Source organism: Hippopotamus amphibius, chromosome 3, assembly GCF_030028045.1.
Source record: "Hippopotamus amphibius kiboko isolate mHipAmp2 chromosome 3, mHipAmp2.hap2, whole genome shotgun sequence".
NCBI classification, from domain to species: Eukaryota; Metazoa; Chordata; class Mammalia; order Artiodactyla; family Hippopotamidae; genus Hippopotamus; species Hippopotamus amphibius.
In genome coordinates, this window is record NC_080188.1 from 198,288,387 (window position 1) to 198,406,725 (window position 118,339).

At 64.6% G+C, this 118,339-nt stretch overlaps 8 protein-coding genes and 2 long non-coding RNA genes across 15 annotated transcripts; 2 read left to right on the forward strand and 8 right to left on the reverse strand.

Moving 5' to 3' along the window:
* The first annotated feature begins 1,440 nt into the window (after positions 1-1,440).
* LOC130849071 (uncharacterized) lies at positions 1,441-4,729 on the forward strand. Its single transcript, XM_057727654.1, has 2 exons — positions 1,441-1,961; positions 3,533-4,729. Exons 1-2 carry the CDS (start codon positions 1,818-1,820, stop codon positions 4,160-4,162), a joined length of 774 nt encoding a protein of 257 aa, XP_057583637.1. The 5' UTR covers positions 1,441-1,817; the 3' UTR covers positions 4,163-4,729.
* Positions 4,730-9,923: 5,194 nt separating this feature from the next.
* TNNT2 (troponin T2, cardiac type) lies at positions 9,924-23,658 on the reverse strand. Its single transcript, XM_057729025.1, has 16 exons — positions 23,610-23,658; positions 19,774-19,826; positions 19,328-19,338; positions 19,215-19,232; positions 15,854-15,919; positions 15,496-15,531; positions 14,697-14,730; positions 13,573-13,633; positions 13,264-13,380; positions 12,849-12,926; positions 12,384-12,494; positions 11,605-11,610; positions 11,220-11,329; positions 10,800-10,890; positions 10,308-10,348; positions 9,924-10,170 (listed from the first exon to the last, which is right to left on the reverse strand). The coding sequence occupies exons 2-16, from the start codon at positions 19,809-19,811 to the stop codon at positions 10,125-10,127; spliced, it is 864 nt and encodes a 287-aa protein (XP_057585008.1). The 5' UTR covers positions 19,812-19,826; positions 23,610-23,658; the 3' UTR covers positions 9,924-10,124.
* Positions 23,659-26,738: 3,080 nt separating this feature from the next.
* On the reverse strand, positions 26,739-39,795 carry LAD1 (ladinin 1). Of its 3 annotated transcripts, none has more exons than XM_057727368.1 (10): positions 39,681-39,795; positions 32,719-32,856; positions 30,829-31,624; positions 30,287-30,391; positions 29,463-29,506; positions 28,346-28,418; positions 28,132-28,260; positions 27,796-27,882; positions 27,477-27,551; positions 26,739-27,216 (listed from the first exon to the last, which is right to left on the reverse strand). In XM_057727368.1, the coding sequence occupies exons 3-10, from the start codon at positions 31,534-31,536 to the stop codon at positions 27,211-27,213; spliced, it is 1,227 nt and encodes a 408-aa protein (XP_057583351.1). In that variant the 5' UTR covers positions 31,537-31,624; positions 32,719-32,856; positions 39,681-39,795; the 3' UTR covers positions 26,739-27,210. The 3 variants fall into 3 exon arrangements, with proteins under 3 accessions (XP_057583351.1, XP_057583349.1, XP_057583350.1); XM_057727366.1 differs by having other exon boundaries at positions 39,596-39,751; XM_057727367.1 differs by lacking the exon at positions 39,681-39,795 and adding an exon at positions 37,075-37,235.
* Positions 39,796-39,886: 91 nt separating this feature from the next.
* Positions 39,887-43,148, forward strand: LOC130848932 (uncharacterized). Of its 2 annotated transcripts, XR_009052632.1 has the most exons (4): positions 39,887-40,310; positions 40,437-40,742; positions 42,078-42,505; positions 42,691-43,148. It is a non-coding gene; the product is annotated as an uncharacterized LOC130848932 (long non-coding RNA). The 2 variants fall into 2 exon arrangements; XR_009052631.1 differs by having other exon boundaries at positions 39,895-40,310; positions 42,078-43,148.
* A 3,357-nt stretch (positions 43,149-46,505) lies between these two features.
* On the reverse strand, positions 46,506-51,282 carry TNNI1 (troponin I1, slow skeletal type). Its single transcript, XM_057729386.1, has 6 exons — positions 51,235-51,282; positions 50,525-50,656; positions 49,184-49,273; positions 47,945-48,121; positions 47,595-47,705; positions 46,506-46,748 (listed from the first exon to the last, which is right to left on the reverse strand). Exons 2-5 carry the CDS (start codon positions 50,648-50,650, stop codon positions 47,598-47,600), a joined length of 501 nt encoding a protein of 166 aa, XP_057585369.1. The 5' UTR covers positions 50,651-50,656; positions 51,235-51,282; the 3' UTR covers positions 46,506-46,748; positions 47,595-47,597.
* A 5,317-nt stretch (positions 51,283-56,599) lies between these two features.
* On the reverse strand, positions 56,600-58,129 carry LOC130850057 (uncharacterized). The gene is made up of 3 exons (XR_009052833.1): positions 58,090-58,129; positions 57,402-57,476; positions 56,600-56,643 (listed from the first exon to the last, which is right to left on the reverse strand). It is a non-coding gene; the product is annotated as an uncharacterized LOC130850057 (long non-coding RNA).
* A 9,418-nt stretch (positions 58,130-67,547) lies between these two features.
* Positions 67,548-71,852, reverse strand: LOC130848877 (collagen alpha-1(III) chain-like). The gene is made up of 3 exons (XM_057727252.1): positions 71,814-71,852; positions 70,665-71,782; positions 67,548-68,303 (listed from the first exon to the last, which is right to left on the reverse strand). Exons 1-3 carry the CDS (start codon positions 71,850-71,852, stop codon positions 68,288-68,290), a joined length of 1,173 nt encoding a protein of 390 aa, XP_057583235.1. The 3' UTR covers positions 67,548-68,287.
* On the reverse strand, positions 71,780-74,667 carry LOC130848878 (uncharacterized). The gene is made up of 3 exons (XM_057727253.1): positions 74,628-74,667; positions 73,035-73,434; positions 71,780-72,348 (listed from the first exon to the last, which is right to left on the reverse strand). The coding sequence occupies exons 1-3, from the start codon at positions 74,665-74,667 to the stop codon at positions 71,913-71,915; spliced, it is 876 nt and encodes a 291-aa protein (XP_057583236.1). The 3' UTR covers positions 71,780-71,912.
* Positions 74,668-75,054: 387 nt separating this feature from the next.
* PHLDA3 (pleckstrin homology like domain family A member 3) lies at positions 75,055-82,972 on the reverse strand. 3 transcript variants are annotated; one of them, XR_009052633.1, is made up of 3 exons: positions 81,820-82,329; positions 81,437-81,567; positions 75,055-81,139 (listed from the first exon to the last, which is right to left on the reverse strand). XR_009052633.1 is itself a non-coding variant. In XM_057727373.1 (3 exons), the coding sequence occupies exon 1, from the start codon at positions 82,874-82,876 to the stop codon at positions 82,505-82,507; it is 372 nt and encodes a 123-aa protein (XP_057583356.1). In that variant the 5' UTR covers positions 82,877-82,972; the 3' UTR covers positions 75,055-81,139; positions 81,437-81,567; positions 82,438-82,504. The 3 variants fall into 3 exon arrangements, 2 of the variants coding, with proteins under 2 accessions (XP_057583356.1, XP_057583355.1); XM_057727373.1 differs by lacking the exon at positions 81,820-82,329 and adding an exon at positions 82,438-82,972; XM_057727372.1 differs by lacking the exons at positions 81,437-81,567; positions 81,820-82,329 and adding an exon at positions 82,438-82,971.
* Positions 82,973-95,296: 12,324 nt separating this feature from the next.
* On the reverse strand, positions 95,297-116,200 carry CSRP1 (cysteine and glycine rich protein 1). Its single transcript, XM_057726684.1, has 6 exons — positions 115,981-116,200; positions 105,890-106,002; positions 100,624-100,792; positions 99,773-99,902; positions 96,839-96,932; positions 95,297-96,403 (listed from the first exon to the last, which is right to left on the reverse strand). Exons 2-6 carry the CDS (start codon positions 105,999-106,001, stop codon positions 96,327-96,329), a joined length of 582 nt encoding a protein of 193 aa, XP_057582667.1. The 5' UTR covers position 106,002; positions 115,981-116,200; the 3' UTR covers positions 95,297-96,326.
* Between the last annotated feature and the right edge of the window lie 2,139 nt (positions 116,201-118,339).

Below are 118,339 nucleotides of genomic sequence, written 5' to 3' on the forward strand. Positions count from 1 at the left end.
GAGACTCAGCCCTGGCCGGGACAACCTGCCCACAGCCCCTGGGCCAGGTGTCGCCGGCCCACCCCGCGGCCTCTGTCCAGTGAAGCTCCCCAGACTCCGCCTCCCACCTCCCAAGAGGGGTGCAAGGGCCCCCCCACATCCGAGAGCCTCACACGAAGGCCTCTGTAATTGGTGTGTGTGCAGCACGTGTGTGCACATGTGTAGAAAGGCATCAGGTTCGCGTTCCCCAAAGTTATTCCCACAGGAGGTTCTCAGGTGCTAAGTGACAAGGGAGGTCTGAGTTTGGGAAACTCTGGGCTAAATGAGGCTGAACAGTTAGCGCTCTTCACTCAGGAGCCGCAGGCGCTTTAAGTGCGAAGTCGTGTGGGAGCAGAGCGCACGCGAGAGGGTGGGGGACGTGAGCCCCCACCTGGTCTGCCTGCAGGCAGCCAGTCTCAGCCACACTGAGTTCGCCTGAGCCCAGGTGAAGGGAGATGCTGGCATCCCAGGCAGAGGCCCCTGGAGCGCGTCAGCGTCAGACCAGCCGGCCATGGCCTGGGGAGGCCTCTGCCTCCGCTGACCGCGTCCGACGGGGCGGCCTCCCAGGGGAGTTGGTGTGTCCAGCCTTCAGCCAACAGGAGAGGCTGGCGGGCAGGCTGCTGTCAGAAGAGAATTCAGGATGGGGCCCGAGCGGGCCCACGTCATTACTCACAGAATCTGAGAGGCGACACCCACCGCACCCCGCACCGCATCCCCGTCCGCAGGCAGCCTGACCAGCTGACCCGGATTCCCAGCATCTCCATCTTGTCGGGGTTGGAACAGCAAGAGTGACCTCGCTCACTAATTCTCAAGCTGTAACGTGTGTGCGTGTGGCCCTCTGGGATCTGGTTAAAATGCAGACTCTGAGCTTCTGCATTTCCGTCGGCCCCCGGGGTGGTGTTCCTGCCCCCAGGTGGTGCTCCCACTCCCCCCCGTGGTGCTCCTGCCACACTGAGCAGCGAGGTCCTAGCCAGCCCAGGAAGGCTTCCTGGAAGAGGAGACCTATGGGAGAGGGGTGACTGGAAGGAAGACACCAGGAAGCAGAGCTGGGGCCCCAGAATAATAGGAAAGTGGGGAGAGCCTGACAGTGAGGCCATTTGGGGGCCGGAGTTAGAGCGGGCACGGGGTGGGAGGCACAGGGGAGACCCGGAGGCGGACACCAAGACTGAGCAGCCGGCTAAGGCTCCCCCGGCCCGCAGGGAGGGGGACAGCCATTCAGGCGCAAGGCCCGGGGGCCCCACCCAGGTGAGCCCTGATACCCCCACCCCCGCACCCCGCTCCTCCACGGCTGGGGGCTGCAGGGCAGGGCGGGGCGGGCTGACGCACACCAGGCCCATCTTCCCATGACCAGAGGTCCCAGGCTTGGCTTGGGAAGGAGAGGGCAGGAAGGAGGGACGGCCAAGGCCCGCCCTGTGTCCTAAGCTGGGGGGATCTGAGGGAAGGCAGGGAGGGGGTGGGCACCCCGGGAAGGAGAAGGACAGGGAGCACACACAGCACAGTATCCGGGGTGCCGGCGAACGCTCCAGGCCTGCCGCTGCGCCGGGCGCTGCTCCGAGCCCTCCGATCTGATAAGCTCGTTTCCCCCTCGCAACAGCCCCACGGGGTGCCCGCTGACGTCGCCCTGTCTCACAGACGAAGAAAGGGAGGCACGGGACGGTCACGGAGCGGGTCCGTGATCGCACTGGCACGCCTGCGGGGCCGCTGGCTTCAGAGGCCATGCCCTTAGCAACGGGCTCGGGGCACGGGCGGGCTCCCCCCTCCCCGCCTCCCCCACCAGCCCCCGGCCCAGCAGGTGCAGGATGGGGTCTGAGGCCGGGAGGACCACCAGCCGGCAAGGCCGCCCAGTCCCCTTCCGGGGGAAACGCCTTCCCGACGGGTGCCTCCAACCACCCACTCAGGGGCCTGCAGCCCTGGACTCTCCAACGCCACCCGCTGAAAACACGGTGAGTTTCCAGTGACAAATTCTTCAGAGAGTCACATACCAGCCACCCCTACCCCGGGGCGCCGAAGCTCTCCGTCACTCTCCCAGCAGCACGCCTCTCTCTGGCCTTCTGAGAGCACGGGGATGGGTGGCCCGTCCGGTGCCGCGCCTCGACTCCCTGGGGGTAAACGGTCACTCATCCCACGAACAGTTACCGCACCCCGCGTGCAGCCCCGCGCGCGGCTGGGGATTCGGATGGGAATTTGGCAAAAAAGGCAAATCCCCAGTCTCTCAGAGCTTACGGTGAACGGGGACGAGAAACGAGAAACGCGGTGAATGGAGAAAACACACCGTACGCAGAGGGCAGTGAACGGTAGGGCGGGGCAGGGGCCGGGCCGCCCGGAGGGGAGGGCTCAGCAGGTTAGCTTCCGTGCCAGGGATGCCCCCTCCCCAGGAGGTGAGGTTTCCTCACCGAGGTCTCGTTTTTATCTCAAAAAATGGCAAAACTGTGTCCCGGGGAAGCCCCTTCCCTGCAGGACCGTGGCTTCTGATCAAGGCCACAAACGTGGCCATTTTGCTTCTTTCAACAGTCACCTCTTAGTTATGAAGATTCCATCCTAAATCCACCTCAAACCCCGGCTTCACATTCAAATCACAGTCTCCCCCCCCCCCCCGCCCCGCCTCCTGCCACAGGGACAGACTTGGGGGGAGGGGGCCTGGGCTCGGCTGTCCCCCAGGCCCCTGCCCCGCTCCACGCAGACCCCGCTCTTGGGGGTGGAGCTGGGGAAGGGAGGCCGTGGCTCTTCCCTGGTCCCATGGGGGTCAGGCCGTCCCCCCCCCCCCCCCCGGAGCGGCTCCATCAGGGTCTGCGTCATTGTCCGCAGGCTCAGAGGGGCCGGAGGGGACCCGAGAGTCCAGGCGGGCGGGGGGCGGCCCAGACAGCAGACTCGCCAGACTGCAGCTCTGGGCCATGCTGTGCTGTGACCACTTCACTTCAGGGACCCTAAACCGCCCCCAGGCCCCCCCCACTCCCAGCCCCCCCAGCTCTCCACAGTCAAGCCTCCCAAACTGCCCTCTCTTGCCCTGGGGGAGGGGTAGCTACTTGGAGCCTGTCTAGAGCTACAGTGACCCCTCCCCATCCTGCCCCTGCAGCTGGTCCCGCCTTGGCCTCCTTGGATGGGAGACGCCCTGGAAAGGCCAGGCCTCCCCAGCCATGGCGGCTGAGGCCCTGGCCAGAGACACATTCTGTTCCTCCCACCCCATCTGCTCTGGCCCTGGGAGAACCTTGGTCCCCATCCCAGCCCCCCATCCAAGCTCCCCCCACCCCAGCACCCGCACACAGCCCCCTGGGCCCCTTCCTGGGTCTGGGGGTGTCGGGGCGCACACAGGCCGTGTGGCCTGCCCTGCGGAGGACGCCCCGGCGTGTGGCAGAAGCCAGGGCCCCAGGTCCCCCGACCGTGGCTAGAGCAGCTGTGGTGGGAGGGCGGGCACCGCTTCCCGTCCTGGGCCACGGGAGGTCCGGGTGGCGGACTGCGGGCGGCCGCCCCCCGAAGCCCACAGCCGAGCCCAGCCAGGTGTGTGTGTCTCCTGCAGCGAGACGGTCCTGATGAGGGGAGCAGCGCACAGCCCCACCCGCTGCCCCGCCTTTGCCACGACGACAGCCTGCTCTCCCCCGGTGGCCCTGGCAGCTTCACAGCCAACGTGATCTTTTTGAAACGGAAACCAAAGTGTGCCCTCCTGCTGAGAACCCTCCCTGGCTTCCCATCGCGCTCAGAGGCACATCCCCCCCTACCCCGGCCCGGGCCCTGCCCGCCTCCCCGAGTCCCCTCCCCTCCCCTTGCCTGGCCTGGCAGCCCCCCGGGGTCACACCAAGCTCCCTGCCCTGCAAGCCGCCTGCGCCCAACAGCTCCGCCCTCCTCCTCCGGGGACCCACGCTGGCGCCAGCCCAGCCATGGCTCCCACATCCACGCGCATGTGCCTGTGGGCGTGTACCTGCGTGTGTGTGCGCCTCTCTCTGTGTGTCTGTCTCTGTCTACTCGTTGGTTCCACGTCCGTCCGCTCCCGTCTCCCTGGCCTGTGAAGACCTGGAGCAGCCGCCTGCGGCCAGCGAGGACCCTGACGCCCGGGTGCCTGCCGCCGGCGCTGTGCTCGCTGCGTGCGTGTTGGTCTCATGAGAGGATGGATTCGGTGACTGAAGGAGCCTCACGGGAGAGACGCTGGTGACCCAGCAGACGCAGGGCTCACTCTGCTATCGCGTGTGCGGGGCACACATCTCGAGCTTTCGAGACCAAAGCTGTTCTTTTCCTAGTTTCCGTTGCTTGGGGTGGATTCAGTGCTTTGACAACTATACGAGGTAGCGCAGCTACAATGGGACGGTTTCTCCGTATTTTCCCTTCCCGTTAGTATTTGATGCTCAGACGATCAAGTCCTGTACCAGACCCGCTGGACGAGAAGGATGTCCTCCTCCATCCATTCGCCGTGTGTGGATGGACACTGGGGCCCACAGACAAGCAAGCCAGGGCCCCAGGAAGCAGCCAGTGTAGACGGAGAGAGACGAGGAAACCCACGCCCACAGCCGAGAGGGGTGAGGCCAGCGTCCCTCTGAGCAAGGACAGCAGCAAAGCCTCACACGCGCCAGCCAGACCGCCCAGCCGGGTGCCCGCCAGCCGTCCAAGCTTGCAGCAGACAGATGTGAGCGTTACTTCACACACGTTTTCCCAGCGTCAGGACCGCTGCATGTGGACTTTGCACCACCTAATCAGGAATTATTCACATATTTGTTGCCTAAAAATACGGAAGCTATTTCTTTAAAACATGCTTTTCTTGCGTTCTATCAGATACCCAATTTGGTACAAAGCCTGCCATGCAGATAATCTAAAAATCATAGTCAAAACGAGGCCACGCCCTGCACGGCCTTGGACGAGCCGCCCGACGTCTCTGAGCCTCCGCTCCTCCCGTAAAGGGAGTTACTCATGCAGGCCCTGGCGCGGTGCGGGGCTGTGACCGTGCACGGGACCTGCACACGGCGCCCGCCAGGGGCTGACGCGGCTCTGACGTCCCTTGTCGGTGCCACTGCGGCGTGTAAGTCACACCCACGGCTCACCACCTCCCCGGGCCGCAGGAGGTAGGAGACGTGGGCCCGGAGGGGTGGCCACGTCAAGTGCAGAGGGAAAAACCGCTTGTCTGTGACCTCCGTGACCGCCAGGCAGAAATGAAGGGAGCCCTCCCTTCACTCAGCACCCCGCACCATCTCCCAGGCCCGCCCTCGGTGAGCCCAGCACACCTGGCCCTGTCTCAGCACGTCCCAGCCCCAGCCTCCCTCCCCTCCGCCCCGCCCTCCGGTTTCCTGACGCGCAGCCCGCTGCCTCCCGCAGGCGGGCAGCGCCCAGGCCCCGCTTTACGCTTTACTTCACGGGGAAACGGCTTCGGGATTGGGCTCCCTGAAGGTGTGGCTGCGTGGCAGGCCTGTGGGCGTGCCGGCCGGGGGTGGCGCTGCCCCCTGGGCCTGGGCCTGGGCGCGTCACAGGACACGGAAACAACTTTTCCCCGAGTCTTCAAATGAGAGCAGTTTAATTCCTGTAGCTGTGGGGGGGATGGGGGCGGGGAGAGATGCAGGGACGCGCAGGTGGGTGGGCCGAGGCTCCGGGGAGGGGGCCGGGGAGGGGCCGGGGGCGCCCGGGCCCGGTCTGCGGAGCACAAGCCCCGAGCCGAGGGCCTCCCGCCTGGGGCCCTCGGGGGGCGTGGCCACGGAGGCCACAGGGGCTCAGCCTCCCCCCAGGGCTGCTGGGGAAACGGCGACTGGAGCGACGGGCGGGGGAGCGGAGCGCCGGCCAGGGTCAGGGAGGAGGTGGCGGAGGCGGAAGGGCTCGGGACGTCCGGGGGGACCGCGGAGCTCGCTGCATCCTGCTGGACGGCAGCGGCTGTAAACGGTCCCTGGGCGTGCCCGCCACCCCAGCAACGGAGGGCAGCTGGGCCCAGCCCCGCCCGCCCCGGGGCCCGTCTCTCTGCAGTCAGGCTGACCCAGCGGCACAGCGGGGACGGGGCTGCCCCGTCCCCCCCAGCACCGCAGTCGTGAGCACGGGCGGTCCTGGCCGAGCCCGGGGAGGTGACAGGCTGCGCCTCCAACGCCCCGTGGGCTGCTCCTTCCAGGGTCACCTCCAGGCCAGCCTCCCGGTCCCGGACACAGCACCTCCCCGTCTGGTCCCCCGGCTCCCGCGGGGGCGGGGGGCCCAGCCTTACAGGCTGACAGGCAAGCAGAGGGGCTGCTGTTTCGGGGGCAGGGCGGGGGTGGGGGGAGGCGCAGAGCCCGGCCCTGCCCTCCTGCCCCGCGTCATCCCCGGGCCGCCCCAGCCGGCTCCCGGGGCCCTGGGGGCCCTGCAGTTGGGGAGCTTCGGGGTTTTCCCAGCAACAAGGCCCAGGAGCTGGGCAGTGCTGGCTCCGAAGCCGCAGACCCGGTTCAAGCCCTCGGACGTGGCCTGGACCTCTGAACCGGTTTCCCCATCAACAGGGGACGTGGCGTGGGGACCGCGGGCGGTTGGCCGGAGAGGACACACGTAAAGTGGGCAGCACAGGCCTGCAAGGGGGACACGCGAGGGCGTGTTGTGGGGGGAGGGGGGAGCCTGGCCCCCCCCCACCGGCCGAGCATTTCCCAGTTCAGACTGTCTTCCATTGGTCAGGCTGGCCGGAAGGCTGGACTTCAGGGGTAAGCGAGCCCAGAGAGGCCAGTGCCCCTGGCCACGCCGCAGGACACAGACTCCAGCCTGGGCCACCCACCACGTCCGGCCAGCCCCACCCCCACTGGGGCCAGTGGGAGAGCCCGGCCAGGAGGAGGCCAGCAGCCGCCCAGCCCCGGGGCGGGTCCTGCCCTACCCTTTGCGGAAGCCAGGCTGCAGTGTCAGGGCTGGAGCCCCACCTGGCAGCCGGTCCTGCCGCCTCCATCCCGTGGTGGCTCAGCCCCGGGCCTCTGCCGGGGGGCCGGTCAGCAGCGGCAGGTTTGCCTGCCCCCAGCCCCCGGGGTCTCTCAGGGAGAAGGCCTGAGCCGGCCCCAGAGAGGAGAGAGGCTTCTAGGGGCTCCACAGGGCCCGCCCGCACCTGGCCACTGACCCAGCTTCCCCAGACCTCGAGCCCTGGAGGGGGCTGGTGACAGGTCACAGCCAAAGCAGCAGAGACAGCGGCCAACGTCCATCACACACTCGATGGGCAGGGAGCTCTGCACTGGTTAGCACACACGCTCTGCTCCGTTCTTCAGGTAAGGGAACTCAGGCACAGAGAAGGCAAGGAACTTGCCCAGCACTGCGGAGCTGGGACCGGCAGGGCTGGACCCTGACGGGCTCTCCAGCTGGAAGCTCTGGGTTTCAGGGCAAGCAGGCCCCTGGAGAAGCTGTTGTTCTCTTAGCTTTTCCACCTCGGAAGTGGGCATGATAGGAACCAGCTCTGCCCGGGACACACACTGGTGTGGAGAGAGACTCCGGGCAGGACAGGGCAGGGTCTGTGTCTCTGACCCGGAGCCGTAGAGCCTGGAGTTCATTTTGCCTGAGCACGTGGGCGCACAGGGGCCTACAGACCCCCGAGGCGAAGGGTGAGCCCAAAGCAGGGAGAGTGGGGCCAGGAGGCGGGGCGGGCCCGGGGGTGCAGGGGACGCCGGGGGCGGCCGGGGGGCAGGGTGTCGCGGGCAATGGGTCGGGCGCCCCGGGCCAGCTCCTGGCCATCCCCGGCCTGCAGAGTCTGGTTCGGCCCCGCTGCGTGGACGCACAGGGTGACGGCACGAAGCACGAGCTGGGGGGCAGGTGGGCGTGCCCCCGGCACCCCCACACCCCGCGTCCACCGCAGGGTTTCAGGGCGCATGTCGTGGGCCCCCGCTCCTCAGGAGGGACTGGGGGCGCTCACGCCCTGGCCTTGGACTTGGAGGGCCTGCACTCGCTCACTCGCTCCCTGGCGAGCCCGCCTGCCCAGACCCTTGGCTTATGGGCGTTGCTCCGGGCTCTGGGCACACAGGCACCTGCCGGCCCCCGGCCAGAGGCGGCACTTGGGTCAAGGGCAGCGCGCGTCTCACGACGTCGGGGTGGGGACTGGACCCCCTGCCGCAGTCAGAGCACGGCCGGCGCTGCGTGGGGACGGTGCCTGGGGCAGCTGAGGACACCTGGACACCGCGGGACCTCAGGAGAAGGGAGAAGCGGGACCTGGCCTCAGGGAGGCTCAGAGTAAGACAGCCAGGCTGCCCTTGCGTCCACCTTTGGGTGGGGTTTCTGGAGGTGAGACCGCGTCCACTGGAGCAGGGGGCGGTCTCAAGGACACTGTCGGGAGAGACGCTGGGCTCGGGACCGAGACCTCACCATTATTCCGTCCTGCTGCTCTGGGGAGATGCTGGCACACAGGAGGCAGAGCCCTGTGGGGACTTCGTGGTGCCTGGAAACGTGGTGTCCACTTCTGGGCTCAATGCCCCTCTCTCTGGTGTCCGGGGGTGGCAGGACTGAGGGGCCCCATGACGGGGGAGGGGCTGGGACACTGACTCAGCTGTCCACTGGGGATCGTGGCGGGGGGGCGGCCCAGGAGCGCCGGTGGGTCTCCCGGGGAAGTGGTGAGAGCCCCCCATAGGCCCAAGGTCCTGCCACCGGCCTCCCTGCACTTCTGGGCTGGTGCAGGGGGTCCTCCTGTCTCCCACCACAAGTCCCTGGGCTCTGTGAACACGCCAGGCTGGCCCTCGCTGCCTTGTCTGTGCGACCCCTTCCCTCCCTCCCTGCCCGCACCCCCCGACTTTCTCCCCCTCACCCTCTGGGGCCTGATGAGGACACCCTTTCTTCCAGAAAGCCCTCCTGCCTGCCAGGGCCAGGCCAGGTGCCCCTGGTCTGTGCTGCCCCGGCCCCCGTGCACCCCTGCTCTCACGCAGAGCTGGAACTTTCTGTTGCCATGTCTCTCCCACACCAGGCTGTGAGCTCCAGAGGGCAGCAGTGGGCCTGTCTAATAACAGCACCCCTGCCCGGCACGGCGCCCAGCACATAATCAGCGCCCAGGAGATATTTACTGAACGAATGAGTGAATGAATAAGAAATGAGGCCAAGACCCCAGGCTCCGCCCCTCCCAGGTGCCCGGGGCCGTGGCCTCTTCGTCTCGGCGTCTCCTGCATCTACCACAGGTGCTCAGGAGTGGAGGGGCGATGCCCCAGGGACAGGACGTTCGCCCGCCGTGCCCAGGAGGCGGTGTGACTGTGACCGTTACGGGGTCCAGGGGTGCAGAGCAGGGAGAAGCGCACTTGCTCTGCCTGGAAAAGGGTGGAGCCCCTTCCGGGGGGAGGAGTGAGAACTGAGTGGAGGACCCCCGGGCGGAGGGACAGCCTGGGTGGGCGTGAGCTGCATTCGGGGGACCCCAGAGAGCAGGCAGCCCCCGTCCCACACGGCTTCCACGTCCTCTGCCGACGGGACCAGGGCCCTGCCCCCTTCAGCTCAGGCGCCCCGTGGCCCCAGCTCGCGGTTCAAGCCCAAGAGGACACCCAGATGGTGGGGGGGGGGTAGCCAGGGCATCCAGACGGGCCCAGGCCTCTGAGGCCCGAGTCGCCGCCCCCTGAAACCAGCCTCCTTCCCCCTCAAGGGCGCCCTGCCCTCCCGGGAAGAAAGCGCCGGCACAGAGCTATCCCTGGGTGGTCTCTCCCCAGCGCTCGCCTGGGGGCGACAGGTGCCACGAGGGCCTCCCATCACAGCCTCTCTGCTCTGCAGCCCCGGCTGGGGAAACCACAGGCATCCCAGACCGGGCCCTGCGCCGGGAGCAGGCAAAAGGGCCTGTGTCCCTAGGGGTCTGTGTCCCTAAGGACCTGTGTCCCTAGGGGCCTGTGTCCCTTGGGGCCTGTGTCCCTAAGGGCCTGTGTCCCTAGGGGCCTGTGTCCCTTGGGGCCTGTGTCCCTAAGGGCTGCTGTCTGCCCCGCGTCCATGGGAGGGCAGTGTGCCTCAGTTTCTCTCCCTCTGAAGAGACGTGACAGGAGTGCCGTGTGTGCGTGTGGCCTTTATTACTGGCTGGGATGGGCGTGGCGTGGGGGGTCGGGCAGGAGTGCGGCTTCCAGCGGGGCCGGCTCCTGGCCTGTGGGGATGTCAGCCTCTGGTCCCACAGGACCCCAGGAGTCGGGGTGGGCAGGGCAGGGACACGCTGAGAAGCAGGTCCTGGGAGAAGGAGGCTCGGCCTCTGAGGAGGCTGCCCTCTACTTCCAGCGCCCGGTGACCTTGGCCTTCCCTCGGGTCTTGGAGCTGCAGGAGAAGCAGGGCCCCGTCAGACGGGACGCAGGGCAGCCCTGCATGGCGGTGATGGTGGGGGAGCTTTCTGACCCTCCAGGAGAGGAGGAAGGGGGGGGAGGGGCGGGGGAGGGACGGAGCTCGGCGCTCACACTTTCTGGTTGTCATTGATCCTGTTCCGGAGGACGTTGATCTGTAAGAAGAGGAGGAAAGAGACAGTGACGTTGGCACCCTCGGCTCAGGGCCCGGGGGCCGGTGTCTCAGGGTGGGCAGGAGCCGCGGGCTCAGCCGGGCCCTCGCCTGGTATCTGTGCTGCTGGGAGCCCGCCACCTCTCCCTGGACCCCACGCCCGGCCCCGGGAAAGCGCGGAGGAGGGAAGCGGCGGCGTCTCTGGAGGGCACCCCCGCCCCGGAGGCTTGGCCTGCGCGTCCCGGCCCCGCGCGTGCTCCGTGCGCGGGGCCGCTGCCTCACGGACGTGGGAGACCCCGGGGCTGGCACCCCGGGAGGCGTCTGCGCAGCCCCGGAGACCCCTCAGCCCCCAGAAGCACCAGCGCAGCCCGGCGGTGGGCGCCGAGCCCGGCAGGCGGGGCAGGTGAGCGGGACGACGGGGTGGGCGGCAGAGCAGGGGGCGGCGGCCTGGTCACCTCATATTTTTGCTGCTTGAACGTCTCCTGCAGGTCGAACTTCTCGGCCTCCAGGTCGTAGACGTTCTGCCACAGCTCCTTGGCCTTCTCCCTGCGCAGGCCGGGGCGGCGGGGGGCGGGGCGGTAAAGAAGGGCCCCGCCCACCCCCATCCCCGCCCCGCCCCGCCCCAGCCCAGGGCCCGGCCCTCCTCCCCCCAGGCCTGCCGGGGCCCCCGCACCCTCAGGACGGGCCGCCAGGGCCGCCAGGACAAAGCCCCGCCGCGTGGGGAGGGGACACGCCGCCTCCGGGCGCGTGGGGAGGGCAGCCGGGTCGGGCCTCCCCGTCCCGTCGGGGCCGCCGCGGGCACGCGTGGGGCAGCGGCGCCCCCTGGCGGCACACGCGAGCCCCGCCCCTGCCCTCCTCGCCAGGCGCGGCCCCACCTCAGCTGCTCTTCATTCAGGTGCTCGATGGCCAGCACCTTCCTCCTCTCGGCCAGGATCTTCTTCTTCTTCTCCCGCTCCGTCTGCCTCTTCCCACTCTTACGCTCCGTCTGCAGGGGGTGAGGAGCCGGGGAGTGGGCTAGAGAACACCCCTCCTGTCCCCGCACCCCCAGACCCAGCGGGAGAGAGGCTCGGCCCGCGGGGGGCCCGTGCTCACCCGCCTCCTCCTGCGACACCCAGGCCATCGGCCACCTGGGCTCCCGAGGCACGGCCGGGGCTCCCTGGGCCCTGCCTCCCCACGCCTCCCTCCAGCCCGGCGCCTTCCCTCCCGGGGCTCCCAAACGAGGAGGAGGAGGAGGAGGAGGGCCTGAGGACTGGTACCCACCTGCGCCTGCAGAGCCAGCACGGCGAGAGGAAAACCCAGAGAGAAAGGTGCAAACAGCAACAGAGACGGGGAGCGGGGGCACGGGGAGGAGAGGCTTCAGCTGCCCGCTCCCCGGGCGACCTCGGTCCCTGCACATGCGTCCGGGTTGGGGCAGGGGCGGTTTGACCGCAGGACCCTGCTCTAGGGTCACCGTGGCGGGCAGAGGCTGGGGGGCTGGCCCAGTTCTGAGCTGGGGACGTGGAGATCTAAGAATATGTTCTGATGTGTCCGCTGCACGGAGAAAATCAACTTCCCATTTCCCCTCCCCTGGGAGTGGAGTACCTGGTGGAGGTGGACACCAGCACGAGGACGCGGGGCGGGCAGCTCCCGGGAGGAAGCCAGCCGCGTCTAGGCAGCACTTAGCTGCTTCCTAGGGCAGCGCCTCTGGGCCTCCCAGAGCAGGCGGGCAAACAGCCTTAACCCCGTTTTACAGATGAGCAGACTGAGGCTTAGGGTTCACGAGGCCCCACACACGGCGGATGTGCGACGGGCACAGGGCCTGCCGGCTCCACCAGCGCCCAGCGGGCCAGGGCTGGGAGGAGCAGTGGCGCTCTGGGCTCCGCCCGCAGACCCCACCCCAGCCGCCCCTCCCAGGGAAAGCCAGCTGGGCGCGAGCCAGCTCCGGTCTGGGCGCGAGGACTCTGTCTCCCAGCAGCGGCTGGGCACATGTTCCGGGACCCCGCGCACACTCTGTGCGCTGCAGGGGCTCCTCGCGACACAGGGCGCCCCAGGCTCCCCACCTTCTGGATGTAGCCTCCGAAATGCATCATGTTGGACAGAGCCTTCTTCTTCCGGGCCTCGTCCTCAGCCTTCCTCCGGTTCTCCTCCTCCTCTCGCCGGGCCCTCTCCTCCTGGTTTCCGGCAGGGAGAGAGGGGATTAGGGGCGGGGCTGGACGCCCGATTCTGGGCTGGCGCTGGTGCTCTTCCTGGCCCAGCAGAGCGTCCTGAGAGTGGAGGGCACCCCCGGCTCGGGGCTGGTGCTGGAGTTAATCGGCCAGCGAAGAGGGACTGGATGAATGGCGTTGTGACGAGGCCCCGCCAGCCGCAGGCCAGGGGCTCTGGCGACGGGGGGCACTGCTGCGGAAGGGCCCCGCCGGGGGCGCGCTGGGGTGGGGGTCTTTAAACACCAGGCGCTCCTCTGTCTAGCGCGCCGCCCCGCCCCCGACTGAGCCCCGAGGGAGCAGGGGCCGGGCGGGCGCACTCACGGCCAGGCGGGCCTGCCGCTCCTTCTCCCGCTCCGTCCGGATGCGCTGCTGCTCCGCGCGCTCTGCCCGCCGCTTCTCCTGCGGGGTGGGGCGCGGGGGGCAGAGCAGGCTGGCTGTGGGCCCGACCCTCCGCCCGCCTGGCCGCGGCCCGGCGCCGGCCCAGAGAGGTCAAGCCCCGCTGCCGGCCACGCGGCACAGGGCGGGGTGGAGAGGAAACAGGAATCCCAACAGCCCGTGTCCCCGGGGGAACGGGATGGAGGTCACCCCCTCATCCCTCCAGTGATGGGGGTGTGCCCCACGGGCAGGGGGTGATGCAGCTCGGCCCTGCGGGGGGTGCGGGGGGGAGAGACCACCGTGCGGCCTCGGGGGCTCTGGACCCGCTCCCGGCCACCCAGGGTGGGGGCCCGACACCCACGATCCTGTCTTTGAGGGAGACCAGCTCCTCCTCCTCCTTCTTGCGGTTCTCGAAATGCGCTTCGATCAGCGTCTGCAGCTCGTTCAGGTCCTTCTCCATGCGCTTCCGGTGGATGTCCTGGTGGGGGCAGGGCTCAGAGGCTGACCACCCCCCACGCAAGGGGGGGGTCCTGGCCACAGCGCGGGGGGGGCACCGGGGGCCAAGCCCAGGCTGCTGGCCGGTGCTGTGCGCCCTCCGCCCGGGACCCCCCCGCCAGGCGGGCCTGAGGTCTCCCCCGGGGGCCCTGCCCTTCCCGAAGCCCCTACTCACGTCGAAGTCCACTCTCTCCCCATCGGGGATCTTGGGTGGCACCAGGTTGGGCATGAACAGCCTGGTGGGCAGAAGGAGGCGTGAGCGCCGAGCCCTCCCGGGGCCGAGGCGCTGCGGTGCCTGGGTGGGCCGCGTCCTCTCCGCCCTGCAGAAACGACCACGCCCCAGCCACCAGCACGGTGGCACGGGCACGGCGTCCACACGGGAGTCCCCACGCCCACTCGGCACCGGGGCCCTGCAGCGTCCACACGTGCCCTCACATTTACCCACAGAGTAGGAACCACTCACCTTGTTCAAGAAAACCCAAGCTCAGAGATGTAGCGCTTTGCTCAAAACCACACAGCCAGGAAGTAGAGAGGCTGCGACAGGTGACAGCTAGGCTGCCCTCCGGTCGTGGGACCTCCCCAGGAGCCCAGGAGGCCACAGCTGGTCCCCCCAACCCCTCGCGGAGCGCCTCCGGGTCCGGGCGCCGGGCCTCGGTCTCGTCCACCCCCCGCCGTGTGGGGCTGGGCTGAGACTCTGCGGTGTCCGCACCGGCAGGGTCAGGGAGGGGCTGGCGCCGGCTGGGCTCGTTCCAGACCATCCCCTCCGGCAGGAGGGCTGCTGCGTGTGCTGGCATGGGTGGCATTCCCGAAACCCCCACCCCACCCAGCACCCAGAGCCCCCAGGCGGTGTCACAGGTGTGGCCCTGTGTGACTGAAGCCGCACGCCGAGGCTGACACGCGTTCACTGCTTGCCTCCCTGAATTGTCTTCCCTCTTTCCCCAGGGCCCACCTCAGCCACCAAGGACAGTGTCCTAGCTCTCCTGTGGGGTCGGAGAGGGTGTCTGCCCAGGGCGACCGCTAGTCCAGCCCTTTCCTCCAGATGGATGTAGTGCTGACCAGGGCGGGGCACGGAGTTGGGGACGCAGTGAGGGTGGACTTCAGCCCCCAAGGCCCCCACACACCCGCACACCCCAGCAGCAGACGACAGAGACTCTTGTGCAGTACACAACCTGTACAACCGTGCATGGTGGTCTGCGCCTGCCGCACCCCCAGCCCGTGCCAACGGTGCCACCGTGCACTTCGGTCCTGCCCCGGCCATCCAACCTCACGGGCCCTCTGCTCCCAGGGCTTCGCACTCACCTGGGCTTGGGCTTGGACTCCTCCGTCGGGCCATCTGAGGAGGAGAGCACAGGACCACGGGTCAGGAGGCCTGTATCTGGTCCCACCCTGCCTCGATGAGCCAGGCACCTGTGGGCCTCCGTCTCCCCATCCACCTGTGGGTCTCTCCCGGCCCTGGGTTGCAGGAGCCCCCAAAGGACTAATCTGCAGGGCCGCAAACCCCGAGCTCCCTCTCGGAGCCACTCCCCGGGATGGCTTGGGGATACACGCACAGCCCTCTCAGCGCTGGCCTCAGTGAGCAGGGCTCCGGGGCACGGTCCCTGGGGTTCCTGGCCCCAGAGTCCCCTCCTGAGTCTCTGATGTCCCCAGACCCCCTGGCAGCCCAGGACCGGGTAGCTGGTGATCCCAAGTCCCACTGGCTGCACCCCTGCAGAGGCGTGACCGGGGCCACATGGGCCCCTGGCGAAGGCCGCAGGCCAACAGTGACCACAGCAGTGACCCACCCCACGGGCCACCCAGGCCTGGGATCTCATCCCCCAGACGCCACAGCCTTGAGTGGCTCACCCAGGAGCCTCGTGTGCAGAAGTGGCTGTGGCCACGGCCCTGCCCAGGCTGGGCCCTGGACATCGGCCCCTCTCCCCCTGGGCACCACCGAGGCAATTCCTCTGGAAGGAGGAGCCCAACCTCCAAACACACATGGTCGCCGAGTTCTGTCCTCCTCCACCCCCGCCTCTCCCCTGCCTCCCCCGAGTCTCCCCAACAATGGCTAGAGGGGCTCCCGGTCCCCCAGCACCTCGTCCCAGTGCCCAGCAGGCCTCACCTTCAGCCTCCTTCCCTTCCTCTTCTTCTCCATCTTCTAAACAAAGTGTGAGAAGTCAGTAAAGGTCCTGGTTCCAAGATCGAGCCCCCTGCCAAGAGCCTCCCCCAACCAGGTCCTCAGCCAAGTGTGCCCTGCGGGAGTCTGGGGTCCAGGAGCTGTCTGTCTGCACCCGCCCGGGTCCAAGACTGCCTGGCACGAGAGGAGCACGTGGCCAGTGTTTACTGACGGGCCGGCCGAGGGCTGAGGCCCGACAGGACGCACAGCCGCCCAGGCCGCAGCGCTCCGTCCAGGCGGATTTCTTGCTGCCGAAGGAGTGAATCTGGGGCTCTGGCCACCCTCACCCCGGGCGGAGCCTCACCTTCGGCGTTGGCCTCCTCAGCCTCAGCCTCGCCTCCAGCCTCTTCTTCCACTGCCTCCTCCTGCTCTGGAGAAGCAAAGCAGACACAGTGAGCACGCTCATGCCAGCAGGTGCGGGGGGGGGCCAGGGACATCCAGGTGCCCGATGAACGTGGGGGTGACACGTGACAGACAGAGGCTGCTCTGCTCTTGGTTTAAACCAGAATCGGCAAACTATGGCCCGGCTGGCGCCCAGACTGTTTCTAAATAAAGTTTTATTGGAGCACAGCCGCAAGCCTCGTTCCACGCGGCCCAGGCTGTGCTCACGCTGCCGCAGAGCTGAGTGGCTTCCACGGGGACCAGGAGGCCACAACGCCTAAAACACGTCCTACCTGCTCCTTCACAGAGAACGTCTGCCCAGAGTCCTGTTTGCAACTTGCCTCTGGGGCCTGGAGGCCCGCCCTGTAGCTGGAGGCCCTGGGGGGGCCAGGCGGGTGCCAGGCGGCACCAGGGAAGGCGTGGGGGCTGTCTGCAGGTGCCTTCTGTCCGACTCAGCCCCCCTCCCCACCCCGTTCCCCGACGCGGCACCGCAGGGCTCGGGGGAGCGCCCGGCCCGTCCAGGACGCGGGCCCTGGAGCGCCTTCGTCTGTATCTGAAAGGCACCGAAGCAGGACTGCGTGCGGTGGAGGAGCGGCCCGCACCCGGACGCGGGCACCGTCCAGAGAGTCGGGGCGGGGGGTCTGTTTCACCCACTTGCTTGGCAGGGCGTGGACCCTCCCTGCGAGGCACTGGCGTGGATGGACAGAGGTTAGACGGCGCGGCGCCAGCACGGGGCCCTGCCTGCAGCAGGCGCTGCTGATGTCCTTGCGGGAGGGCGGACACGTGGCAGCCGCCGGCGGGTGGGCGGGGGGAGCCTGGGGGTGGGGGAGGCCAGCACGGAACCCTCGGCCGCCACCCTCGGCTTCCGCGCCCCCTGCCTCCGCGCGTGTCCTCGGTCTGAGTCCTCCCTGAGGCCCGGAGAGGCCTCTTCCCTGATCCCTGCAGGACCCTCACCTCAAAGACGACCCTTCCAGAAGGGGTGGGGGGGGGGCTGGCCAGCAAGGACCTGGCCAGGCGTGGGGCCCACCTTCCGGCCATCTTGTTAACACCTCTCCCACCCCGCGTGAGGCTTCAGGTCCCACCTGGCCCAGGGGGCCCCCGGCACCCCCTGGAGGGCCCCCCGGCCGCCTCCGCACCCTCAGATGTCACGTTGAGAAAGTTCCTCCTAACATTCGGGCTGAGTCTCCCCTGCCCTGCTCCGCCCCGGCCGCGAGGAGCACATTTTCAGGCTGACATCACGTCCTCTCTGCCCGGGCTACTTCCAGCCCCCCGCCCCCTGCCCCGCCCCTCTCCCGATACCTTGGTCCCCAGGCCCCTCCCACCCCAGCCACCCTTCCTGGGGGCCCGTCCACTCAGACGGAGGGGCCAGCACAGGACACTGTGTGCAGCAGGGATGGACATCCGTCCCCTCTGGAGCCTGGACTTGGAGCGGGATGAGGGACTGACCAGACTGGACCAGCCCCCACCCCAGCGCGGGGAGGGTGCAGCGCGGGACGACAGGCAAAGCCGCACTACTGTCCCGTCCTCTCTCCAGGCCTCCTCTTCTGAGGTCCGCGAGGGGAGAAGCAGGACAGGTTAGCCTGGGAGCCGGAGGACGGGGCAGGAGAGGAGGGCGCGGTGGTGTAGGCGCAGGTGTGGGCGGTGGAGCCCCAGGCCCTGACCCACCACTTCCTAGCGACTTGGGAGGCCCGCTCTGGCGGCTTCCCTGAGCCTCAGGGTCAACAGAATGGACATAACTGTACTCCCTTCTCAGTGACGCTAGGCTGTGCCCGGCCATGGGGGCACCCAGGGTAACAGGCCAGTTCCTGCCTCCAGACCGCAGGGCCTCCATCTCCTCTCGAGGGGACAGAGGCCCCAGAGTGGGAACAACGCACTCCCGCCAGACGCCTCCACGTCCCTACCCCGAAGGAGCCTCTCGGGGACCCACGAGACACCTCCAGCAGGGCGGATGCTACAGGGACTCAGCCCACCACAGCCCAGAATTGTGGTTAATTCACAGCCGAATCCTACTGTGTGTAGCAGGCAGATTGGTGCCGCGTCCAGAGTCTGTGGCTCAAACCTCACCCCCCAAAGCCCATTGTCAGGAGCTGGTAAATCCTCCAAAGCAAAGGAAAACCCACCGTATGGAGAGTCTGTGCGGGAAACACAGGAGAAGGCGGAGCTCGAGTTTCGATTCAAAAAAGATTCAAATAGCCTCTGACCTGGGCGACGCTCCTTGAGAGCGGACCCCGAGCTCCCCCACCCGCGCCTCTCTTGTGAGTGTCTCTGTCTCCCCTCTGACAGGCACCCCTGGAACAGCCTCAAGTGTGCAAGGGACCCCCACCTTCCCCAGAAGAGCCGGGAACAAGGGGCAGCTCCCGAGCCCCCCGGCTCTCCCCGGGACCTCCCAGAGACCCTCCTGCCGACGGCCACGCGCCGCGCGCCGACACGATGCTTCTGAGGACCTGCTGAGCCTCTGAGGAACGGGCTCCGTCCTGTCTGGGGTGCAGAAGCCTAAGGGCCCCAGGGCCACGCTGGGCCGTCTGGGGGCGCGGTGGGGACGGAGGGAGGCCTCTTGACCCCTTGCACGTGTCAAGCACTCAGGAGGAAGGGAAGGTTAGGTGCTCCCAGGGAGAAGGGCACCACGCTGCGGAGGGGATCGTGACGGCCAACAAAGGGCAGGAAGGGAGACGCTCCCAGGGTCAGAGTGGCCCTTCGCCAGGTCGCCCTCTTCACGTCTATACGACGGGTCTCAGATACCTGAACACCTTCGCAGTCTCATTTGGAAAAGTATTAAATGGAACGTTTTGAGGTGTGATCATGGCACCGTGGTTGTGTTCTGTACAGAGTGCTTCTCTTTCAGAGGTTCATGCCGAACCGCGGAAGCGTGCGGTGCGGGGAGGTCTGGGGCCGTGTGCTCTACAGTGCCGACCGGAGGCGGAGCAGGCGAGACAAGGAAGGCCCTGGGCTGATGGTTGATGCGTTGCGTGACGGGTGCAGGAGGGGGTGCACTGTTCTACCTGTGCTACTTTTATGTGCATTTAAAACTTCACGTGGTAAAAAGAAATTAGAGGAAAAAAGCAACAATAATTAATTGGGAAAAAGCAGTGATTCTGTGTGAACAAGCTGGCGGGCGGCAGAGCCAGGTTTCAGGCTTTTGCCCTGAGCCCGGAGCGCCAGGGTGAGGGCGGACCCCGCTTAGGAGCCGGGGCTGGTGGAGGGTCTTTGCTCAGCGGAGAGCGAGGGGCGGGGACCACGTGCTCCCCCCACTCCCGCCCCTCCTGCCGCCGCCCCGCCCCGCGTACCTTCCACAGCTCCTTCCGCTCAGGGGAGGAGGCGCGAGCACAGAGAGGAGAGGAGAGCCGGCCGTTTCTAACCAGGCTGTCCTTCTGCCCAGCGAGCCAAGGCGTGTGCTTACCTTCCTGCTCCCTGCGGCGCCAGGGGAGAAGCTGTCAGGAGCACGGCACGCCCCGCACGTGCACCCCGCACCCGCACCCCGCACCCTGGCCTTTTCCCGACGCGGACCCCAGTTTCTACCCTCACTGGGTCCTAGAGCCGGCCCGCCCTGCCCACCCACACAGCCTGGCCCGGCCCAGCCTCTAGTCCAGCCGCCTCCCATCCTCCCCAGGAAACCGGCTCAGAGGCTGGTCCCTGTGCTCGGCCCACCCCCTCCACCCGGGTCCGAGTCCGCACAGGCGGGCACAGCCCCTCCACCCTCCATGCCCAGGAGGGAGGTCCCCGGGGTCCACGCCGGGCCTGCATCCGTGTGCTCCCTGGGCACCCCCTCGCTGCCAGGAGACGACTGTTTGGCCAGGTGCACGAGGGGACGGAGGGGACGGCACCGCGACAGGACCCCGTACTCACTCCTCGTACTCGTCCACCGCCTCCTCCAGGTCCGACATGGTCTCCACTTCCCTCTGGAGAGAGAAAGAGTCAGGGCGCGTGGACGGCCGGGCCCGCCGTCCGCCCGAGACTCCGCCCTCCCGCCCCTTACCCGCCCGGGACCGCAGCAGAGCCCGCGCCCTCCTCTGTCGGGGGCACGGCGACACCTGCTTCACGTCGCGGGTCCCTGAGCAGGGCTCTAAGCCTCCCCAGGGACCAGGGGGGCAGCACCCCCTCCCCCGTCCACGCGGTCTCCCCCGGGAGCGGCCCAGGACGCGGGGACGACGACTCGGCCCCAAGGGGAACAAACGGGGTGCAGCCGACACCCCAGACGACTCTCCGGGGAATTACTGGGGGAGGAAAAGCCACGGCACGTGGTTCCATGGACGTAACGTTCCTGACATGGCGAAGTCATAGGAATGCACAGGTGGTGCTTCCCGGTCATGGGAGGCTGGGGCCGGTGGCGTGGCAGGAACGGCGCATGAAGCACACCCGCTGCGCAGCCCGAGCGCGGCGGTGGGTCCTCGGGCTGACACAGGCTAACACGGGAGGCAATTTCACACGCGCACACACTCACACACTCTCGCACACTCACACTCACTCTCGCACACACACCACACACTCGCACACACCTCACCCGCACTCTCGCACACACTCACACTCACTCTCGCACACTCACTCATACACTCACACTCATGCTCTCAGTCACACACACGCTCACACTCTTGCACACTAACACTCACTCTCACACACACACACGCTCACACTCACACTCTCGCACAACACACACACACTCTCACAGTCTTGCGCACACACTCACACACTCCCTCACACTCACACACACTCTCGCACACTCACACTCACACACGCTCACACTCACACTCTCACAATCTCGCACACACCTCACACACGCTCACACTCACACACTCGCACACTCACACACATTCTCGCACACCCTTGCACTCTCACACGCACACACGCACTCTCGCACACTCATACACTCACACTCTCATGCTCTCAGTCACTCACACACACTCTTGCACACTCACACACACACACACACAGAGTCAAGCAGAGCAGGGAATCCAAGTAGATCATGGATGGAGCTTCCGTGTCCCGGCTGTGATTTGCACCTGATCGTGCAAGTGTTCCCCCCGGGGGACACTGGGCGGTGTGCTGGGGCCTGTGTCATTTCTCACAACGGCGTGTTAATCAACCACTGTCTCGATAGAGAGTCTGACTCAGTGGAGGTTCTCCGGGGAATTGTTCATTTTGAGATTCTCCCCCCACTGCACTAGGAACAGAAAATCAGGACTTGAACCCTTTTCCATCAGCTGAGTGTTGGGGAAGTCTTCCCAAAGCGGAGACAGAGCGCCCGCGTCCTGGCTGCCCTGCCCAGGGGTCTGTGAGGACCAGGCTGACACTTCCCTGCGATGACGGGGAGAAGCCAAGGGAGGGGTGGAGACTGACCGTGAGACTGATCTGGCTTTGAACGCTGGCTCCATCTTGCATTTGCCTGTGACCTTGGAGAGGTCATTGACCTCCCTATGCCTCAGTACCCTCTCCTCTGAGGGGGAGAAGGGCGGGGTGATGCGAGGCCTCACCTGCACCCAGCACTGCAGCCACCACCTCCTGACTCAGCCTGCGGGTGACGGGGGCACGGAGAGCAGGGCCCACGCCCCAGCCGCCTGTCTCTGCACAGTCCGCTGTCGTGGCCAAGACCCACCCCAGGCACCCATCTGTGGACGTGAGGCGAGCCACAGCTCCAGGGCATGGCGTGATGTCCTCCACAGAGCAGCCCCTTTGAGGCTGAGGGGTTCTGAATGAAGTTCTGCCCTGCGGCCCCTCTGCGAGGAGACCCCCTCAGACCCAGCGCCGCCGCAGCCTCGGGCTGGCTGCTCTTCGGAACCTGCCCCAGCGGCCCAGTCCCGCCGGGTCAGGGCGAGGTCTGCAGCGAGCCAGGCCCTTCCGCAGCCCCCTCGCTGGGGTCTGGAGTCAGTGGGGCAGAGAGGGCGGCACTGGCCTCAGGGAGCTTTGGACAGAAGCTGGCTCCCCGGTGTGAGGGGGCGTGGAGGTGAGAAGGAAAGTCAGATGTGTAGGGTGTCCTGCGGAGACGCACCCCGGAGGGTCTCCAAACGCAGCCTCATGGGGAGAGTGGGGGGGGGGCAGCCCCAGCCCGGGGTGGGTGGGGTCTGCCAGATAAGCACTGCCTGCAGCCCCGGGGGAGTAGCCAGAACCCACGGCCTGAGAACCGGGGAGCCCCTCCCTGAGCCCCCCAGGGTGGGAGGAGGGTTCCCAGGGATGGTGCCTGGGGCTCAGGGTCTCTCTCCTCTCCTGCCCGCCTTCCCACCGGCTGAGAGCCACCAGGCGCCGCCGGAGACCTCCCCCTGCCCCTGCGGCACCAACCAGCTCCTAAAAATAGCCTGCCCGCCAAGGCCGGGGCGGGGGGGCACTTTTAGCAGGGAGGACGCAGCCCAGACCACCGTCCAGGGGACTGGTGACCGGAAGGCAACGGGCCAGGGCAGGGCTCCAGCAGGGAGGCAGTCCAGAGCCCGGCAGGCGAGGCACCAGAGCCCACACCTGAGCGCTCACCTGCCCCCAGAGGCTGATTTCTAGCCAGCCTCCCTCACAACCAAGAGATCACCTCTCTTGGGAAGTAAAGCAAAAACAATAGAAGGCAAAAAGAACGCTGGCCACGTGGTCCAAAGAGCTGGGTTTATAACCCCACGTTTGCGGTGTGGCCTTCGTTGAGCCGTTTAACCTCTCTGGGCCTCCGTTAACCTATCTATAAAAGAGAGGCATGCGGGCCCCATCCCTCAGCCCTTGTCCCCTGCATTCAGCTGGCATCTTCCTGAGCCTGCAGCTGTTAGCCCACCCGCAGAGCCGGGCCGGGGGCAGGGAGTGGGGGGGGGGGCAGGGGGCAGCTTAATCCTTCCCGAGAGACGGAGGCCTCGTCCTGTAAGACCCGGGTCGGAGGAGGAGCTCGGGGGGTCAGGTGCTTCCCAGCTGCGCCAGCACAGGGATCCAGGTAGCCCTGGCCCCAGTGTATCTTCAGCGTGCCCAGGAGAAGAGGAAACGGTTCTCCCCCCAGAGCTCAGAGCAAGGGCTCTCCCTGGGGGCCCCGGGGGTGGGGAGCCGCGGCCCTCAGGGTGAACCCTCTAACCCCGTGAGCTGCGTTCACCCCCGTGAAAGGGTCTCCCCACGGGGGGTCTCTCCCCGTTGCTCAGCCCGTGCCCTGTCCGGGCCGGGGTGCCGCACGGGGTCTGGGAGGTCAGATGAACTCCGCGTCTGCCTGGAGGGGCCTCCAGGGGTCCCCGGTCCCTGCTGCCTCAGGACAGTTTCTGAATTCTGGGGGAAGAGAATTGGGTCACGAGGACCGTGCTGACCAACGTGGGTGACCACGGCCTCACTCCGCTCTCTGGGAGTGGAGAAGGCCCTGCCCGGGAAGGCTCAGGGGCCCTCTGCCTCAAGGGGTTCCCCGTGGGTTGGAGCATCATGTATTTAGGGGCCCGGAAGTTATCTATCCCTCCCACCAATGAGGCACCCGAGGCCCAGGGAGGGAGAGCCACTCGCGAAGACTTTCCGGCCACACGACCCTCGGGGGCAGGTCTAGGACGCACACCCGAGTCTCCACCTCTCACGGCGGGCCGGTAAACCTGTCTCAGGGTCCCGTCCCTGCAACACCAGCTTGGAAGCTCCCGAGGGAACGGGGGCCCCTCCCAGCTCCGACACCCACTCAGAGCGGACACGGGGACTCGGGACAGAGGAGCCAGGCCACAGGACACCCCTTCGCTCTCTAGAGTCTGCCCGCGTCTTACCCAGAGCGGGAGCTGCCGACGGACGACGGGTCCTGCGGTGTCCACGCCGCCGCGCTCGCGGGGTCTGGGTGAGGGCGGGGCGGGGAGAGGGCTTTAAGCAGGCGCGGGCGGCCCAGGAGCCAAGCCCTGCGGTGGAGGAATGTGTAGCCGGAGACAGCCTGGGGGGCAGGGGGAGGGGGAGTGGGGGTGTTGGCTGCTATTTTGGAGGTGCCGGGACAGGGCTCAGGGAACACGCACCCCAGGCCATATAAGCCCATGTGGTCGTCCAGCTGCTCAGATAAGCTATTTAAAACCAGGACAGATAGGCAGGGGGCAGGAGGGAGCCGGCGTGTAACACAAACCAGCTGTCCCTCCGGAGAGTCCCGATAACGCGGATGCCAGAGCCCGGGAAGGCAGGCTGGGGGGCGGAGGGCACGAGACACTTCACCCCGCTCCGGGCGCAGAGGCAGGGCTTATCTGAACGTGGCCGAAGGGATGCTGAGGTGAGGACGGCTCCCAGGCCAGGGGCCGCTTCTAGCAGGACGGGCGGCCTCGGCGGGACACAGGCTCCGCGGGCATCGGTGAGGCGTCTGCACAGTGGGTCTTCTCCTTGCCCCCCAAACCACGTGCAGGCCCTCCCCCTAAGCCTGCTACAGGGGGCAGACTCAAGGTCGAACTTGCAGCCAAGGAGGAGGGTTCTCCTCAAAGAGGCAGCTGGTAGAGTGAAGGGGCAGAAAGGACAGTTGATGTTCACCCCACGATGGCTTTAAAATTAAGCAACGCGGGACCGTGAGCTGCTAAAGCCGCTAGATTACGAGGCCCAGGGGGCCAGCGCCGGGGCTTCGGTGGCTGCCGGCGTGTATGTGGCTGCCTCGGGAACCACATGCCGCGTCCCCGCCAACGGCCTTGCGAGGGACCCCTACGTGCGCCTCCCCCCACCCCGCTGCCAGACTTGCCCCGTCACTCAGCTGCACCTGTGCTTCCGTGGTCCCCGGTGGCCTCAGAGCCCAGCGACCTGATTCCCCACCTCCAGGCTCAGTCCCTTCACACGGCCAGCAGATCCGGGGCGGGGCAGGCTAAAGCCACACGCCTGCGGCCAGCAACCCAGGGACAGTGAGCGGCCAGGCTGTGGTGGGCAAGGCGGGGGACGGCCACCACCTGCTCTCCCGGGCTCGCCTGCCAGGGCCCAGCCTTGCTTTGTGTCCTGGCCTGGAATCTCCTGGAATTTAGGAATTGCTTTTCCTAAACCCTCCCTTAACTTGAGCGACTTCAGTGGGTTCCTAGTAAGCTCAGCAACCCTTCAAACGGGACATAATTTCCTTGCCCGGATGCCTGGGAGAGGGATCTGACTCCCTACGGGGAAAACCTAGTAGGTTGTTGGCATCCATGGACGGACTGTGTGAGGCTTTCGGTAAGTGTCCTAAGGTGGGGATCCGACGCGGACCGCGTAGGGCAGGCACTCAGCTGGCGCGTCTAGCCACCCCCCAGCAGCCACAGCTGACCGGCCGAGGACGCTCCGTCCTTGCAAACAGAGGTAAAGTCACCTCCGCCTGCGAATGGCAGGGAGGAGGGAAGAGAAAACATGGTGCTCGGCCAAAGTGTTACCAAACGAGCAGATACTGGGACGGTGCTTGCAGATCTGAGGACCCGCAGGAGGCGAGGCTGCCTGTGAGGTCCTGGGCCTCCAGGCAGGAGAGCAGGCAGGCAGAGCCACGAGTGGGGGGTGGGTGGGGGGACCTGTTCCGTCCCTGGAGGGAGCGGCCTCACCTCGAGGGACCCCCCCCAGCTCGTCACCCAGTCGCCCCCAGGCTGCAGGCTCTGGCCCTCATGCGGTCACCTGCTGAAGTTGCCCTGGGCGTGTGTCCATCTCCTGGTTTACAAGCTGCTCCCCGCCCCCCCACTGGGGTGTGTGCAGGGCCCTCGTGTGTGGGACGCATGAGTGCAAGGGGCTGGGAGCCACGGGGAGCTGTCCCCCGCGCCCTGCCCGGCAGTCAGCCCGCGACGGGCGCCCCAGCGCGGGGTGAAGGCACCAAGAGCACACCGCCCACGCCGTGGCCGGACCCCCAGACCCCCAGGACCAAGGGGCCCCCTCGGCCCCCTCGTCCCCCTCCCGGGCCTCCACGCTGGAGGGAGGGTCCCGGAGGACAGTCGTGCTGCATGAACGCACCCTCCGGGACTTCGCCCAGTTTAGAACGTGCACGCTCAAACAACGGCAGGTCGCTTGTTTGAACCCCGAGTTCCCAGCAGGGCCGGGGCCGTGCGGGGCCCACGTCTTTGGGTGGTTCCCCCCCGCCCCCCAGCCTCGTCCTGGAACTCTGGAGTTAGACACTGCAAAAGCTCTAGCCCTGGGAGTGGGTAGGGGTGCCCCGGGCAGGGCCTTCACTCCTGCTGCTCCCGGCTCTGGGCAGGCACCGGGCCCGCCACAGGAGACCCACCGGCTGGAGACGGGCCAGCCTGGGGTCACTGATGGGGCCCTGAGGGCCTTCTGTCCCTTGGACCCAAGGATGCAAGACAGCAGCCTCCCTCAGCGTCACAGAGGCTGGACGAGGCTGGCTGCATCTGCCCCGCGGGCCGGGGGCCTGGGGACCCTCCCAGCTGTGCGCGGAGCAGCCCTGGCTTTTCCCAGGCGGGCTGGCTGGGGACAAAGGGGACGCGATCTCTGCACCCGCGGTCCTGCAGCTGACTCCAGGGCACTTGGGAACCGAGCTCTAATTCAGTTCTGACAATTAAAAGAAAATATACTTGCGTGTATATGTACCTACACACACACACACATACACTTGTGCACACACGTTCCCACACACACGTACACAAACCCTCCCCCCCACACACCCCCCTCTATCACTGCGGCACGGAGGGCCCCGACAAGCACCGGACTTCCTGAGTTTGCTTTGTGCTAGATGCTCAGCCGGCCCAGCATCCCCCGAGCTCACAGGGGCCACGAGGTCGGGCGAATGGAGGACCAGGTACGGGCAGCGTGTGTGTTGGGGGTGTGACGGTTCTGCCCCCACCCCCACGTCGCCATGCTAGACAGCTGGGTAGCAACACCCTCAAATGCGGGAGAAGTGAGGACTGCCTCCCCCGCAGCCAGAACAGCCCTCCCCACACACTGTAGATGGTCCCATTAACAAGCACAGCCTCCAGGAAGGAACCATTTTTAAGGTATTATTAGTCACTGACACCTGAGAGGGAATGAGTTCAGCAGCTCTTTCCTGAGCACGGGGGAGAGGAGCACAGGACAGCTCAGCCAGAGCAGCAGGTGGGGGGCGTGAGGGGGACAAAGCAGGGGCCGGGCCGGGCAAGGCAGCGTGGCGCCCCAGCGTCGCAGAGGCACAGAGACGTCTGCGGGCGCCGACCCGGCAGGCGACCCTGGGCTCCTTGCCCGACGGCGCCCTGACCCCGGAAGGCAGCAAGGAGGAGGCGCCATCTCCAGATAGGACGCCGAGGCCCGAGGTGCGGACGAGAGCCCTGCTGTGCCCAGGACCCGCTGTGCCCACAGCAGGACAAGGTCCCGCGCACACCTGCCCCGGAGGCTGGGCGCGGAAGGAGCTGGCCGTGTCTCCCCAGCGCCCCTGGTCCCAGGTCCAAGGCAGAGAGGCAGCAGGGCTGTGAGATGAGCTCCTCAAACCTGCAGGGCAAATGGCTATTAGAACAAGAGGGGCTCCTAGGACTGGACAGGAAGGCACCCCTTTCCCCAGGCCCCACGCCCACACTGGGGGGCTTGCACAGCTGCAGGGAAGTAAAGCCAGCAGAGGGTGCAGCCAGCGTTCTCCAGGTGGGTCAACACCAGCCTGAGAAAAGGGCCGTGCAAACGCAGGCCAGGGGTGGCGTGACAGTGAGGTGGGCGTGTGGCGTCCCCCCGGGGCCCAGCCCCCTCGTTCCCCTCACCTGTGCATCCAGGGGGGAGTCTGCTTTCTTCCTCCACTGGGCCCTCCTGCCGGCCGCCGACTCTCTTTGCATCTCCTGGTTGCGGGCATCGGGGTGGAGACCAGGGGCTCAGGCTTGCGGCAGAGGGGTCCCCAGGCCCCTCCCCTCCTGCGGAAGGACTCCAGACCCTCCTCCTCTCTGCCTTCCAGCCTGCAGGCTTGTCCACGGCCGCCCCCACGCCCAGATTACGTCCATGACTCTCGGGGATGCCCCCCCTCTGACGGGTCATCCTGCCACGTGGGGCCCCAGGGAGCCCTCAGGAGGCCGGCCGGCTGGGCACCTGGGGGTCCTGATCTCCTGCCTCCTGGGTCCGGCTGATCCACAGGTTGAGCCTCGACGTCACAACCCCCGAGAGCCGCAGGTCCTCCTGCAACGAGAGGCTCCCGTCGGGTCGGCAGGCATCCCCAGGGGCCCCCGCCTCGCCCACAGCCCTCCAGCCCAGCCGCGGACCCTCCCCGGAGCTGTGCCACAGCAAGCGGCACGGGGCTTGGGGACGGGAACGGCAGGGAACTCCGGTCCGCGGCAGGTTCTGCCACGCTGACGCGCGAAGACGTGGAGCTGTCCACCACGGCCAGGGCTGCGCGGACCCGTGGGCTCCTCAGCCTGCGCCGCGCACCTTCCGGCTGGAGGCCGGTCCTCCCCGGCCCTGGCTCGCCAGCTCCTTCTCAAAGAGGTGGCGCTTGCTGGCGACGTCCACCAAGAACTCGGTGCGGGAAGAGCCTGCAGACTTGACGGACTCCGATCTCTGGGAGCAGAGAGCACAGGCGCTGACCCTCTCGGCGGGGGCACAGGCCACGCCCACTGCCCGGCAGGTACCCGGCCCCGCTCACCTGTATGGCTGTGTGGTATCTCTCCAGCTTCTGGCCCAACGTGAACGAGCTGGCCGGGAGCCTCATGCTGGCACTGCAGGATGGGAAGACAGGGCAAGACAGGCCAGGTGAGACCCCCCCCCGCCACCCGCCAAGGGAGACCAGGCCGGTCCCCGCACCCCCACCCCCCGGCATTCTGGCAAAGAGAATGTGGCTTCAGTCACCGAGTGAGACTGCAATGACTTGGTGAAGGCGACGATCTACAGGCTCCGGGGACCTCCTGTCCCCCCTAGACACAGCCCGTTCAGCAGGACACCAGCCACCGCCCCCCCACCAGCCCAGCCCAGCCGCACTCACGGCCTGGCCCCGCCTGCCCCCCCGACACCAGCGTCCCCACCTTTGCTCCCCGCACCGACAAGTCAGCCCACCAGACACGGTGCGTGTCACACTCCGTGCCCGTCCTCACACTGTCCCCTTGATCCAAAGCATCCTTCCGCCTGGAAATCTCCCTCTAGTTCAAGTCCTTTCGGATGCCAACCGCTCTGTGACGGAGCCCCGGCTCTCGCGGGCTGAGCTCCCGCGGCCACGGGGGGCTCCAGCCCTGGGTTCCCGTTCCCATGCGGGCACCTCTGTGCTGCGGGGCTCTTCCGTGTTTCGTGTCTGATGGGGGCTGCCTGCCTGATGGCGGTATCTCCTCCACCTCGTACCCCCGCGCCCACCCCACTCCCACCCAGGACAGCTGCCCTAGAGAGAGTCTGGGGGCAGACGGATGCAATGCACGTGCTCAAGATTCCCAGTGCACAAGCACAGCTGCTCCTCACACCCCACGTGAGTTTTTAAAAACACAGAGTCCTCCAACTGCTTGCACGGACACGGAGTGTGGCAGGTGCTCATCCAACACGCAGAGCCCCGGGCGCCCACACCAGCCTGACGGCCACAGCAGCCGCATCCCCTTCCCACACGGGCCAGTCTCCCCCACACCCCTGCGGCTCGGGACAGCCCCACCCAAGCCCCGCCCACTCCAGGCAGCTCCGAGACCCCTCTCCTTGCTCCACATCTGGGGCTCAGCCCCCCCTGCTAACCCTGCAGCACAAGCTGACGAGCAGGTGGGAGAGGACAGAGCCTCCAGGCCCCTGACCTGCGGGTTAAGGCTGCCTCCGAGCGGTCTCTCTGGGGGCTCATCTGAAAGAGAAGGAAGGTGCCCGTGAGTGGGGACCCCAGGAGGCCGTGGCCCCCTCAAGGGAGGGCTCAGCTGTCCGAACACATCCCCCTCCTGGGGCCTCCCACCCACCTCTGCTCAATCCCCAACCAAACCCCCATTAAAGGGTCGGGACACGGCCCCACCCACCAGGCGGGGTCAGCACCCCCACCCCGTGAGGCCCCGCCCACCCCGTGAGGCCCCCAGGTCTTCTCGCGGCGCCTGCAACCCCCTGCTTCCTGCCTGTCTCTCCACCGCCCCGAGCCCCGCAGGGCAGGGACGGCCACCGGCCCGCAGCAGGCCTCCTCCCCGGGCCTGGGACACGCACGGCCAGGCAAAGAGCGACTGAGTGACGGGTGAACAGGGCGACCGGGAGTAAACTCCAGAACAGAGGGAAAGGGCCAGCCCCGGTCCACGCAACTGTGCGCCTGGGCGAGGCAGAGGGGCGGGCACCGTGACGGCCCGTCACTCCGGCCCGCCCACCTCCCCTCTGGAACAAGGGGCTCACTGCAGTCCGCCTGCACCGCCCTGCTGCAGGCGGGCCGTGCCCACCACGTGGGGCTGCGTGGTCCCGTCCACACCTGTCTCTCGCCCTGCCTCACTTGATCCAGCCGCATCTGCTTTCGGCCACCCTCGGGCATCCAAAGGCCCTGTCTCTGGGGGCAACCGCCCTGGTGTCTAACCCAGGGCCCTGGGCTGTTCTCGGGGCTGCGTTCCTCCGCCTGCCCTCCAGCAGGCGGGAGACAAAGGTACACGGGCCTTACCCGAAAGGAGATGGTCCTGGGGCTGGAGCGCTTCAGGGAGCTGCTGTAGGTGGCCTGGGTGGGCGAGGGTGTGTCCGCCTCGTCCTCCTTGCTGGGGATTCTCACCTGGGAGGAGTGGGGGGAGCGTCACCCAGATGGCCGGTAGCGCCGAGCCCAAGCTGCCACGGGGGCCCCACCGGCCTGGCTCACCCCAGGAGGAAGGGGAGCAAGACGGTCCTGTGCCTCCTGCCCCTCTGCCCCTGCCGTGGGGATGCTGGACATAGTCCCAGGGCCAGGCCACCAGGCAGGGCTTTCAGGGGGACTTCTAGAGGGATCTGAGGCTTCCCAAGGGTCTGTGAGGGCCGCGTCTGGGCCCTGGATGAGGATGTGGTACAGGGTACCAGGTGCTCCCCGCCACACAGCTGATGCCCTCCCCGCCTCGGCTCCACGATCCTGACAGTGGTGGAGCAGGTAGGGAGAGCAGAAACGGCCAAGACTGGCCTAGAGGCAGGAGGACAGGCCTGGGGGGAGGGGGGAGGGGGGAGGGCAGGGCCGCCGCCAACCTGCAGAGTGATGGGCGGGAGGCGGCAGGACACCGCCGGAGTCCCCGGCCTCTGCTCCCGCAGCCCCTCCGAGGACGAGGACGGGGGCTTCTTCTCGGGGCCGGCCCCCGTCTGCCCCTTGGGGGTGGACAGGCTCTCTGCAGAGGCCGGCTGCTCCTGGGCCTGGGGCTGCCCGGGGGCCGCCGCCCTCGCCGGGGCCGGCTTCATCTCGGGGGCCGCGGTCTTCTCAAAGACGGCTGCTCTCTCAGACACCTGTCTCTTCTCCGAGCCCGACGTCTTCCCTGGGGCCGACAGCTTCTCTGAGACACGCGTCTTTTCTGGAACCGATCTCTTTTCGAAGACGGTTCTTTTCTCCAACACCGCGATCTTCTCGGACACAGACACTTTCTCAGGGCTGGGGGTCTTCTCGGGGGCAGAGATCTCCCTGGCGTCTGGGCTCTTTTCAGGCGCTAGTGTCTTCTCCAGGGCAGAGGGCTTCTCCGAGCCCGCCTTCCTGCTGCCTCCCGGCTCCCTGCCCGCCAAGCTCTCCTCCTCCCGGGCCCAAGAGCCCCGCTGCTCCCGGCTCAGTCTCCGGCGGGGCGGCAGCTCCAGCTCCTTCTCAGCCCGCCCGGCGCCCGCGCCGCCCTCCTCCCCTGCCTCCAGCCGCTCCCGGACAGGCGCCTGTGCGGCCTCCACCTCCCGCCGCCTCTGCCTCCGCTCCTGCCGCATCCGGAGGGTGGCCCGCACGTCCTCCTCCTCATCTTTGGCGTCTGGGGGTGGTGGTGGGGGCACCTCCGCCTCCTCCACGCTCGGCAGCCTGAGTCAGGAGATGGGAGTCGGGGCGGGAGACAGAGTCAGAGGCTGGCAGAGGTGGGAGAGACCCGGGGTGCAGCTGACCCAGTGACGATGCCCCAGGGGCCGCCCGAGAGGAGTGAGGTAAGAAGGCCGCGGCCCCTCTGGAACCGCCATCACGTAAATCGGGATCCCTTTTACCTGCTCTACACATCGGGCTCTACGGTATCAAAGGAACAAAGCACGTGATGCTTTTTTTTTTTAATTTATAAACCCCTGTGAGCTGCAACCATCCCACATTCAGCCCAAATCAACAAACACCTTATCTGTGCCAGGCCCCACCCCTTACGGCTTAGATCAGGACCAGAGAGGGTCAGGGACCCGGCCCAGGTCACACAGCTAATGGGCGGTGGGGCTGGGAGCAGAGCCCAGGCCTCGGACGCACCTCCCGCCCCTCGTCAGCCACGTGGGCACAGCCCAGGATGCTCGCCCCAGGCCCCTTCTCTAGAGCAACACAGGAGGCCGTCCCAGACCCACGGCACGCGGCCTCCAGCAAAGGAGACTCTTCCTTCCCCACCCCTGCTCGCCGTGTGACTCGGGGCAGGTTAATTCCCTGTCTGAGCCCATTTCCACGTCTGCAAACTGGGCTCGTGCGGAGGCGAGAGGGGACTCATCCCAGGAGCGGGCACCGTCCTGACAGACGGGCGCCTCCGGGGAACCCGGCCCTCCTCTGCCTTCCCCTCACGACCCTCCGATCTGGTACCAGACCGGCCCCCACGTTCCTCCCACCAGAGGCAGACCACGGAGGGCCCGGGTCGGAGGAGGCTGGCCACGGGGCCTCACGGACGTGGCCGACACCCGTGGCCCCTGCTCTCCAGGGGGCGACCCGCGTGCTCTGACCAGTGTCTGCATCACTTAAAGCTGTGAGATGGTCTAGACTCCCGTCTCTCGGGAGCCGGGAAGGGCTGAGTTACGCTCATAACACGTCCAGCAAACGCTGCACGTCTCGCGGATACCGGCCGTAACTGCTGTCCCGACCCGGGTGGGACCTCAGAAGGTCAGCCTGGCCCCCGGGCGGGGCGGCTGGCACTGGGGCACCACCTCCCCGCGCACACACACCTCTCCGGAGCCGGCGGGGCTCCGTCCCGGGCCGGCTGGGCCTCCTCGCCGTCCGCGGTGGAGCTCAGGTTCCGGTGCCGCCGCCGCCACTGGCGCTCCTGCTCCTCCTCGTCCTCCAGGGTCCTCTGCCTGGCCAGGCTGGGGGGCGTGGGGGTCAGCGCGGCCCGGCCGAGCCCCTGCACCCCGCCCCCCCCCAGCCTGCACGGCTGACGCCCCTGGGGGGACACTGGGCCGGACCTCTTCACCCTGGACCCCCGGGTGGAACAGGGACCAACCCTCTGGGGTGCCCGGGTGGGGGCGGGGGCGCTGCTCTGCCAGAAGGAGGAGGATGAACCTGACGAGCCCATGCCCTGCTTTGGTCCAGGGGCTCTTAGAGAAAATGCCTCAGTGCACAATCACAGAGACGGCCGCAGCTACTCAGCTCCCCAGGGAACGTCCCAGCTCTCCGGCGGGGACACCCCAGGGAGACCAGTCACACCCAGAGGAGGTCCTCGTCACCTCCCCTCACCTCCCCGGAGCTCCGTCAGCCTCTTTTGCCTTCGAGAGCCCGCGCTCGTGTGTCCAGGAGCAAAGGGCACACCCTGCCGTTGGTTCCTGCCCCCCCATCACAGGGCCACCTGGGCACTCTCACAGCCCCTCACCCCCACCTCCAACCGTTCACCCACCCAGCCTCCTGTCCCTGCAAACACCCCTCCCTCCCTGCCCCGCCCACCCACCCATCATCCTTATCCACCTGCAGTCCCACCCGCCCACCCCCCTCCAAGCCAACCAAAGAGCAAATACCCCTGAGGAGCTGCACCGGGCCAGCCCCTCGTCGGGAACGGCAGGTTCACAGACCAGGTCACGGCCCCCGCCCCGAGATACCCGCCAAATAGCGAGAAAGACCCGCGTGTCCCCCACAACCCCCCTGCTCTGTACAGGGAGGGAAAGGTTCGGTGACCACAGCCACCAGGAGACGCCCCGGAACAGCCTGAGCGCGGGCGGGATCTCAGGAAGGCAGACGGGGCGGGCCCGGGAGAAACCCTAGGTCCAGGCAGAGGGGAGACGGCAAGGCTGGAGGCCAGAGTGGGGGCTTGGGGGGGGGGGGCGTGCTTCACCCAGAGCCGCAGGAGAGGCTTCGGGCCGCGAGGGGCAGGGTGACCCCGCAGGGCCGTCCGGGGCCCAGATCAGAAGGGTCCTCCCTCCAGCCGCTCCCCTGCCCAGCCCTGCTCCTGCCTGGCCTCTCGCCTGCCTAGGGGACGCGCACGCAACCAAGCCTCCTTCAGTCAGGAGCCTCGACGGGAGGAGCAGACGCCTTTCCGGGAAAAAACCAAGACTTGCATACCCTGAATTACTTACACACCCATCGAAGGAGCCTCCTGAAGCAAAGAGCCCCCACGCCCTGGGGAGACTTGTGCAGGGCAGGGGCCACAGGGCAGGACCACACAATCTGCTGGGTCCTCCTGCCCGTGGGCAGGTCCCTTCCTCGCCTCCTCCTCCGTGTCCCTCCTGAAAGGGGGAGAAGGGGCCACACAATGGCCCTGGCCTTTTTTCTAGGTCTGGCATCACGTCTGTGGACCCCACAGTCACGGAACGCACATGTCTTGAGCACGACGGCACGCGGGCAGGTTCCGGGGCCTGGGGAGGAGCCCATCAGGGTTCCTCCCCTCATGGGCACATGTGCGGTGCGGGAGTCAGTGAGCAAGGAGCCTGGGGTGAACAGAAGGGCAGGAGGCACCTGGAGGGAGGGGCCCTGAGGGCCAGAGCAGCGGGTGTGGGGGCTGCGTCCCGGGAGGAGGGGGCAGCACAGCACAGCCCCGGGTGGGCCGGCTGCGCCCAGGGGAGGGGCGCCAGGGCAGAGGGGAGACACGGGGTGGCTGTCACAGCAGGCGGCGGGGCGTGGTCAGACGCCCTATTGTTGCTATTTCGAATCTCTCCCACGAGAGGGGACTCAGGTGGGGCAGTGGCCTGGGCGAGAGCGATGGTGGCATGAGCTGGGTGACGGGGACAGGAAACGTGATGGATTCAGGACACGTTTCGAAGGCAGCGCCAACAGGGTTGCTGATGGACGAATGGGGATGAGGCGCGAGGAAACGAGAGAACTCAAGGAAAACTAGGTTTTCCCACCTCAGCAGTTCCTGGAGCTGCTCTTAGAAGGACGGGGACCACCAGGGAGGAAGGGGTTTGCTGAGGCGTCCGCGGCAGTGGCGGGGGGAGGGAGCAAAAAAGACACCAGGACACAAGGCCGGGGAGGCTGGAGGAGAAGGAGGAAACCCGGGAGGACTTGACCTGGAGGAGCCCGTCCCATCCACACGGCTGGACGGCACGACCACCAGGAGGCAGCGTTGAGCAGAGGCTCCCGGACCCTTAGAAAGAGCCCAACCGGACACGCCAGGGGAGAGGGGACCGGAGAGGAGCTGGTGACGCCCGGCAACCTTCCAGGGAGGTTACGGAGAAGAAAAGCCACGAAGATGAGCCAGCACCGGCAGGAGGACAGGGATGCAAAGCGTGCTCTCTTAACTGAGGTGTAACTTGCATACAATAAACACAGATCTTAGGTCATGTTTTCTTTTTAAAGATGGGCAAATGCGGCAGAGCAGAGAGGGTATGAGAGGTCTGAAAAGAAAGTGTGAAGAAGGTGCCCTGCAGAGAGAGGGAAGACCACAGGACAGGGAGCAACTCCCACGGCACCCGGAACACACGCGCGCCCCCAAATGTGGGAACCAAGCGCAAGTGTCAACTTCAGAGGGCAGAGTGACTCATAAGAAAAAAGATCAAATTGTACCCTTTATATATATGCAGTTTACTGTATGTCAATTACATCTCAATAAAATTCTTTTTAAAAGGAAAAAAAAATGTCAGAGGGCAGAGCCCTCCTCCTCCCTGCGTGGTGGGCGGGGGGCGGGCACCAGATCTCTGCTTCATCAGCGAGAGCACGACGGGAGCAAACCCTGGACCCCCGCCCAACACAACCGCCCAGCAAGCTTCCGGAACCTCCCGAGCCTGATGTCAGGGTAGCTCCTGGAGAAAACCCCAGCTCCTCCTGTTTGTGAAGTCTGTACTCCACCTGTGTGGGAATGGGGACAGACTCCAACCCAGCCCCATGGCCGTGACCATGGGATTTAACCCAGACTCCCCGGAACCCCTGTGGTCACGCGCTCACTCACTCCACGGGAGCCCACGCTGCCCTCGGCCACGTGAGAAAGGCCCACGTCGGCCCCCGTTCCTCTGGACCCACCCTCTCGAGTCCACAGTGTGGGGTCAGCCGTACCCCCCCAACGCGGAGGGACCCCCCCCACAGGAAGACCGGCCCGCAGAACGGGGGGCTCCTCCCCCCACACCCACGGCCAAGCTGGGCCGGAGCCTCCAGGATTCCTTGGGCCTGAGCAAGCCCGTTCCCACGCAGGCCGCTCAGCCCGCAGGGACCTGGGACCAGACGGTGTGCGGTCTGTCAGAGCCTGGTCCCAGGAAGTGACTCACCCCAGCCGGGCCCTCGCCCGAGGGTCTCGGCCGAGTACGGGGCCCAGGCGTCCTCGAGCAACCCCCTGCTTTGCACCAAGACCCTGCCGCTCACCCAGGTGACATGGTCACCCCCACCCCCACCGCAGGAGAAACGTTATTTCTACCAAGCAAAGAGCTACTCCTCGAAACAGGAGGAAGTGGGGAGAAGAGGGCAGGAGGGGTGAAGGTCAGGCTCCCGCGGGCTCCGCAGGGGCGGCGGGGCAAGCCCTGGAATAGAGGAACGGAAACTAAGGGCCCACACTCAGGAGCACACGGTGACGAGTGCATCAGGAAATGAAGGAAGAAAGGCAGAGGCGAGGCGCTGACACGCGCTCAGACAACAGCGGGTGCGCGTCCCAGCGGCTCACAGATACCGCTGACAGGGGGCCCCCGACAACCCTGAGGGCGGGTGGGGTCACCCCCATTCTGCAGGTGAGGACTTTGAGGCTCGCAGGGGTCAGTGAGGTTCCCAAGACAGGACAGCTAATAAAAGAAGGAACCAAGATTCCAACGTAGGTCAAGGCCAAAGGCCAGGGAGGATGGCCTGGGAGGCCCTGCCTTCTCGGGAGCCCAACAGCCGAACCGTCAGAGGGAAGAAGCGGGGTCTGGGAGGGCCTCCCCAGCACAGGCCTGAGCTCACGGCGCAGCCTGGGGAAGCAGGTTTGGGGAAATCCAGCAGGTTTCTGGGAAACCCTGCGGCCAAAACACAGCCCCCTGGAGCCCCAGCCACTGTCACCGGCCGATGCCGCAGCCCTGGGAGGCCAGCCCGCCACCCCCTCCTCCTGGCAACCCTTCCCTCCGCCCCTGGCCCTCCTCTGCCGACACACATCCCTCTCTGAGCCTGCAGGTAGGGCTGCTCGCCTCCCTGCTCCTGACCTCTCCAGCTCCATCCTTAGGGGGGAAGGGACCCCTCTTCCCTTCAGCAGGTCTGGAAACCTCCTGCCCTGCTGCTCAGGGGAGAGCCGGCTCTGCTCTGTCCCACGGGCTGTTCTTCCTGAGGTCTAGCCTCCCACGCGTAGCAGCTGAGGGCAGAGGTGTACGTGCAGGCGGCTTTACCAGGAGAGCCTTTCTTCCCCGACTGAGTGGCACACAGGAGCCTGTTACAGGACAGGTGGAGGCTCAGCTGCCGGGGATGAAGCGGGAAGGGCGTGAAGGCTGCCCCGGAGCACCCTGCGGAAGCCTGGGGCTCAGAGGGCAGGATCTGCAGACCTTGGAAGGAGAAGAGGGAGCTCAGGCCTGGCCACGGGCTGTGAGATGAAGCTCTGATTGGCCACGTGACCTTGGGCCAGTCTGCAGCCCCCGAGGGGGACAGGCCTTCCACACAACGGAGGGCCTGGGTGGTCGTGAGGTCCCTCCTAGCCCAGCCCTGCTGGTCCCGGGAGAGGCGTCAGGGAGAACCGCGCCGCTCCGGAGGTGGCGGGCTGCTCAAGGCCCGGGCAGGGAAATGATTAACCCGGCCGCTCCAGACCCACCCTCACCCCCCGTGGACCGGCCGCCCAGCCTCACCCATCAGCAGGCCCGCCCAGGGAGGAGAGGGCAAGGCCGCCGACCAGGGCGCCCGGGCGGCCAGCTCACCACCGCCCCGTCCCAGGGCTGCAGCGTCTGAGTTTCTAGCTGGTGCCGAGGGCGGGCGGCAGGCTGGCCCTGAGCGGCCCACCTGGGCCCTGTGCGGGGGACGCTCCTCGCGCTCTCCTCCGCCCCCTCCCCCGACCCGGAGGGCCCGGGAGGCTGGTTGACAGTGACTCACAGCCCTTCCCTCCTGCCAGCCCAGGCTTGTTCGCCAGGGGCGGGGCGGGAGGGTCCCCGCCGCAGCTGCCTCATGGGGTGAGTGCTGGCAACGCCCGCATCTGCACACAGGGCTGGGGAGGGCCGGGGGGTTCCCCGTGGCTCCCCGCGGCCTGGCCGGCCCCAGGCCCCACCGCTGCAGCCACAGGCGCCCGGGCCGTCTGAGCAGAGCACCAGCGGAGACCAGACCCTGCCCCTACTTTGAAAGGGGCAGCACCCCACTGCTACCCGCGCACGCCCCGACCCACACCCAGGCACGTCCCAGACGCGGTCGCACACAGCCCAGCAGCCCGGGGCTCCTGACTCAGGCGTGTCTGGTTTGTGTTTTAACCCAACACCCCGCACGGCGGTCCGCACGGACTTGGCCTCCCAAGGCCCAAACTCAGCAGCGTCAGAACCTACCACCCACCCACCCAGACAGACGTGTCCGCGCTACACAGGGCCCACACACGCGTGTGCACACACACCCCAACACACACAGGCCCCACCTGGAAGCACAGACACTCCCACGTCAAAACCCCAGCGCCGTGCCCCACACGCAGCGTCCAAGACCTTGACCCGCGGCCGCACCCTCAGCGCAGACCCTCCCTGGGCGTGTCTGGCCTCTGAGGCGGAGGCCCCTGTCCCGGGCCCCGAGCGATGGCTTGCTTGGGGCGTATCCTCCCCCCTCTCTAGACCCACGGGCCCCTCTGCAGCGGGGACGACCAGGCAACTGCGCTTCAGAGCAGTGAGGTCCGCGGGTCCGGGAGGCCCCCTGGGAGCCAGCCCCAGCCCCAGAACGTGCTGCCGTGCGGAGGCCCTGGAGAAGCTCTGGAGCCCTCGGGAAGGGGTGGGGAGGGCTAGAGGCCTTGCCGGGGAAGGCCGGGGAGGAGCCGCTCCACACCTGCAGAGACAGCCCAGGCCTCAACCCAAAGGCCCACCGCGGAGGGGCCGACTTCTACCCGCTAGAGCCTCCGGGGTCAAAGGAGGAGGGCCTCAGCTCCGATCCACCTGCTGTGTGGGCCTCCGTCTCAGGACGGGAGTGGGGGGTCAGAGGTGAAGATGCTCGCGGCAGCACCTCGGAGGGGAGGTACAGGGTGGCCCCAGCCGCATGAGGGGTGCTGCCTCCTGGCTCCCCCGGCCCCCCCCCCCCCAGGCTTCTGTGACCCTGTCAGGACGTCCAGCAGGCAGGGGAAAGACACGTGGCCCAGCCCTTGGAAGGACCAGCTCACACATGAAGGCTGAAGCACAGACGAGGGCAGAAACCACGGTGAGGTCACCCGGCCCGGCGCCCGCCCCCAAATGCCCTACTCAGAACCTGAGCCTCCTCCCCGGGAGGGGATCTGCTCCGCTCCGGTCCTGTTCACCGGCCCTCCGAGCTGGTGCTGGCGTCTCCTGGCGCTGCGCCCCCTCCTCCCCGGGAGGGCCCCTCAAGCTCTCTAGAGAAACGCGGGCCGTCGGGGGGCTCCCCGGCCGACGAGGCTGGGCCGCGGCTCCCGCCGGCCTCTCCGGGCGGACAGCCCCCGCCAGGCACCCGGCCGGCGCCTCGGCCGCGCAGGGCAGGGAGGAAGCGGCGGGGGAGCCGGGCCACCCCCGCGGGCGGCCCCAGGAGCGGCCGGGCGCCCGGGCTCACCTGGACAGCGCCGCCCAGTCCTTCCTGCTCGCGGACATGCCGCCCGAGCCCGCGCGCCGCGCCCGCCGCGCGCAGGTGGGCTCACCTGGCCTCTTATCCCGCCGGCCCGCGCCCCGCGCAGCCGCGCGCCGCCCGCCGCCCTGGATTGGCCCGCGGGCGGGCGCGTCGCCGCCGGAGCCGCCCCGTCCCCGCCCCGGCCGCCGGGGGACGCACGGGGCGACTGGGGGGGGGACGGCCGGCCGGACGCCGGGGCCGCGCGGGGCGGGGCGGGGCGGGGCGGGGCGGGGGCGGCGCCTTCCTGCCCGGGCCCAGGCCGCCCCTTCCACAGGTGCCGCGGCCCGCGCCCGGGACCCGGCGTCGGGCCCCGAGAAGCCCCGACGGGAAGCGGGCGGGCAGGTGGGGGCGGCGCGCGGCCGGGCTCGGGGGCGCCCTCCCGGCCCCGGCCCCCGGCCCCCGGCCCCCGGCCCCGAGCCCCGGCCCCGCGCGCAAAGCTGCAGGCGCGCCGGGTGCAGAGCCCGCCCCTGCCGAAAGGAGCGCCTGGGCTCCGCTCTGCACACGCGAGCGCCGCAGGCACCCTGGGGTGCCCGCTCGTCTGGACGTTGGGCTGGGGCGCCGGGCGCGCAACCAGGCGGAGGCCGCCCGGCTCTCCCCGGAAGGCAGCGGCGAACAGGGAACGGGCGCTGGAGCGAGGGGGGCGTCGCCTGGCTCCCTTCAGGTGCGCATCCGGGTGCCGCCCGCCGCCCGCCCAGGAGCCCTCCTCCCGGGGTGTGTGGGGCGGCGACCAGGGAGGGCCAGTCGCGGAGCCGGAGAATCTTATCTTCCCCGCCTATCGGAACTGCAGGGTCAGCGGCGGTGGTTCCCGCTCAGAGAGGAATGAGGTGCAGCCGCAGGCACCAGACGGAGAAGATGGGGGCGGGGAGCCGGCACTGACAGCGTGGATCCTGCTGGGTCTCGCGGCCAGCCTGGCCTCCCTGCGGCACTGATCCAGGGCTGGTGGTCTCCACGGTGCCCTCCGGCTCTGAGAGCGGCCTGTGAAGGGCAAGCCAGCTGCTCAGCAGGAGGCGGCACACACACAGCTAGCCGGCTAAGGCATCTCCCTCCCCAAACGCCCCCTCCTCCAGGGAGCCTTCCTTCTTGGCCGGAGAAGGTGAGGATCGAGGCTGGAGGAATGCTGGCTGGGCTGGGAGCCTGGAGTGGGGCTTTGGGCTCTGGCGCGTATGAGGCATGTGACTTGGGGCACATCTCCCGTCTCCCCGACTGTGTAGCGGAAAGATTGGCACTTTGCCCAGCTTCCTTCCGGGTTGTGGGGATCAAATGAGCTGTGGGGGAGCGTTGGTGGCCCTGGGGTGAGCAGTGCAAGAGCTGGCCAGGGCCCTGCAGAGGCCAAGGTGGCCCTGGGCCACTGGCTCTTCCGGGGAAAGAGAACAAGGAAGCGGCGGTAACCCAGGCCCCTGGATGCCGGGATTTGGGCCTGAGAGTTCTTGGCGGGGCTGTCTGCACCGTGGGAGGCGTCCGCAACATCCCTGGCCTCCACCATTGGGTGGTGCAGCCAGGGAGCTGTCCAGTGGGTGGCCGGACGTTGGGGCCGGAGCTCGGGACACAGCCTGGCCTGCATTTTCAGTGGCACCCGAGGGTGAGCAGGCAGGCTGGAGAAGGGGACTCAGGAGCGCACGGGTGGTGTGAGGGGTGGTGTGTTCCAACACCCCGAGTGTCTTGGGGAGAGCAGGAGTGTCTCAGTCACCCCGGTGTTCACAGAAGCACTTAGTGTCGTAGGTTTGGAGATTTGCACTAAGTTTCTCTGGGACGGAGAACAGGAAACCCCAGACAGCCCGAGATCCCCTCCGTGCCACCCAGGAGACTGGGTCGGGGGCTCTCGGCATGCGGGACCCTTCTTCCTCAGGACCTGGTCACCCTGATGGTCCGTTGCTGTGGAAGCGTACGTGCAACCCAGCGAGTGCCTGTGGCCCGGCACCTTGACCGTGAGCGGCAGCAGGCGCTCAGGACCCTCAGAGCCGCACTGGTGATAGTAGGGAAACTCCAGAAATCACCCAGAGGTCTAGTCACAGGAAAATGGGCGAGTACATGGTGGTATTTCATCATCTCATTCTTTCCCAGGAGTGAGTTTTACAATCTTCACCTCTAATGAACTTCAAAGCAAGTAAGGGTGCATTTATGTCAGGTTAACAAAAACATGCAGTACATTGTTTCAGGAGCCAGAAGCACGTAGTAACATAGCAACGTTATACAAAGAACCAAGGAAATAAAACAGGCAAAACTGAGGATCAGGTTTACCTTTGTGGGGAGGAAGGGTTAAGGTTGGAGAGGGGCGCACATGGGCGTCAAAAGCGTTTGCAGCAGCCTACTTCTTTTTTTAAATTGCAGTATATAGTTGACTTACAATATCGTGTTAGTTTCAGGTGTGCAGCAAAGTGATTCAGTGATACATATGTACTTAAATAATTATTTATTTACTTACTTTCAGATTATTTTCTGCTATCGGTTACTGCAAGGTGGTGAATTTCAGTTCCCTAGTGCTTAACCTGAGTGGTTGGTGCAGGGGTGGTCCCCGTGTCAGTCCGTACGCGGTGCCTAGGTGAACAGCTGTGCGTGCTGACCACTTCCCCTGGGGAGAGTCCAGGGAAACAGGGCTTGCCACCCCGGGAATCCCCTGGTCCAGGACAGGAGTTTTCAAGACTCCCCAGCCGGTGGGAGGACGGAGCCCCCCTCTCTTCCCCGCGCAAGGAAGACGTCAGGCTCTGGAATCTCCGGCCCCCAGCCGCTGTCTACACACCACGTAAGGCAGGTTCTTTTTCCCCAGAGAGGCCGGAGTGGTGACCGGGGCATCCCCGGCCCCAGGCCGGCGGGGTGGAAAGCCACAGCCTGACGTGTCAGTCCCACTCCCGCTGGGAGGTAAGACCCACACCCTAAAGCCTCCAGGGCGGTGGTCTCCTGGCTCTGGGTTTTCACAAATTAATAACACTTTTTGAAATATGAAAACTCAAATGCTGTGGCCACCATTTTGGTTTTGGTTTTGTGGTTTTCGTGGGGTTCTTAACCATTTATTTATTTTTTTAATTTCTTGGCCATGCCCCAAGGCACGCGGCATCTTGGTTCCCGGACCAGGGACGGAACTCGCTCCCACTGCGGCGGAAGCCAGGATCTTAACCGCTAACGGTGGGGGCGTCCACCATTTTGTTTTTTGAAGTAAGAACATTAAAAGACAACACTCACCACCTCCTGTGCTCCCACCCCATAAGTGAACGGTATTTTGGCACTAAAATAATAAAATTAAGGCATGCATACTTGAACAAAGGAGAGCCCTTTTCACCAAATATGTGTAGTTTTATGGAAACTTCACTGCAGTGGCCCGGCTTCCTCAGCGGGCAGTGGAGCAGTGGAGCAGTGGAAGGTCGGGTCACAGAGACCCAAGCAGGAGAAGTGCATCTGGAAAGTTCTAACGTGAGGGCCACGTGGGCGTCCATCACCCTCAAGAGCAGGCAAGCTACCGCCCTCACGGGCACACGCACGCGGGCACACGCACACGGGCACACGCACGCAGGCACACGCACCAGGCTCAGCCCTTCCAGTGGACGGCAACGAGCTCACGCACGCACGCGCGCGCGCGCACACACACACACACACACACACACACACACTCCTCCCGGGGCTCCTGGGTTGGAACACCTGCGCTGGCACCCGGCCGAGGCTGTACTTCTCTCCTGAGCCCAGAGCCGAGGGCAGGGCTCTCCCAGCCTGTGCCAGCCAGGCAGCCAGGCAGTGCTGGGCCACCCGCTCAGGCCCCCGGGCCTCTGCCTCCGGCCGGGAGCCCAGAGCTCTGCCCGCCTCTGGGGAGGCCAGGGCCCCGCTCTGTCCCCCTGGTTAGACCTGTGACCTTGATCAAGTCCCTGTCCCTCTCTGGGCCTCCAGACGCCAGCTGCAGCCCCGTGTGTCGGAGCCGTGGGCAGGCGTGGGCCTGCGCTGCTCCGCCGCGGCCTCGGGGACCCTCTGGGGGTGTGTCCCGCGAGTAGAGGGCCCGCCCCGTCCGTCCAGCGGAGGCCCGCGGCCTGCTCTGCCGAGCGTTGAGGAGGCGGCCCCGCTGGGGTCAGCAGAGGTCCCAGCGGCCTGTCCCAGGCTTTGGCGGCGTGGTCACCCATCTGGGACGAAGCTGGCCAGCCCGCAGCCCTGCGGGGAGCCTGACTCACTTCGTGGGGGGCCACTGGGGCTAATGTTTAACGGGCTCCCTCCTGGGCGGGACATTTTGGTCCCTGCGACCCTGAGCCCGGGCCTGCCCTGACCATCCTGCTGCGAGCCAGGCCCCAGACAGACGGCGGGCTCGGCCTCCTGCCCCGTGGAGATGGAGGTCTGGGGGCGGCGGGCCTCCTGAGGCTCTGGGGCAGGCAGGGACGCAGCAGGGGGCGTTCTGCCCTGCTTGTTCCTTCCAGGGAGGCAGGAGCACCAGGCCCCCTCCAGCTGCTGTGTCCCTGCTGTTGGAGGACGTGTCCCCTTTGCCCGTCTGGGTGCATTTGCATCTCATTTGAGTGTTTCCCCCTCTGTGGGGCCAGGCGAACCCAAGGTGCGTGTGCACTGCCCTTGGTCTCGGCCACGTCCCTTCCGGAAAGTTACAGCTCGGGCTCTGTTGAGGCAAGTCTGATCCCAGGAAAGGGGGACCGCTCCCCAAGGCAGGCTGCCCCAGGTCCCAGGTCCCAGCCCGCAGCTGTCACACCCTGTGACTTGTGGTGAATGACTTCAGTTCTCTACATCGCCATCTCATACGTGAATGAATCTGAAATAACAGTATCTAGTTCTGAGGTTTCTGTGAGAATGTGATGCTGCAGTTCTGATAAGGCGTGTTATTAAGTCATAACTAAGAGTCTGGGCTCTAACAGACCCGCTGAGTTCAATCCTGGCCACTCATTCACTAGCTGCGAGACCAGGGGAAGGTGTTAACCTCTCTGTGCCTCACTGCTCCCATCTATAAGATGGGAGTGGTGGCGGTCCCTTTCTCACGGGGTGTCGTGAAGGTTTGATGAGTTAATTAAGGTGCAGAGAGCAGTGCCTGGCGTGGGAGTAAGTGCTGTGGCCGCTGGTCTTCCGTGGGAGGCCCAGCTCCAGGCTCTGCTCTGCTCATGTCCGGGCCGGATCCCTCCATGGTCAGTAGGGACCGGGTGGAATTGTGGCTCTTTCTCTCCAGAGACCATGCCTCCCACCCAGGCCCTGCTGTGGTCACAGCCAGGCCAGCCCTTCCCCCTGCCTCCCTGAAGAGCCCTAGGACAGAGCCTCCGGCCGTAACCACTCAGGGCACCAGCACATGGCAGGGGGTGCCTGTGTCTGGCCTGCTAGGAGGCAGTAGGGACCAGACGTCCTCCCGGAGACCTTTGAGTGGGCCTGGCGTCCCTCCCCGAGGGCCCTCCTGCCACAGGCTCTCTGCACCAAGCGTTTGCTCTGAGTCAGGCCCGAATGTGCAGGGCGGGGTGGGGGCCCCAGGGTGCCTGGTCCAGGTGGGCAGCCGGCCGGCGGAGCCGCACGCCACCTTTGCAGCTCAGGCCTGGCTCTCCCAGGGCTGAGAGGAGGCAGAGCGTGGAGACCACACGCCGGACGCAGACCGGCTGAAGGGGCCTGTGGGGTGGAGAAGGGGTGTGTGGCTGCCTGAGTGCCAAGCCCAACCCGTGCTCTGTGGCCTGGGCCAGCCCCGCTGGGCTCTCAAGCTGTGTGTGTGTGTGTGTGTGTGTGTGTGTGTGTGTGTGTCTGGGTGTGTCTGTGCCTAAGAGTTTCCGTGTATGGTAGGCGCTGTTTTCTTCGAGCATGTCTGCTTTCTGCCCACTGAGCTGTATGCAGCAAGGACCCCGGGCAGAGTGCTCTTCCCCCAACACATCCCGGGGTGCTGGTCCCTCAGGGGCTGGCGGGCTGTGCGGCCGGGAGCCAGACCCTGCCCCGGGGGCCCCTGGTCCTGCACTTTGCTCCCAGCTTCTGGCATTCGTGGCAGATAACACACTGGGAGCAGAGGGCAGAACAGGGACTCACAGGCAGGTGGAGGGCTCGTCACACAGCCCAGCCTCTCCTGGGACCAGTGCTGGGAGGCCAGAAAGCCAAAGGCCAGGCCGGGGACCAGCCACTTCCTCGTGGGCATATCTCGGCAGTCATGTGACACTGACTGGAAAAGCCAGGCCCGCCCTGGCCCAGATGTTGGCCTCTGCTTCACAGGAGCCACTGTCCTCCGTGTGCGGGGTGCCCCCAGACCCCCCCTTCCACCCCCAGCCTTGCACCCCTCACCAGGCTGACATCACCCAGATGTGAGTGGGATGGAGAAAGGACCTGACCTACAGGACAGACCACCGACTGGACCACCTTGGGGCAGAATCAGACGGGGGACATGGCCCGTCAGGAGTGTGAAGGCAAGACAGTTGAGAGAGCGGATGCAGGTGGACAGGGCCGGCGCAGGACCGGACGGCGGAGCCCAGGGCAGGCGTGCGCAAGGAGCCTCCTGGTGGCCAGGCGTGGAACTGCAGGGCGTCCCCCTGGCTGGGCCAGGTGCCGGGCAGGACCCTGACCTGACCGCTCAGCCCCGACAGCCAGGAACACCAGGACACCGGGGGGAGGGGAGCCGGGAGAACGGCCCTGTGAGAGCAGCAGGACCAAGGGCTGGGAATGGAGGGACGTCTTGACAGCTGGAGGTCAGGCTGCGCTGAGCTGAGCACCCTGGCGTGAGGATGTGCTGTGTGGTGTCACCGGACCGGGCAGAAGGGGGACCGGGGGACCTCGGCAGGGGCCCCTCCACGCTGACCCGAGCTCCTGCCTGCAGCCCAGCATAGCCTCCCTCACAGGCTCCCTGCCTCCCCCTCTCCCGGGTGCTCACAGGCAGAGCTGCAAAAAGGACCAGGACACTGGTTTTAATAGAGAGGCTGTGACGCCCGCGGGCGCTCGACATGCAGAGTGGCTGCGCCACGCGGCCGGGAGCCCCAGGGAGCCCACCCACCAGCCAGGCGAGGTCTTCAGACGCTGCCATTCCTCCTCTGGCATCTGGAGTCCCAGTCCTGGAGGGCGCTCAGGCTGGGGGGAGACGTGGAAGCAGGGTGAGGTGCTCTGCGGTGCAGGGCGATGCTGAGAGCTGGGCGGGCGGGTGGGGAGGAGGGAGAGGGCAGGGTGCCCGGAGCACCTGTGGACAGAGAGGCAGCAGCCCTCAGTTGCCAGCCTTCTCACCCCGGCACCCAGGCTGGACGGCTGTCCACGGGGGCTCCTACGAGCCGCAGCTCTCAGCCTGGGGCCCCAGCATCCCCTCCCACGGGGCTCCTCGCCCTGGCTGGCCTGCGCATCCTCCCACGTCTGGCTAATCCCCCCCTCTGAGCGCTGCTGCACCATCCGCCCTGACACGCTCCCCTGCGTCCGCAGCCCCACGGCATCCTTGGAGAGCGCGCCCCCCAGGAGGCCTCTCAGGCTGACTGGGCTCTCGGACCAAGCCTGCCCTGCTGCACGTGCCCTCAGCACGTCCCGGGGGGCTTCACGTGGCCTCACTTTGCTGCTCTCTTCAGCAGCTTCCTCGGAGAGTGGGTGGCCTTGTCTCCTCTGAATGGAAGCCCCCAGACCAGTGCTGGGCACTTTACAGGCTCCCCCAGGAGGCAGTTAAAAGTGCTTTAGACTTTCGGAAAGTCACAGCTGGAAGGCCCTGGGGGTCATGGAGTCCAGGGGTTCAAGCTCTCACATCAGAGCCACCCAGGGGCTGGTCCCACCCCAGAGTCTGGGACCCAGCAGGCCTGGGAGGGGCCAGATCATCTGTACCCCAGGTGGTGCCGGGCCCACGCCTGGAGGCCCACACAGCTGACGCAGCCCCCACGCTGCAGGTGAGGGAGCAAAGGGCCCCGAGGACGGCGCGATGTGCCCACAGCCTCCGGGGACCGGGACCGAGCCCGTCCCAGGGCTCCTCTTCCCAGACCCCTGGCCCAGCCCGCCAGCCACCTGCCCTCTGGACGGCTGGGTCTGGGAGCAGGGAGCTGGCTCTGGGTACCTTCTACTGGGTGGTTGGGGACTTGGCGGCGTCGAACATCTTCTTGCGGCCCTCCATCCCAGACATGGCCTCCACGTTCTTCCTCCAGTCGCCCACCTCCACGGGCCGCTCCTGCGGGCGGCCACACGCAGGACGCTTAGCGCCGGGCCCTTCCCATGCGGGAGAAGCTGGGTGATGGGACATCAGCCTCCCCTGAAAGGCGGAACATCCCCAGCCCTCCTTCCCCCAGGACAGGGTGGTGAGGCCTCCCCTGGCCTCCCAGGGGTTCTGGAACATTCCGCCGGCTGGCAGGGCTCCCACGGGGGCTGCAGGGCCGGCCAGGGCTGCGTGGGGTGAGGTCGGGGGCCCACCTTCTCTGTGTCCTCCTTCTTCACAGACTTGAGGTTGGCACGCAGGTCCATGGACACCTTGTGCTTGGAGCCCAGCAGGGCACGCAGCATGGCGTCGGCCGAGACGCGGACTCGCCGCAGAGGGGGGCGCTTGAACTTCCCACGAAGGTCCATCACCTTGAGCTTCAGGTCCTTGATCTGCGGGGATGGGACATTTCAGGGCTCCCGGCTCCAGGCCAGGCCCTCGGGAACACCCAGACCCACCATCACCTTGCAAACAGACACCTCTGTGCTATGCCAGTCTGTGGGACAGGGGTGAGTAGGACTCGGACAGGGAAGGCCTTTAGCCATGGCAGCTGCGGCGGCCGTGGAGGGAAGGGGCAGCAGTGTGGTTCGGAAGCCCTGTTTGGAGTGGGGGGGCCACTTCCTCTCATTCCCGCTTCTAACCAGCCCCCTCCCAGTGAGTCTTCAGAGCAGCTCACTGAAGACACAGCCCTGGTCCGGCAAGTCCGAGGCCCCTGGGAGGTTTCCAGGTTGCAACCTCAGGAGGGAATTCAGGGGAGATCCGTGACCCCACAGACCATCATTCCTGCTGGGGAGACGTGGGAAGGAGGGAAGAAGCTCCGGGCCCTCCTCACCCTCCTCCACTTGAGCAGGTGCCGGACGCTGCCACTGCAGAGCCCTGTCCCTCCGCATCCCACCCACCCCCTTAGAGCCGGGTCTGGGGGGAACGGATGCCCCGCGCCCCATGCCGGGGGAGCCCTGAGCCCTGGAGTCGAGGTCAGAGACAGGCCGATCCCAGGACCACCGCTGTGTGACCTGGGCCAAGTTTCTCAGCTTCTCTGAACCTCAGTGTCCTCATCTGTCACGTGCAGATAAAAGCACCCGCTTCGTCCACAAGCGAGCAGGGAGGATCAAAGGTACAACGCAGGTGAGAGCCGTTCGCGAGGCAAGGTGTTATTAACAAGCTACGATGATGTGCAGGGGTGCATAAACGGGCGGCTTCTCTTTCCCCGAAGGGCCCTCCTGACAGGTTGGAGGAAGTCTGTGCGTTTCATCTGTGTGAAAAGCATCATCCTCTCTCTGCCCATCTGCAGCCCTGGCAGTGGAGTGCAGGGACGAGAGCTCCCCAAGTGCCCCTCCCCAGGCCCTGCCGTGGTCCACAGCTGCCTCGTCAGTGCCCACCCCACCTGCCCAGACACCGCCCCCTCCCACCCACCCGGCCGGCTCCAGCTGTGCATCCTCCCCGCCCCGTCTCACCTCCCTGGTGTTGTGCAGGCATTTGGCCTCAATGTCGTATCTCTCCTCATCCACCACCTCCACCTTGGCGTGCAGGTCCCGGCACAGGTCCTGGGGAAGCAGGGGAGTCAGGAAGGGAGACCAGGGGGCCGCTCCGCCCCCGCCTCCCCCTTCTCCCTCCCGGCCCGGTGCCGGGCCTCTCCCCGCCTTGGCGAGGCCGGGGTTCTGGAAGGGGCTGGTGGACCCCTTTGCTCTGAGTGGAAGCCCTTTGTTTTCCTTTCGGAACATACTTGTTATTGCTAAAACCTTTTCTTATGATATAAAGAATATAAGGTGCTTGTAGAAATTTTGAAAATTATGTCTCAAGCAAAAATAATAACATAAGGGACTTCCTAGGTGGCGCAGTGGTAAAGAATCCGCCTGCCAATGCAGGGGACACGGGTTCGAGCCCTGCCCTGGGAAGATTCCACATGCCATGGAGCAACTAAGCCCGTGTGCCACAACTATAAAAAAAATTAAAAAAAAATTTAAGAAAAAGTAAAAAAACAAAATAATAATAATAACATAAGCATGATTAGTGATGCTGCCACCTGGAGGAACCTTGGTGACGTCTTGGTTCACAGATGGGCCCTGACAAATGACGGTGACGCACGTTCAGTGGAAACCCTGCCCGGAGTTTGGGATTCTGGTCCTTCCCAGGCTGGTGACGGGTGGTGCTGGGCCGTGCGCCCCAGCTCCCGGGCGGCCCCGCGACCGCGCGGGCGACCCTCCGACACGCTGAGAACCGCGCTCTTCTTCACTGCCAGCAGGTCACACGAGATGCTCGGTCTTTACTACAGAACAGGCTTTGTGCCCCCTGATTTCGCCCAGCTGCCGGCTCCCGCGAGTGCCCTGCACGCGGCGAGGCTGAGCCGGCTGCGCGGTGACGCGCTGTGATGCGCGGTGGGTGAGGTGTAGACCATGCGCTTCCAAACTCTAATTTCCCCTGACGGTGGGTTTGTCAGGACATAACCCCTGAGTCAGAGCAGACCTCTCTCTCCTTCCGTTCCCTTTACTCTGCAGTCACTGGCGATTAAACTCTCATCCGTGTCATAGAAACACGAAAGGCCTCTCTGCAGGGGGAGCCCGGGCCAGTCTGGAGAAAGGGGGCCTCCCAAGCGCCGCCCACCGCCGCGCTGGCCGGGCACACGCCCCCGTCCCCTGCGCGGCCCCGCCCCAGGCCAGCCCCTCCCCCTCCTGAGGCTCCCCTCCCGCCTGTAACGGGGGACCCGGGCGGTGCAGGTTAGTGAGACCAGGCAAGGGGGGAGCCGCCTGGGCAGGGCAGCGCTTCGAGCCGGGTCCTGGGGGCCCGCCCCCGCTCACCTGCAGGGCGCTGAGCGACAGGCCCCGGGTCTGCAGCGCGGGGATGCGCTCGGCCAGGTAGCGCGTCTTCTCGGCCTCGCGCGCCTGGTGCTCCTGCTCCCAGCACTCCTTGGCCTTGGCCAGCATCAGGCTCTGCGCGGCGCAGAGCCGGGTGAGCAGGGCCCGCGCCCCCGCCCGGCATCGCGGCCGAGGGCACGGCGGCTCCGGCTCCGCGCGCGGGAGGCCCAGGCCAGGCCGCCCCGGCGCCCGCGGACGGGCCAGCCGCCAAGGGCGCAAGTGCGCGAGTGCGCGCGGCCACGGGAGACCACACCCTGGGTGGCCACACGCGACCACACGCGCTTTCGGCCCCTGGACCTTACTGTCCTTCAGTCTTCCTCTCACCATTTCTCATCTTTTTGGGCCCCAGAGCTCCTAAGAGAGAAACTCTTACCAAAGTAAAGCAAGCCGTCTGCCCCCACCAGGGGGTCCCACCCTGAAGCTGGTCCCGCCTGCTGCCAGGCCCCCACCAGGTGCCAGGCCCCCGCCAGGTGCCAGGACCAGAGTTCCAGGTTCCCACCTCTGACCACGGGCAGCCCAGCTGCCTCTGCCTCCTCCTCCTGAATCTCCTCTCCCTCCCCCCCCCTTTGACCTCCCACGACCCTACCCCACCAGAGGTGCACTGCACCCTTCTGCCTCCCCGCACATCCCTCCAGAGCCAGGACTCCGCTCACCTTCAGCAGGAGTTTGCGGGAGGCAGTGATCTTGGGTTTTCTCTGAGGAGAAGGAGGAGGAGAGAGGGGTGAAGTGGAGGCTACGGAACCGGAAGTCTGGACCAGGCCAGGGGGAGTGCCGGCTGGTCACCATCCTTACCCAGAATCCTCACCTCAGGGTCCCTTAAAAGCTCATATTGTGATTTCAGGCCTCAGATTCAGAGACTCAGCTCCCCGCCCGGGGGACTGAATTCTGCAAGACCCTGTGTGGGTCACGGGCTGTGTCCTCAGCACCCTTCCCTCATCTGTGAATCAGGATGCCGAGCCCCACGTGACCCGTGCACAGAATGAGGTCGTGGGTGGGCACCGGGCTTGAGCAGCGTGGTTGAGGCGCGGGGCTTGGCCCCCCCCGGGTGGCCGTGTTGCATCACATCAGAGAAACAAGGCGTGCGTTCCCTCAACGAGGAAGCTTCTGTCTTTAGACGTCAACACCTTCCTAGATGTCAGCCCCATCCGTACAGCTTGTGCTCAGATGTGACAGCAGGATTTTCTTTTCTGATTAAAAATCCTCGACAGCTCTTGCTGACTGATCATGTGCTCTTTGGTCTCGGCCGCGCGGCAGCGTCCGCCGGGGAGGGGGCTGCTCCGTCTCCTCCTGGAGGCCCCCCCGCAGGGCTGTGCGGAGGCCCCTGCAGGTCCGGCCTGTGGCTCTCGCGCGTGACGTAGAAGCGCCCGGCTTTGAGCAGTCCCGGGGGGAGGAAGCCAACGGGCGTTAGTGCCTGGAATGTGCTCCTAATCCAGCCGTTTGGGATGGTCTGTCTCTTCTCCGAAAGCCTAGGGTCCTGCTGCCTGTCCGGTCAGCGTCGTTGCGAGGGGATGGCCTGTTGCTACGGTCGCCTCCAGCCGCGGCTCACACTGCCGTGCGCCCGCGAAAATGTGTCCTTGCCGCACCGTCTCCCCACCACGGGGAGCTTTGGGGCCGCCTCGGTGACCGCCACTCACCCGGGACTCGCTTTCACGTGCGCCTCAGTGGAACTTGGCGATTCACGCGACGGTTGACAACCAGCCTATCTGATTCTGGCTGAGACGCGCCGCCCAGCGTCCCCGCCCTCCGTGCCCGCCGGGTCCACAGCTCCCCCGCTGCGGTCCCCACCCCAGGCGGGACACAGGCGGTGTCCTCAGCAGCCTGAAGAGACCCAGGCTGCATCGAGGACGGGGCTGTCTAAGACCTGAGGGGGTCAAGGACCCTCTTGCTTCTCCCTCAATGTCTGGTTATGGGGCAGGGGTGGAATAACCCAAGGTCGAGCCCCTCCCACCCTTCAGCGCGGCTCTGAAAGGGCAGCACGGCCCCCAGGGCTGGAGGCGCTCCCAGAGCCGGTGAGAGGACTGCTTGGCGGCCAGCAGGGGGGCAGTCGCACTGCCTCTGCCTGCTCCCAGCCCCAGGACCACCTTCCAGGGACGTCGGCACTAGGGCTCCCCTCCCTGGACCTGAGGAGCCCCGTGTCCAGAATCGTCCCCCAAGGTTTCTCTTCTCCTGGGAGTTTGCTCAGCCACTGGCACCCCTCCCCCGGCCTTGACCCAAGCTCTCTCTCCTCAGGTGCTCCACCCCGCCGTCACCTTTCTGAAGACTTAACTGGGACAGAGATCCCCGAAGCCTCACTCACCTCGCTGCAGGCACCCATCACAGGAGGGCGGGGGTGGGGCCGAGGAGGGGAGAGCAGAAGACAGAGTGCGCGTGGACAGTGCACGGCATCCGGGCCACAGCAGACCGTGCAGACGGGCGGGGCGGGGCCGCGGTGACAGCGCACCAGAAGGAAAGCAGGCATCACGCAGGGGGTCAGTTCGAGGCCCAGCAGAATAGGACAGAAACCCTCAGGCCCTGTGGGCTACACCAGCCACCGTACGCCGGGGAGCATCAGGCCTCAAGTGGGGTCCGGGGCTGTGAAAGCTTCCCTCCCTGGTGCACAGGGACCTCCCCAAGCTCCGCTCGTCTACGGGGTACTGTCACATCGTGGCCTGGGCTTGTGGTCTGCCGACTGGATCAGTGCAGACAAGCCCTGAGACGTAGGCCTAGAGGGTCTTCCCGCGACAAGCTGCGAGCCGGTTCTGCTCAAAGCCTGGGAGGACGTGTGGCCCCAGGGACCCCTGCACTCGGGACTGTCCCTGCTTGAGCATCTGGTCTCCCCCCGGGGAACTGCTTCAGGGACATCTGCAGCCGTGCCCTCCCAGACCCCGGTGGTGGGGGGGGGGTGCTGGGGGAGGGGGAGTACTTACACTTCCGGCATGGCTGCGGTGGTGTGGCACCTGGGGGCAGAAGGCACCACTGAGGAGGGAGAGCTCCGATTCCTGCCCCCCACCCCCAGCTGGGCCTGGGCCGTGTCAGCCGCCCAGCCTGGGAGAGAAGGTCCCACAGAAGAAAGGAGGAATCGGACACACTGCCCGCCAGCGGGTCAGGTGGGGCTGAATACTTGTCCAGTTACTTTTTTCTTTCCATTCATTGGCTCATTCACTCACAAGGGAGAGAATTCTTAGAAAGGCAAAGAAGCTGTGTAAGAAACAAAGAGCGGCTCTGCCAGGCAGGTGTGTGGGGCCGGGACCTGCCAGCTACAGCCCACAGGCGGGGACCGGCCCGCTCGTGCTTAAAAGATTGCAAAACAAAGAAGAATACGCAGCAGGACCTTCTGCCACCTACAAAGCCCAACCTACTTCCTATCTGCCCCTTTCCAGAAACAGTCAGCGACGCCTGTGGGGACAGCGTGGAACCCACAGAAGATGTGTTTGGCGTTGGGGGCGGCTCACCCACGGGCCCTCAAGTGCCAGGGTAAGACGGACTGTCCTGCGGGCAGGGGGCAGTCATGGCAGGTCTCAAAGAGGACAGGCTCTGGGCGCGTGACCACGGGACACAGGAAGCTGCCCCACGGCGCGCCGCCGGGGGCACCATTCAGGTGGCCCGCGGTGAGCCTGGGGCAGGGCCGGGGGGGGGGGGCCCGCAGGGAGGAGTCAGGCCAGGAGGCAGGGCCAAGCCTGGGTCCCACTCCGGTCTCCCCCCGGGACCCTCTGCACACCCCGGGTTCGAGAACTTGTTTCCCACTTCACATGTAGCTCTACTGACCCCTTCGTTCAAAGCAAGACCAATCAATAGAGCCGTCGGCCCTGGTGACGGGGTTAGCCAAGGACCCCCTGCTCCCCGCGGGGCCCTCTGCCCGTGGCGCACAGCTTGAAGCCCCCAGACCTGTGATCCTGGGACCATTTTTAGCCCAACGGTCTGGGGCCCAGACCGTAGAGGGGGTGTGCTCCACGGCCCGGCCTGACCACCCTCTGGCCTGGGTTGGACAGAGAGCATTCCAGGGAGGGCGTGGCCATTGTGCAAAAGGCACGGGGAGGGAGGGTGGGAGCAGGTGTGCAGGGCAGGCCGGGAGCCCAGAGTTGGGCTGTGAAGTGGAGGATGGGGGAGGGGGAGGGCAGACTCTGAAGGACACGTGCAAAGGGGCCACCATCCCCTCCCTCCAGAGCTGCCTCTGCCCCGCCCCCGCCCTGCCCCCCCCGCCCCCCCCCCCCCCCCCCCCCCGCGCCCAGGAAGCCCAGGTGGGGCTTGGCCAGCCCTCCTGACTCTCCCATCAGAATGCCTCTGGGGGCGGGGCTCTGCTGCTGCCACGGGGGTGGGGGCGTGACCCAGGGCCTCAGCTGTCCCCCTGGGGCACAGAGGGGCGTGGAAGCGGTCCACACATTCCCGAGATGCTTGGCTGAAATTAGATTTTATCGCCAGCTATTTATTCTAGGGCTGCTCCTCTGAAGACACCGAGGGGGTCCAGAGAGCAGGGAAGCTGAAGGAGAGCCCCCCACCCTCCCGGGCCCGACTTCCATCACCAGCCCCAAGCGTCGTGGTCCCCGGGGCACAGATCTCACCCAGGAGGGACACGCTGGTCCCCAGGGAGTGGTGTCCGGCTGTGTCCATGCCCCCCAGACAGCCCACCGCCCGTCCAGCCGGGCCGGGCCCCCAGCCGCCCGCTGACGAACACCAGGCCAAGGGGTCCCAGCCCTGCTCTGACACCCGCCACAGGACCCCTCGGCAGGTCCCCCGGAAGACAGGCGGGGACGAGATAAGCGCTCTGGAGGAGCTGGCGGCTCCGCGGCTGGGAGAGGCGCGCGCCCTGCCCCCACAGCAAGAGGCGGATAAGGGAGCCACGGTGGGGGGGGGGGTCCTGCGCTGCCTCCCCCGGGCCCCGCGGGTGGAACAGCAGGCCGGCCAGGCTGTGAGACGGAGGCTGAGGCTGTGTGTGTGTGCGTGTCTGTGTGTGTGTGTGCGCGACTGTGTGTGAGCAGGGAAAGGACTGCAAGTTTCTACGCAGGCTTGTGTTCCTCCCCCTGCTCCCCCACCCCGTGACCTTGGACCCCAGTTCAAGGGCATCGCAGTCCTCCCTGAGTAACTACTAACAAGGCTTGGGCTCCCAGGGCCGTGGCGGTGGGCCCCCTGCCCCCTCCCCGCGCTCTGAACAGGAAAGCCCACCCCGGAGCCCTGAGGACAGTCTCCCCGCCCCCGCCCCCAGGGAGAGGGCCCACCCCAGCCCACCGACCGCCACCTCCGATCCTCACTGATGTGCTCACAGGCTCTCCAACCCCGGGGCTGCCCCCCTGCCTCCCCCAGGAGCCCCCCACCAGCGGCCTCTGCTCCAGCGCCACACGGCTCTGTCCACCGTGCAGACAGCAAAGGGCGCCAGGCGAGTCGAGTCGTCCAAGACAAAGAACAAAGAGGCGGGACGGCGTCCTTGGTCGGGGGGGGAGGGGTAGGTCCAGTCCTGCCCCCCTCCTCCTTCTCCTCCACCCCTTGCACCACTCACCAGGCTCCCCCTCAACTTCCAAACGCAGCCCCTCGGTCCCCTCTGCCCCACTGGTCCCCAATCCGCCCCTCTCCCTCCTGGGACCGCCGGGCAGCCTGGAAACTCCTGCTCGCGGCTCCAGACGGGCAGGGGGTTCACCTCCAGCCACATCTTGCAGGGCAGATGCCACCTACGGGGCTACGTGCTGCGGGACTGTCTCAACACCGTCCACCAACAAGCCCAGCTGCACACACGAGAAACATCTCTTCCACGTCCGAGCCCTCGCTTCCTCCTGAGACCGGAGCCCCAGCTCCGAGCCCGGGCGGCGGACACTCACCTTCCTGCGTCTCCGTGGGTGAGGTGGCCTCGTCTCGCGCTTGACTGCAGACTGTGGGAGCCAGAGTGGAGGGGAAGCTATGAAAACTACGGCCCACAGCAACTGGCCGGTAAAAATAGAACAGACCCGCCGCCCCTCCCGCCGCCCCGCTTCCCCCCTGCCCACCACACACACCTCACGGAGGGAACGCCGCAGCACACACAGCAGCCAGCAGGCTCGAAGACACGTGTACCAGGCTCAGGGGGACACGGAGCCTGTGCGCACAGCAGCCACCACCTAGGAGGCGGGAGCCCCAGAAAGGCGGGAGGGTGGACAGCAGACCAGATGGAGCTCCAAGCAGGGATGGGGCTGGGGCACCAGGAGGCCTGGGGGCAGCCGGGCTGGGGCAAGGGCAGCCTCTCGCTGACCCCACATCTCTCGCAAGGAAATGTGCAACCCAGGCCCCCTCGCCCGCGCGCCAGGAGAGCAGAAGGCTTGACATCTGGGCATCTTCTGAGGCTCTGGTGCACGTGCGCCAGGAGGATGCCCGGACCTGGGGGTGATGCAGCAGTGCTGCGGGGGTCCTGGCGCTGAGCCGACCTTCCAGCTCGTGGAGTCCGAGGGTCTGCAGACGCTCTGCACCCTCTCCTGGCGGGTTTCCCGTGTTCCAGACGGCACCCCACGCCCGTGCCTGGAATTTGGTGACACCAACTCCCCCCTCCCCGGCCCACCCTCGGTCTCCAGCCAGATGCCAACAGCGTCCAGGGGGCCGGTGCGCAGGGGCTGCACCTGTTTCCTGGCTATTTTTAGGATGATGGATGGACACCTAACACCCACCCTATGGTCAGAGGAAGACAATGCCCGCTATGTTAATCCGTGGCTATTGTTGGTCCGCTCATGGGCCGGGAGCCCAGGCCGGGGCAGGACAAGCAAGACGCTGACCCCCTCGGAGGCCAGGAGCGCCCTCACCAGCAGCAGGAGGCCAGGGAGCTCTAGCTGAGCTCCCGGCATGTGGGAACAGAGCTGGTGGACGGGGGCATCCTCAGGGGACGTACCCAAGTGCCGCGGAGGGGAAAAGGCTCCAGCGTGGATCCGCTCCTGTCCCCTGTGGGAAGCCTCTGTTCAGGTGGCTGCCGGGCAGAGAGAACGGGGTCTGGGCAGTTACGGGGGGCGGGGGAGATACAGGATTCCAGGTGGAAGGGCTGGGATGAAAAACAAAGGCAGGCCCCTGCCAAGGAGCAGCTGGAGACCAGAGAGGGAATCATGGGGCTGCGGGTGAGTCCGCGGGAGTCTGTGCCGTTGGTGTCTTATGTTTGTAACCTATGCGATAATCTTCACACAAAACCTTAATATGAGCACACGGAAAATGAATTGTCTACACGGATTGTCCCGCGTTTTGAAAAGGAAAAACAAGAAAACAGATTGACAAATGGAAAAGCGAAAGAAGGTCAAAACAACCTGAAAAGTAGGTGACCAGATGGTCTCAGAAAAACGTGGTGACGGTGAGGCGCCCGGCAGACCCCCCCCCCCCGCAGGAACCACGAGGGACCACAGTCTCGGGGGCGGATTCATCCTCAGGCTTCCTGGGGACCCCTGCCCCAGGCCCCAGCGTCCCGACTCCACCCACACCATCTCTCACCCCACCTGCGTCCAGTGTCCAGCTCTCCACCCTCAGACCCACCCCAGCCCACAGCCCTGCTCAGCCCTGGAAAGAGGGGCGCCCCTGCCCTCATGCCCACCCACCTTTTACGGGCCTCGCCCGCTCTCTGCCAAGAGATGGCCTTCAAAAAAGGGGCCGTTAGGCCCTGGCATCCACCCACACCCAGCTGAGGGGGATGTCACAGCCCCGAGACCTCTGCAGCCTGTCCCCTGCTCTTGCTTAAAACTGTCCTGAAAAGGTGCCCCCTTCTCAGAGCTCCTCTGCCCAGGGGCCAGGTCACCGCCCTCCCATCGGCCTGCGTACAGGACAGCTGTCCCGGGGCTAAGAGGCCACGCCTGGCGCAGATGCCGCCTGGCCAAGGAGGACCTTTCCCGGACACAGGGTGAGAATCAGAGCCTGTGGCCTGCAGAGGTGCAGCAGAATGAATTCCCTGTGGTCCGCTGACCAATGCACTTCCCAACAACATCACGTCCGAACGAAAATGGGAAGATGTCACCTTCTAGGCGAAAGGGATTTTGCAAATCTGATTAATGAAGGAGCTTGAGTCGGGGAGGCTCTCCTGGATCACCCACGGGGGCCCACCTCCCCCACAGGTCCTTAGGAGACAGAAGCATGTGCATCGGGGGGTGACAAAGGGGGCAGGGGCCGGAGGAGGGAAGATGCTGGCTTTGAGGACGGAGGACGGGGCCACGAGCCCAGGCGGGCGGGCGCCTTCAGAAGCTGGAAAGCCAGAAGCAGAGCCTCGCTCAGAGCCTGCAGAGGGAGCAGCCCGGCCACGCCTTGTCTTTCAGCCCACTGAGACTGCCCTTGGGCTGTTGACCTCCAGCCACGTAAGATGCCACATTTGTGTAGCTTTGGAAATAGGAAGTGAATACACTCTGGGATGCCAGGCTGGGCCCGTGGCCGTGGTTCAGGCTGGGCTCGGGGCAGCCAGGAACACAGGGGCCTCAGGGCTCGAGAGCAGAGCCGGCCCAGGCCCAGTGCCCCCAGGGCTCAGCAGCCCCCGTGTCTCTGGCCAGAATCCAGCCCCCGCAGGGCCTGGCCTCCCCCCGGCCAGCTCTGGTCCCACCGGGAGGATGGCAGGATGGAAGATCCAGCCCGGTCACTGTGCCCAAGGGAGACCGCAGCCCAGAGAGCAGAGGCCGTGGGGTGCGGCCAGGCTTCGCAAGCCCAGCCCCGGGCTCCCGTCTCGCTGCCCCAGAGCAGGTCGCCTCTAACCTGCGCGTTAGCCCCCGGCACCCCCCCGGCCCACAGGCCCCTCCCCGTGGGTTCAGCCCCTCCCCGTCCAGCGTCTGGACCCCCTCGGGCCTGTCCGGCTGCTCTACGAGGTGAGTAATGACCGCGGCCGCACCGCGGCCCCAGCCGGACCCCCGGAACCTCATCCCGCTTTGGTTTCCTGAGGCGGCCCCTTGCCCGGTTCAAATCCGTTTTGTGCCGTTTTGTGTGAAAAGCTGAAACGGGGCTTGTCCTGTGCCTGTTCCAGCCTCATCGGCACCCCCTGCTCCGGTCGGGGGTGGTGCTGGCCCCAGCTCCCCGCCAGCCCTTGCCGCAACCTCACAGCGGCAGGCAGCCCACACCCCACCCTGAAACCCCGCTGCACGGGATCCCCCGGACCCGGGCTTCCTCCTCCAGAAACCGGGGCGACGATGCCAGTGCCCGGGGCCAGGCCTGGCATCCTCGGGGCGAGGCTGGTGGCCTCCCCAGGGCCTCTTTTTGAAGCCCAGGGAGAGTCCGCAGCAGCCGCGACAAGAAAGCCGGGCCCTTGTGGCCGGCGTCCGCCGAGATCTGAGACTTCCCAGCTCAAATGTCAGCAGAAAAGGGTTGAGAACCAGGAGAAGGGGCCCCTCAGGAGGGAGGAGACCAGCAGGGGGTCCAGCCTCAGTCCCTGGGCTGCAAGGCGAAGGACCCCAGATTGGCAGGGGCCGAGGCCCAGCCCGCCTGCCTTCCCGCCGTCGGGGGGCTCCTCAGTGACCCCCGCAAGCCCCTCCCAGCTCCTCCCCCTATGCCATGAGGATGTGGTCCCTTCCTTGTTTCTCCCAGCCGCGACCTTGGGATGAAATGCCAACCCCGCAGTGGGCTCACCCACCCTTTGCGACCCCTCTCAGCCTCCCTGCCTTCACACGCCCTCAGCCCTGGCCACACACCTGCCAGAAGCTCCTGCAGCCACAGAGGCTTCTCAGAAGGTCCTTCTCTCACCCCACCCGCCTGCATGTATGAGTGGGGCATTGCCTCCTCCAGGAAGCCTGCCCTGACCACCCTGACTGCACCAGGACGCCCCCTTGGGGCTCCGCAGCCCTGGGGCGTCCCTCTTTCCCTGCAGCCACCCCACATCCTTGATGTCATCTATTTACTCATTGGGAGAAACCTGAGCGCTGCCCCATGTCGTTCTCCTGTTTGTATGTTCAGCACCTGGCACAGTGCCTGACACACAGTAGGTGCTTAATCAATGCTCATGGAGTACATGAATGGACAGATGGAACCCCAGAGAGGCGCCTTCTGACCAAAGACAGTGCAGGAAGTCGCCTCTCCGGGCTCAGGAGGGGTCCTGCTTGTTCCTGGGGTCCTGGAATGTGGTCGGGGTGCCCATGGCCAGGGCCCCGGGGGACAGGCCAGTGGGAAGCTTCTTGTTCAAGCTCTTGGCACCTGGAGTGTCCAGGCCCCAGCTGCTCCCTCCCCCAGGGAGGTGCAGCCACAGCCTCTCGCTGACCTTGACACAGGGGGTGAACCACTCTCCCCTCCAACAATGAGCTCAGACAGACAGAGACGGCAGCTGGGCAGCTGGGCCTTTGTTGACGTGAAACTGAGCCCTCGGAGGTCACTGCGGACTGCACCCGCCCCCCGCCACCCCGTGTCCAGGCTGGGGCCGGGAGTGCCGGGGGACGTGGGTGCCAGCCAGACAGAGGGCCCTGCCTTGTGTCCAGTGAGCACAGAGCCTCCCTGCCCGCTTCCCCTCCTCTCCTTCCTCCCCAGGCCCCACACCTCTGCACCCTCTCTGCCTACCTCTCTCACCCAGGACAGTTTTGCAGGTGGAACTGGCCAGAAAGGGGCTTCTCAAGATCAGAGGTTCTAAGGAAGTTCCCTCAAGACCCAGCCAGGGTGAGATGACCTCTCCAAAGCCCCGCACTTCCTTCTGGGGCCGGCTTCCGTGGGTCCCGCACTCTCCACGCTGGGGCGGAGGGGTGGGAGAGGCCGTGGGGAAGCAGAGGCCCCTTCTCTGTGTCCCGCCCACCCGTGTCTTCTCTCCTTGTCAGCAGGGTCGCCTGTAGGAGGGCCCACAGCCCAGAGTCCTGCCCGTGCCTGCTCCCGGCCGGTCCAGCAGGGGACACGCTGCTTCAGGCAGGGAGCCGCACCCCATGGAGGCCGCAGGAAACCGGGGGGGGGGGGGGGGGGGGGGGGGCTGACCCTCGAGCAGACTCCGCCCCTCCCCATCGCGGGCTGGTCTATGACAAGGCTTCTCAGAGAGGGGTCCACCCCTCCTGGGGACCGCTTTGCCTGGCATTTGCATGGGTGAGCCAGGGAAGGTGCAGGTAAAGCCACAGATGCTGCTGCAGGAACGGAGGCCGCGGGCGCAGACTGTCCTCCCGCTGTGTGCTTGCCGGGGAAAAGCCAGCTTTACCTGAGAGCATCCTCGATGAGGCAGGAGAGAGGGCAGAGTGTCCTCTGCTGAGGACGGTTGGTACACAGTGAGCTCGTCCGCTGCCCGCGTGTGGGCGTGTGGACGTGGAGCCCGGCACCCCCAGCTGCCGCGCACCGTGTGTCATTTTCACTTGATTCAACAGCTGTAGTTAGTGAGACTTCAATGTTGGAAGGACGGTCTCAAAAATGAATAAAGTGGGCCTGTCACCTCAAGGGAAACAGCTGAGCTTATGTGCTGCCAATAATTACAAAATTCAAGCTTTCAAGAGAAAATTCAAATCTCAGAACAGTTGTATCTGCCATTGTGAGCTTGACAGCTTCCCAAATACGTAGACTTTGCTGATAAGGTCGGCGGTGATATTAAAGAATATGAATTTTTAAAAATCATTGTATGTTGTATGAAACACGTTAACATTGGGAAGATCCAAATATTTCCCAAATGACCAATGCGTAGTTACAGAGTCAGTTACAGAGTCACACTGGTAAGAGGCCCATTCGAAGTGCAGGATAAATGTGGGCTTTAATACAATGTTACTGAAGCATGAACACTTCATTGATACGTTTCAGACTCCACCGGTTGAGTTTTGATACAATAACCCTAGAAGAGTATTCACATTTCTCTGAAAAGACAATTAAAATACCTCTCTCTTTGCCAAGTACATATCTGTGGAAGGCTGGATATTTTTTTTATAAACTTCGAACAAAGCGTATTACAACAGATTGGCTGCAGGAGCAGATATGAGAACCTAGATGTCTTCTACTGAGCCAGACATTGAAGGGATTTGTCAACATGTAAAACAGGGCCACGCTCCCTATTAGATATTTTTGTAATTTTATTATTAAAATTTTGTTTATAATACATATTATTTTTATTTGTATTTATATGTCTGTTATTTGTAAAATTATATTTATAAAAAATTTTATGGCTGTTATGTCGGCTTATGTAAACCTATCTGAGCTTACACAAAAAGATGTAGGATGGGCTTATTATTATAATTGGTAAACAAATTAATCAATATTACTTTTTTTCCCATTTCCATTTCTAATATGGTCAGTATTGGTAATCATGACCTACACACAACCGGTTTTTAGGGTTCTCAGTAAAACACGTACAGGGGTCTTGAGCCCCAAAAGTGTGACAACCACTATTTTTTTTAATTTTTGTTGAAATATGGCTGATTTATAATGTTGTGTTAGTTCCAAGTGTACAGCGAAGTGATTCAGATTTGTAGACGTAGATATAGACATAGACATAGTTATAGATACGGATGCGGATGTAGATACAGATAGGTAGATGTAGAGACGCTCTTTTCCACATTGCAGGCTATCACAGGACGCTGAGTGGAGCCCCCTGCGCTGCAGAGCCGGCCCTCGTTGTCTGGTTTCTATGTCGTATAGGTTACTCCCGAAGTCCTGATCTGTCTCTCTCCCCCCAGAACCACTATTCTGTTTTCCGTAGATTATTAATGTTATTATTCTGATTCATTTACTTATCTGTAAAATAAAGTTTAAATAAAACAAAAGTGGTCAATAAAAAGTGAAGTGTGATTTCTAATCCTAAATAGCAGCTAGAAACAGGAATAATCAGGAAATTCTTATTCCCGAGGTTACTGAGTGCGGATGGGCCGCTGCTAACCTGGGGATTTTGTGGTTTGTGATTTCACAAAGTGTCCCTGAAATGACAGGTTAGGGAAACTTTGAGAAGGAACCGCATGAAACTGGGGTTTCCACTTCAGTCCTCCTGGGTGAGAAGGGGGCCCAGGTTGCAGGTCTCGGAGCGGGAGGCGAAGTTCTCATCATCGCCGCCAGAGGGCGCGCCAGGGCTCGCGAGTGGGGGGGCGGGGCGGGGCGGGGGTGGGGGCGGGGCGGGGGTGGGGGGGCGGGGCGGGGTGGGGGTGAGACTTATTCGTGACCCCCCCCACCGACCACGTATACTCGGTCGCTTGTGTCCCTTCTCTGCACTTCATCCCCTGCCACCAACCCCACTGATGCACCGTCAGGCGTCCGCAGTGGGTCCGAATCCATCACCCGCGCCTCCTCACCTGCGCAGGTGTCTGGACCTGCAGGCGAGGTGGGCCCCGCCCAGCGCTAGACCCGAGCACCAAGCGCCGCTATGCGCTGCGCGCGTGTGCCGTGCAGGGGCCGCGACACCCACGTAGCTGCTGGGGGTGAACAGGGGTTCATCTTCCTTAAAGGGAGGGCCCCTGTGTCTGGAAGTTCCCTGAGGATCTAAGTGGTTAAGGGTCCTTCACTGTGGGGTGTGGGGGGCTCAGAACTTGCTTTAGAGAGTTTTGAAATTGGTGACATTCACACACACATCATTTGGAAGTCATCCACTTTCACATGCACACCAAGGCCGGGGGCTCCGAGAGTCCCGAAACCCACTCAAGGACACACGGGGGAGGGGGGGCTCTGAACCAGGCACGTGTGCACAGCTGTCCCCAAGGACTCACAGTCATTCGGAGCGTGGGCCCCTGCCCCCCATTCCCCTCTCCGGTGACCTGGTGATGCTGAGAAAGGGCTGCAGGGAAAGTGTCCAGCTGCAGGGCGCTGCTGAGCGGGGAGGGTGGCTTCCTGATGCCTAAGAGGCAAAGGATGAAGAAAATTCCTGCTGCTTTTACATTAAGGATGTTGAGGTTCCTGGTGCCTCAGGGAGGCCGGGGAACCACAGTATTTCAGAGCCTGGGACAAAACAATATTCACTCTTACCAAACCTTCCTCACAATAATTCAGGGGGTCCCAGCCTGGGTGAGACGCACACGTGCTGCACCTCACCTGTCGTCCTCTCCCCGACCTCGATAAATGTGAATTCTTCATGATTCAGACTGAAATCTAGACAGACAGGAAGCCTTCACTTCCTGCTTTTTTTGTCCACATAAAAATATAAAAAATCCCCCAATTGTAATAACATGCAGTAACATGTGTGTTTTATTGTGGTACTGACAAGGTGTGATGAGTTCTCTGACAGGAGACTAGGTTTTTTTAGGAAATACAGGAGTTTATTGGGCAACCAAGGAGAAAGGGCATTACAGACCCAGGGTGGTCTGAGCAGACACAGTGGCAGGAAAATGCATTGGAGGGGGTGGGAGAAGAATAGGCAGTTTGCTCTCGCTAGAGTGTGAAGGACTAGGCTCGGGACAAGCAGGAGGTGAGTGGCTGTAGGGTGATGCCAAGTCGCAGAACCTGGTCTGCACCCCAGGTGCCAAGGACCCTGGACTCCGTGCGTTTACTAGAATGTGTTAACGGGCTGGACACCAGGTACCACAAGAAGGTGGGAATCTTAGAAAGTTCATGCAGAGTGAAAGCTGGATCCAAGGGTGGAAGAACTGGAGACCAAGGGACCAGTTCAGAGGCAATTACAATAATGAAAATAAACAAATATAGAAAAGGTAAATATAATATACATCATAAAATACAACAGTACAACAATAAGAATAAGAATAAGAGAGGCTGCTGCGGAGACCTGAGTTAGGGCGGCGGCAGCGCCGTGGTACAGAGGAGACTTCGGCCGAAGACAAACCCACGCCCTGGATGCCGTGAGTTATGCTCTATTCTGGGACCTTACTGAGGACCACGGCCTGGGACACAGCCGCTCAGCGAGCTCCCAGGAGCTGCTCCAAAGAAGTAGGGGAGGAGCCAGAAGACAGAGGAATTTCCGTGAAAATAATCATAATAATAAAAAAAACCTTGTAGTTGAACATGAAAAGGTTCCCGCTGCTCACAGAAACCAGACATCGCAAGCTGACGCTCTTTCCGCGGGTGGGAAGATGCTGGAGTCTGGGCTCACTGAAGCTGTTCCTCAGACACGCATCTCAGCTGTCTAGGGCCAGTATCCTGCTTTTCTCCGCCCTGAACCCCCTCAGAGTGCACCATGGGGGTGGCCACAGTGGCTGACGGCCTGACGTTTGCTGCTACCGGAATAGCAGGCAGCATGTTTTTATGAGCAAGACCCATCCAAGAGGCCATCAGGGGGACGATCTTCAGCTCTAGCTGGTGACCGGTGTGTGTCGGGGGGTGAGGGGCAGAGGCAGTGAGGGGTGAAGGAAAGAATCCAGAGCAGTTTTCTGGCTCAATCAGCAGCGTGGCTGTGGCGCCTTAAGCTGGAAGCAGAGACACGTCCCAGAGGAAGAGCTGGTTTGGGAGGAAGCTGACGGGGTCCACACTGGACAGACAGCACCCGGGGTGCTCGGGGGATGGACTAGCGGCCCGTCCAGGAGCTGGGGCGGGGGTGGCTATCCCGGTGCAGAGTTCGAGGGGGACATGGTGCCTGGACAGGCAGACTGGGAATCACAGCGCACCCATCACAGGCCTGGAGACGCCGGGCAGGGTGTGGGGACAGGAGACGGCGCGGGGAGAGGGTGAAGATGACACGTAGAGGGGACGGACGTGCAGAGGGAGGCAGGGGAAGGAATTCAGAGGAGGAGAGAGAAAGAGCTGCGGGTAGAACGAGGCCAGCAGGGTGTCCCAGGGAAGACAGAGGGTATCAGCACAGCTGAGGACGCGGCACCACACTGAACGCAGCAGGATGGAGCCAAGTTCACGGGCGAGGGTGACACGTACCCACCCCCCACTTCTGCTCTGGAAACACTGGCAGCCAGCCTCAGACGCCCTGGCAGGAGTTTGGAGATTTGATCCAGGAAAACCCGTGGACGCGAGGACGTCCTGACACCTGAGAGGCCCGCAGAGAGCCCACGGGACCCCCGCCCCACCCACACACAGAGCTCCCAGCGGCCTTTGAGCGCCTCCAAGTTCTGTATACACGTGGACACTGAGGCACCGCCAGATATTTGAGGAAAACGTCTAACTTGAAAGAGAACTAACACATTCGTACGTCACCTGGGGAAAACACAACATGCAAGGAACAAACAACCTCAGAAACGGATTGAAAGAGAGGAGATACCGTGTCCGTGAAATGGGAGCGAATGCTGTAGAAAGAAAAGGAACATTCGGAACATAAAGAGAACTCTCGGAAGTCAGAAATACGAAAGCAACAATAAAACAGTCAATAGACGGGCTGGGTGGAAACGAAGAAATCTTCCAGAAAGTGCAAAGAGAAACTGATCAGGAAGGATAAGAAAAATAAAGGCCCATCCAGGAAGCCCAGTATTTTACACCTGGAGCTCTGGGGGCGGGATGTGCTGAGCCCGCACCTCCCAGAACTGAGGCCACAGGCTCCCCAAGCACCCAGCTCCACGCGGCCCCAACGCCCAGGACCAGCAGAGCAGCCTCCAGAGAGAAAAGCGGTCACACACGAAAGCCTGAAAACTTGAATAGCTACAGGCCTCTCAATAGCAATATCAGAGGCCAGAGTACAGAAAACAAGGCCCCGCACATTCTTGAGACAGTGATTTCCAACCAGAATGCCGCCGCCGGCCCAGCCAAACCACCAGCTGACCCTGAGGGTGGAGGAAAGATGTTTTTAAATGTGAAAAGCTTCAGCGTGCTCCAGCCTCTTTTCCCAAGAAGCTGCTGGAGCCTGGGTTTCATCAAAATGAAGGAGCCAGCCTCGGAAGAGGAGGACTCCGTGCCGGGAACGGACTCGCTAGGGCAGAGGCGAAGGGAGTTCCCAGGTGGGTGGGGAGGAACGTACCCGGCGAGCAGCACAGGTTAAAGCGGGGGCAGGGGGCAGGGGGTGGGGGGTGTGTCAGGGAAGAAGAGAGAAAGAAAGCAGGGGGAGGGGAGGAAGGGACTGTCCCAGGTCCCCCGTGGGCTCCTCCAATGAACTGAGCTCTCTCTGCCACCCGAGAGATGGTGGACACACAGACAAGCACATAAACGCAAACAAGGCAAAGCTCCGTTTCGGAGGAACTCAGAGTGGTAGAAAAAGGGGATGTCAGTCATCATATACTCTCCTGGCGCAGCTGTGGAAAGTATTTACAGAGTCAAATTATGTAAAGACTTTTAATTTCACCAGACACAAACTAAACTCGCTGAGAGGGTGTGGGAGGGATGGATGGGGCGGGGGCGGGGTTACACGTCACGTGTAGGAAGGTAACTGTGGTGACGGTGGGGCTGGTCACTCAGCCCACTAGGGCTGCGGGCAAAGGGGAGGCAGAGGGGTGGGGTGACCTGGGTGAGCCGTGAGCCCCCCGCCCCCCCAGGGAAGAGGCAGAGGCACGGGGAGAGGCGCTCAGACGTTCATCTCCCTGCTCTCGGCCAGTTTCCTGGGGATCTCAGTGCCCTCGTTGTCACGAAAGCATCTGTGAGCAGGCGTGGCCCTGAGAGTCTCAACAGGGGAGCCGGGGTGAGGGAACTTCCAGACTCTGCTGAACTGACCAACCGATTAGGTGATCCTGGACGGGCCACTTAGTTTCCCTGAACTTCAGGCTCGTCTGTAAACTGGGACCATGGAGCTGCCGTCACAGGTTGTCGAGAGAATCCTATCGAGAGAGTCAAATGAGACAAGGTCTGTGGAGCTCCTCTGTGGGCATCAAGAGCTCTGAGGCCTCGTCCTGAAAGCAGACGGAGTGAGCGTTGCCTGGAAGCTCCGGGCCTGAGCGAAGCCGGCTGTGGCGTCCCATGTGGGGTCCCCTCCTCCAGGCAGCCGGCCCCACGGGAGGCTCAGGGCTCAGCAGACGGACCTGAGGACTCAGGTGTCGTGGACCAGTAACAACCGCCAGTCACCGGCCGGCTGGACACAGCGCCTCAGCGCCTCAGGTACCTGTGTGACAAGCCGTGTCATTTGAGGTTCTGTTCCACTGTCACCAAACTGTGACCTGGCAAACCCTGTGCTACGGGGCCCAGGACACTGGGCTCGGTTCCTGGGGGCCTCTAGTCAGTGTTTTCACCAAGCTGTCAATACACGACCTTGCTTTAGGCATATTTTTGTTTAAGGACACCTTACCTAATATGTACCATAGACACTGAACTTGCGGCCAGCAGCCCTAGAACTCACACCTGAACGGAGCTCATCTAACACGTGTTTTCTCCATAAATCACGTCCCAGCTCCGCTGAGCTCAGGACACCACACGGCCCTGCAGTACCAGCTTCGGGGCCATTTTAAACATTGAAATCACCAACGAAAGCAAAAATATGCAAGAAAGGGGAGCTAAATACTTTACATTATGAGACAGAAACCAGCAGGCAGATGTCGCCTTGCTTGACCTCAGCAAGGAGGCGTGTGCTGCAGGTGACAAATTTTCACCCCCTGCACATGAGTGACCACCAAGGCCCCCCAAGTACTACATGGGGTTACAAATAAATTCTAGCAAGTGGGCTGACTTGCATATATGGATTCCACAAATAATGAGCAGTGACTGTTACGAAGCTCATTTTACAGAGCAAGAAACGGAGGCTCAACAGAGCAAACAGCTGGCACCCAACCAGCAAGTGTGCACGAGCCCCAGCCCCGCCCACCACTGCAGCGCCCTGTGCACCAGCCCCAGCCCCGCCCACCACTGCAGGGCTGTGTGCACAGCCCCAGGCCCCGCCCACCACTGCAGCGCCCTGTGCACCAGCCCCAGCCCCGCCCACCACTGCAGGGCTGTGTGCACAGCCCCAGGCCCTGCGCACCACTGCAGCGCCCTGTGCACCAGCTCCAGGCCAGCCTCTCATTTACAGCTAAGGCCCCGAGGCCCGGAGAGGATGCTGCTTCACCTAAGGCCACACAGATGTTGGGGGCAGTGCAGGCTGACCCGTGGCCCTGGACCCGGGACTGTCCTTTCTCACAGCCACACCCTTCTTCAGGAGACGCCTGACCGCCTGCCTGGTGGGTTTTCCCCTTCCAGACGTGGGAAGGTACCCTCAGGCCGCTGTCAGCAGCTCAGCGCGGGCACCGCCATGGGCGCCTGCCGATGGGGAGACCAGGGGGCGCCCCCCTCCCCCAACGCTGGGCGCCCCGCCAGCCTGAGCGGCCCAGGAAAAGGAGGAACAATGGGGTGACTGATGCAGGCGCCCTGAAAGACAGACTGTTCCGATGAAGCGCATTCCAGGCTCCCGGCTGACGCCCAGAGCGTGTGGAATTTCAAGGAAAAGCTGAGTAAATGAGGACTGTCTGGCTGGGCCCCTGCCCCCACCCCGGGGCGCTGCAGGCTCAGCCTGGGCCCCCGAGGCCGCCCCTGGTGGGGTGAGGGCAGCGGGGGAAGCAGAGGGAAGGTGGGGCCGTGGACGGGAGGGGCCCTACCAGGGACCCCGCCCCACCCTTCAGACGGCCTCCGCTCCCAGGGACGCTCGGACGCACACCCGGGTCCTGTCCCCAGGCCAGCGCTGGCGTGAGGCCCAGGGTGGCCTTGGGTCGAGCCTGCCACTCTCTGAACTCAGTTTTCTCATCTGTAGAGTGGGACGAACCGTCCCTCCCCTTGGTGCCCAAGGCCATGGCGAGGCTCAAGGAGGAAGGTCTGGACAGTTCAGTATCCCCCTCCCTTCCGGTCAAGGGAGGCCCCCTTGAGCTCCATCAGCAGCCAGCCCTCCCCCTCTGGCCCCACCCTGCTCCCCAGACCTCCAGGCGACCCCGCCCAGCACTGGCCCTCCAGCCTCCGCCACCCCAGGATCTGAACTTCCGAGCACCCCCCAAGGCCAGGGAGGGGGAGCAGGGTCTGAGCCGAGGGCTCACAAGGGCTCCTTGTCCCGCTGGGCAGCCTGGCAGCGCCTGTCCTGTCCCAGGAGGAGCCTCTCTGGGACTACTGTCTTTCTGTCGTGACTCGGGAAGGGCAGATCGGGGCCACGGGGCCAGGCGGGGTGGCCACGGCCGGCTCACACCCCAGACCACCTCCTGGGGTGCTGGGACCAGGTTTCATCCCGCCCGCCCGCCCCACGAGGGCCCAGACAGCCTTTGGGGCAGCGAGCACGGCTGTTCTTTGTGGTGGCTCTGCCCCCCGCCCCTTCCCTTCCGAAAACCTCAGCCCCCACCGCCTGTTCACAGCCTCCGCTACCCCCGTGTTCCTTTGCCGCGTTATTCGTTGAGAGCTTTACCGTCCTTACAGGGCACCCAGCAGAGTCCCGCCCTCATTAGCCTTCAATAAAATGTAATGACAGCCCAGCCGCCACCCCAAGTCCTCCAGGCCGGGACATAAACTCCCAAACCTGTCCTCTGGCCCAGCTTTCAGTGTGTGTGACCATCTGTCCTGCCAGCCAGCACCTCCTTGCTGCTCCGCCCCTGCCTGTTCTCGGCCCACAGGCCCAGGTTCCGACCCCACATCAGGCAAGTGCTGTGTGAGTTTGAGCAAATGACCCAAAGTCTCTGGAGTCTCGGTTTCTTTACCTGCAGAGTGAGAAGGGCTCATCCCTGCTCCAGGCCGGGGGCAGGGGGAGATCAGACAAGCTGGCAGTCGTGACAGCCCCGGGGCGCCTTCACACCAGCCGCACAGCGGGCAAAGCCCCCCACGGGCCCCCCACCCGGAGGTGAGGGTGTCCGGGTCCGGCTCCTGGCAGACGAGTGACAGAGGGCCCGAGGCCGCTAACGTCCTAACTTCCGGAAGCCCTCGCACACCCTCCGGACCGGGATGACCTCCCCAGCGGACGCAGGGTCGGGCGAGGTGAGGCCGGGGACGGCTGGCAGCCTTCGGCACCGCCCGCGGCATCTGGACAGGACCCACTCTGCCGAAGACACACAGGCCCTTCTCCCCGCGCCCCCCCGCCTGGCGACGGGGAGCTGCGTGAGCAGACCTCGGCAGCCCCGCCCTGGGCCGGGAGGGTACCTCCAGCCGGGCCCCAGCTCCTCCCGGGCCCCGCCGAGCTCCGCGCTGAACAAAGGCCCTTTGGGTGCTGGCGGTGACGGCAGAGGAGGCGCGCGCGCGCCCGGCACCCCCTTCCTGCCGGTGCTCGCCGGCCACACCCGGCCCCTTCCCGGCTTCGGGCGGCACCTGCAGGTGGACGTCCCTCAGGGAACCGTGCTGGGGCCGGGCGCCAGCCTCGCACACGTGAGCGGAGCCCCGGGAGCCGCCCGCGGGCCTGCGGAGGGTTCCGCGGCCAGAGGCCCCGCCCCGCCGCCCGGGCCGCCCACGCCGGTGGCCAGCGGGGAGATGCCAGGCTGGGCAAGGGCGGCGCTGGCCCTGTCTGCCGCGACCTCCCCTCGGGTGGGGACGGCCGGGAGCAGCGGGGAGGTCGGTCTGGGGGTCCCGAGCCCGGGCCTCACTTGCTGGGTGAGAATGTGAGACGATGCTCTGTGCCTCAGCTTCTCCCCTTCCGGGCGCACCCGCAATCTAGGCCGAATGATAGCCCCCCAGCGTGTGCACCTTCTAACCCCTGGGACCTGGGACGCTCACCCCACATGGCAAAGCCTTTGCAAACGCGACCCCTTTAGGGATCTCGAGAAGCGGCGATGACCCTGGATTACCTGGGCGGGCCGTAAATGTCACGCGTCTGTAAGAAGCGGTAAGTGGAGGGTGATGTCACCACAGCAGCAGAGGCTATACTGATGGGACCACAAGCCAAGGGACCCCCGGAGGCCCGGCAGCCAGAAGAGGCGGGGACTGATGGTGGCCCAGAGGCTGGGAGGGAGCACGGCCCTGCCCACACCCTGGCCCCAGCCCGGCACCAGACCACGCTGACTTTGGGCGTCTGGCCTCCAGAGCTGAGAAAGAAGGACTTCTGTTGTTTTAAGCCACCACGTGTGCGGTCACTTGTCACAGCAGCCACAGGAGGCCGTGGACCGCATCCTCCTCGCCTGGCGGCACAAGGAGGCCTGTGCCTGGTCGGGCTCCCGCAAAGTAGCTCATCGTCTCTGCTGAGCTGGAGAACGTCTTTTTCAAGGAGTTCATCTTCCTCACTGTGGGGATAACACTTTTAATGGCCAAGGACATCGTTCCAGCCTGGAAGCATTCCAGGGTGTCCTGGGCTGCGCAGGCCGGCGTGAGAAGGTGCATCGCCCACGCGGGAGACAGCAGACCCGCCCTTCCTCACCCCTAGCCCTCGCCGCCTCACGTGGCCCCCACGGCCACTGGACCGAGGCCTGCACATCTGCTCGGGCCCCTCCCTCAGCCCAGGGCACGCGGATGTCGTCTGCTACTGGCCCACTTTCTGAAAAGGCTGACGGTTTTGTCAGATCTGGGGAGCCACGGGGAGGAGAGGGCGGAGGGAGACTCCAGAATCTCGGGCACTCAGCTCTCCCTGTGCGCCAGGCGCAGGCCAGCGCCAGAGACGGAAAGCGTGGAGAACGTGGTCCCTTCCCCGGGGGCAGGGACTGGGGCAGGGCAGACAAGGGGACCACGCTGCCGCAGGGAGAGTGTGAAGAGCCGGGGGGGGGGGGGGCGAGCAGCCGTTGCCAGTGACACGTGGGCACAAACCCGGGGTGTAGCCATCACCTCACAGCCTCTAAGGGCCAGGGATCCGGGCGTGCCCCCCCCGCCAGGCCGTCTGCTCCAGGGTCTCACAGGCAACCATCAAGTTGTCAGCCAGGAGGGTGGGGGTCTCGTCTCAAGGTCTGACCCAGGAGGGACCTGCTTCCAAACTCACGCGGTTGTCAGCGGGACCCAGGTCCCTGTGGGCCGTTGGCCAGAGGCCACTCTCAGTCTTGCCACGTGGGCCCGTCCAACACGGCTGTTGCCTTGGTCACAAGGAGGCCGGGAAAGCGCCAGGATGGGAGAGATGGTGCCGGATCTGCCGTAGCCCTGACCGCAGACAGGACATCCCGTCCAGTCAGCAGGCCTGTCGCTCTCGAGGGGTGGGGTCCACGCAAGTCCCACAGGGGGCGGGGGCCACTGGGGGCTGCCGAGGGTCTGCCTGCAGCCGGGACTCCCAAAGCAGGTCTCCGAGGAACAGGGCCCAGTGAGGTCAGGCAGGGGCAGGGGCTCAGGAGGAGTGTGGGGGTCGACCGGGAAAGCAGAGCCGGGGGGCCGCCCGGCGGAGAGCCGCCCTCAGGGAACCACGCCCGGCCCAGGTGCGGCCCCGGCGTTTACTACGTGCCCACCCGCGTGTCCTTCTGACCTTATTTGTTTGCAGTCTTCCTGAAGGAAAGAAGATTACTGCTCTCTGTCCCCATTTGTGAAAACCGAGGCCAGACAGTAAGAGTGTGGCCAAGGCCACCTGCCCATGTGGGCCCCCTTCTGCAGGGAATATTTGAGAAGCGTGGAATTTGGCAAAGAAAAGCACAAGAGAAGCTCCAGTCTGAGGAAGACACGGGAAATGGCCAGGACCCCGGCCTCAGAGGCTAGGTGAACGCACAGGAGCTTGTTGTGTGTGAGAGAGAGAGAGAGAGAGAGAGAGATTGCACTCACTAAACCTCCACCAGCGCTGGGCCCCAAGCCCCAGGGCCAGCGCAGCAGCCCTGCCACTCCTGCACCCCGAGCACTTACCCCCCCAGCCTGCGATGTACCACCCGATGGATCAGCAAAGAGTCCACCATTGCAGGCTGTGGTGATGAGACAGCAAGATCCCCTCTGAAGGGTCTGGGGAGTCGGAGGCCTGGACAGAAACACGCGGTGAGGACAAAGATAGCAGGATGGGGGAGGGGGCCGTCGTGGCTGGACCCATGGCGGGGGGGGGGAGGGGTGCGTGTTGTTGCTCGAGGTTTGGAAGTGGGGTGAGCACCGGCTCTGACGTCTCCCTTTGCATAAGTGGCTGAAGGCGCCGCATGGCTGCCCCGACCACCCCCGTCAAGGGTGACTCACCGCTGCTGTCGGAGCCGCCTTCTGAGCTCCGTCTGTCCGTCTGTCCATCTTGATTACCATGGAGGCCCCCCTCCCTCGCACCAGGGGCTCAGCCACGGCCCCCAAGGCTGGCCTGGGCCCCGCTGCGGCCTCCTCCTCCAGGCCGGCTGGGCGACAGGCTCCGGGACCTCGGGCGCGGGCAGGGGGACGGGCACGTGCGTGCGTGTGTGCGCGTGTACATGCGTGTGTGCGCGTGTGCACGCTCACACGGGTGTGCGCGCGGGCTGGGCTCTGGGCCACTGGAGCAGAGCCAGGTCCGCGGTGCCAGTGGAGATCGTGGCGGTGCAGCCCAGTCCGAAGACGAGGACTCTGACGGAGCCTGCCCTGCCGTCTCCAGCCTCGCTTCCAACCAAGGGGCCTGGGGCGGGGGAGGCGGCGGGAAGAGCCTGGGTCCCCCCACCCGGGGCCCCTGCCTCCACGCCTCCCGGCGGCCCTTCCATCGTCTGGAAGGGAGGTAGGTCTCGCACAGAGGCACCCCGCGGGCTCGAGGGTGGTCCTGGGTGCGGTAAGCACACGCGCTTCCCGGGGCGGGCAGGCGGGCGAGGGTGCGGGGAGGATCCCACGGGCAGGTCTGTGTGCTCCCCTCCTGTCCAGGCGCCCTCTCCACCACGCCTCACAGCGACCCAGGAAGCAGCCCATCACCGTCTCCGTTTTAACGGGAGCCAAGTAACATGACCAAAAGGACACGGCCAGGATTCGAACTTGGCCGCGATTAGAGCTTTGGTGGTCAACTGCCGCCTGCGGCCCTGCCCGCACGGGTGTTTCCTAACCAGCCGCCTCCCCCCAGCCTCCCCATGGCTCCCCCCACCCACCTCCCTACCCTCAGGTCTCCCTCCTCTGCGACCACCAGCCCTCCTGAGGCGGCACACCCACACCTCCCGGCCCTCCAGCAGGCCCAGCCGTGCCGCTCTAAGAATTCTCCTAAAACTACTGCATAATACCACTTATATGCAGAATCTGAAAAAATACAACAAACTAGCGACTATAACAAAAAAGAGGTGGACTCACAGATACAGAGGACAAACGAGTGGTTATCAGTGGGGAGAGGGAAGGGGGGACAGGTGACATGAGGGTTAGGGGGCTGAAAAGTACACGCTATTATGTATAAAATAAGCTGCAAGGATGTAGTGTATAACAGGGCATACAGCAAATATTTTATAATAACTGTAAATGGAGTATAACCTTTAAAAATTGTGGACCACTATATTGTACACCTGTAACTTATATAATGTTGTCCATCAACTATACTTCGATTTTTTTTTAAAAAGAAGACAACTTTAAAACAAGAATTATTTTAAAGAAACATCCAGAGACACAGAGATTTTTTGGGGGGTGGGGGAATATTGATCTCTTTTGTTTATTTGTACCTTCCGCAAGATTTATTGAACACCTACCAAGCATCAGACCTGCAGTTTTCTCTGAGGATAGAAAGAAAAATAGACAAGACACAAATTGTCTGAAGATACTACAGTCAACCAGGGAAGATGGACTCAAGTATTATCTGTATCACTGAGTGGCAAATGCTGTTAGAGATCTGGTGACAGAGTGTTACTGTAATCAGGAAGATTCAGGGATGGACACACAAGACAGAGAGACACAGAGATTTAAATAGGCAAGTGTTCATTGCAGCCTTATATATATTAAACAAAAAAACTAAAACAACTTGGGGATCCGGGACTTCCCTGGTGGTCCAGTGGGTAAGACTCTGTGCCCCCAAAGCAGGGGGCCTGGGTTCGATCCCTCGTCAGGGAACTACATCCCACATGCATGTCACAACTAAGAGTCCACATGCCACAACTAAAGATCCTGCATGCCACAACTAAAACCTGGTGCAGCCTAAATAAATAAATAAATATTAAAAGAAAAAAAAAGAACACAGGGATCCAACTAATGAGGGAGGGGATGTGAAATAGATACTAGTGAACATACTAGAGTGATATATAGGCGTTAAGATATTTAAAGTCATGGCCTCACAACACTGTGCATTATACATAAGAAGTCGAGGTGTAACACACACAGTATGACCCCGTGTGTAAAAAGTGGTTACATATTACAAATCATATGTAATAATTATGTATTACATACATATTTGCATAGGAGTAAATGTAGAAGAAAATACACCAAAATGCTAACAAAGCTTATCTCTGAAAGATGGGAACACAGAGGTGATACCTGCTTCCTTCTTCATAACTGTCTGTCCTTTCACATTTTTCTTCAATGAATGGATGTGTGTAATAAAATGAAGGGGTGTTTGTGTAAGAACAGCGGCTTGGCAATGGGCTCCCGCTGCCTGGAAGGAGAAGTGGGGACCGCAGCCCGGGGCCTCCAAGTCGGCCACCTCCTCCGCGCTCGCCTGTTGCACCCCCAGGCTCTGTGGCTGCTCACCTTCTCCGGCCCTGGCGCCTCTGCCCCAGCCACGGCTTCCCCTGTGCGCTCCCCGCCCTCTGAGAGTCAGAATCTTATCCCCTCGGAAGGACGGCCTGGATCGTTCCCTGCATCCTGCCACACCCCACAGCTCTGCCCCGCTGCAAGCCCTCCTCCCTGTCCAGCTGCTCTGGGACAGCACCTGGCAGGGGGGTAGCCCAGCACCGTTGCGGCAGAGGTGGAGCTGATTGGAGAGCCCTGAGGACACCTGGCCCTCCTTCCTCCCTGCAGCCGGGGGCCTGTCTGTCCTCTGAGGACAGCAGGAAACTCCACTGGCCCCTGAGTAGCGGGGCGGTGCCCCTGGGCTATCGCACAGTAGCTCACAGCCCGAGACACGGTCCCTTCTCAGGCCAGGGCCGTGGGCAGAGACGACTGCTGAGATGGGGAGGGTGGGCGAGGCCAGGCTTCCTGACCCTGGACGGCGGTGGGGAGGTGACCAACTGTCCCAGAGTGCCTGGGACGAAGGGGCTTCTGGGGACACAGAGCTCTCAGAGCCTTCTCCAGCTAAAACCAGGACAGTCCCAGGCAAGCTGGGGTGGCTGGTCACCCCAGCAGGGGGTGAGCCCTATCTGTGGGGCTCTGGGACCGGCCGCTGCCACACAGGGTCACATCTGCTGGGCCCACAGCCCCCGTCCCTGCAGGATGAGGGGACCCTGTACCCAGCTGATGAGACGGACAGCATTTGGGCCCACACAGGACCGCCACTGCCCCCAGCGCCCTCACCCCCCACACCCGGGGTCCCTCCTTTGTCCCAGGGGATCCTGCCGTGTTCCTGTGGGCACACAGACCCTCCCAACCCAGGGACGCCTCCTTGCGTCCCCTCCAGTGGTTAGACCCAGCCCTGTTGCAAGGCCTGGCTGGGGTCACCCCTCCACCCCTGCAGCCTCCCCCCCCGAGCCCACAGAGGGTCCCTTCTTGGCCGTCATGCGGCCGCCAGGCCTCAGTGCTTACTCTCTGTGGCCGCCTGTGAGCTCCCTTCTCCCAGGAAATCACAGGCAAACTCACTCAGTCACTCACCCGCTCATCCCGTGAGATGTGCTCGTCCGGGGTGGGGCTCGGAGAGCACGTCTAGAGGCCCGCGGCCGGGTGACGTCCGGGTTCCTCCACCCATTAGCCGCTGTGTGACTCCTAACAAGTCACCTAACCTCTCTGGGCCTCCGTTTCTGAACGTAAAACTGAATCCACAACCTGAGGGGTTGGACACGGCAGGCTCCCTCGTGCTGACCACGGTCAGTGCCCCCAGAGCGAGCTCCGTTCCCAACTGCCGTCTGGATGATGAAGAGCCTGCCACGTCCCAGGAACTCGGAGGCAGCGGGAACACACCAGGGACGGGAGTGACCAGCCGTCTCCAGGCAGTGTGGTGACGGGAGAGCCACGGCCGAGGAGCAGAGGGCAGGTCCCCAGCCTGGACCGAGCGGGGAGGCTCCCCTCGGGCAGGGGAGCAGTGGGGGGGGTGCAAAGGCCCCCTGCTGGTTCTGGGACCAGGTGCTGCGCACGCAGGGGCCCCGCCTGGGGACAGACACTGCAAAGAGCCCTGACCCAGAGGGCACAGCTCCTGGGACTGGGGCTGGGACTTCCTCCCAGGGCGGCAGGGCAGCCTCGGGAAGTTTTCATCGGGGGATGAACTGCGTCCTGGGCGGGACGCTCAGGTGGCCCAGAGGAGGCGGCCCGGGCCCACGTGCCGCCTCTGCACACAGTGACTCACAGAGCCTTGCCAGGGTCCCTGCGCCCCGGGCCCGGCGGGGTGACCAAGGCGCCTCCCCACGGCAGCGTCCGGGGAAGGCCAGACTCCAGGGTCACGGCGCCATGCCCGCACCCCCCGCTGCAGACCCTCTGCTCCCGGCGGCTCTTTGCACTTGTTCCCACGCCCTGCAACGGGCTGGCTCTTGCCAAAGCCTCACGCCCAGCCCAGCTCACCGGACCAGAGCCAGCCCGGCCCTCCCCCCGCGCCACCCCGCCTCAGCGGCCTCCGGCCTCCCCGCCTCCCGGCCGGGACTCGCCCCGGCTCATTCTCACTGACGACTCAGGGATCAGGCAGGGGTGAGCCGGGGCTTCCGGGCCGAGACATGGTGGCCACCGCCCCACCCTGGCCTTGCAGTGTTCTCCGCCCCCACTGAGCCAAGTTTTTCCATCTTGTGGTTGTCTGCTGGCACTGTCAGGGCCCCTCCGTGCCCCCAGAAGGCCTTGACCCTGCCCCCGGGTCCAGCCAAGCACCCCTGGAGGGAGGGCCCATGCTCCTTCTGCCAAACTCAGTTGCCAAAGAGGCGAAGACACCCTGACCCCAGGAAGCAGAGATGCCCCAGAGAGGCCACATATCTTTTGAAAAACAAAACTCACTGCGTGAGCCCCACCCCTGTGCTGCAGGTTCTTGGCGCTTCCAGGCAGCTTCGGGTTAAAGTGACTACCCCATCCCGGCGCCCACCCCCTGCGCCTGCCAGCTGCGTGCCAGCCGCAGTCGAGGGCCTGTGCTGGGGGTCCTGCAGCAGCACACCCTGCAGAGGGGCTGGGACCTCCTAGCAAGCGGAGCAGCCAAAGCTGGGTTTGGACAGGAACCAACGCATACTTGGAACCCGCGTGGCTGGGTGTTCCCAAAACGCAGGGAGGGCCAGGAACTGGAGCCCAGCCCCCCTGCACTGTGTCCTCCCACCCCCAGACAGCCCACACCGGCTGTGCCCCCCCACCGCGCTATACAGCCAAGCTCCGGACTGACCCCTCGAGCTCTGCGGAGGACAGCATGGTGCCAGGCAGAAGGCAGAGCTGGTGCCCTGTGCTGCTCACGCCTCCTCTACTGGCACAGCAGGCACTTCCTCGCCCCGAGCTCTGGGCTTGGATCAGGTGTGTCTCCAGCTCCGCGCTCCACGCCCAGTGCACACCCGGCTGTAAGCGGCATCAGAGTGTTTGCCAGGTGCGTGTGTCCTACATCCCGACTCCATCTGCACAAACATGCTCCTATTTCTGAGTGTCTGGAAGCCTCCCCAGATCCCCTCCATCACCATCACCAAAGCCACCTTTGGGTTTGATGCAAAGAGCAAGGATTCTATTCTAGAGGCTGCTGTCTTATAGTAGGATGGAGAAGCTAAGCCTTTCAAGTAGTCTGAATCACGGAAACGGTGTCAGGCACCACGCGCTCCCCCACCTCCTCCACCCACATAGAAATAAGAGCTGCCAACCGCCCCACTTTCCTCCCAAAGCTCATGGCAGACATCACCAATGGACCACAGCCGCTAGCTGGCGCGGACGGCGATGCTTGTTTGCCACCGTGGGCTGGGTGTGCAGCCTAGGAGATCGTAAATAGATATCTGTAAAAATTCCTTTGTAACTTGCAAGTTCTTATTTGATTGTTAGCTGTAGTTCACATATCAGATAAGCAAGAAGCCGAAGAGGACTCTGAGGGAAGGGGACAAAGACAGAGGTCATGATTGGATGGGAGGAGGAAGCTGATGGGGAACAAAGAGGTTGGAAGCACTGAGGGACCCCGAATCGTTGCAGGGGACGCCAGACGTGCGTTACCCGACGGGCAGTTTCTGTGTAAGTCTGTACCTCGGTTTCCCCGCTGCTGGAATGATTCCTTTTCAACCATCCCGTAGGGGAGACATACAGAGTTAATGTACGAGACCTGAGTGTGCAAATGACAGAGACAGCTCTGCCCAGGATGCAGGGCGCCTGCCCAGGAGAGCCGGCAGAAGGCCTCTCTCCAGACTGCGTCTGCCGGCGCAGGCCTCCTGGTCCCTCCCCTAGGACCTCTGGGGCCAAGTCCCCTGGGTTTCAGGGTCTGTCCCTCCCCAGGCTGGAGATTTCAGGACGGGGTGTAGGTTGGGAAAGTGGGGGTGAGGAGACAGACGCTCCAGCACCAGGTCTTAGCAGGCAAAGAATTTCACCCAGCAAACAGTGTGGTCGCTGCCCTTTGCGGAGCAGCTGCATTTGGGGACAAGCGTGACATGGTAAAGGCGGACCCCCCACGCACCCCCACCTCCAGGCCTAGCACCGCAGTGGGGGGAAGAGGGGCGGGAGGGGGTAAGAACTGTGCAAAGAGAGGCCTGGGTGGGGGGGGGTCCCAAGGACCCAAGCAGCAGACGACTCCCAAGGCTCATCGGCGCCCCCCACCAAAGTGAGTCCAGAGGCCCACCCAGGCGGTTGCTCTTCTGAGCGCCAGGCTGGCCTCCTGAGTCCTGGGGCGCTGGCTAAGCGCCCCCCGGGGAGTGCGCGGCAGCCAGCTGGGGGGCTGATGGCGGTCTGCAGGAGGAAGGGCGGGCCGCGGCGGCCGGGGCTGTGGTGCCAGCTCTCCTTCATGACCTCGGAGGCCCGGCCAGTGGCCGGAGGGTCCTGAGGGTCTGGGTTCCCAGGGGCTGAATCTTCATCCTCAGCCCTGCGTGGCCTTCGCCCTCCGCCCCGGCCCCGGCGGCTCTGACGCCGCCTCCACGCGTCCACGGCCTCTGCCTCGTCCAGCGGAGCACAGTCACGCCCCACGAGCCGAAGGGGACACGGAAGCTGGTGAGAAGGAACAGCAGTCAGGGCAGGGCAGACGTGAGCGGCGAGTGGCCACAGCCGCTGTTTACACCGCCGCTCTGACCTGCCCGGACACCTCAGGAGAAAACGGCATTTGTACAACACCCTGTGACCACCGCAGGAGGGCCTGCGGGATCCAAGGGGATCCGCTCCAGCTCCAAGGCCCGCGGCTCTGCCTCCCACCTGGCCTCTGGGCGACCCCTCCCTGCACTGTGAGCGGCAGTGAACAGGAGGGCCGGCGGGTGCGCAGCACCGACCACCGGGCTCCCTGGGCTCTACCTGGCGCGCTGAGAAGCTGCAGAACACACAGGGTCAGGGCAGCGGGCCGAGGGCACCCAGGTTTCCACCAGAGACATGACAGCTAGAGCCTTCCTCAACCTGCGCCCCGTTCCCACGGGAGGGAGCGGCACCTGGGAAAGAGGGTGCAGGCCGGGAGCCAGGGCTTCTAGGTTCCAGTCCTGGCCCCTCCCCGGAGCCTTCCTTACCACAAACCCGCCCCCCACCCCGTGCTACGTCCCCAGGAGGACTAAGACATCACAGGTAACCGTGGCCACCCCCCCGCCCCCGCCCCAGTGCCCCAGTGCCCCACCCCTTCCTCCAGCTTCCCCTCCCGGCCTAGCCTACACGGCCAGCACCAGGGACAGGTGGGCAGGCCCACCCACCTCGGCACCAGCGGCCTGGCCTGCACACCCTCCAGACCTCCTGGTGTGCCAACAGCTCAGCCCTAGGACCCAAAACCCACTGTTGAGAACGGGTAGTGGCGCTCCCAGGCCCGGCCCAGCCCCCACCAAGGTCCCGCCTTGGGAGCTAAGACTCCTTGGTCCTCGGTCCCGGTCCCAACCCTGAGGAGCCTGCTGCTGAGGGAGACTGTCTTCCTGCCTAAACTCCACGTTCACACTGGACGAGCAGAGAGCCCCCTCTCAGCCCTCCCCAGCTCCCTGCAAGCCACAGCCCAGGAGCCCTGCCCTGGCGAGCGTGGAGGCCCAGGGGCCTGAGGGTCTGTCCTGCCAGCCTCCTCCACCTGAGTCAGGGCAGAGCCAGCCTGGCGGGGAGGCCCCTCCTGCCCCCCTTCCTCTCCAGCACCCCTGCCTGGTGCCGCTGGGGGAAGGCGGCTCTTGGCCCCAGGCCCAGGTACCCAGGCGCTGCTCCTGGCTCTCCCTCCCGGTCGGCCCTAGGAGGGCCCAGATGCGAGGCTGCACGCTGGTGGGGGGAGGGGGGGTAATTTCCTCCGCAGAGACCGGAGGGCAAGAGAGAAGGAGGGCTCGCAGCCGGGCACTCACCTGCCGCGGCCTCCGGCCCCGCGTCCGTGGCGGCGGGGGGGGGGGGGCGAAGAAGCTCGCCCGCGGCCTAGGACACGAGGGTTCCGGCCCCGAGGCTCTGCCGAGCGCGCACCGTCTGGATGGCCTGCTGGTTCTTGAACTTGACCAGGCCCAGGGTGATCTGCGCGTTCCAGCCGGGGTCCTCGGGCGGGCAGCGGAAGTCGATCTCGCCGCCGCCCTCGGTCACCAGCGTGAAGTAGGTGTGGCGCCCGGTGCTCTCCACGCACTCCACCGCCTTGATGCGGGCGAAGCTGAGCTCCTTGGGCCGGCCGCCCGCGCCCTTGGCCGCGAAGAGCTGCAGCCCGCGCTCGGTGAGCACGCAGCGCTTGCGCTTCCACTGCTGCAGCAGCCCGCCGCTGCGCTTCTCCAGCACGCCCTCCCGCAGCACGGCCGCCGTCATGGGCGCGCCCGCGGACCCGCGCCCGGCCTCGGCCCCGCCGCCGCCCCGCGCCGCCCGCGCCCCGGGCCCCGGAGCCCGGCCGCCGCTCGCCCGCGCGCTCCCCGGGCCGTCTGCGCGCCGGGCGGCAGCGCGCGGGATGTGCCCTCACATGTCCCGCGCCCGCCCCTGCCTCCTGCGCCGCGCATTCCGGGCCGGCCGGCGCTCCGCTCCCCCTCCCTCCCCTCCTCCCCTCCCCTCGCCTCCTCCCCTCCCCTCCCCTCCCCTTCCCTCCCCTCCCCTCCCCTTCCCTCCCCTCCCCTCCGCTCCCCTCCCCTCCTCCCCTCGCTCCCCTCTTCCCCTCCCCTCCCTCCCCTCCTCCCCTCCCCTCCCTGCGCGCCCTGCGGGCACCCTGCACGGGGCGGAGGCGCCGGGACCGAGAAGGCAGCTGACCCGCGGCCCGTCTGCCACTTCTGGGGACCACAGCTCCTCCAGGCCTTGTCCTCAGGGCCGATGGAGGGGAGGAGGAGGAGGCGGCGTCTTCTAGACGAGGGGGGGTCGCCGCTTGGGAGGGGGGGTTGCTCCGTGGTCGCGCACTCGCTCGGGATGGGGGTTGCCAGACAGCTGCTGGAGCTTCCCGGGCCGCAGGCGTTCTGGCCCCCAGCCTCTGCCCCCTTTCCTGGCTTGGCCAGCTCCCCCCTTGGCGTTGCGCGGTCAGAAAAATGAGGCCGATCCTGGGGTTGGGGCGGGGGAAGAGGGGGGGGTGCAACCTAAGTTGCGTTCCTCCCCCATCGGCAGATTTCTCGGTTCGGGCCCCACACAGGCTGCCCACAGCTGCCTCTGCTTGGACCACCCACCCTCCCGCGCCTGCCCCCATCGCAGTGGGCGGAGGAGAGAGGAAACTCGAGGTCCCTCGGCCTCCCCTCCCCGCGATGGAGGAGGAGGGCCCTGGCCCCCGGCTACCGTGACCTGGCAAGGGCACTGCTGGAATCCTCTTCTCCGCAAGCCCTGGGGGAGCCGGGTGGGCCGCTGCTCCGCCCACCTGGACCGGGGGGCTGGTGGAGTGGCCAAGCAGGACTCGGGCCTCCCCAGGTGCATGGGGCCTCCCCCCATCTCCCGCCCCCCCAGAATGGACTTTTCCCAGGAATGCACTGAGCTGAAGACGGAGGGAGGGGGTGGAAAGAAGGCTCCCCTCCCTTTTCTTCCTGGAGAGTATGGTGCACAGACACCAGCTCTGCGGAGTTGGGCTCCAGCCGGCCCACCTCCGGCAACTTCATGAGCTTTCAGTTTCTGTCAAACGGGAGAACTGATTGAGTCTTACCTCGGGGAGCTCTAATGAGTAAGTTAGGGAACGTTGGAGAACAGCCAGGGACAGAGCCTGGTAACTCTCAGAGTCTGAAGAAATGTTATTCCAGGGACGAGCCTGGCGGTGCAGCGGTTAGGACTCCACACTTTCACTGCTGAGGGCACCAGTCAGATGAACTAAGATTCTGCAAGCCGCACAGTGCCGCCAAAAGAGAAAATTAATTGAAAAAAAAAAAGTTATTCCATCCCTTCCCTCAGTTTTACTGACTTTAGAGGAGGATGGGGACTCGGAGGTTAGGCCAGGCGCTGGGGCGGCTCCCTGGGCCCTAACTCTGCTCCTCCAGGACCTCCCGTTTCTTAGGGACCTAGTCACACACACGTTAATACTAGATTATTGTGGGAATGATGATTTGTAATAACCGTAGTAATAAGACCTCTTTGTACCCACACCCTGTGTCTCCACCGTGCTGCCCAGTGGAGCCTAATGGGCACAGAGAGGGTCCAGGGAAGGGGCTGGGGGGGGCCTCCCCTGTAGCACCCAAGTCAAGAGCTCTCCGTTTCCCACCCAGAGCTCTGCAGCCCCTGTGCTGCAGGAGGCGCACACGCGCACGCGCACGCGCACACACACGTGGACCAGCCAACCCCTAACTCCCAGAACGCCCCTCCAGGAGAGGGAGTGGGCAGGCCACGAGAGAAGACAGGCAACCAAGATGGACAACTCCAGAGGGGCCCGCAGCCCTGCCTTAGGGACCCCCAAGGCCTCAGCCCGTCTGCCAGCCACGCCCTCCTGCGGCTCCCCTCTCAGCCCCCACCCCTCGCCCCCTCTCCATCCCTCCCTGGGAGTCTCCTGAATGCACCAGCGGCACAGGCCTGGTGGTGCAGAATTGCACTGAGGAAGCAGGGCTCCCGCCCAGCTCTGCTCCGACTGTTGTATTGCTGTCACCTCCTCCTCCGCCGGGGCCTGGGACACACGGGTGCTCTCTCCAGACCCAGGTGGATTCACCAATGTACGGGCTTTGAAAGTTTACAGAGCGCTGCCACGCGTTTTTGAGTCTCATGACAGATGAGATCAGAGAGGCCGAGCAACCCGAGATGAGGTCACACAGCTTTGTAAATGACAACGCTGGGATGAGACTGGTGGCTGAGAGGACCCAGGATCCTTCGCTGACACCACACCGACTCTCTGTAAGCATCTGGGTACACAGGGTTTCTTTGAGACATGAACCAGCCGCCCACACGTTCCTCTTCAGCTCACTGGGTGGAGGGGTGCCAGGCTTTTGGACACAGGAGAATGGGCCGAAAAAGGACAGAAGCACTGGGGAAAGGGGGGGCGGGGAGGAACTCAAGCTGGGTGCACTCTGTTGCTGGAAAGGTCCTTCCCAACCACACGTCCGGTTCCCAGCCCCACATCTCCCCAGCGTCCTGTGTAGGTCCTTGGAAACTGGGAGTCCTGCCCCCCAGGGACGAGGGAAGATGGCTCATTCTAAACCCTTCCCCAGAATTGGTGTCTGGCTGGTGGTCCCATCTGGGAGAGGCTCAGACTCAAGTTGGATTACTTGAGCCTCAGAAGGATCTAGAGGGGCAGGGGGCCGGGGGCTGGTGCTGGTGCTCCCTACTTGCCAGGGCATCTGTGTCCCACCCCTGGGTACACAGGCCCTGGGTACACGGGCCCTGGGTACATGGTCCCTGGGTACATTGCCTCTGGGTACACAGGCCCTGGGTACACGGCCCCCGGGTACACGGCCCCTGGGTACACGGGCCCTGGGTACATGGTCCCTGGGTACATTGCCTCTGGGTACACAGGCCCTGGGTACACGGCCCCCGGGTACACGGCCCCTGGGTACACAGTCCCTGGGTACACAGGCCCTGGGTACACAGCCCCCGGGTACACAGGCCCTGGGTACACGGCCCCTGGGTACACGGCCCCTGGGTACACAGCCCCTGGGAACACGGGCCATGGGTCTGCAGCCTCTCACTGAGCCTCTTCTGCTTGGCTGGGCTTGGCTGGGTCCTGCAGACACTCACTCAGTTCTTAAGGAGTTGTTGACTCTACTCGGAACTGCCGCACAGAACGTTCCCTGGTAGCAGCCCAGGGCTGACTCCTCCCTCTGCCCCTCTACACCCCACACGCCTCCCCTAGGGAAGCTGGTCTGCACTCTCCACCAGTCCGCATCCAGCTGGAACGGGCTGGACTGCAAAGTGGCCCCGGGAGCAGTGCCCTGGAGATGCTCTGAGCCGTCCTTTGTGGGGAGGAGGGTGCCTGGTCCACTCTGGGCGGCTCCCCGGGCCGGGGGGAAGGGAGGATGGAACAAGCTGGGAAGGAGGGAAGGACGGGGCCCAGAGGGGCGGGAGGAGGAAAATCTCCGCTGTGTTCTGCCCTGTTTACTTTATCTTATTATAAATTCGCTTCAGCGGTCATTCACTGTGAGGCTCGGGCCATAGGACAAGCACTGAGGATCATTTCATCAATATTTACAAAGAGAATGTATATTAACACGGCACAAATTCAGCCGAAGGGAGCCGAGGTCACCCCTTTGCTTGCAGTCCTCCAAAGCCTGCGGACCCCACGATGTAGCCCCGGGGGGCCTGCCCCTCACTTCCTGTACTCCACCCCTCCCCCAGCTCCAGCCCGCCCCCTCACAGGCCGGCCCACAGGGCCACGGCCAGGAGCGCCTCCCTGCCCGGACCACGCCCCCAACATCTCCGTTCATTTCCTCGCTTTACACAGCTCTGTACTCAAGACATCCCCTGCTCAGTGAGGTCGTCCCCACCACCCCGTTTAAAACCCTGCCCCGCCCCGCACACAGTCACAGTAACACACACACACACACACACACACACTGTGTCCCCATCTAAAATTTTGATATTTTCCTAGTTATTGTTCATCTCTGCTACTAGAACGTAGCTCTGTGTTGGCAGAGAGTTTCACCTGTTTTCTTTACCCCTGTAGATCCTACACCTAGACTGGTTGCCTGCACAGTGGGGCCTCAGCACACAGTTGTTGAGTGAGTGGATGAAATGAAAATGAAACTGACAAAAATTGGGAGGAGGAAAAGGGATAACAGGAGAGCTCCCCATTCTTTCATTGTCAGGAGTGGAAAACGCTACCTAGAGGGAATGAACTAATAAGGCGAGGTCTGGGTGTCTTATTTAACATGGTAATGGTAACCACTAGATGGTCACAGGGGATTTTTAGGGCAGTGAGACGATACTGTAATGGTGGATACACAACATTAGATACATGTGTGTTACGTATATTTTAAAAATGCAATAAAATCCCTGGGCTAGCTAGAGAGGTGGCCTGGCGATTCCGCAGGGTGGGCTCTGCAGGGCCTCCTGCAGCGGGGGTGGGCACCACAGCAGAGCAGCCCCCGGGGTTGGGTGTGCAGCCCCTCCTGCTCCTGTGGCTGGCGGGCCCATCCCCACCCTGGAACACACAGGAATCCCCAGGGTCCCCCTCTTGGCAGCTGGGATTGGACGGCTCCTCCAGGCTGCCTGGACTTGACTCCCAGGAAGAGAGAGGCTGTGCAGGGTAGACAGTGCTGCTCAGACGGCAGGGTGCAAACAGTTCACCTGGGAATCTTGTGAATGCAAATTCTGATTCAGTAAATCTGGGGCGGGACCCGAGATTCTGCTTTTCTAGAAGTTTCCACCGAAGATACTTGGACAGCAAGGGTCTAGAGCAGCAGCACCTGGGAACTTGTTAGAAATGCAGGTTCCAGGCGCCACCCTGGACCTGCCACGTCAGAAACTGGGTTTGGGGCCCGTGTTTTAATCAGCCTTCAGGTGTTTAGATGTCCCCGAAGTTTGGGAGCCACTGGCGTGGAGGACGGAGCACTGAGCCTGGAGACGGGGCCCCAGTTGTGTGACACTTGGGACAAGTCCATCCCCTCTCTGACCTCAGTTTCCTCGTCTGGCAAAACAAAGGCTGCCCAGCCCATGTTAGATGTGTAAGACAGTCTGGCCGGTGTCTGGGGGCACCTGTTGTCTCCCCTTTGGGGAGACAGGAGCGTTTCTCAGTCTGCTCCGCGGTCCCAGGTCCATGGGGTCTGGTGGCGCCCCTCACCTGGACGGGACAAGACAGTGGGTCTGCACGCAGCCTGCTCCCCCGCCCCCGCCCCAGGCCAGCCCGCTCTCCGAGGGAGACATCCTCTCCGGGAGACTTCTCCTTGAGGCGTCTCCTGACCTGCCCACACCCCTTTGATGTAGAGCGCGTTGTTCTAGGGCTTTGGGGTTTCCTCGGATCTCTGTTGTTCTAAAGGGCAACAGAGGAAAAACGGATCAAGGTTTCAAATCTCCAGCAACTTGGGTTTTACCGGCACCATCGCAACAGACGGCGAGAGGGCAGCGGCCCTGCAGCCGCCCGCCCAGGCTTGCTCCTGGGCCGGGCTCTCGCTGCAAATCCCCTCCCACGCTCAGCCTTTAATCACTTTCCAGCCCCATAACTTCCTGATTCACCAGGGCTCCCCGACGTCTTGAGAGGCCCCCCTCTCTGACGGGGCTGCGTCTGGGCCTGAAGGCGTCGGATCCCAGCCTGGTCCTGGCGGAGATGGGACTGCAGGTTCAGGTCAGGGCCTGCAGAATTTTCCCTTTTCCCACATCATCCTGGCATCTGGGTGCCCCTGCTGTGGGAGCAAAGGGGCTGCCCTGGAATGACCCTCATCCTCGGGGACACTGGGTCAAGAGACAAGACCATCAGAAGAAGCCTGACTGGTGCCCAGGGAACCAGAGGCCTCAGCCAACCCGCTGGCACCAGCCGGGCAGACTCGGACACACCGATTGCCTTCAAGTTCATGGCTTTCTTTGTCTTTTAACAATAATCATGTGTTTGAAGAGCAAGTAACACTTGAATGCACTTTTACTGTAAAAAATTCAAGATAAGAAAGTATCTTTTTCGACCCCTCCAGTCCCCCAACCCAGAGACAGGAGTCACTCAGCTTGGCGTCTCTGCTTACACACCTTCGCACCTAGAGTAGTACCCTTCTCCTTGGTCATGTGGGGGCTCATCCCAGGATTCCTAAGTCCCCTTCCAGCTCTGACCGTTTCTGTGCTGGTGGGTGGCTCTTCCCTCTCCTTCCAAAGGGCAACCAATCATAGGACCTCATTAAAATCACATGGGGTGGTGGTTGGGGGCGGGGTTAGGGATGGAGGAAGAAGGGTGGAGAGAAAGGGGACAGTGTGCCCAGCAGCTCCTTCCCCGGGAGGGGCCATGGGTGGGTTTCCTGCTTGCCTTTGAGTTTCATAGCGAGGACTGTGCATTTTCACGTGTATTACTTTGATCACTGAGACATTCCTACAAGTGCCATTGTCAAGATCAGGCAGAGAAGGCCGTGGCCTGTCCAGCCTGGGACTGGGGTCAAGGAGAAGTTGAGAGAGAGCTCAAGGCGGAGGGGCAGAGGGGAGGGAGGGAAGCTCCCAGCATGTTCTTGAACATGACCTTCGGGGCGATGGGTGGGAGGGACCGTCAGGGTGAGTCCTAACCGTGCTCTGCCAGGAGGCGTGGTGAGCGGGCGCCCCCCTCGCTCCTTCCGCGTGGCCCGGGACCCAGCCCTTGAACCCCCTGCGGGGCTGAGGCTGAGGTCAGTCACCGAGTGGAAGTGTCAAAGGCTCCGGGCCAGGGGCTTGGCCGGAGCAGAAAATGCCCACTAAGCGCGTTACTCACCATAACCTGTTTCTGGAATTTTCACAGCCTCTGGGCGTCTCCCCAGGCCCATACACGCACAGTCAGGGCCTCAGCACCTCCCTCCCCCGGAGCAGAGAGGGGCTGGGTCTCAGGCCGCACCCAGCCGTGGGCTGCAATCTGCACCTTTGCAGGATCCCCAGGAGACTCTCAAGCCTGAGAAGCTCTTCTCTGCGATTAATTGAGGCCAGTATTTCCATTCACACACGAGAGGCTGCCGCCCAGAGGGAGGAGGCGCGCGCAGGGTTACACAGCTGGTTCCATCACCGGCAGTGACTTTGAAGAAGCCACTTAAAATTCACTGCGTCTCAGATTCCTCTTCTAGGATAAAGGGATAATAGGACCACTTAGTGCTGATGGAGGGGTCATATCAGACCGCAGCCAGGTGGTACCTGAGGGAGTGCTGGCTCTCGCTATGGGCTCAGCACCGCATCCCGCACGTCCCAGCCCGAGGCAGTTTCTTCGCAAGAAGGGTGTCAGGTATGGGGTGCAGGAGCGGGACCTGCCCCTACTGCCTGCGTTTCTCTCCCACGCTGCCGTTTGACCTGGGGCCAGATCCTAGGCTGCCCTTTGGTTCTTGGCTTCTGTTTGATCTTTTGTAAATGGTAGTAATGACAGCGCCTGCCTCGGCCGGGCCTTGTGGGGGTTAAATGAGTGAATGCATTTAAGGATTTCACAGAGGCCACAGCACTAGGTGCACGAGATGAGAAACGAAACCTCCAAAATGTCCAAAAGCGGGGGTGGGGGAGGGCGCGGGCCCCGGCATGGTCTTCTCTGAGGGCGCTCCTTCTGCTTTGCCCTTGACCCAGTGCAAGTCCGCTTCTCCAGCCCCGGGACAGCCCCACTCAGGCCGTGTTTCTCCTTCTCAAACGAGGAAATGGCCTCACTGGCCCCCTTGCGCCTCCGTGGGGAACCCCCAGAGCTGGGACATTTGTCTCCTATCCCCCCCGCCCCCGACAGGAGCAGCCTCGGCACCTCTGGAGGACGGTCAGCGAGAGGGGTGGGCCTGTCCTGGGTGACTCCAGGGGCAGAAGTAGCAAGTTCCAGGAGGCCCCCTCCAATCGTTAGACCTGTTCGGAGGCGGCACCAGCTGCCGGGTGGGGTGCAGAGCTCAGGCTGGGGGTGGAGGTGGGCGCTGGCCCAGCGGGCGGACCTGTCCGGAGATCCCACAGCCTCGCTGACCCCGGGCATCAGGACCACCTGAGGGGCCCCAGGCCCCTCCCAGGCGAATGAATCCGACTCTCTAGGGGCGGGGCTGAGAATCCAGTTTACATCCTCCCCGTGGTTCTCCTGGGGGGGCGGTTAGCGGCACAGCCGGGGGGTGTGCAGGGCAAGGGGGGGGCAGGGGGGCGGGACAGGGAGAGGGAGGGCAGGGGCGGGGTAGGGAAGGGCAGGAGACGAGGGCGGGGCGGGAAGCGGCCGGCGGCCGGTCCCCGGCAGCTCTTCCTCGGCTCCACACATCAGCACCTCTAGGTCCGGGCACGAGGCCCCGCTCCGTTTCTGCCCCTCCCCGAGGATTTCTGTGCCCTCGTGGGGGGATCTCTCCCACACGTGACAGCAGCTCTCCCCCCCACCCTCCCTCTCGGCCCTCACCCTCCAGCCGTCCTCAGCTGCCTCCCGTCAGGAGGGCCGCCCTTTCCTGTCCCACCCCAAGAGCCCACCGCACAGCCCCTCCCGAAACCGGGCACTGCTGCCCCGCAGGTGCATCTGCAGAAGGGCCCTGAACGCCTCGCTCAGCCATGGTCCTTTGGGTTTGGCAGCCCGCAGGGCCCTACTAGCCTGCAAATCCCGCGAGGGAGAAGCACACCTGGGGTCAGAGGCGCGCGCCTGTGCACAGGAAGTGGGGTGTGGGGACCGCGGGAAACGGGGCTTGGGGGGCCCCACCTCTCCGCCTGCTGCAAGGCACCACCTGCAAGGCATGGCCCCTCCCTGCAGCCCCCCAGGGCCCCTACCTCCCCGAGCAAGGGCTTGCGTGCCCACAGCACAGAAAGCCAAACCCTGACGGCCGGCGTTTGCAGCAAGCAAGGATGTATTTGCAGGGCGCCGAGCTAGAAGGAGATGAAGCTCCCCGACAAGGGTTTTTAAAGTCAGCGTGAAGGGAGAGGGTTAGGGGATGCCTCACCCGCTCCTGGACCGCCTTCTGCTTGGTGCACGGTGGGGTAACAGGCTGATATTTTGGGAATCTCAACCGTCCACCTTCTGGTTCCCACCAGTCTAGGGTCTAGTGCCTGCAGTCCGCACGTCGCCACCACAGTCCCCCAGCGGGTGGGCTCTTAGGTTAGACTGTAACCTGCATGCGTCCAGGAGGAGCTGGGAGGCCTGTGATCCTGTCCTGAGCCTCAAGTGCTGAGTCTGCTCTTTGGAACTCTGGGAAGGCCCGGGAGACCGAAGCCTTTTTCTGCAAGCAAGAACGGGGGGCACGGAGGGGCTTCTGCACTGGGAGGTCCCGCAGGGTCCTGCTTGGTTTTAATCCCCCCTTTTCTTTGACAGGCCTCAATCCTGAGGGGTGGGACAAGAAAGGGGACAACGTGATTGGTAGGGAGATTCATCGTGACCTCGGCAGGGGGACTCGGTTTTAGGGGGACCAGGTTTCGCTCACTGCAAGCCCCCTGTCCACTGCCCCCACCACCACACTGCCCTTAGGGGCTTCCTGGCCAGCCGTGGGCCTCCGGGTACAGCCTTCTGCCTTCACCCAGTTTCACTCCCAGGAGGTGCGTCCGGCCCCCTCCGCACCACGGCTGCCCTGGGAGACATGGCTGGCCCCGAGCCGGACAGCTGCTGCACGAGGCTGGCCTGTGCCGGGGCCCCAGCAGAGGGCAGCCTGCCCCCAGCTTTGGGGCCCAGACGCCCCATCCGGGCCACTCCCGTGGGCCCTCCCAGAGCAGCCGGTGGTCAGATGACCTGTTTGTGGAACCACCCATCCTCCCCGAGGCACAAGCCCTTCTGGGAGAAGGTCTGGGTGACACACCCTGGGCTGGACGTAGCGACGTTATCAAGATGCTGGCACCCGCCGTGCCCTTACCTACGGCTCTGCAGCGCTGACTGGTCTACACCAGAGCTGTACGTGCACGGGCCGTTGCCAGTCAGGGAGGGGTCTGTCAAGGCCCCCGGTGGATCCGGGGGTACGGACAGGAGGCACACGCTAGCCGCTCAAGCTTGTTGTTGTTTTGTGAATTCACAGCGTGTGCAGGGAGGCCCCGCCCCAAAACACAAGACAGGCATCCCTCAGACGGAGGACACTGCAGGCCTCCAGGTGAGCTCACTCAGAAGGGGCGTGCCCTCGTGGACTTGGCTGAGATGACCCACCAGAGACGGTGTTTGTGTCCCCTCTAGAATTCATATGCTGAAATCCCAACCCCCAAGGTGATGGTATTAGAAGGTGGACCTTCGGGAGGTGGTCAGGCCTCAGGGAGGAGCCCTCGGGAAGGGGATCCGTGCCCTCATCCAAGTGGCCAGAGAGCCACTCACCCCCTTGCGAGGCCGCAGAGGAAAGACGGCGTCTGTGAACCAGCAGGTGGGTCTCCCCAGGCACCGAGTCTGCCGGCACCTTGACCTGGGGCTCCCAGCCCCCAGGACGGGGAGAAGCGAAGTTCCGCTGTTCGTAAGCCACCTCCCACCTCACGTACGGTGTCTCGTTACAGCAGCCTGGACGGACCAAGGCAGGAACCGGTGCCGAGCAGGGGGGCGCGGCTGCAACAAGCGCCCCGACACGGGAAAGTGGCTTTGGAGCTGCGCGACGGCAGGGGCTGGACGGGTTGGGAAATGTCTGCTAGAAAAACCACACTACCTTGTTTGCAATGGAGCTTTAAAGGGGATTCTGGTGAGAGCTCAGGAGCGAGAGCTGGAGAGAAAGCCTGAGTCACCTCAGGGAAAAAGGAGGACGTCACTCCGAGCAGAATGGTGTAGAAAAATGGACGGCAAAGGCCATTCTGACCACAGACGTGAGGGGCGCATTACTGGAAAGGAGACGGGGACCCTTGTGATAAAGTGGCAGAGGACGTGACTCGAGCGCGTTCAGACGCTGGCGTTTTGGGGAAGGTAGAACTGGAGAGCAGTGGTCTTTCGCGGGGATCTCTGAGCCAAGCGTGGAAGGACCAGCCTGGCTCCCCCTGGGAAATGCAAGAGACGCGCCTGGAGGGTGGCCTCGCAGAGCACACAGGAAGCAGAACGTAAACACGTGCACAATCCCCGGCTACCCTCCCGCCGCAGCAGGGCACCCGGCGAGCGGCCGGAGACCCACGACCTACCTACGATGAGATCAGGACAGGTCAGCCCTGAGGGAAGCCGGGTGCTGTTCCCCAGGACAGTGGGGGGGGGGTGGCCCAGAGGATGACTCAGAGACCAGGGCCGCCACTCCCATCCCAAGAGGGCGAGGGCTGCCCCCACCCGGGGTTCAGGGGACGGGGCCTCCAGGAGCCGCCCCCAGTAGAGCCCGGGCAGCCCCTGCTGGGCCATGGGGGTGACAAGGCCATCCCGGTGGGTCCCGAAGGCAGAGGACTGGCCTGAAGCTTCGTGGTCTCGTAGAATTTGCCCCGTTTGGTTTTGGACTTACTTGGTTCTGTCCCTCCTTTCTTCCCTCTCTCTCCCTATCGGAGCAGGGATGTCTGCCCTGTGTCCCGCCTTTGTGTTTTGGAAGCCCAGAACATGTATTTTTCAGATTCACAGCTGAAGAGGAATTTGCCTCAGGACGCCTCAGACCTGGGGTCTCTGCCACGTCCAACGGACACGACACCTCACGAGACTTTAAGTCTTTGGAAGGAGAGTTAAGACGTTGGGGCTGCTGGGGTGGAGCGAGTGAACTTTGCATGTGACAAGGACGTGAACCTGGGGGACAGAACGCTATTGACTGAGCGTTTGTGTCCCCCCTCAAGTTCACATGTTGAAACCTAACCCCGGGTGACGGCATCTGGAGGGGGCGTTGCCTCCGGGCGGTGATCAGGTCACGAGGATGGAGCCCCCATAAGCGGAATTAGTGCCCCCCGGAAACTCTGCCCCCCTCCTTCCGCCACGCGAGGACACAGCGAGCCGAGGAAGACTGCCGTCTGAGCCCGGCAACAGGCCCTGCCGACAGGGATCCTGACCTGACTCCCCGCCCCCACACCACCACATCCCTCCCGGGCAGAAGTGAGCGTTCTGGATTTGACACGGATGTTCCTCTGGCTGAGTTTCCCTCTCACTCCGGGACTTTCCAAGCTGGGAGACGTTCCGAGCATGGTTTGGGGTCCTTGCTGAGCCCCGCCAATTCCAAGCTCACGGCTGCCACCCCCAGGTGTGGCAGCAGGATGGGGCGGGCCAGGTCACTGCGGGCAGCGGGTTCAGTGAGAATGGACACCAGGGAGGAAGAGGCCCCAGCACAGCAGGAAGCCGCCACTTTCTTCCCACTGGACCTCCCGCTGACTTGGTTGCTCCCAGCCCCAGGCGGGTGGCGGCCCCCCCCCGAGCAGGACTGGGCACCGGAGTTCTGTTCTGACAGCTTTATTGACTGCGTACGGAATCAGCTTGAATACAGCCCACGCTGCAGCCCTGCGGTCCAGGCGGCGTCGTCCTTCTGTTCCCGGGGCAGCAGGGCCTGGCCCCTCCCCGTCCTCCTGCTGATCCGGACCTGGGGGCCTGGCAGGGGTGGGTGGTGTGGCCAGAGTGGGGTCCCTGGAGAAGTGGCGGGGGGAGGGGCCGGGCCCCGGGTGGGCGGGGAAAGGGGTCCAGGTGAAGACAGGCGGTGTGCACTTCCCTCCGCATCGGAGGGTCAGGCAGGTGTGCTAAGGACAGAGCCCCGGCCTGGGCTGCGCTGAGATGGGAGCAGCCGCCCCGCAGCCTCAGGACCAGGGCCGGGGGCAGCGGTCGGCACCCTCAGATTCGGGCCTCTGATGGAGACAGGGATGTTGGGGGTGTTTCATCAGGGCCCCGTCACCCAGGAAGCTCGACCTGGGGAGGCCAGACGACATCCTGCCTCCGGGCCCTCGGGCCTGGCTGGCTCTCCACCCGAGCGAGGGGACCCCCTCTCCACAGCCTCAAAGAGGCCGAGCAGGGCAGGCGGCCCCTGCGGTCTGTGCCCGTCTGCGTGTCCCCCAGGGACTCCCGAGCGGGGACTCCCCAGGCCTGCTCTGAGGGGCGCCGGGAAGACCCCTCCCCCACGAGAGCACAGCCTTCCCGGCCCCACCGCGTCCTGCCCCCCTCCCGCTGGGCCCCACCGATGACGGACGCTCAGCCTAAGAGGCTGAGGACAGGGGTCTGCGCGGCGCAGCGGGGGCAGGGCGGGGAGACCCAGAGCCCCGAGACCTCCTGCTGGTGTCGGTGGCAGGTCCCAGGCCGGGGGAGTGCCTCGGAAGGGGTGGGGCCTCCCACAGACGCCCAAACCAAAGGGAGCCAGACACCCAGTTCAAGTCCTTAGTGATGTGTGCAGGGCTGAAGGGGGAGGGATCCTGCAGGTCGCGAGGCTGCCGGGGAGGGTGGTGACGAGAAGCGCGGGTGAGAGCAGCGCGGCCGGCGGGCTCACTCCGAGTGGACCAGCGCCCCGGCGCCCTGCCCGAAGCCGAAGCCCTTGGGCCCGAAGTTTTTAGCGTAGCATCCTGCAGAGAGAGCAGGGGGTGAGGACGCCCTAGCCACGCCTCCCGGCCCCCCACCGCAGCGCCCCCAGCGCCTGGCCGGGTCTCCGGGGCAGTGACGCCCACCAGCACTGCCCGCTGCCCCCCATCAAGCCCAACAGTGCGGCCACGGCCCTGCCTCTGAACCCCCAGGAGAAATGCCATCTGCTGGCAGAGCTCCGGACCGGGAGCCGGGAGCCCAGGCTCTGGCCCCAACCTGCCCCATCCATCTGCCCGTGACCCTGGCCAAGTCACGTCCTCCCCGGGCGCCTCCTCAGCTGTAACAGGAAAGGGTCTCCTGAGAGGCTCCAGAACGGACGCCAGGGCCCGGAACGGGTCTGCATCCAGCGAGGGCCTAACTGCTCCGCCCGTGCCCTCAGACCTCCCGGAAGGGAGGATGTTGGGGGGGGAGCCACCCACCTTTGCAGTAAATCTCGCCGTCCTTGTCGGCCAGGGTGGTGGACTCGAGGCCTTTGCCGCACTTGGCACATCGGAAGCAAGACTTATGCCAGGACTGGGGAGGGAAGGAGAAGACAGGTACTGCTGCTGCCCAGCCGTTCCCACAGGTGCGGCGAAGACACTTGCGACGTCTGCCCGGCCACGCCGCCGGGAGGACGCGGCCCAGCGGCCCGGCAGGGGAGGGAGCGGTGAGCACCCACACCCCGCCTCCCGGAGGAGGTGCTGGGCGGGTCGTGGCAGCAGCCGCACCACAAAGCGCAGGGGCGGGGTTGGACCGCCACCAAGACGGGCGCTCCCTCACCCCACCCCACCCCCACGGGGGCTGGTCCGGCCACGCCCTGACCATCCCGCCCGGGGCCACCGGTGTGGGCGAGGGCGTCGGACGCGGCCCGGCAGCGCTTCCAGGGCACGGCCTCCTCACTCCTCACGGGGAGACCGCTGCCGGCCTTGCAGCCGGATGTGAGGACCAGAGAGGTGGGACCCGGCCACACGGAGGCTCCGTGACCCACGAGGCCCCTGGAGTCCCAGCGCGGGTGCCTTGTTTGCCCCAAGGCCGTCCCCGCGGCCGGAGGGGTGGTGCTGTCTCCCGCCCGAGGCGGCAGCCGGGCAGGCCCTGGCACAGAGGCGGCGCCCAGCACCTCTGGAAGGAGAAAGGGTCCACGAGCTGCACTGGACCCACAGGGAAAGGCCCAGGAGGCTTGCTCCCCAGGGGCCACAGAAGCCCCTTGTGCGTCTGCGAGGAGCTCGGGGGCAGCGCAGCCAGCAGCCCCGGGGGCAGGTGGCCGGGTCTGCAGCTGTGGCGGGAGTCACCCGGACCCTGGCTCAGCCACCCGCGCCCAGCTGCACCGCCGAGCGGGCGGACAGCTCCGCAAAACCAGGAAAGCCAGAGGCTGGCGGTGGCAGATGGGACAAAACAAGGCCTTTTAAGGGCAAAGAGACTCCCTCCCCGGCCAGCCGCGCCTGGGCTGCAGCTGAGAGAGGAAGCAGCACGCCCTCTGGTTTCCTGGCACCCAGACCCGTGCGTGTCGGCTCCTGCCCGGTGCCCGAGGGGCCGCGGAGGCCGGGGTGCTGGGCCGGGGCCGGGGCCAGAGCCCAGAGCCCCCAGCCCCCAGCAGGCACCAGCCTTGGCTTGTCCTCTGGGAAGCCCCGGCTGCCCCCAGGCCCTGGGCAGGAGAAGGACTGACGACCACTGCCCTCCCGCCAGGCGCGCCCGGGCTGCTGCTCGTGGGTTTAGCACCTGACGTCCTCCGGCTCCTCTTACTCCTTTCTTGGCCAGGGCCACGGCCATGGCCACGGAGGCGGGCGTCTCCCTCCCGCCTCGCTTGAAAGAAAACCCTCCTACCCCTAAGAGAGAGCACAGCCCTCACTCTAACTTAGACCCTGTGTAGGTGATGGAAATACGGATTCTTATGTAATTTTTGGTAATTTCCTATTCTCATAATGAGACACAGCAAAAAAACCAGCAACTTGATATTAATAACATCTCCTGTTTCCACATCATTTAATCAACAGCAAGGATCTTCATTTCAACCGCACAGCAACCCCCAGCGTGACAGTAACCCTGGCAACACCCGCCTGTGCCGACGGCACCCCGGGCACCGCACTGTGCCCTGCTCTGTCTCAATGCACCTGCAAAGCCCCCTCGCCGGTCGGGGGCCATCGCGGGCTCCCCGTCACAGATGCAGAGGAAGGGACGTGACGGGCCCAGGCCGACCACACGGCGAGCAAACAGCACAGCTGGTTCACACCGGGCTGGCACTGTGCTGGCATTCACGGGCCCCTCCCGCCGGAGACGGGCACAAAGGGGTGAAACGCCCAGGGAGAGGCCGCAGCCGTGACAGCGGGGTCTTGGGAGAAGGTGACCCGGGGCGCGACCCTGCGGCCCGCCGTTCCGCTGGAAGACCTGGCTAACGAGGCGCGTCTCGGCACCCTCATCTGCAAAACGGGGTGACAACCCCCACCGCAACCTGCCTGTCGGCGGGTCGGAGACGCTGCTTGGTCTAGACGCGTCCTGCCTGTGAGCTCCCCGTCTGCTCCCCCGGCCCCTCCTCAAGGCAGAAAAGCCTCGGAGGCCAAGATGCAGGCCCGGAGGAGCTGCACACGGGCTCCAGGCCCTGCGGCTGCGCCGCTGACCACACGACCCCAGCCAGGCCTCGGGGGAAGATCCAGAAAGCCTCTCCGGGCCTCGCATCCTGAAGACGCCGCTTCTGTGGTCCCGACTGCAGGTCGGAGGCTGCGGAGCCGCGGAGAGAGCTCTCCTGCCCCTCCCTGCAGCCTCTGATGGAGGGGATCCCCCTGCGCTTTGGTGACGCGGGGTGGGGGGGGGGTGGCGGCTACCGTGGGAGTCTCCACAGGGAGGGGCAGGCAGCACAGTTAGCAAAGACCTCCCAGGAGGCTCTGCAGGCCCGAGACGTGGGACGCTCTGCCCCGGGGGGACCAGGGCGGGTGAGTCCACAGCCTATGAAACAGGATGTGTGGAGATGTTCGGGCAGGTCCAACATTTCTGGATCACAAATCCTTTAGAAAATCTGACCAACGCTACAGATCTTCTTCCCAGAGAGAGACGGGCTCCCGCACAACTACGCAGGGCTCGAGTCCACGAGCCCCGAGAGGCCTGCGCCCCCGAGTCTAGAGACGCCGACGGACTGGCGGCTCCTGGGGAGGGAGTCCTGTCAGCAGTGAGGCTGGTCAGCTCCCGGGAGACTAGGAGGCTCAGGGACAAAGCCTCCCCCTTCACCCTGGGCTTTGAAACGAAGGGAGGGAGTCACAGCCCAGGGCTCGGGCCCCCTGAGTGGAGCGAGGGTCGCACCTGCAGAGCTCCGGAACCCACGCCCCAGGAGGCTGCCTGGCTGGCCCGCGTCCCCCTCCCCCCCACCTGCCCAGCAGCCGCCTTACCTTCCCGGCACCAATCACCTTCTCGGCGGCGTAGACGGCCTGGCCGCATCGCGGGCAGCGCTCGGAGCCGCCGACCTTCTGGGCAAACTTGGACGCGTTGGGGTTGGTGGTGGGCCTGTGGCCGGCGGCCCTGCACGGGGAGGGGACGCGCGGTGAGACGCCGTAGGGCGCGAGACGGGCGGGGTCTGCCGCGGTGTGGGTCACCTCCCCCTTGACAGGGGGACACACCACGGGCGAGCACAACGCGGCGCTCACCGGCCCGTCAGAACGCCGGGGGCAGGGAGCACCTCGCCTGCCGGGACTGCCCTCCTCTGCCCTCCTCTCTGGCCCTCCACGGGCCCCACTCCCGCAGCCTGTTGACCGCGAGGCTTCCCAGGAGACATCTGCTAACGAATCACGCCCACTGGGGCGGTGACCTTGGCCGAAAAGTGGGAACTCATCCGTCACGTCCATCCGTCCCCCAGGGCCAAGGAGCTGACAGGCCGACGGCCAACACCCCACCCACAGCAGGTCCGTGGGCAGCGGGTGCCGGGGACCTAGCGACACCCCGCGTGTCCAGGGGACCGAACTGACTCCCTGTGAGCAGGGGTGCGAGGCGGTCCGGCTCAGACACGCACTGGCTGTGGGGCCCCCAGCACGTCACCAAGACCGGCTGGGTTTTCTCAGCTGTGGAAAGAAGAGACGGGACCCAGGAGTTCTCGGGCCCCTCCCAGCTCTGACGCCCGTGCAGGTGTGGGCTGCGGCCCCCTGCGGGGGGGAGCCTGGCCTGTCCCACTCCCCGCCGGGCCCGCTCCTCCGCCTGGCCTGACACACCGGTGGTGCTTCTGATCCTGGCGGGGGGGTGTACTCACTCTTCCTGTCTGATGCCGAGCGACTCCCCCTTGTCCATGCTCAGGGTGCCCGCGCCCTGCCCGTAGCCGTAGCCCTTGGGCCCGTACTTCTTGCCGTAGCAGGACTTGCAGTAAATCTCCTCGCCGTGCACAGCCACGGTGGTGCTGTCCAGATTCTTCTTGCAGACCACTGTGGAGGGAAGAGGGCAGAGGGAGGGTTCCGTGCGAGCCCTCCGCGACCAGAGCTCTCTGGGACTCTCAGAGAGAGATCCTGGTCTCCCAGGAGCCTGGTGACGGGCGTCGGGGTGGCCGGGCAGCCGGGAGGAGAGGGGAGGCGTAAGGATGCTGGCCGGGCCGCCTCCCCCCGGGAGGACCTTCCTCGGTCCTCTGCACCCTCGGACCTGCCCGGGTTCATCGGAGCCAATGGCCTAGGAGGACCGCAAGCCCCAGGAAGCCTGCTGGGCCTTCACTCTGCCCTTGAGAGAGACCACGTGTCCCAACAGAAGAGGAGAAAAAAGAAAGGAAGGAAGTAGAAGGGCAGGGCGTTCCTGTCTCCAGCGATGGGATCCAGAAGGGACACCCGTGCGGGCTTGGGGGCAGGGTGCAGGGGAAGTGATGCTCCCAGAGGGGAAGGTCAATGTTTATGAAGCGCCCAGCACAGCGGGCTTGTTTTTTTTTTTTTTTTATTGTCTGTGTTAGGTCTTTTTTGCTATGCGCGGGCTTTCTTTTAGTTGCAGTGAGTGGGGGCTACTCTTCGTTGTGGTGCACGGGCTCCTCATTGCCGTGGCTTCTCTTGTTGTGGAGCACGGGCTCTAGGCGCATGGGCTTCCGTCGTTGCAGCACATGGGCTCAAGAGTTGTGGCTCAGAGGCTCTAAAGCGCAGGCTCAATAGTTGTGGCACACGGGCTTCGTGGCTCCGCGGCATGTGGGATCTTCCTGGAGCAGGGCTCGAACCCGTGTCCCCTGCGTTGGCAGGCGGATTCTCAACCACTGCGCCACCGGGGAAACCCACACAGCGGGCTTTGAAATGAGATATAGGTTGCGCTCATCATGACGAGATGTGACGTTTCTCATCTCACTTCGCCACAGGAGGACCTGAGGTCGGACCCCGGGAAGAGTTTGCTGACTCCAAGGCTAAGAGATTGGAATGGGATAGACTGGAGAGCCTGTGGGCTGCCCTGTCTTCCCGTGCATCTCAGAGCAGGGCCGCGCCCAGCGACCCAGAAGACAGTTCGGAGCCCAAGGTCACGTAGAGTCCGAGCACCCAGAGCCCAGCCCCGCTCCCCCACCCCTCCCAGCCCGTGTCCTCACTGGTGGATGGAGCGGACAGTGCCTCCCCCAAAAGACGGCTGTGAGAATTAAATGAGCCCTCACCCGGGAAGCACTTAGCCCAGTACCCTGTGCACAGCAGGTCATCACAGACGTTGGCTGCACCTGTAGTGTGATGCAGAGCGGGTGCCCTGGGGACACACGGGCAGGCAGGGGCAGCCTCTACACCCCCCAGCTCCTGACCCCCGTCCTTCTCTCAAGAGACGCGACGTCCCCTGTTTCTTTAGGTCTTGTCCTACGAGGCTAATCGGGTCCCGTGAGGTCCTTAGACTCGGGATTCCGTGTGCCCACCTGGACCACATCCTCAAACACGTCCTTCTGAAGACAGACGCCGGGGCCCCCCTGAAGGAGCGGGCCTCTCCTCCTTGCCAGGAGGTGCTCTGCTCGGCTCTGAGCAGCTTGCTGTCCCCTTGCCTTTAGATTTTTTCCCACCCCCCCCCCCCCACCCCTGCACCGTGTGGCTTGCGGGATCTTTGTTCCCTGACCAGGGACGGAACCTGGGCCCTCGGCAGTGAACGTGCCAAGTCCTAACCACTGGACCGCCAGGGAATTCCCAGCCGTCCCGTTGCCTTTAAAGGCTGGCCATCTCCCCGCTGGGCCCAGGTTGGAGACGTCAGACTAAATAAGGACCCTCTGGTCCTGCGCCTGAGATCCCCACGTCCTTCCAGCACTCAGGCAACCCAAATATGGACCTTCCCACCGCCTCCCCAGGGCTTGGCTCCAGCGTGGAGGAGGCAGGAACATCGCGGGGGGGGGGCTCCAACATTCCTTCTAGGGTGGGACGTCGGGAGTCAGCCTAGAATTGCTTCCCATAAGACCTAAGCTGACCTGGACATTCCAAGACCAGAGGAGAGGCAGAAAACAAGACAGAGCAGCCCGGGGAGCTGAGGTCTCCTTGGACCGACCTTTCCAGCAGGAGTCCCAGGGGTTCAGCCCAGAGGAGACTCTAGGGTCTGTGACGGACTCCCCCCCGCCCCCCAGACAGCCCCTGCCTGAGACCCGACTGCCAGGGGGACGCCCGGACCTCGCGGCTGGCTTCCCCTCTGCCTTGATCTCCCAGGAGCCCCAGCTTCAAGGCCCTGCCCTGGCCTCTGCCCTCCCCGTCGTCAAGCCTGGGCACCTGGAGGCCCTCCAAACACTCCATCAAGGGGAAGCTTGATGAATGAAGGCCTCAATCAGTTTCTACCAAATCATGTGAAGCAAAACACAAACAAACAGAAAGACATAGTTACAGGTTGGCTGTGCGCACTGCTGGGAAAATGTACTCCAGAGGCCACGGGGTAGAGGCAGCCCCAGGTGCGAGGCCAGGCCCTCCCCCCACCCCAAGACAGAGACTGGTCCTCTGCTCCTGGAAGGAACACCAAGGCCCACAGAACCGGCCAGAAGCAGGGCCCGGCCCGAGCCCAGCCTGACCTCCAGGCCTGGTGCTTCTCTGCCAGCCCAGGAGCCCTTTCGGGGGGCCAGGCCTGGGGCCACAGCCTGCGGGGGAGGGGGTGCAGGGCTCTGTGAGCCCTGGTGCCCCGGTTCCCGGGAGCAGCCCGGTTCTGGCAGCCGCCACCCCGGGGAAGCCAGGCCAGCTCTGCTCTCCCGCAGGGCGGACCTGCTCCGGATGGGGTGTCACAGCTCAGAGGCAGCCGCCTCGGGCAGGTCCCCGCGGACCGAGCCCGCCTGCAGGCGGGGACCGCGGGCTGCACGCTGCGGGCCGAGCCCAGGGCGGAGGCTGCTCTCCTGGCCCGTCTGCGGCAGCGTCCTGCGTGGCCCCGGCCTGGCGAGGGAACGCGGCCGCGCGCACCGGGACGGTCAGCGGCCCCTCCGTCGGGGCATCGGCCGGGCCAGCCGGCGAGGGCCTGAGGTCCCTGATGCCACCCAGGCCCTCACCCCAGGCCTCTCTCTGCCTCGGGAGGGAAGGGGCCCTATTCTGAGGGAGAGCCTGCATCCCGGCTTCCAGCTGGACGCCCACGCCCTGCTCACGCGGGAAGAGAAGACAGCCTCCTTCCACCCGCGCACACACCTGCACCGGTGCTGTTCTAGGCCCCGGGAGCCGCCAGGCCGTGGAGATGCTCGGACGGGGGACGTCCTCTTGCTCCGGTGCCAGGGACCCGGAGACCCCAGAGAGACAGGGGGCGGTCCTGCAGCGGCCCCTCCCCGCGCTGCCCCCAGCCCGACCTCCCGCGACGGTTCCTGGTCCTCCGCACGCCCACCCCCGCCCCAGGCCTGCCGGTTCCCTCCTGTGCCCCCGCCCGCCGCATTCCTGGCCTCCCTGGACGCTGGGCCAGCGGCCGCTCCTCCGCGGGCAGGGCTGCGGCCCCCAGCCCGTGGGCCCCTTGCAGTCTGCCATGAAGGCAACACTTGAGGACAGCGCGGGCTCCAGGCGGCCAGCAGGGCGGGCCCCCTCCCTGGCCAGCGCCAAGCCCTCTTCTTGCCTCTGAAGAAGTGAACGGCTTGGAGCGTCCCGGGTGCAGGGAAGTGCACCCCTGCGGGCCGCACGCACAGGCGCCCCCCGTGCTCGTGGGTCCCCGCAGCCGGGCAGCCCCCTCTGGGCGGGACCAGGCTGCCCGCGGGTCCGCGCGCAGCGGGGAGGACCTGGTGCTGCACCGCGAGCGGGGCCCCGGGCCTGCGTGCCCCCTGCGGCGGACCACCAGCTCCTGGAGGCCACGCAGCCCCGCCCCCACCCCCACCCCCGCTGATCCTGTGAAGGGGGGCCGTTCCCGGACCCCCAGATCCCTGTGAGGGGTCCTGAGTCACGGCATCCTCCTGGGGGCCCCCAGCACCGTGTGTGGTGTGCGTGTGGGGCAGGGGGTGCGTGTGTGCATGTGTGTGTGTCGGGGCGCAGCCATCATTTACGGAACGCTCACAACTGCCCTGACGGCTCTGTTTCCCCAGCCCCCTCCCTGTGAATCCTCATCCCCACGAGGTAGGTGGCGTTACCTCCCCTGCAAAGTGGAGAAACCTCAGGCAGAGAGAAGCCGAGGCACCGGCCCATCACCACACAGAGCACAACACGGAGGCCGCGTGCGAACCCTGACCAACGGGTCCTGACACCCGGGGCTCAGCCACACAGGCCCCGGCTCCCCGTCTGCCTGGGTCCAAGGAAACGCAGGGGACCTCCTCGAACCCAGACCCTGGCTCTGCGGCCGCGAAGCCGTCACCCAGGAATCTGGGGGGGCTCCCTCCAGCCGCCGCTCCCCGGCCTCAGCCAGAGCAGCGCCGCAGCCCCGCACCTCCCGCGTCTTCCCCTCCCCCCAGACCGTCCGGCGGGGATGGGACGTGAGGGGGGCGGCCTCCCGCCACGGGGCGGGGGCGGGAGAGCCCAGCTCCCCCCAGACCCAGCCTCCCCGGGAGGCCGCTGCCTCCACAAGCGTTCCTCACTGCAGCACAGCTGCTTTACGACATCCTGTACACGTTCCAGGCGCACAACACGGTGACTCACCACCTCTAGAGGTGCTCACGTACAGCAGCTGGAGGATACTGGCTGCGCGGCCCGTGCCGTACGGTACATCCTCGACGCGTCTCTGTGTTGTGCACAGTGGTTCGCGCCTCTAATTCCCTGCCCCCACCTCGCCCCCCACCCCCGTGTGTCCTCTGCCTGTGATTTCTGTTGTCTTTTGACAAGGGGTGACCTGGGTCCAAACGTTGGGCGGAGCGCGCCTCCCTCTTAGATGCCAGGGTCGTGGCAGGGAGAGACAGGAGAGAAAGCCAGTGGAAAGTTTTCCGACCGACCGAGGCGTTACCGCTTGGCGCGCGGCCCGTGCCTCCGCCACCCCCCCCTCCATCTCGGGCCCGCTCACCCCCGTGGAAAACAGCTTCTGAGGAACAAAGAGGCCCTGAAGTGCTTCCCTGCCCAGCTGCGCGCCAGCCAAATGTCAAGCTGTTTACGTCCCACAGGGCCCGTTCCCCGGGTGTGGACAGGCCCATCTGGTCCCCGTGGCAACGGCAGGGCCTGGGGGGCTGTACTCACGGCACAGGAAGCAGGACTTGTGGAAGCTGCTGCCTTCGCACTGAACCTCCTCGGCAAAGTACACCGTCTTCTGGCACACCCCACACTTCTTGCCTCCTCCCCAGTTCGGCATCCTGAAAGTGGACGCGGAAACAGGAATTAGTTTCACAGGGCGCTGGAGGCACAGAAGGCCCACGACAGGGAAGCGGGGGGCAGGGACGGGGGCGGAGCTGGGGGGCGGGGCCCTCCTCCGACGGCAGCCCGGGGGCTTCCCCCCCAGAGCCCACAGACGGCCCCTGAGCGACCGCTGTATTTTCCGGCCCGTGCCGCGCGCTCTAAAGGACACGGGCAAGCACGAGACACAGGCCGCAGCAGCAGTAACAGCAAACCCTCTGCTAGTGTCTCCACACGGGCGAATCTCACAAAGGAGCCCTCGGAGCAAAAGCAGCAGATAAGCTCGAACCCATAAAACACAAACTATCTGCGTCAGGTCTGCAAGGAGGCACCATTCCTGTCGTCAGGGGATGGACACGTGGGTGGGAGAGTTATAAAGAAAAGCAAGGGAATGCGTACCACAGACTATCGGAGACGTGACCTCGAAGAGAGGAAAAGGCGGGGGCGGCGCTAAGACACCCGCCACGTGGGGTCGTCGAGGAGGCTCCTTTTATACGTATTCCTCCAACTACACGGGTAGGTTTTATTCGTTCTTTTGTATGTAAGATATAGCTCACCAAAAAACCATTTTTTTTAGCAGGAGGCAGGCACACAGAGTCCAACAGCCTGGGGGGAGGTGGGGGGCTTCTGGGAAATCAGATTTTCCATCACCACCCCGACCCAATGAACCATGACCCCTTAGGATGAGGTACAAGAACATGACTTTGTAAGCAGCAGCCAGGTGAGTGCAGAGGAGGTGGCCTGAGATGCTCCAGGCATAGGTTCTGAGCTGGGGCCCCGATACCAGACGGGTCCCGTTCAGCCCCGACCCTGCCACTCACTGGCTGTGTGTGCTGTGAGCAAGGTCGCGAGTCGCCCTAGAGCTTGACCTCCGCATCTACAAAACGGGGATAAAAGTAAAAGCCATTTCACAGGTTACTTCTGGGGATTCAGTGAGACACGGCGTGTCGAAGGCACGGCTAAGCGCCTGGCACGCGGGGAGCGTGCGGGGACGGTGAGTGGCGCAGGAATCCAAGGCACAGGGCGGCGGCGCCGCAGGTCAGGGACAGACGCAGACGCCCAAGAGCCGAGATCAGGGAAGGCCCGTCTCACGGTGTAGGGACACATCTCGCCACCCCGAGACGTCCCTCTGTCCTGCAGATTCTTTCAGGCTGGAAACAACCAAGGCCCACGAGACGCAGGAAGAAACTCTGACCTTCCCCCAACTGCCTGAAGGAATTTCGATAGAGGGCCTGTTCCCCAAACAGAGCCAGAGTTCTCTGCAAGAAGCGCGGGCCGGGCGTGGTGGGCAGAGTGGGTGGGGCTGGAGACCCGAGTCCGTCTGTGTCCATCGTGTCTCCTGGCCCAGCAGGCACCGGTTCCCCACACGTTTGCTTTTCCGGCTCCACGTGATCCTACTTCCTCCACTTCCAAGTCCCAAAGCATCACCCCCAGCTCCTCTTGTCTTTAGCTGAAGATGGTGTTTAAGGTGAGGGTTTCAGCCACTTTGGGGAGTCCCTCGGTTTTTCTGGGTCTCTCCCATGTAGACATGTTCTTAAACTCTGATGTTCTCCCATTCATCTGTCTCATGTCAATTTAATTCTTTTCCAGCCAGAAGAAGCTAGAAGGTGGAGGGAGATTTCTTTCCACTGAACAGGGGACATAGGGCTCCACTCAAGAAGAGGGTCCAGGCGAGGCTCACCACCAAGTCCCCTGCACACAGGTGCCGGTACAGGTGTATGCACCTGGCACACAGGTGCTCACACAGGTGTCTGATACATCAGCTCCCCTGACACTGAGAGCCACAGCTGGGCCATGCCCTCCCTCTCTGCAGAGCCCGAGGCCTACGTGCGGACACAGAGCAGGCTCCACGTGGGGAAGGGGTGTGGGCGACGCGGCTCCCGAGGACCCGGGCTGGGACATCACCGAGACCGTGGGAACCTCCGGCAGGGCTCTGTCAGCGTGGACAAGTCTGTCGCCCTTCACTGCCTCTGCTCTGTCCCCCCGTGCCCCGAAAGCTGGGGTTCCTCTGGTCCCACCCTGGTCCCTCTCTCCCCGCAGTCTCCTGTGGTCCCACGGCACCTGCGCTCACCCCTGCCGAGGACCTCCACGCGTCGCTGACCTTGACCTCTGCCCTGAACCCAGGCTCGTACGTCCAGCCCCAGGCGAGCCTCCCCACCTGGACGGTCCACCATCACCTCGATGTCAACACGAGCCACCTGCACTCATCATCTTTTCTCTCTAACTTGCCCTTTTTCCTGACTTGTCCATTTCTGCTGCTGGAACCACGATTCTCTCCATCACTAAGGAATCTTATCCCAAACCCTAGAATGGGGAGAAGCCCTTCTCCTCCCTCGGCTGCACCTGCTCTGCACCCCCTCTACCTGTCACCCCCGCCTCTCCAGGCCCCTCCCTGCTCACCTTCACTCAGCCGGCCCTCGACAGCCCCCGTGGAGGGGGCACCACGCTTCCGTCCCCTCCTTGCCATCCACCCCAACTTCCAGCCAGGGCACTGCGCTGACCAGCCAAGGTTACCAGCTTGTGGACAGGCCAGCTATGCATTTCAGGCCAAGGAGAGGAAGGGAGTTCTGGGGACTCCGGAGAAGAAAACATCCTGATCTTCAGAGAGAACGTCCCGGAAACAAGCCCCCCTCCCCTGAGTGAGGAGGGGGAGCAAAGGGCTCCGGGACTGTGGTTCCAAGGGGGGCGGGCCATCCCAGGATGAGGCCGACAGCAGGGAAGGCAGAGCTGCACAGCAGCAAGGGAGCTGCCGGGACATCACTAAGCCGCAGAGCGAGGCCAGACCTCACGCTGACTCTTCTCGGGTTCTCCAGTTAAATGAACTAACAGACTCCCCTGACTGTTCAACGCAGTTACCTTACACCTGAACGCACCCCTAGAGGGGACAGTTCTGGCCACCCTACTTCCGGAATCTCCTTCCTAACCCGGCAGCCCCCCACCCCCACCCCCGCGGCCGCAGGCCTTCTGGGCGCAGCACCGATGCTCTGAACCCACCCACGACTCCCCGCTGCCTGGGCGCCGTCACCCTCCACCCTCCCCGCGCCTTCCCAGCTCGGCTGCCGCCCTTCGCGCATCGTCAGGTGGGAGATTTAACCACCTCGGCACGGGGCTGGCCACGTGGAAGCCCTCCGTGGAAGCCTGCGCGTAGGGAGCGGGGAGGCTGGCGGGGCGGAGGCCAGGGCTGGGGACCGCCGTCCTCGCTCACATGGGTCTGGCCAGGCCATCCACCCGCACGGGGCCAGCCTCCCCCTCCTGGGCTCTGGACCGTCCGCCGCTCACCAGGCTTCCGCACACCCCGCAGCCCCAGCGGACAGCGGTTCTCTAACTGCACGCGGCCCTGCTCTGCCTCCTTGAATAACCTGCGGGGCCTGAGCTCCTGGATCAGCACTCCCCCCACCCCCGGGCCAGCCCCATCCCCAGCCTCCTCTGGCCCCTCTCGGCCCTGCTGAGCTGGAGCCCGAGCTCAGGAGCTCAGGGCTGCGAGACCACATACCACCAAGGACAGCGGGTAGGGTAGCCAGGTAGGTGCTGTCTGCCTCACCACCAACGGCCCCCCCCCGCCAGCTGCTGCGCCCCGTCCGAATCAAGCAGCCACCGCTCCACCGAGGGACCCTGGGGAGGTGCTCAGGCCAGGGCCCGGACCCCTAAGCCCCCCGGTGACTCCGGTTCCTGTGGGCTGTGCAGGGCAGCCACGAGCTGCAAGGGAGCCCTCGGGGAGCCACGCGGCTTCTCTGACCAGGCGACCAGACGTGACCCCGGCCTCCTGCCCACACCACCCGGCGGACAGCCTGCCCCAAGTCTGCTGACCCACAGCGTGCCCAGCAGTCTGCAAATACCACCCACGTCTCCTGGCCACCTGGGGGTGGGACACGCCCATGACATGGAAGAGGACACAGGGCCGGGGTCAGGGGTCTGCAGGAGGCAGGACAGGGATCCAACCGGGTGCGGCCACCCAGTCACCGTGCTGGTCCCAGCGTATTGTGGGCGGCTGCGCTTGGGGGGCGTCCAGGACACCAGGGCGCGTTCCTCGCCTCACTTTCCACCCCCTGAGCCCGCAGGGACGTCCTCCAGCCCACAGAACACCCCTAAGGGGGGAGGCTTCTGCCACCACGCGGTGGGGGGCTGTCCCCAGAAGTGTTTTGTTCCTGACACAAGAGCCCTTCTCCCTGGGGAGACCCACAGCTCCAACAGGCCGCCCTTGTTCTCCCTGGCTCCGGGTCAGGGGCCCGCGTCCAGCAGGGCCCAGGGAACCGGGGACGGGGGAGGAGGATGGGCAAGATCTGCCCGGATGCCCCCCGGGCTGGGCCACTCCTGAGCCAGGCCATGTGGTGGGGGGTTCCCTCCAGGAGCCCAGAGAAGGGGCCGGGCCCGGCGCCCTGGGGAGAAGAGCAGCGGCCGCGTCCACGGCCAGGAGGGGCCCGGGCAGCCCCGTGGACAGGCTCCCCTCCCCAGCCCACGAGAGGACCCCTCCGAGTCTCAGCTGGGGAAGCCCCGGCCACCTCCTTCCCAGGGTGGGAGGGGCAGGCGGAAGGCTCCCACCCCACCCCCTCCTTCCCGCTGGCCCCGTCTTTTCATCAGACGGACGCCGGCGGACGGGAGGCCCGATTGCCTTAAAAGGAAACCTGTTTCTCAGACCTCCTGGAGTTCCTATAGGGACACCCAGCGCCTCAGCTGCCTTCTCAGTTCTGGGGACGGAGGCTCCGCAGGAGACAGGAGGAGAGACATCCTCTGGGTCAAAGTTCAGGCGGCTCAGTTCTGAGGGCCGGCAAGAGGGACCTGGACCCATCCCTTTCCAGCTGAACGATCACGTGACTTTCCTCTCTGAGCTCTGGTTTGCTTGTCTCTGAATCAGAGCCCCCACTGACTCCCTGAGCTGCTCTGAGGAGCAGGAGAGACACTGCAGCGCCTGGCGTGCTGCGAGGGCTCGCTCCGACGGCCACCCGCAGGACGGGCCCAGATGTCCGCTCTCCTCCCCGGCAGGGCCACGTCTGGGAGTGAGGCCTGAGAGGCAGCAGGCCAACGGGACCTGGAATCCCTGACCGAGGGACGAACGCCCTGCCCCTCCTTGGGGTTTGGACCCCCGGACCCCAGACGCAAGCAGAGACTCGCCTTAACATAAACTCTTTCGTGCTCTGCTCTGGGTGACGGAGAAGCTTTGCCGTCCCTGGGACCACGTCCCTGGGACCACATCCCTGGGCTTGCAGCAGGTTCCTCCAGGGAGTTCTGGTTGGTCGCACTTCACTATGTCAACAATCTCGACAGAGGACAGGGCTTCATGTTTCTGCTGAGTGGTGGGAAGGGCCTGGGCGGCTATCTACCTGAATGTCAGGCTCTTTGGGGCGGGCTGGAAGCTAGAAGCCCAGGACGGAACTCTTCTGACGAGCTTAGTCAGCGGCCCCCCCTTCCTGTCCAGCTGTCGCATCAGATCCTCTGTCTTGAGAGCAGAGACCCAAGACGGGGCTCGCAGGGCAGCAGACGGAGGAGCGGACCCAGGGCGAAGCTCCCACGTTCACCCCGCATCTTGTGAAAGTCGGGCTGAGCTGACGGTCTGGGGTGGCCATGTTTCAAGTCTAAGGAACCATCTGAGAGATGCTCAGCGCTTAGCCTCTCTCTAGCTGCCAGCATCTGAGGGACGCTCTCCTCTCCTCAAATCGATGGTTTGACTTGACAATCCGCGTCATGTCTTATTTCCCCAGCGGAAAGACCCCAGTTCTCCCCTGCCAACCCTCCTGCTCCCCAGGGCCAGAGGGCGACTTCTGGGCGCAGAGATCAGGTCACCACTGACGTGGTAGAGACCTGGCGGGTGCTTGTCTACTTAGAATCACCTGGCTGTGTGGTGTCTGGCCAGGTACCCGGGGAGCTGCCATCCTTTCCAACCCCCGCGCGGCCCTTTCTCCCCACACCACCGTCGGGAGGGCAGCCGCGGGGGTGGGGGGAGACCCTGCCGCTCAGGGTTCGGAGCCCAGGTCTTCGAGCCCGGGAAGCAGTCCTGCCCTGAAAGGAACGGTCACTGCCTGGGGACAAAGGGCAGACACAGGGTGCAAGCCCGGCCTCAGCACCACACCAGTTCCTGGGAGCCCTGCACGGGACCCGGCCTCTGGGAGAAGCCAGCCGGCATCGCTGCGCTCCCACCCCTCCAGACCCCACGGTGCCCAGAACGTGCTGCCACCCTGGCTCCCTCTCTGAGTTCTCTCTTTTCCAGTCCAGGCCCCGAGGCCCTTGTGAGGCGGCGGGCTGACGGGGGCGGTGCGGCCCCCCAATGCCTCCTGCGGCAGAGCGCGGCACAGCGCGGCACCCTCGAGGTTCAGAAATCCCAAGGTCAACAAAGGGGGACACGCGGGTCTAGGATGTAAGTATTTCCAAACGATTCCAGGAAGTCCTATATTATAACAACGTCTCACAGACGAACCAACAGATGATGTTTCCTCACGTTCATCCGCAACAATGAACTTAGCAGCCAATGGTGACCCATGCTGGAAAGGTCTGAACCTTTTTTTTTTCCTGGATTAATTTTTAAAAAGCAAAACCAAAGCGTATGAGCCCTTAGACCTTATAAAGCAGGCTGTCTGCAGCAGACATCTCAGGACGCCCCAGCGCACGTCTGGGCCCCTGGGAAGCCGAGGAAATGCCGGCTGCCTCCGTATTTACACTCTTTACCATACATGGGAAACACGCAGCGCTGACGTCAGACACATTCCTGGGGAGCTGCGTAGCGCAGCCCATCATTACCATGGAAATTCCCGCCCCCTGCAAACTGCAGCAAAGCGGCTCCTGCGGGTACCCGGCCCTTCCCGCCCCACCCCCAGCTCCGCCGTGTGTGTGTGTGTGTGTGTGTGTGTGTGTGTGTGTGTGTGTGTGTGTGTACACGCGCGTGCACGCCTTTTCCTCAAGCAGGCTCTTTTCCAGGCTTCCTTTCTTTCCTGCAAACCCGGCACCAAAATTCAAACACGCATCAGACCTCGTGAAAGTGTATCCCCTGGGACCCAGGCCCCCACTTCCGGGGCGCCCCCCTGCTCCTCCCCAGCCATGCAGCAGAGGGGAGACCTAGAGGTCGAGCCCTCTAAGCTGACTCCATCACACCCACACGTGAAGCCACACCTTCCTTAGTTTATAAGCCACCGTGAAGCTCTATGTAAGCAAAAGTGCTTCACAAGTGGCAGCTCGTTCCTCACCAAGTTGATCCAGAAATAGGAAATGAGAGTAACGCGGTGACCGGGTGTGGGTCTGGAAGGCGTCTGCCTGTGTCTGAACGGCAGCTGCCACCCCGAGCAGGTTGCTAATCACCTCTGAGCCTCAGTTTCTCCGGCTGTAAAATGGGGAGCATTCGTCTCCCCTCACAGACGGCCCCGGATAACACACACAGGGAAGATGCAGGCCAGTGCCCGGGCCCGGCAAGCGCAGACCCGCCCACCGCTCTCTCTGGGAAGGGCCAGCTCGAGCTCGCTGTCCGGTTCCTATTTGCCGACACGCCCGCGCGGTGGCACGCGGTGACCTTTATTCTCACCAGCGCCCCCGAACGTTTAATGCATTGATCGCTCAGTCCCCTTTCAGGCCAGCTTTACAACCAGCCATGCGCAGAAATAGCTGAACGCCAGCAGCCTCTCAAAAAAGCCTTCCCAGTTTGCTGTCCCACCAGGAGACCCGCAGTAGGTAGACACGGTGCCTCTCCTCCTGGACCTGGGCCTCTGGCCCGCTCGCGGGGGCCCCGGACAGCACCCATGCGCAAGGTTCACGCGTGTCCAGTAGTCGGCTCAGCTAAGAGCCCACTCCTACCCTGTTCAATCACCAAATATTTACTCTCGCCAACCAAGCGCCAGCACTACGCTCCCAGCCAGGAGGACGCGCCGGCTCCCAGGAGGCAGAGGTCTGTGGTGAGAGAAGAAAACACCTGAGCTGGGAGGGCAGGTGCTGGGGCGGCCCAGAAGCCAAGGCCATGGCCCTGCTGTGCTTCACATTTTACTAGCAGCCCCACAGCAGAGGGGGTGGGCCGGCTCTCCAGTTTCATCCCTGCGCCCACCACCCCCCCGACCCTCTACAGCAGCTGTCCCCAGCCTTTTTGGCTCCAGGGACCGGGTTTCATGGAAGACAACGCTGTCACAGACGGGGTGGGGGTGTGGGGGGGAATGGTTTAGGTGGCAGTGCAAGCAATGGGGAGTGACGGGGAGAGACAGATGACGCTCCCCTCGCCCGCCACTCCCCTCCTGCTGCGTGGCCTGGGGGTTGGGGACCCCTGCTCTGTAGGACCGGTGCCGCCCCTCCCCCTCCGCGGCCCACAGCACACCCCCGTGGGATAAACTTCCTTCCTCGCCTGCCTGTCCCCTGCCCGGATGTCCTCCTGCGGGACTGGGTCATGCCCTGGGAGACTGTGGGCAGGGCAGGGCTGGAGCCGGCCTCGGGGACGGTCTCTCTGGAAAGCGCCTGAGCCCGCCTTGAGTGCCAGGAGTCTGAGAGGGAGCTGCAGCAGGGGACATGGCCCCCAGCCCCCAGCCCCCACCGGGAGGATGCCCCCGCCTGCACTCTGAGACGACAGAGCAGAGGCCCGCTCCTCCAGCCTCCGCAGCCTCTGGCGGCAGGGGGGAGGCTGGGGGAGGCCAAGGGAGAAGACAGGAAGTAGTTGGCCCCACTGGGCTCCAGATCTGTGCCACACCCCCCAGCACCATGCCCCAAAGAAGCTGAGACGAGCGAGAAAAGTCCCGACCCAAGGTCGCCGGGTACTCAGGGTCGGTCGGTCGGGGCAGCCTCTGCACCAGAGCCGGGTCCCCCTCCCAGAGGCACGGCGACAGGATCCCCAGGTGAAGCCCGCGCGGCTGGGAGGGGCCGTCCCTCCACCCACCCCCAGGAGCGGGGCGCTGGCGGCAGCCTGGGCCTCCGGCGCGGTGCAGCCCACCCATCCTTCCTCCTGCCTAGACCCAGATCTTGATGAGATCACACCCCAGGGACAGGCGTCTGCAGAAGATTCCGTGGCCTGTGAGAGCAGATGAGACGCCTGCCCCCAGGTTGCTTGTTGGGTAACATTGCAACGTGCTTCAAGGGTGCTGATAGCAGCGCCTTCCTGCACCCCGGCCCTCAGGGACGGACGCCACCAAACGGTGGCTTCCTTGAGGCCTGGGTGACGGTCCCCACGGAGCGCCGAGACTGGGGGCGTGGGGGGTGAAAGGGGGGGAGGTGAACGGGGGCGGCTGGCATCCGGTCCTTTGGGAAAGCTGAAACTCGCACCTGCGCTCCGGGCACAGCTGCCCCCGGCGGGCCCTGAAGCCAGATGTTCCCCACCCCGCCCCTGGCACGTTCTCCGGGGCAGGAGGGAGGCTGGGGGGGTGGCACGGATGCCCTCACCCCCCGCCCAACAATGAGCGTCAGTGCGCGCGCAGAATCGCCAATTGTTCCGCCGCGGGACACGCAGGCGGTGGGGGGCCGGGCCGTCCCGGGTCAGGGGCACGCGGGGGCCCTTTGTGTCCGGGGAGCCCGGGGCGGGGAGGAGCCCCGCGCCTCCCGGAGAGAGAACCGCGGCCACTTGGTCCCCCTCCTTGGCGCGCGCCGGCCCCGGGCGCCCCTCTTCCTCGAGACCCTCCTCGCAGCTTCCCGGGCGGCGGCGGGGCGGGGAGGCCGGGGCGCGGGGGGCCGGGGCGCGGGGAGGCCGGGGGCCGGGACGCGGAGAGGCCGGGGCGCGTGGGGGCGGGGCGCGGGGAGGCCGGGGACCGGGACGCGGGGGGCCGGGGCGCGGGGAGGCCGGGGACCGGGGCGCGGGGGGACCGGGGCGCGGAGAGGCCGGGGCGCGTGGGGGCGGGGCGCGGGGAGGCCGGGGACCGGGGTGCGGGGGGCCGGGGCGCGGAGAGACCGGGGCGCGGAGAGGCCGGGGCGCGTGGGGGCGGGGCGCGGGGAGGCCGGGGACCGGGGCGCGGGGGGACCGGGGCCGGGGCGCGGGGGCCGGGCGCACTCACCTGGCGGCAGCTGGGCGCGCGGCGGGCGGGCGGCTGGGCAGCGCTCTGCAAGCGGGGCTGGGCGCGCCGGCCGGCCGCCGGTTTTGTTCCTCTGGGGAGGGCGTGTCCAGGCCACGCCAACCAGTGGGCTTTGCACACTGCACCACACGGGCGCCGAGGTCGCCGCACCGGCGCTGATGTCTCGGCGCGGCCCCAGGCCGGCCCGGCCCGCCCCGCGGAGGAGGCGGCGGCTCCCGCGTGCCCGCAACTCTCCAGGGGGTGGAGGCACGCGCCACCCGACTGCCGACGCACTGTGCCACACGAGGCAGCGCGGCCGGAGGGGAGGTGGTCTCGCGGCTGGCCTCCCGGGGCCAGGGCGGCAGGGCCACGTGGGGCGCCGGGCAAGACAGGCCCCTTCCGCGCTAGCGGGTCCCGGCCTAGGCGCCCCGCCCCCACGCCGCCGGTTCCGCATCTGCGGAGGGGGTATAACCCACACGGGAGTGTTTTTTGTGTTTTTGGTTTCTCTTTGGTGGGGGGAGCCGATCGTATAGGCCTCGTGAGCCTTCAGCAGTGGCTTTCAGTGAGTGTAACGCCCGCCCCCAACAGCTCTGTCCCCTCGTCTCCACTCGCCGCTGCGGTCCAAAGGAGGAGCCCCCCTCACCCCCCAAACGGCAGCTCTGGCAAGCGGGCACCTCAGCGGGACTTTTCTCTGGGCCTCTCAACTCTGCCCTCGGGCAGCTGCCAGTGGGGGGGCAGCCGGCACCCCCTCCCAGCCCTTCCTGCGAGCCTGCGGGCATCTCAGAGGGCGGAGAGGCTGACATCTCTGTCCCGGATGCAGGAACAACCCAGAAACCCAGCGGTCTGGACAGAGGAGGCGCTCCCGGGCACCTGGCGGCGAGGCCTGGGTGGGGAGCAGAGAGAGCTGGGCTTTACAGGAAGGTGACTTCCCCTCCCCCCACACCTTGCCCGCCCCTTGCAAGGGGCACTGCCCTTTGGGCCTCGTGGATCCGGACCGAAGGATCATGAAAATCTGAGAGGCTGGTGTTCCCAGGACCAGGAGAGCCTCGGGAGACAAAGCGCTTTCTCCTCGTCAGCAGTTTTTGTAGCTTTCTCACTGCATTTCTAAGTCCTAAGGGAAGTCCCTCTGATCCTCCAGGCTGGGTTACGCTGTTTTCACTGAGTGCGACAGAGCAGGGCCCACCCCACGCTCAGAGCCTGGGCGTCCGTGTCGCTGTGGCTGCATCCGCTGCGTGGGTGTCTGTGCGTCACCCTCGGCTGCTCGCTTGGGCTTCAGCATCTCTGTGAAAAGGAAGCCTTCTGCCCAAGGCAGTGAACTGGGGGCAGGTCTGCTGGGCAGCCGGTCGCCCCTCCCCCAGGTCACCAGTAGCTGCAGCTGCCGTGTCTTCCAGCCTGGACAGGTGTCAAGGCCTCAGACCCTCACATTTAAAGCCCTGGGTGGTGGGGGTGGGGGGGTGGGGGGAATGAATTGGAAGATTGGCATTGCCGTATTTACATGACGAAGAAGAAAAAAATATCAAATTGTACACTTTAAATATGTGCAGTTTATTGTATGTCAATTGTATCTCAATAAAAGTTCTTAAAGAAAAAAAAAAAAAAAAAAGCCCTGGGTGGCTGAATCAACTCTTCCAGGAGCAAAGTCAAGCATCTCATAATCAGAAAATGAAGTATTATATTTATCTAGGCTTCTCTTACTTTCTACCCTAAGAAACATCTTTCCTTGGGCCGGGCCCTCCATACAAACAGGGACCCCCAAGATTGGAAGCACTGACCAGGACTTATTGTAGATTGGGCGGCCATTCTCATCAGACCCAACCAAGATGCGGGAGGAGAACCCAGCAGAACTCCTGGTCCCCCCTGCACAGAGGGAGCCCCAGGTCAGCAGGCCTGTGCACTGCAGAGTGACATCAGCGTCAGGCCACGGGCTCGCTGCCCAGAGGTGGCCGTCTCCCTCAGTTCCCCGGATCCCCGAGAGAGGAGCTTTGGAGTCTTGCCCAAGATTCGAAAGGGCAATGTCTTGCCTTGCCTTCTTTGGTCTCGGTTTGTCCTGTCTGGGCAGTGGGGCTGCTGACGGATTTCCCCAATAAGGACAGCCAACCTGTGCTGTGAAACGTCCTTAGGGAAGGTCCAGGAAAAGGCAGTCACCCCTGGGTTCTCCCGGAGGCTCTTGGGGCACCTTGTTCAGGGGGGGCTGTGTCCTGAGCCCCGCCTCCTGGGAGGCTGCTGAGAATGGAGAGCAGAGTGATGTGTTCACACGACCCTGGGGCGGCAGGACCGTCCCAGGCAAACTGGGCCGTGGGATCGCCCTGCGTGCTCAATTCTTCTTAGGGGGAGCACAAGGTCAGGAAGTGTTCAGGGAGAA

What these genes read in the sequence shown, in the direction of transcription:
- LOC130849071 (XM_057727654.1), top strand. Translation starts at nt 1,818, where the DNA reads ATGGGGTCTGAGGCCGGGAGGACCACCAGCCGGCAAGGCCGCCCAGTC. An exon ending in CGCCACCCGCTGAAAACACG is followed by an intron (nt 1,962 to 3,532) that starts GTGAGTTTCCAG and finishes TGTCTCCTGCAG; the next exon opens with CGAGACGGTCCTGATGAGGG.
- TNNT2 (XM_057729025.1), bottom strand. Translation starts at nt 19,811, where the DNA reads ATGTCGGACCTGGAGGAGGCGGTGGACGAGTACGAGGA. An exon ending in GAGTCCAAGCCCAAGCCCAG is followed by an intron (nt 13,634 to 14,696) that starts GTGAGTGCGAAG and finishes TCTGCCCACCAG; the next exon opens with GCTGTTCATGCCCAACCTGG. An exon ending in TCTCCCTCAAAGACAGGATC is followed by an intron (nt 12,927 to 13,263) that starts GTGGGTGTCGGG and finishes CCCACCCCGCAG; the next exon opens with GAGAAGCGGCGGGCAGAGCG.
- LAD1 (XM_057727366.1), bottom strand. Translation starts at nt 39,633, where the DNA reads ATGTCCGCGAGCAGGAAGGACTGGGCGGCGCTGTCCAG. An exon ending in CCAGGACCATCTCCTTTCGG is followed by an intron (nt 29,507 to 30,286) that starts GTAAGGCCCGTG and finishes CTTCTCTTTCAG; the next exon opens with ATGAGCCCCCAGAGAGACCG. An exon ending in GAGGCAGCCTTAACCCGCAG is followed by an intron (nt 28,419 to 29,462) that starts GTCAGGGGCCTG and finishes CCCATCCTGCAG; the next exon opens with TGCCAGCATGAGGCTCCCGG.
- TNNI1 (XM_057729386.1), bottom strand. Translation starts at nt 50,650, where the DNA reads ATGCTGGCCAAGGCCAAGGAGTGCTGGGAGCAGGAGCACCAGGCGCGC. An exon ending in TGTCGCTCAGCGCCCTGCAG is followed by an intron (nt 49,274 to 50,524) that starts GTGAGCGGGGGC and finishes CTGCTTCCCCAG; the next exon opens with GACCTGTGCCGGGACCTGCA. An exon ending in AGAAGGAGGACACAGAGAAG is followed by an intron (nt 47,706 to 47,944) that starts GTGGGCCCCCGA and finishes GGCCGCCCGCAG; the next exon opens with GAGCGGCCCGTGGAGGTGGG.
- LOC130848877 (XM_057727252.1), bottom strand. Translation starts at nt 71,852, where the DNA reads ATGTGGGGTGAGCGTCCCAGGTCCCAGGGGTTAGAAGGT. An exon ending in GGTCCCAGGGGTTAGAAGGT is followed by an intron (nt 71,783 to 71,813) that starts GCACACGCTGGG and finishes CATTCGGCCTAG; the next exon opens with ATTGCGGGTGCGCCCGGAAG.
- LOC130848878 (XM_057727253.1), bottom strand. Translation starts at nt 74,667, where the DNA reads ATGGAAGGGCCGCCGGGAGGCGTGGAGGCAGGGGCCCCGG. An exon ending in CGTGGAGGCAGGGGCCCCGG is followed by an intron (nt 73,435 to 74,627) that starts GTGGGGGGACCC and finishes TGGTTCCCTGAG; the next exon opens with GGCGGCTCTCCGCCGGGCGG. An exon ending in TGGGTCCCGCTGACAACCGC is followed by an intron (nt 72,349 to 73,034) that starts GTGAGTTTGGAA and finishes TTATCCCCACAG; the next exon opens with TGAGGAAGATGAACTCCTTG.
- PHLDA3 (XM_057727373.1), bottom strand. Translation starts at nt 82,876, where the DNA reads ATGACGGCGGCCGTGCTGCGGGAGGGCGTGCTGGAGAAGCGCAGCGGC.
- CSRP1 (XM_057726684.1), bottom strand. Translation starts at nt 106,001, where the DNA reads ATGCCGAACTGGGGAGGAGGCAAGAAGTGTGGGGTGTGCCAGAAGACG. An exon ending in CAAGTCCTGCTTCCTGTGCC is followed by an intron (nt 100,793 to 105,889) that starts GTGAGTACAGCC and finishes TTCCCTCCACAG; the next exon opens with TGGTCTGCAAGAAGAATCTG. An exon ending in AGGTGATTGGTGCCGGGAAG is followed by an intron (nt 96,933 to 99,772) that starts GTAAGGCGGCTG and finishes TTCCCTCCCCAG; the next exon opens with TCCTGGCATAAGTCTTGCTT.